We start from the raw sequence: 144,179 nt of genomic DNA, 5'->3' as shown, positions 1-144,179 counted from the left end.
CTCAGTCGGTAGAGCACCGGTCTAGCAATCCGGAGGTCTCGGGTTCGAATCCCGATGGAATCCCATTTTCTTTGCTCACTTTTCCACTAATAATTTATATTCTTTCTGGTCAGTTTATTCTGTCTTTATTTGTTACAAACTCAAAAAAGCTGCATCACTTCGGTGATCCCTCGCATTTATCCCCAAGTTGAATTATCCTTCGGGTTTATGCCAGGTTCAAGTGTGTGCGTGTGTGTCACACACAAACACACTGCTATAGCTTCTGACCACCCGAGCATTGAGAATTAAGGGTTTCCGGGACGAACACTGCACTAGGGCTTTCTATAGCTCAGTCGGTAGAGCACCGGTCTAGCAATCCGGAGGTCTCGGGTTCGAATCCCGATGGAATCCCATTTTCTTTGCTCACTTTTCCACTAATAATTTATATTCTTTCTGGTCAGTTTATTCTGTCTTTATTTGTTACAAACTCAAAAAAGCTGCATCACTTCGGTGATCCCTCGCATTTATCCCCAAGTTGAATTATCCTTCGGGTTTATGCCAGGTTCAAGTGTGTGCGTGTGTGTCACACACAAACACACTGCTATAGCTTCTGACCACCCGAGCATTGAGAATTAAGGGTTTCCGGGACGAACACTGCACTAGGGCTTTCTATAGCTCAGTCGGTAGAGCACCGGTCTAGCAATCCGGAGGTCTCGGGTTCGAATCCCGATGGAATCCCATTTTCTTTGCTCACTTTTCCACTATTTTTACAATTAATCACTTTCATTGATTAGTTTTGTGCTAATTATGGTAGAAAAGTGGTCAGTGACAATTTCCAATAGAAAAACAAAGAAAAAACAAAAGTTGAAAAAGTTGAAAAACAAAGAAATACATAAGAAATTATGAAAAACAATAGAATACATTAAATTTCACCTAGAACAGCCACTTTTCGTTCCTGTTAACATCTTGATTATGTTTTGGTATGTCATGAGGATCCTGAAAATGTAAGTTTCGAGGAGTCCTGGGGGGGGGGGGTGCACTGTGACCCCCCCCCCCTTAGGTACCCAAGTAACTCTATTGTATAGCCTGTTCGTGTTTGAAAAGAGAGCAAAGGATTTAGGGGAGGGAGAAGGACGTCTCATATATACAATGGCAGTGAAGTTGGGGAAGTTATTGCTAAGGGATGAAGGAAAGGACCTTGGCAGATAGTGTCTTGATGGAAAGAAAAGACCAAATAAATACCCATGTACACCATCGACGGTAAACTGGGAATGGTTGCATGCGTGCGTGGCCCTATGGATGTTTGTGTGTATGCATGCATGTATAGTACCCCATTTAATACTGCTAGCGGGTTTCAGAGTCTCCTCGAGGAGGTTCGAAAGCCCACTCTGAAAAAGCAGCCTCTCGTCTGTTCATACTGCTTGCCCAAAGCAGACCCTAGCAGGCCCTAGCAGAGACTCCAACCCCAAGTACCTTCTGATCTGGAGATTCTCCCGCCCGAAACCCCTAGAAAACGGGAGACTCCAAGTTGATGTGTGCGAAGCGCGAAGTTCCTAGAGTTCTAGATGTTCTCTGGTGCTATCTAAGGCTTATTTTTTAAACATACGATAGCAATAAGTAAGAAATGCTTTCCACCGGGAGACGAAGAGCCAGGGCGGGAGAAATCAAATCTCAAGCGGGAGAACGGAGATTTTGCAAAAATGGGCTTTCGGCGGCAGATCTCCCGTCGAAAACGGGAGAGTTGGAGTCTCTGCCCTATCAGACTCACCGGGCTCTTTCCCTCTGATATATGGCGCGGACTTTTGAGTGAAAGTGTGCTAGTTGAAAGGCTTTCTTCAGCGGGGATTGGTCGAAACCCCTGGGTTGTTTATGACACTTCCCCTAGTCCACTTCCTGGACTGTATTCGTAGCATCACCTCCCTGCACTGACATGCAGTGACGTACGGACGTACGTTGATGGTGTCTGTATGTACACGGTATTACACAAGATCACCCCTCCTTCGGGAGTACCAATAATTGGTGGAGTGTCGCAATCAGCGGTTGGGCGCATTGTGTGGGTGCATGCATGATTGTGTATGCGTGTGTTAGTGTGGGGAATGCGGACGATTAAAATCGTCCAGTATCTGGACTACACTTCCCCCTGAAGGTGGTTTCAGACAGTGGCGTACCGTGGGTCAAGACATGGGGGGGGGGCACCGAGCGCAACTGCTGGCAATTACTGGCAGCAACATCAAGAGAATGTCATAGCGATTACATGCGAGCGAGCGGAGCGATCGAGCTTGAAAATTTTAACATTTTACAGTCCCAAAACTGCCGTTTGTAGCCATATTTTTTCGCTTTGGAAATTAAGGGGGGTGCACCGGGCGCAACTGCTGGCAATTACTGGCAGTAACATCAGGAGAATGGCATAACGAGTGGAGCGAGCGAGCTTGAAAATTTTGACATTTTGCAGTCCATAGCTTTGGATTTTTTTTTTTTTTTTTGGGGGGGGGGGGGACGCCGGTGCGCCCCCGGCCCCACCCCTGGATCCGCCACTGGTAGTCAAGGGTGTCGGTTTATGTTCATGATTGGGGGAGGTATGACCAGCGAGGTGGCGTCGAAGTGACCAAGCGGGGGAAGGATGTCCAAAAACTGCACTTTAGAGCATCCCCCTATTGTGCGTGTTTGTGTGTGTATGTGTGTGTGTGTGTGTGTGTATTATATACATCGAAAAGTTAGGAAATAGCTCAGGTCAAGTCTTTTTATTGGCAATGCAAGACATTTTATATAGACAAGTATGTAAAGCAACACTGGAAAACCAATGGTCTAGCTTTGATATAACGAAGCGTAAGGTACAAAGGTTTACATTCTACACTGCGCAATATTACAGCGACTCTTTTTGCCGTTCGGATGTTCTGAGTACACTGCGCACATCCTGCATGCTTAAATTCAGAATGCCAACCAGGAATCACGCTGAATCACAATCTTTTGTCGGCTCCGGGCTTTTTGAACAATGTTCCACACTATATACCTATACCTATACATATGTACCTCTTTGATTATGGTTAAAAGAAATCTTAGAAAAATATCTTATTTCGTGATTACCCTTTCATGTCGAATTCAAAAGCAGTTTGCTAACCCTTGAATTACCATTTTGGTAAGTATATTTTGTTTATTTGTATTTACTTTTTTTTTACCAGCGGATTGCCCCCCCCCCCCCCCTCGTGCCCCCAGTAGTTAAGCCACTGGTTTCAGAACCTGTCCTGATCAAGATTCAAGATTCATGTCATTTATTATAATGCACTAAGGCAAAAAAATTCTCAACAGTCTCCATTTCAAAATTCCACATATAAAGGAAAATAGATATATTATTATATATATATGTAGTTGCTCCGCGTATTGGCAGTACTAGAAATAGCAATAATAATGTCACAATAGAGGAATGCATTAAATGCCAATTGTCTTGATTTTAATAAAAAATCTTCACAGTGAAAATTCATTCGCACTGTAATCCGTGACGAAGGGGGAGGACCCCCGAAAATTCGGTTTTTTAATTAAAATCAAGACAATTGGCATTTAATGCATTCCTCTATTGTAACATTAAATATATATATATATATATATATATATATATATATATATATACATAAATGAAAGGTAAGAAGCATAACACTAAACAAAGTACATCAAAAACGCGTATTCTAATCATTAAAATATTGCACTTGATCGGATCTCCTTTTCTGAATTTTGTTTGTTTATACTGAGCTTAAAGGCTGCTCGAGGCTGCTATAGGAGGCTTCAGAACCCTTTTTTTCCTCAGTATAAACGGGGTATCAGTCTGCATGTGAAGCTTCCAGCGTTGTCTTGATTTGCGGGTGACTTTCGACAGCCAAAGATTGCCTGAACTATGATTGGTCTAGGCCCGGGATAGTCTGGGTTCTGTCCCTTTTTCCTTTGTGCGATATTTTCAAACGAAGAGAGAAATTATCTGACTGTCTGATTGCGATAATCATGAGACAGCGCCCAAATCTCGTGTATCGCCGTTCTCGACGTATCGCAATCTTCGCCTGCCATGCCCTGTTAATGGCGTGTCATGCACCTGGATTCTAGAATGTTCTGTGACGTCGACAGCCTTTACCAATACGCGTGTATTGTGTAAGTGGAGAATCCCAAATCCAGCGATTGCGACAGAATATCATGCTGATACAAAGTACATTAAGAGATTTCACTCCCCTGGAACCGCATTTGGTCACCAAACTGCCTTCTATCCCGTTCGCTCGAATTAATCGTTGTTCACAACATTTTAATGCTATTGTACGACGGTTTCACAAAATATACAGTAAAACAAAATTCGATGTTTTGTGCTACTATCAAATGCTGATGTGGAACAACTACTAAGTATCCTGCAACTGCAACTGATATATCCTCACTGGTCAGGACTAAAAGTAAGCAGCATTTTACCCCTCTGATTCACAGATGGATGAAACCACCGCTAAAGGGTGTTGTGGTGATTCTGATAGCGGCATCGGAGAGAGCGTCGCTCCATCGCTATCGTCATCGTCATCGTCATCATATGCCCACGGAACGGGATATTATAATGGCTCCAGACCTTCGACATCGGGTGTCTCTTCCCATCACTACAACTCGACGTTGACATCTGGCACCGGCCATCAAGGTAAGGGGACCTCAACTCCTACGATAATACACAAAAAGAAGGATTGAGGAACCATCCATGGATCGTAAGCTATGACGAACAAGTGCTTGAACAGTGCATCAAATACTTCGATACCTAAGCAATTAAGTTTGAAAATACGAAAAGAAGGGGAAAAAATGAACAGCACCTGAGCTAAATAGAAAGTGAAACTTATAGTTACGTTTGATCGCAAAGTGTTTTGGACCGATTCACACTGAATGTATCAGATTTTAATAGGATAAGCTTTATAATGGATGAATATAGGGAATATAGATGAAGACTATTTCAGTTGCTTGTAGAATAAAAACAGCATGCATTAATCGTCTAAAATTAAGTTGGTTTTTATTTTTCCAGTGTATTCTTGTCGGCAATGTGTAAACTTAATCATGAATAATCAAACAGAACTCCAGATCATATACCATGCTGCTCATGCCAAACAGTTTATAATTTACAGAGGACAGAAATTTTCAGGCACACTATCCTCCTTTCTATCGGAAAAGATCAAGAATTAAGATGGAGTTGATTTCAGTTGTTTGTAGAATAAAACATCATACATTAGTAGAGAAAAAAAAAGAAAAGAAGAAATAAATGCAAGAAAAGAAACAAAAGCAGGATACCCGAAAATTTCTGTGCTCTGTGAATAAACTGTTGGTATTGACAGCATGATACATTTCTTGAATTCTGTTCTCCTATTGTAGATGATAATTATTATTTTACCAACACGCGAATACTACTATTATGATATAGTTTTATAAATACGTGTATGGATGTTTTATAGCGGCGGGCCTGTAAGGATCTTATGGATTCCTCTCCTGGTCTCATACAGGGAATTATAGACGGACTGGTAATGTACCAAATGGCTGTTTCGGAAGTCGATACTGGGAATCCAAATTTGCAGCAAACCAGAAAGTTGGCATCGGTCCATCTGCATCGTCATCGTTATCACATGACCACAGAACGGGACGACATAATGAAGCCAGATCTTCGACATCGGGGGTCTTCTCTTATGCTTCGAATTCGGCGTTTACACCTGGCAAAGGCCAAGGTAAGTCTGACTGAATGGAGAGCACTCAACTCAAACTCTCCCCTTTCTATAGGCTCTTGAACGATCCTTACATGGACTACGACTAGGACCCTACACAATCCCATGATGATACCGCAAACCTTTCTCCCTCACGAAAGGGGCTGACTTCTAAACCGTTACTTGGAGGTATAAGCTCTGACGGATACGCGTTCATTGGTTCTTTTAACTGTTCGAGTATTGCATTGAACAAAGGAATACGTATCTTGATGCACGTTTACAAAATTGGAAACATCGAATGGTTTCAACTCTAAAAATCACGCGAAAGAGAGAACTACATGTATATTATATTTGATCTCTTTTGCGAGGGAGCACAAGATACCGAAAAGAGGATCATTATTGCAATGCAGCGTGTCACACCTTTCCGGGCAAGCTACGCGGGCTTGTGGCGAGGAGGTAGTTTCCAGCACGTAGAAGATTTTCCGCGGGCGAAGAAGAATGTTTTGCAATTTTCGCACTTGTTTCTTACCTACTATAGACGCGTGCTACTTAGCTTCTACTTGCGTGCATTCCGTGTGACCTGCGTGAGAGCTTTGAAACCGATCCGTTTTCTGTTGCGAGCGACTTAAGGCCGTGTCACACCAGCCTTGCGTGCGACTTGCAAAGAATAATTTTGACTACCCGGAGGTCCCCGTAGATGATCCGCACATGACAGTACCTAGCACGTATCTCAAAAGTAGTCGCCCGGAGGTGCGCTTGCATATTTTTTTTTTTTTTTTTTTTTTTTTTTTTTTTTTTTTTTACCCGCAACCGTGTTTAGGCCCTGTCACACCTTTCCGGGCAGGCTACTCGGGCTTGTTACGTGTAGGGATTTTCTAGCATACCGGACATTCATGAGGGCGGAAAAGGATTTGTGCGAGTCAGCGCATGTGTCTTACTTGCTGGACGCGTTATACTTGCGAGTATACTGTGTGACCTTTGTACCAGTCGCGTGGGGGCTGACAACTCAGTGAAGGAATTCCTCTAATGGAATGGCTGAGATCTCACAGAATTTCATTATCTTGGCTGCATACGGGACTGCGAAGTACCTGCGTGGGAATTGCCTGGGAAGTACTGCCGCTAAAGGTCTCCTACTGGCGTTCTGCGTGGACCTCTACGGGCATTCCCGCGACTCACCAGGAAAAAGTTTTGGTCACGCTCAAAACTTGGCTGCGGTTAAATCGGACTTGCGTGAGCACCTCCGGGCAACTACGCGCTAGATACTGTCAGGTGCGGACCAACTGCGGAGAGCTCCGGGGAGTAAATTTGTTTCCCCGCAAGTCAAACCGCAGAAGTTCCCCCGTACGGTATGACAAGGCATGAATGAAAATTGCAAACATTCTTGTTCGCCCGCTGAAAATCTTCTACGTGCTGGAAACTACCTCCTCGCCACAAGCCCGCGTAGCTTGCCCGAAATGGTGTGACACGGCCTTTATGGGTACTGAGAAGTACCTGCGTTGGAGTTGCCTGCGAGGTGCTGCCGGTAAGAGTCTCCTACTGGTGTTCTGCGTGCACCTCTGCGAGCGAACCCCCACGAGTCACTCGGAACAAGTTTTGAATATGCTCAAGGCCTTGTCATACTGTATCTGGGGAAGTTTTGCCGCTTGACTTGCGGGCAAACAAATTTGCTCCCCGGAGCTTTCCCCAGTTGGTTCGCACCTGACAGTACCTATGAAGTGCGTATCTCGCCTGTAGTTGCCCGGAGGTGCTCACGCAAGTCCGATTTAACCGCAGCCAAATTTTGAGCATGACCAAAACCTTTTCCGGGTAAGTCGCGGGGGTGCCCGGAGAGGTCCACGCAGAGCGCCAGCAGGAGGCCCTTAGCGGCAGCGCTTCGCAGGCAACTCCCACGCAGGTACTTCGCAGCCCCCGTATGCAGCCAAGATAATGACATTCCGTGGGACTATTGCCATTCCTTCAGAGGAATTCCTTCACTGAGTTGTCAGCCCCCATGCGACTGGTACAAAGGTCACACAGTATACCCGCAAGTAGAATTTAGGAAGAACGCGTCCAGCAAGTAACACACATGCACTGACTCGCCCAAATCCTTGTTCGCCCTCAGAAATTGTCCGGTATACGCTGGAAAATCCCTTCACACAACAAGCCTGCGTAGCTTGCCTGGAAAGGTGTGACGGGGGCTAAACATGGTTGCGGGTAAAAATATTTGCGTGCACACCTCCGGATGACTACGGGTGATATACGTGCTTGATACTGTCATGTGCGGCTCATTCTGGGGACCTCCGGGTAGTAAAAACTGTTCTTTGCAAGTCGAACGCAAGGCTTGCCCGGAAAGGTGTGACACGGCCTTAAAAGGCCCAACAGTTTATAATTTACGGTGGACAGAAATTTTCAGGCACCCTATTAGTACCCCCTTTTCTATCGGAAACGATTAAGATTAAGATGAAATCTATTTCAGTTGTTTGTAGAATAAAACATCAAACATTAGTAGAGCAAAATATTTTTTAAAAAAAGAAGAAGAATTAAATGCAAGAAAAGAAACGAAGGCAGGATACCGGAAAATTTCTGTGTTCTGTAAATAAACTGTTGATATTGACAACATGATACATTTCTTGAATTCTGTTCTCCTATTGTAGATGATAATTATTATTTTACCAACACGCGAATACTAGTATATGATATAGTTTTATAAATACGTGTATGGATGTTTTATAGCGGCAGGCCTGTAAGGATATTACGGATTCCTCTCCTGGTCTCATATAGGGGATTATAGACGGACTGGTAATGTGCCAAATGGCTGTTTCGGAAGTCGATATTGGGAACCCCAATTTGCTGCAAAACAGACAGTTGGCATCTGTTCATCGTCATCGTTATCATATGACCATAGAACGGGACGACTTAATGACGCCAGATCTTCGACATCGGGGGTCTCCGCTTATGCTTCGAATTCGGCGTTTACACCTGGCAAAGGCCAAGGTAAGTCTGACTGAACCTCATCTCCTTCTTAACTAATAAATAAAGAAGTGTGTTGCATGGAGGATTGCATGGTGAAGTAAAAGAGGGAGAATCGTTTAATATAACACTATGTTTACGTAGTCCTCACAGTGATCATTGCTGGGCAAAAGAAGAGTCTAGAAAGGGGAGAGTTGAGGAGGGAAGCGACATAGGGAGAGTGTATTAAAGGAAGGCAAATAGTGACAAGTGTATGGGGAGCACTCAACTCTCCCCTTTCTAGGCTGTTGAACGATCCTTACATGGACTACGACTGGGACCCTACACATGGTGCTACCGCAAACCTTTCTCCCTCATGAAAGGGGTTGACTTCTAAACCGTTACTTGGTGGTATAAGCTCCGACGGATACGCGTTCATTGGTTCTTTTAACTGTTTGAGTATTGCATTGAAATTAATCCCTAGAGAGTAATGGAATACATATCTTGATGCACGTTTACAAAATTGGAAACATCGAATGGTTTCAACTCTAAAAATCACGCGAAAGAGAGAAATACAAGTATATTATATTTGATCTCTTTTTGCGAGGGAGCACAAGATAACGAAAAGAGGATCATTTGCAGCAAGTTTCTTGCTTACTTGGAGAACGATCGAACAGCTGTTTCAGCACTTCTGAACTCAGGTGGCAGCGAGTTTGATATTCGACGTTCTAGATTTGATATTCGATATTCGAATATTTACGCAAAGCGCATAGTCTATGTACCAGAAATACAATTTAAAGCAACACTGTATAGATTTGCTTTTTCTGATTATAGTATATTAAATGTATACTGTTTTAGCTTTGTTCTGTCATGATCAAAGGGTTGTGATGAGCTCAGTTTCTCTCTTTGTCTCTTACCGACAGAAGCCTGCTCAGTTCCACTACCAGATTTACCAGGCATCAGCATGATTAACGTTTTCTTGAATGATGGGACGACTGACCACAAGATTTCCATCGACCAGGACAGGACGGTACGCGAATTGCGAACCTGCGTACAGGAGAGAACCAGTGTTCATCCAAATGAACAGCACCTGAGTGTCGACGTCATTGAAGGGCCCAATCGTGTTCACACACGAGTCCTGGAAGCGTGTGACGACACTAGCTCTCTGCAGGACTGTAGGATCGTACACCGCTCACGGATCAACATGAGAGTAGCAAACAGCGGGACCGCTGGTATGTTATGTTGTGCTAAAAACAAAAACAAAAACAAAAACAACCCCCACCAAAAAACAAACAAACAAACAAACAAACATACCAGTGCCTAGAAAATGTTCCATGTTTTTAATCCCCCCCCCCAAAAAAAAAACAAAAACAAAAACAAAACAAAACAAAAAAAGAAAACGGCGAGGAAAGTATTTTTATAGCGAAGAACGTTTAGAGTTGCAAATTCCAAGTCCTATTGCAACTGGACTTCTGGTGTGTATTTATCCATATCATGACAAACCCGCAAGTGGTAAGTGTACATGGATGCAAGGGTATATGATAACGATTACGTTTACATATATATATATATATATATATATATATATATATATATATATATGTATGCATAGGTCCCTATATATATTTTTTTTTTCAACTCTTGCGCTTTTCCGAAAAGGAGGAAAGAGGAATTATGATGTGAAAGTTACACACCGATTTCTCCTTCCTTTTTCATATCTCACATATGCAAAATTATTCAGGAGAACCCAAAAAGCTGTTGTAGCGGTGACTTCTTACGCAAAATATTATCCCAATTCATTCACCGGTACGAGAATCTCATTAGAAGATCCAGCTGAGGCACGCAGCTGGTAGTTATTCATAACTCTCTGCTCCCACCCCCCCCCCCAAAAAAAAAACAAAGGAATATGCGCATAATGACGTCTCCGTGGCTGAGCGGTTAAGGCGTTGGGGTTCCATGCCAAAGACCATGGTTCGATTCCCGATGGAGACCAAGTTTTCAACTCTTGCGCTTTTCCGAATGGAGGACCAGTAAGAGGAATAATGATGTCAAACTTAAGCACCGATTTCTCCTTCCTTTCTCATATCTCACATTATAAACATGGTGATTCTATCCTACAATGGAGAGTGCGCGATGTCCTCAAGGTATAGAGCTTTTGACAGCAGAAGTAATGAAACAAGTTCATTGACTGCAGGTTCATCCGCATTTAGGATCCAGGAATTCTGTAAAGGGGGGGGGGGGCGTGACTAATATTTCTGGTGCCACTTCCGGGTTTCATTTCATTTTTTCTTTTTATTTCTTTTGTTTTTGTTTTGAACGAAAAATAAAGGGGGGCGTGCGCCGGTTGCGCCCCCTCTGGATCCGCCAATGTATATATATATATATATATATATTTATAGGCTGTAAGTGTCCAAAACCGTAAAAAAGACGGGTGACACGTTGAAAATTGGTGCAACTATCAAAATTTGTAGGACAATATATTAGATAATGAATTAATATCTTTTCTTTCATCTTCTATATATATATATATATATATATATATATGATATATTTATATATTCATTTATTCATAATGTATATATATATTATATTAATTATCACAATCACGTTCTGTTTTCAAGAAATGCTGTACTCTTCAATATCTTTGAGTCGATCGATTTGTTTTGAGAATAATTACACTTTGCTGTTTTGGCACGTTTTAACGTGCATCTAAATCTCAGGTGCTCATTTGAAAAGTCCGTCATTGAAGGAATGATTATTGTTCTATAGTGTACCCTATACTGTACTGAGTTATCCTACTCTAATGCTGCTCGCAAAAATATGAGTTCTACCCAACTCTATACCCTCCCTCGCCGTAGTTTTTCTTGGCTGTAACGTGCACAAGCAACCGCTCATAGTGACAGTCCTGCATAATTTCTTGGTTGATTATTTGTAAATTTGGCAATACAATACAAATCTTATTCATGAAATTAATGTACACATTTACTTTTTTTCTTCGAACGATTTATATTGTAATTCGTGTATCGATGTTTTCTGTGACATTACTGAAAAGAAATTTGATTTATGTATGAAATGATGTTGAAGGAAGTAAAATGAAACAAAATACTGAAGGGGTGATCTCATATCTTTTCTAAGGAACCTTGGGAAACACCTCAGGCAGAGCAAATGGGCGCCCAAGGACCGCAGAGCTGGTACGGAACACGTTCCAGGTGTTCGTACGAACACCTGGAGGGAAGAACATTACCATTGACACGTGTAGTGAGGACACAATCGGTGTGCTCAAGAGAAAGATTCACGCGAAAATCGGTTTCGCGCCCGAACAGCAGATCTTGACACACACTGGAAAACCACTGGACCAGGACTCGGCAACTCTGCAACACAACAAAATTGGAAAGCAGTCCTTCATAGCCATGAATATCCGCCTCGTAGCAGGTTGAACCTCTGAACGTACTTGCGAATAGCTCATAGTTATGTAGACTTAGGATGCATGCACCTCTAAACTTTCTTACGAAAAGCTCACAATATCATAGACATTCTTTATGCCAAACTTTGAACGCTATCAACCGAAGCATATATTTGTATATAGGGCTCCAATCAGCTCGTCAGAGTTGGTCACGTCTGCCACGTTCAGGAGAACGGTGTGTTTTCTGTCACGGTGACGAGATCCGCCCAATCTGCACAATAATCGTCACACGAATTAAAGTCAAATCGCTAGATAATAATAATGATCATAATAATACTAATAATTTTAGTGGCTAAACATGTAAAGGTTGATACATATATATGCATGTTCAAACATGAAAGCAGAGAAGAACAATAATGGCAAACAACAAACACATAACCGATAAAGAATACATTTGTTCCAAACATTATAGACTGCAGTTATAGTACTCAGTGTGAGAGGAACAGAACGTTTTAAGTTTGGATTCGGATGTTTCTGTAGATGACACTTGCCTTAACTGAATAGATAACTGAATCCACAATTTTGGTCCCATAACGGACAAAGCACGATACCCTATCCATGTTTTACGCTGGGTGTTTTGAGTAACAATGCATCTGATAATGAACGTTAACTTCATGTCGAATTGTATTTGGAAATAGAGTCACAGGTCTACGAGGGAAAAAGAATGAACTGAATGATATACTGATAACAGAATATTATTAATATCTAGATCAATATCAATATCACCATCCACCCATTCTGCGCATAGTTGCTATACCAATCAAGCACAAATAAATTGGTAGATAGGATAATTAATGAAGTAATCATACAATATACCTTTTCTTCTGGATTAATTTCAAGCGATGTGTTTTCGAAACGAATCAAATTTAAGTCATTCCTGTGGACTGTGGTACAAATTATTAAGTTATTTCAGACAACCACTAACCATAGAGCCTACCCCTCCCTTGTTCGACATTGCAGTCACTATCATGATATATGTTGATACTCTTACTGAGGTCCATGTTCTTGAATGTGTTTATGCAGAAATAATTATGTGCGCTGATAAACTCGTCATACTGTCCTAAACAAAATGTTAGTGGAAAAGTCTCTTTTCCACTAATAATTTATATTCTTTCTGGTCAGTTTATTCTGTCTTTATTTGTTTTAAACAAAATGTTCTTAACTTTGAAGACAATAGTACCCATGGTTTATCCTTATTCGCCAGTAAAGTTTTTGAAAAGTAACCAAAAATATAGCTGCAAATTTAGTAACACGTAATGCAAAAGGTAATAAGTGGTGAATTTGGTAACTAGTTGTGTGAAAACTAAAACTGATTTTAAATCAATGATCTATGTTTGATTTTTTTTAATATGGTTAAGATTCTATATACTAAATAATTCTGTAAATAGACGTAATTGAAATGACATCTTGATCATAATTATTATCCATTTAGTAACTGTTAAGATGCAGTATATAAATACTATACTATGCGACTTTCTCGGAGACTCGGGTAGGTAATTTTTCTGTGTGTCATGTATTGATTGTGTATGGTACATCAGGCGTCTACGGTGTTCAATTAAGAATGCACAAGCAAGGCATGATTCTTGATATAGAAAATGTTGACTTTAATTCATACATTAAATGTTGTTACGGCCTTGTGCCCGCGATTCTAACATCAATCGTGGTCTATTCCATTCGAAAGAGTCTTTCATACTGTTATTTTTTCTTTTACGTTCTAGAAACCATTGAGGTATTTTTTTTTTTTTTTTTTTTGGGCAGGTTTTCCTTGTTATAGTAGAACTCTTTGGTCGTACAGGTGGTTTCATGGTATACACCATGTATTCTCTCTTGGAGGTGAGAATGGTCTTGAAAAAGACCTAAAAAGACCTACTCAATCGCGACGTTCTAGTAAGCAGGTAAGCATGTTCACACGGAAACGTCGAGCTTGAGTAGGTCCTTTTCAAGACCACACTATATCTAACGTTAGGCAGGGAGGTGTGAGAGATGGAGATACATACAACTACTGCTCTCCTTTGAAGTCATGTGCGGCACCGCCGAGAAGTTATGCACTTAACTGCAGGTGGGAACCAGGTGCTTTGACAAAAGAGAGCATCAATAATCGGGACTAGGGCTCTCACACCAGGAAATACTTCCCCCTACTGCAGTTCGCTCTCTCTTTGAATGTGATGACAACAATGAATTTAGATTATTCTGTGTGCTCTGAATTGGAGCAGCGAATCAAAATGCAGTGTAAAACCGACAATTTTAACAGTAAAAAGTTTAAAGGCACCCTGGAACACGCTTTAGCAGAGGACTTTGAAGATCAAAATATCCCAGATTGAAAGATTAAAAAAATAACATGCGCAAATGTGCACATCATAGAAGAATATTAGGTTTTCTAAAGAGGACCTAATTTTCATTTCATGTCGATTTGCGCATTACGAAGAAACTAGAAATATATGTTTATAATATCGAATTCTTTCGTAAACTCTTCTCAATCAATTCGAACATTTCACTTCAGATTTTACGGTGAAATATAACTCGGAATTCGATGAAAAGTGAAATGCATTCGTTGTCTCCAAACTTCGTCTTGCAACTAGAGCGGTGCCGAGCATGACCTAAAAGCGTAGTGGAATGTTAGACATCCCATTGTCAACGCTTTGAACCCAAGCATGTGTTTGCATGAATTATGAAGTGTTGCCACTCCATCTATAATGTAACACATCCCTGATCTAGGTAAGAATACATTGTCAAGGTCCATCGTGAAACCACCTATAATACCATAAGAAACCATTCAGCTTTCATGAATATACGACAGTTTAATGAGTGTTCAAAAGCTGTGGTTTTGTCTTTTCGTCTTTTTGTCTTTTCATATTTTAGTGTTGCTATATAGAATCACTCAAGCGCCTCGACTATCGTGCCCATCGGGCAATATATTGTAATAACCTTTCTAGATTATGGTTGATGTCGAGGATGAAAATTTTGGAAAAGGAAGGATAATGTACATCAGCTTTCCTCCTGTCGAATAACTAGTGATGAAAGAAAATTGTAACCATTTTGTTCTAAAAGTGAAAAGGCAAATCATTTTTCCTTTATGAGTTTCCTTTTACATCTGCTCTGCTCTGATTATGATAATGGTCTCGTGCTTTTCTATATCAGAGATTTGCTAAATTTCGTCTTGAACAGCAGGTATATACGTAAAATCTTTTTTTTTTAATCGTGCGTAAAGTGACACACGCTCGTCTTCATTTTGCATTATCAAGAAAGACAATGCTGTACATTTAAGTCAATCATTTGCCTGTTTCCATGCATTTCCTCTGTTCAAATATTACTCAATAACTTTACTTTGTGTTGATAATCAACGAGAAATCAAATTAAATCTCATATAAAGATCAAATAAAAACAGTGTAATATAACATTAATTGGATCGTTTTATACGACGTAACTCCTTTGTGTGGAGTACATGTACTAATGCGAGGTAATGGTTTGTATGCGTGATAAAAAGTGAAGGTATGTGACCGTTTGCATGCGTTTTTACATGCCTGATGACTGTTTGACTTATTCACATCTCGCTTTCGAATGCACTGAATATTTGTGATTCCCCAGTTTAGCTCTTTTAGGGCAAGAAGTGATACTGAAGTGCTGTATACGACTTCGTAGAAGCTTCATCAAAATCGGACTTAAGATGAGAAAGATATGAGAAATTTTGTTCTGTTTTCACAGAATGATAGCCATGGTTCTAATCACAATACTGCTAAGAAGTTGAAGTAGTTATGTTATGGATCCACAATTTAACTGTTTCATTGGTCTGCGCCGTAAAATATCCTATACAAATTCATGTTTTGATGGTTAAGTTATAAAGCAGTTACAATTAATTCTATCCCATAAAAACTCTAATCGCAAGGATTTACATGATACATAGTGTAATCGTAACGGCATTTACATGATACATAATAGTGTAATCGTAACTGTATAGACACATGACTGTCGTTGTAGGCCTTCAACATGAGACATATTCAGACGCTAACATTTTATAGCTTACATTTCAATAATGTCTAGGAATTAACTGGGAGGTAGTCATATTCACTCAACGGCTTCACGTCTTCTCCTTTAAAGAAAAGTAAACGACGTCAAATTGTTTGTGGATGTTTTGCGTTCTCAGTGGGGAATTCCACACCCGTGTCAGATTGTGTTTGATAGCGGAGTACAAGTTTAAACAATAGGCTACGTGATGAGATGCTGAAAAACAGGCAAGGCAAACACCACCACCCAATACACTTCAACGATATGAACTCCGTGTTCGCGACAGCCCATCCACATCATGGCATGAGTAATTTTTCAAGGCAACCAATATTTGAATGCTTCAAATGATAACAATCATCTGCAACAACATGAGCCAATTTTCTCACGGCGCTGTTTGTTGCATTACTGCCGAAATTAACAGATAAAAGCTGGAACTTTAAACACAGATACGTACACGCAAACAAACACACACGCACACGCAGATACAATAGAATAATGAATAGAAAAGGGAAAGAAAGGGAGTTAACTAGAGAGAGAGAGAGAGAGAGAGAGAGAGAGAGAAAAGAGGAGAGAGAAAGAGAGATATCAGGGACGGAAAGACTGCAGTATTGTTCCTGTTATAGGATTCCATTTGTATTGTAATTTAAGATTTTATTGATCAGAAGAAAAAAAACCGCTTTCTCAATTTTCAAATTTAATTTCACACACATTACATAATAATCAATCTTGATGATATCTTATATGGACGTCTGATCTGATCCAGTTTTTGTATAAAAATGCAGCGTAACATTAACTAATAGTATTCAAAATCATACACTGAAAAATCTAGGAAAAGAACTTCACTAATAATAGGTTATACAAAACACACCAAAAGCATAAACTATATACATGATTTTACTATAAAGGAATGAACACTTAGATTAATGGAGTGTTTAATAGTTAAAAGGCGCTTTCCAGGCTTCTGCATTTGAACACCTATAATAGATATACTGGATACAGAGTTTCAAAATTTGTAGTGATTGGAATGAGGAATAAAAATGTTTTCAAAATTCCTAACAAATCACAGTGAACGAGGGTGATAACGTATAAGCTTTACGTAAGAACGCATGATTGGGTGCTCAAGGAAGCACAACAAAAGAAGAAACCATGCATAAATTCTACACGGGTAAAATATTGTTAAGCAAGTGGTATTGTAATAGAATACATTAGCTACATTACTGTTATTACGTGGGCCTCCTATGTCATCATCCTTGTTCAGTGTATATTGGGTTTTTTTCAGTTTATTTGTTTATCAACAACTACCCAAGGATCACAATAAATTCCATAAATCTATACATGGCACTATCGATTTATGTACGCCTACATGATGTGAAATTATGTAAATGGCCTGGAACATCCCTTAATCTTATGAAGGAGGAACAAGAATAATTGGACCGGTTTTTCGATGCTTTAACAATAGCCTGTCGTTTTGTTTGTTTGTTTGATTTTATTTCAGTGGGGAGGGGGTTTACCAGCCCTGGGTTTAACCTACTGCGTGCCAAAATTATTTGCCTGTTCATAAGTTTGTGTGCAGATTTTGTCCACATTTGACTCATTGGCATCAAAAGAGTTAAGGTCTTCATTCTCCTATTCTTTATACGTCAAGCCGTATAAGATGATGGTGATGTATTAGTGTCTGGATGGCTGATGGATGTGGAAATCAGGAGATATTGCAGCAAAGTGAATAGACGGGGCAACGAGAAAAAGAAATATATAACATATTATTTAAGTCAGGACAAAATTGTTATCATCATGACATGTTTGCATCATTAGCCATTCAATGATCACATAAAATGAAAAAAAAAAAGTGAATGGAGCTATCTATAGTGTTCCTTGAACAGGCTTAATAACCCATAATATAGATTGAAAACGCCCTTTTAATACCATGGCCGAACGTGTCATCAAGTACCGTTATGACGTCGTTGTGACGCTTTACACGACACTCCATGCATTTAGATAGCGTCAAACAACAAAGCCGACCAGCGGGGAAGACCAAGGTTTAAAGGGAAGTTCCACTCAATAATCATATTAAGGAGCAAAAACGAAAAACTTAAGTCAAACAAGGAAAACAATACATGTTGAACTTCTTTTGAAACATTTTGAAGTTTTATACATGGTGTCACGAAAGATTCCCATAGGAATGAGAATTGTATCATAATAATAAGGCGATGACGTCACAGCAGCACCATTCCCCTAAGATTGCTATATATGTGATAGAACTCCACCCCGGGTTTCCAATCACTAATCCATCAACTACTAGTATAAGTACAGTATTTACAGCTCTATAGTGATCTGATGGAAAGGATGTAAAATCTCCTTGCTGGGTTATTTTAAACTTGAAAATTTAGGGAAGATTGTGAGAAGATCACCACATCAATGAAGACTTTGGTGAGGTAATGATCGACAATCATCATCATCTCAGCAAGATTGTATGTGTGATTGTGATTGCTTTGTGTAATTGTCGTGAGACTTTTGATTTTGATGTATCTATTGAAGTCAACTTGAAATGTAGCGGAATTTCTCTTGAACACAAACACCCCATGCTGTGCCTATATAAACATTGTCACAGTATCAAGCGACTAAGGCAAAGTCTATCTGGGTGTTGTGATTGTTTACCGAAAAAGAATGAATCCATTGCGACACACAAACATGCCAAAGCTGAATGTTTCTACAGATTGATATATTAACAACGACGATATTGCGCAAAAAACACTTATGACGTCATCGGCCTTGATTACTGAACCATTAACATTCAGTTAAACTTTTTGGAATGTTTCCTCTTTTCCGCTAAAGGGTGCGTGGGGGACAAGAATATATCTCATGTGATGGTCATGAGGTCGAGAATTTATCACTTTGAGGGATAATTGAAAGGACCCTGGCCTTGCAGGCGAAAAAAAATGAATAAAGAAAAAGTTATTCTGCATATTACCAGGGGAGAGCAAGGTGGGAATGATTGTCCGTATTTGTCTTTTGAGTGCATGAGAGTTGTGATCATGCACTCCCAGCCTGGTGAATCTAGGTCACCTTGTGAGAAATATTGGACACGCATACATGATGTATGTATGTGTGTATGCATAAAGAATCTATGTATGCATAAATGCATGAAAATACTCCAGTATGAAAAACCGAATTTCTCTGGCTGGCCTGATGACTTGACCATTTTCATTGACAGCTCTCATCCATGCAGTGAGACATACATTGTTCCTTCGCAATAACACGCAAACTTGGAAAAGTGCAATTTGTCATTGTTGTCTTTAAAGTTCATGTGCTCAGTCTTGCATGACATTCATCAACATAATTAGGCATCAATGTAAAGGAGAAGAGTTTCCTCACAACTAACATTGCGCTCTCTATAGCTGACAATTTTTGAATTAGTAGCCCTCGAAAGTTGGATTACCTTTTTTTTTTCATACTCACTGCAAAACCACACCATGTTTAAACTCCATAAAAAGCAATAGCACTAATGTAAAAACTGAGAGTTTAATTCTAGTGGAGTTGGCGTGAGTACTGTCTTGCACGTGAAAAGAGGTCTACCCTATACTTCATTTATAAACAACCCGTTTCGGGGGGAAAAAAAGTATAGATATTCGAAGCTGCCAGTTGTTGTAGGCATAGTGTATACGATTAACAGATGTGCAATATTAATGCAACATCATCACGTCTGGAGTTGAAAAAAGTGTGTGTGTGGGGGGGGGGATTGGTAGCTACGGGGTACATGAACTTTGTACATGCAAGGGTATTTTAAGCAGAGAAATTATACTTATTAACATGATAAACAATAAGCGGGAATTCCCCGATTTCATAATATCTGCTAGAGCATGGAATAATCATCATGTCTATGCATGTAACCGTGTCGTCACTGTGCCCAAGGTAGCACGATATACCCTGGGAATCCCATGGTGGTAGATAGGGGTGATATCACTGAGATTTAAAGTAATGACGTCAAAAAGAATGATCACGTCATCGTAATAATGAATCCGAAGGCTTCCAGCTCTGAAGTCAAGCCGTATCGCAAGAAGAATTTAATGACTGATACTTCATGATCATTTTAATGCTGCTCCTTTATCATTGATTGTATTTGAAATAAATCAGATTATTGTCCAACAACAATAACAAAATCAACAAAAACAAGAGCAGCAGCAACAACAACAACAACGATGCAATGAACAGTAAATGGCCCGCAATAGATGGCTCTTCACATTGGCGATTACCGCAGACGGGGATTCCCCGCTGTACATGTCCGTGGCTTTCATGCTTGCCGTTTGGAAACATGTTCCTAATCACGTTCCATGCTAACTGATTGATTTTTTTTTTTTTTTTTTTACTATGAATACAATTTCCAATCACTTTCCTTCCAAAATATCTTTCTTAAATTGAGGAGGCCCTTTGACAAAGACTTCACTGTAGATTTTGAATCGGCATACGGGTGTGTATATATATACGTTTGTTAACATGCCATGGTGCTAGTGACACAGATGTTGTATATGGAATCTCGCTTGTCACTAGGAGAATAGTTTATATATATAATTGATATATATATATATATATATATATATATATATATATATATATATATGTATACATGGCTATATGTGCATTTGTATATAATCTTATATTACACATTAGGTCGATATCATTATTATGCATCTATACATATCCTTCATATCATATAGATACATAATATTGTGTGAATATATATGTATATATATATATATATATATATATATACATATATATATATATATATATATATATATATATATATATAATTATAATACACAGAGAGAAAGAGAGAGAGATTTGATGAAGACCTTGCTATAGCGGCGATATGTCTGCGAAAATGTATATTTAATATGGCCTTTTGCATTGATATGTGTACGGGAGATAATGTGTGGCTTATAACATGAATGGATTGGATCAGACATACCTGTGCGTTACTAGTACATAGGAGAGATACCCCATGTTTCCACTGAGTGCCCGCTATATGGAGGTATACAAAACATATAGGCCCTACAATATGCCTTACTTTCAACATACATGTAAAGTACAAACCGTCCGTCACCCGAAAGATGAGAGAGGGACGACAGATTATTGCTTCATTCTTGCCCTCCAGACCGGAAAAGAAGCTGATATAACATCAATGTATTTTATGTATGATTAAAGGAAAAAACAAAACAAAAACAAAAACAAAAAGCTAACCAGACGCTAGTGCCAGCGGGCATAGTATTTTATCATTGTGAGTTACTGTACGTATCGAGAGGATGTTTATGAGAAACGTATTACAAGGGGCTCCTTGCTGTAATGAGGTGAGCCAAAAAAGGGAGGAAATTCAGTGTGCTCTGAGCGCTTGATACGCTCTACTATAGTCTTATTAATGCAGACGTGATCGTCAGGCAAGCACGCAGTACAATGTCTGAATTATGACTCCTCCCCCTTGTCTTGGCAATTTCCACGTCTATGGTAATGGTACTTGCAAAACCAAAATAACAACACCAATCTTTTTTTTTTTTTTTGTACCAAGGGCTTTGAAGAATACAGTATGTCGTTAATGTAATCCGTGAAGGTTCGAAACAACTCCATATCCATAGGCTAAACTTGGAGCTGCTTCTTGACAAATGTTATTGCTTGGGCTAATACCATCAAATATGTTTGTTTTGTTTTTTTCTTATTAGATAAGATTATTCTCATGTTAAAAAAGGGAGTCTCACACAACCTTTCCTACATTTTAGAATATGCATTCTCGGCTGAAAAGAAAAAAAAAATCTCTGCATTTCTATTGAAGTGTCATTCAGCGCAACCTCATGACAATTTCGTTTGGAGTAATACCAGTGATAAAATACAAGAACATGAAATTAAGATACATGTACGAGTATTCTGCATCAAAATAACACCTTCATCTTTACTAACTGAGACTTCCAGTTGTAACTCAACACCCTGATACCAATTTCGAGCCAATCGTATCAATAGAGCGTTGAGTTAAATGCTCATTTCAAATGATTGTTCATACCGCATTAACCGAACGTGATTTTTTTTTATTCACTGAAGGTGTTACAGTACGGTCTGAATAGAGACTATTCCTGATTGCGGCACCTCGAGCATCTCGCAGAAGCGATTTCCCAATGTTGGTAGGACCTGGGGGAGTTTGCGCAATCCGAATGAGAGTCGTGTGTCCGCAGACTAAGAGAGCGTAATTATGTGACGTCATGTTAAAGTGGTTTTCCGCTTTGTCTTATAATGTTTGTGTCGTCTCTATCTTAGACTCATTTTAATCTCATCAAGTTTGTGACAAAGGTTTCACGATTCCGGTTGGGTTTTGGGTTTGTTTATTAATGCAGGATGGGCTTTCATGAATGTGAAAAAGTTGAAGTCTTGTTGATGTATCTGCAGTTGAACTGAACATTCGATGCATCTCAAGGGCTTTTACTGTAAATAACATAAAGTCCATGGGCACGTCCTGAATCTGAATTCGAGGTGGGCCTACTTGTTCAATTTTTATCAGTAGTTAATCTGCAGGCATATAGACAATCAACCACAAACAGTGAAAATGCCAAGATTTGCACAAACGGTCAGATTTTTCTTCTGTGGCCTATACGTAATGATGATATGATGATGATGATGATGATGATAATAACAACAACAATAATGATAATAATGATAATAATAATAATGATACTAGTTGAGCTTCCACAGCGCATACATTATTAACAAATCAATGTTCCTCATTGCGTTTTATGATAACCCGTATCCATTTTACACTTACACTATCACAAAGACATATTGACAAATTTTACATTATTGATACAAACACAGGCGCAGACCCACACTCAGAACACACATACACATACACATACACATACACACGTACATTAACACTATTCACCCCCCCCCCACACACACACACACATCGAAGGCTCATAATTATGAACGTCTATACACGTGTTTAGAGGCAATTCAGTAGTGCAATACCGCGCAGGGCAGATTGTGCCGTAGAACAACTTTAACCTGGGAATTCCCCGTCGTGTCTCGTATCAGCAAACAGGAGACATCCCGCAGATCAGATATAAGCGCGCTATACCCATCGTCAGATCGTCAGTATTTGAGAAGACACCGCAGTCATCACATCGCTGATATAACGCATTTTCGAACTTGATTAAATTGTAACATTGGTTAGTCGATTACTATAATTATTGTGCTGTTAAACGCAAAGATGTCGAACGGCATTGTGATCCCATTTGATAACAAGCTGAAATGCAGCATTTGTCAAGACAGACTGAGGGACGCTCGAAGTCTTCCTTGCGGCCACACCTACTGCAAAGAATGCATCACAAGAAGTGTCCAAGCAAGTTACGAGCGGGGAATCGTCAAATGTTCCGAGTGCCAGAAAAGTACGAGGCTTCCTGCGGGAGGCGTTGACAACATTCCCCGCTGTTTTACCCTTAACTTCTTGCTGGACGAGATTCAACGGACATTCGGCCCCACCGGTCAGAAAGTGGACATCCCTGCCCATGGGTTTCAGGCCAGAGAGATGTTTGCCTGCGCCATCTGCATTGGGCCGTTGAGGGATGCTCGCTATTTGCAGTGTGGTCACTGCTTCTGCAAGAGTTGCCTAGCGAGGCAGAATACTTCCGGTCACATTAAGTGCTGCAAGTGCCAGAAGTTGCACAACCTTCCCAGCGGAGGGTTAGACAGCCTGCCTGTGGCCTACAGAATTAACAGCATTACAGCCGAGTTCAGTGGGGAAGAGGAGGCAGCAGGTAAGTCTTAGTGTCCGTTGTATACGGTATTTGTATTCCTTAGAGGTTTCTAGTTATCAAGACATGCAATGATAGCAACTTCCTAATCATGGTTTCATAGTGGCTCTTCACTTTACATTGATACCTCCTATACCGATACAAAAATAATCGGCATTGCCTGAATATTCATGTCTGTGAAGTTGAAGGAGAATGAGACCCAATTAATATATGTAAATAGAGGAAATGCAGTGATATTAGTACATAGTAAAACACGTCGGTGAAGTTTGAGGAAAATCGGGAAATCCGTTCAAAAGTTATGAATTTTTAAAGTTTCGGTACCGACATCTGCATGCGAAGACTACAAGTTTTTAAGATACCACAACCATTCGTGACTGCACTCATCAACGACGGTGTAAAGAAAATGTAAAGAGAATTCCGCAAAAATTCATTTTTTTTTTTCATTCCATTCATTCATTTCATTTTCATTTCCTCCTCTTATGTTGATGCTAATTTCCCTGTTTTCAGAGAGAAGTCAGTCTTTTCATTATGCTGGAAAAATGAAAATGTTGAATTCTCTTAATATTATTTTTCTTTATATTGTTGTCCATGCGTGACGTGAAAATTAATGTTGCATTCTTCTCATCCAGCAATAGCAGCACCGAAACTTAAACTTTTATTCAGTCATTAAAGGTGAATGAATCATAGGCCTAAACATGTATGTGAATTGAGTGAATACAGAAATATCAGTACACATCAGTCAAGTTTGAAGAAAATCAGACAATTTGTTCAAACGTTATGATGTTTAAGTTCGGTACCGTCATCAGTGATGAAGAAGGCTACAACAATTTGTAATGTCACAGTATATGACAACGATATAAAGAAATCTATTTTGACATTATATTTTATAATGTATAATATTATAATGTATACGTTGATATAGAAAGGCCTGGTAACATTGCCTGCTGTCAAACCAGTCGAAGCAATATGAATAGTTTATGGCAACAACTTGGCAAATACAAAATAATTGAAACCGATAATACGATAACCGACGTATGGGGCCGGGGGGGGGGGGGGTCCGTCAGACCCCAAGGGTAACGTTCTAGATCAGTGATATGTGGTCCATGCAGCTCACAATACTCATAACTACATGTATGTTATCTCATTATTCTGTTTCCAAGGAAGCAGCTGCCGCTCCCAGGGCACAGCTAACGGACGTTTACCGTCCACACAGCGGCGCTCTTCAGGGAGACTTGTTGATGACGTCGCACGAGAGAAGGCACAGGCGCAAGCCGCGGCGCGACGGCCATTTCAGGTATTTGTGCAAAAGCTTGATGGAAAGACGGTCACCATTGACACGTGCAGTCAGGATACTATCCGTGAGCTGAGAAGGAAAATTCAAGCCAAAACTAATATTGCGCCTTCACAGCAAGTCTTGACGTACGGCAGAACAACCCTGAACGAGGAAGCGAAAACTCTGCAAGACTACAATATCGGACAGCACGCTACCATAAACCTGAGTGCCCGCCTCCGAGGAGGGCGCACTTCCTAACTTACTTGCGAACAGCTCATTATACTAGTACTCCAGACATAACAAGCAAAAAAAAAAAAGAAAAAAAAAACAACAACAACAACCTCGAGCGTTGTAATAAACCTTTGTAAATTTGGCTTCACTCTCGTCAGAGTTAGTCATGTATTCCGTATTAAGAAGAATAATAGTTCTCTCATAATCCAAATCACATGAACGAATAGATAAATGAATAAATAAATAGCACGGCCTAAACAGTCTCCCTATCTAAAAAAAAAAACAAAAAAAAACAAAGCACGACAAAACAAACACAAAAACAAACAAACCCTACACCAATGCATGGTCGATAAATAGAATGATATAGATGAATAAATAAACAAGTACAGTAAATTCAAAATTTAAATTCAATGACTTCATCTTATTCCTATGCGGATTTTGTCAGTTATTACGTTACATTGTCTGGATGAATATCTGAGGTAAAAAACAAAACAAAACAATGATGATAAATTATTCTGGACTGTGTTCAATGATGAGGTCGTCATAGGGCTGACCTATAAAGGAGAGATCCAAATAGCTGCATGGAAATTGCGAGTATGGGTTAAGTTGTAAAGAGTTTGTATCACAACATTGGTAAAGATTGCCGTTTCCTCTATTATTTTTTGTATCAGATTTAATGTATTAATAATACAGATTTGATGTATGATAATATGACTGGCTCATCATTCATCTTGTATTTTGAAATATGTAAATATCATTAATTTGTATTAAAAAAAAAAGTCATGTATCTGTACCGATCAAGTGAGTGAAATGAGATTTCATGTGTTTGTATATATGCAACGTACATTCCTTACGTATTTTGATGGAAATAGCGAGGTTTTAATTTTTTTTTTTATGCTGTCTGTTGATATAATATAGTACAAATCCGCGATTCTTATGTATTTCATTCAAAAGTCTCTTCTCTGTTATTTTGAGTTTACAAACTTTCACCCACTCAGCTATATTATGTTGGTGAAGCTCTTAAAACAGACTACAAAGAGTGCGGGAAATGAGAAAAGAGGGAACAAAAAAAAAAAGGAAAGTGGGAAAAAGATGAAATAGAAATAGGGGGAGAGAGATGAGACGGTTAAAAAAGAAGAAGCCTAGATCAATGCATATACGCAAAGCCCTTACAGAGACGATTTATGGGCATGCATAGCAGGACAGTATGGCCAGGGAGGTATGCTCTGGTATAGCATATAAAGCCACCAAGAAAGTGTGGTGGCACAGGGAATTGTTGGCAGCGGAACTGACTACAGTATCTACTCTGTGAAGACACGTATAATAGTTACCTAGATTTAGTTCGCAATAAAATGAACATGGAATGTGATATGGAATGCCTTAAGCAGACGCATACAGCGTAAGAAGAATCAATAACGTTGTGCTTACAACATAGATAATTAGTTTCTTTCTGTTGCATCATGAGACTTCAGCAAGAATAGTTTGAATCTTTTTTTTTTAACGAATTCAATGACGGTGCTTTTTTTATGTCGAAACAGAGTTCCAGAATGCTAGACTGTGTAAATAAAATAATGTCTGCTGGGCTAGCACAATTCTGTTTCGAGTGTGAGATGGTTGTAAAGGTAACTGTGACAGCACTCAAGATTGCTTGTAGTCATAAGTAAGCAGGGAAACAGTAGGACTCTGCGTCAGAGAAGTGGAATAAAAATATTTGAAAGCAGAAACGAATATTACTATAGTAGGCCTATTTGTCTTGAGTTATTTCGTGATGCCGCTATCAATACAACGAAATTCCAAGGATGTATACAGAACATTTTACAATGTATAATGGGGAATGATCGAGTGTCCTGGATGACTCGCAGTACTGTGATAGGTTTTGAAATGCAATGAATCAAACTGATTTGGTTAAATTTCTCATGCAGAAGGGGCTTAACTGTAGCATTCACTCACGTTATCACGATTTTTATCACTCGATCTAATCTATATACTAAGACAGTGTAGCGATAGACGTGACACAAAATTCTTTGAATTTTGAAATACCCATAGCAAAGCACGTGACAGTGATGTACTTGACGAAGACGTTAAAAAAATAAAATAAACTTGTACATGGTCACTGAGAAGAGATTCTGACTCTGATATTAACGACAAATTGACGCAGTACTGGCAAACTTCAAGAGTGTTTTTCTTTTAATGTGTTTTTTAATCTATATTCAAATAAATTCAATTCAACTCAAATGAATATGAATATCTATACGTGTATGGTTGTTTTGTGGTGATCAGTGCAATGGAGATGGGACGATGGCCAGGTTGCAAGACGAAAATCACATATGATTATGCCAAGTCTGGCAAACAATGTTCATAGCCATTATATAGGTGAATATATTTTTCATCTAGTATCTATGCCTGTACAACCACGCCATGATTAGTCTCCATAAAAAGCAATAGTACTTCTAAATGCAAAAACTGAGAGTTTAATTCTAGTGGAGTTGGCGTGAGTACTTGCATGTGTATACCCTATACTTCATTTATAAACATCCCGTTTCTGAAAAAAAGAGAGTAGATATTCGGAACATGATAGCCAGCTTCAGCGTAAATACGTATTGGCCTATATATTTATCAGCAAACTATAGAAGTCATAGGTTATCTGGATGCGTTGTCAGCCAGACTGCAAGTTGCTGTAGGCATGGTATACGGAGTTAGTGTGTACGAGTAACAGACGTGCAATAATATTAATGCAAACATTATCACGTCTGGAGTTGAAAAAAAAAAAGTGTGTTAGCAGAGTCCTAGTTTATGAATACAGAAAGCAGTACTATTTTTTTTTTCCTTTTTACCTGGAAACAAGTGTATCGTCAATTCCTTTGACCTCATTGTCGTTAAGTTTAAACTTTACCGATTGTCGTTATTATATTATGAATGTAAAACTGATTTTCTCTATCATGTTGTCAGATACACGTGTTATTTTAATTAGTTATATCCTTGAGAAAAAAAAATGCAGAAATAAAATCAAGCTAAGACTGAAGCTGAAATTTGATGTACATTATAGATTATGAGCTATGTGTAGGTAAGATGCACATGGTAAGGCTTGTCAACACAAACATGGCTGAGAGTATGTATAATGAGAATTTATTTGAGACAAATTGTGAACCAACATGAGCTGTTCATTTCAATTTTAGTTTGCTGATTGATTTACAACACTTCAAATTCTTCGAACTGTGAGATGGGGGGGGGGGATTGGTATAGCTACGGGGTACATGAACTCTATGCATGTAACCGTGTCGTTACTGCACTCAAGGTAGTACGATATATACCCTGGGAATCACGGGGGGGGGGGGGGAGGGGGGTTAGATAATGACGTCAAAGAGAGTGATCACGTCATAGTAATAATGAATCCAAAGGCTTCCATCTCTGCAAGTCAAGCCGCATCGCAAGCAGAATTATGATCAATACTTCATAACCATTTTCATGCTGCTGCTCTGTCACGTACATAGATTGTATTTGAAATAAATCAAATCATGGTCCAACAACAACAACAACAACAACAACAACAACAACAACAACAACATTAACAAGAACAAATAAATGACTCGCAATAGATCATGGCTCTACACATTGGCGATTACTGCAGACGGGGATTCCCCACAGTCTTGTCCGTGGCTTTCATGTTTGTTGTTGGTGAATATTATGTTCCTGATCACGTTCCACGCTGATTGATCATTTTGTTACTCTGAATACATTTTCTAACCAGTTACCTCCCGATTAACTTTCTTAAATCACGTTTTGCCAGTCGTGGTCCGGAGATGTTTGTGTGTGTGTATGTGTGTGTGTGTGTGTTTGTGTGTGGTAATGTGATTGGTTGGATATCACTATAGAAAATAGGATTGAGGAGCTCCTTTGACAATGAATTCACTATTATGATTCTGACTCCGTATACATACCATATAATATATATATATATATATATATATATATATATATATATATATATATATATATATATATATTTATATATAAGAGTTACATGTTTACCAGACCCCATGGTGTTTGTGACACCGATGTTGTATATGGAATCTCGGTTATCGGGGTAGGGATAATGGGTTTAGAGACTCGTTGTAGTGTAAACTCGAATCACATTCAGAAAGACGGTTTTCACATCAAATTCAGAAGCACGTTTACAAACTATTTCCATGATGCACTATATCCATGATATGCCGTCATTATGCAACACTTCTGTCTATAAGCGGTACGCATAGAAACAAATATATATATATATATGTATATATATATATATATATATATATATATATATATATATATATATATATATATATATATGTTGATAAGGTAGTCCACGTGTTGGCAAGATAAAAAGATAAGTAACAAAGCTGCTGCAACAATGTTCATGCTGTATTCACCAACGGTTTATTTCTTCACACAAATTTTCGAGCGTCTCGCCGCCCTTTCTCAAGTGTTGATACTGGTTCTCTCAGTAGACGCCTCATTGTCTTTTGTGGGCAATACAGGCAGACTCCAAGTTGAGTCCTGTCTGTTGCGTCCTTCTATATTATGTTGCTTTCTTATACATTTGTATACGTTATTGCTGAGAGTCTTAATCTGTAGAGCATACAAAATTGTTATATAGGAGAAAAAAAATACCTGTTTTGTATTCTTCTTTTTCTTTTTCTTTTTTCTTTTTACCGAGATGGGACATTCCCTTTGATATGGCCTTTTGCATTGATATGTGTACTGGAGATATGTGTGGCTTATAACATGACTGGAATGAATCAGACATACCTGTGTGTTACATGGGAGAGATACTCTATGTTTCGACTGAGTTCCCGCTCTATGGAGGTATACAAAACATATATAGGCCCTACAATGTGCTTTACTTTCAACATACGCAAACTGTCGGTCACCCGCAAGATGAGAGAGAACGACAGATTATTGCTTCATTCTTGCCCTCCAGACCGGAAAATAAGTTGATATAACATCAATGTATTTCGTGTATGATTACAAGAAAAACAAAGCAAAGCAAAACAAAAATCTTACACGACACCAGTGCCAACGGGTATATATGATACTAGTACTGATTAGAACACGTATAATATTACAATCGCTGCAACCAAGGAGCTCCTAGTCTGGTTTCCAGACCCTTTGCCAACTGGACTCCGCGGCGACGAAGTCGCCGCCCCGCGACGAAGTCGCCGCCTTTGCCGAGCGAGAAAATCAACTTAAACTATACTAGTTTTCGACGTTGAGGGCGTTAATATCATGGATAGCGAAATAGTATGGGCAGAGGGTCTGGAAGCCAGACTAAGGAGCTCCTTGCTGGAACGACGTGAGCCAAACAGGCAGGAAATTTACCATGCGCTGAGCACTTGATACGCCGTTACATTACATGTATGATAGTCTTATTAATGGAGACGTACTGGTAATTGTCAGTCAGGCACGCAATAGAATGTGTTATTGACTATACAAAATCAAAATAGCAACAGCATCAATTGTACCAAGGGCCTTCAAAGTCATTCATGAAATAGACTAAAATTCGAGCTGGTTCTCGAAAATTGTTATTGCTCACGCAAATACCAGCAAATATGTTTTTGCGTAGATATTAAGATTTTTCTCATGTTAAGAAGATAATCTCACACAACCTTTCCTAGATTTTAGAATATGCATTCTCGACTAAAAAAAAAGAAATCTTTGCTTTTCTCTTGAACTGTCATTCAGCGCAACTTTATGAGAATTTCGTCTGGAGTAATTAGTGATGAAATACAAGAACGTGAAATTAGAATACGAGTATTCTGCATCAAAATAACATCTTCATTTTTACTTGCTAAAATGTGTAACTCAACGCTCTAATGGTATACACCCAATGGCTCTAAATGCCCATTTAAAATGATTGTTCATACCGCGTATACAGAAACGCGATTTTTTTTTTTTTTTGACTCACTGGAGGTTTTAGTAGGGTACGGTCTGAATAGAGACTATTCCTGATTGCAGCATAGAGACTATTCCTGATTGCATGATAGTAAAGAGTTATTATTATTTTTTTTTTATTTTTTTTTATTTATTTATTATATGTAAAATAATCATATTATAAAGATAAAGGCGTAAATATTCACATTTGAATGACGCGCCTCAAATACAAAAACAACAACCCCGAGCAGCTCGCAGAAGCGATTTCCCAATGTTGGTAGGAGCTGGTGGGGAGTTTGCGCAATCCGAATGAGAGTCGTGTGTCTGCAGACTGAGTGAGTGTAATTATGTGACGTCGTTATCCGCTTTGTCTTATAATGTTTGTGTCGTCTCTATCTTAGACTCATTTTAATCTCGTCAAGTTTGTGACGAAGTTTTCATGATTACGGGTGGGGTTTTGGGTTTGTTTATTAATGCAGGATGGGCCTTCATGAATGTGAAAAAGTTGAAGTCTTGTTGTCTTGTCCCAAATGTATCTGCAGTTGAATTGAACATTCGATGCATCTCAAGGGTTTTTACTGTAAATAACATAAAGCCCATGGGCACGTACTGAATCTAAATTCGAGGTGGGCCTACTTGTTCAATTTTTATCAGTAATTAATCTGCAGGCATAGCATATAATTATGATAGACAATCAACCACAAACAGTGAAAATGCCAAGATTTGCACAAACGGTCAGATTTTTCTTCTGTGACCTATACGTAATGATGATATGATGATGATGATGATGATAATAACAATAACAACAATGATAATAATAATATTGATACTAGTTGAGCTTCCCCAGCGCATACATTATTAACAAATCAATGTTCCTTATTGCGTTTTATGATAACTCTTATCCATTTTACACTTACATTATCACAAAGACATATTGACAAATTTTACATTATAGATACAAACACAGGCGTAGGCCCACACTCAGAACACACACGTACATTAACACTAATTCACCCCCCCCCCCCCCACACACACACACACACATCGAAGGCTCATAATTATGAACGTCTATACACATGATGAGAGGCAATTCAGTAGTGCAATACCGCGCAGGGCAGATTGTGGCCGTAGAACAACTTTAACCTGGGAATTCCCCGTCGTGTCTCGTATCAGCAAACAGCTAACATCGCGCAGATCAGATATAAGCGCGCTACCCATCGTCATATCGTCAGTATTTGAGAAGACACCGCAGTCATCACATCGCTGATATAACGCATTTTCGAACTTGATTAAATTGCAAAGATGTCGAACGGCATTGTGATCCCCTTTGATAACAAGCTGAAATGCAGCATATGTCAAGACAGACTGAAGGACGCTCGAAGTCTTCCTTGCGGCCACACCTACTGCAAAGAATGCATCACTAGAAGTGTCCAAGCAAGTTACGACCGGGGAATCGTCAAATGTTCCGAGTGCCAGAGAAGTACGAGGCTTCCTGCGGGAGGCGTCGACAACATTCCCCGCTGTTTTACATTAAACTTCTTGCTGGAAGAGATTCAACGGACATTCGGCCCCAGCGGTCAGAGAGTGGACATCCCTGCCCATGGGTTTCAGGCCAAGGAGATGTTTGCCTGCGCCATCTGTTTTGAGCCGTTGAGGGATGCTCGCTACTTGCCGTGCGGTCACTGCTTCTGCAAGAGTTGCCTAGCGAGGCAGAATACTTCCGGTCACATTACGTGCTGCAAGTGCCAGAATTTCCACAACCTTCCTAGCGGAGGGTTAGACAGCCTGCCTGTGGCCTACAGAATTAACAGTATTACAGCCGAGATCAGTGGGGAAGAGGAGGCAGCAGGTAAGTCTTAGTTAGTGTCCGTTGTACGGTATTTGTATTCCTTAGAGGTTTCTAGTTATCGAGACATGCAATGATAGCAACTTCCTAATCATGGTTTCATAGTGGCTCTTCACTTTACATTGTTACCTCCTATACCGCTATACAAATAATCGGCATAGCCTGAATATTCATGTCTGTGAAGTTGAAGGAGAATGAGACCCAAATATATGTGAATAGAGGGAATGCAGCAATATTAGTACATAGTAGAACACGTCGGTGAAGTTTTAGGAAAATTGGGAAATTCCGTTCAAAAGTTATGAACTTTTAAAGTTTTGGTACCGCCATCTGCATGCGAAGACTAGGTACAACCATTCGTGACTTCACTCATCAACGACGGTGTAAAGAAAATGTAAAGAGAATTCTGCAAAAATTAATTTGTTTTCATTCCATTCATTCATTTCATTTTCATTTCCTCCTCTTATGTTGATGCTAATTTCCCTGTTTTCAGAGAGAGGTCAGTGTTTTCATTATGCTGGAAAAATGAAAATGTTGAATTGTCTTAATATTATTTTTTTCTTTATATTGTTGTCCATGCATGACGTGAAAATTAATGTTGCATTCTTCTCATCCAGCAATAGCAGCACCGAAACTTAAACTTTTATTCAGTCATCAGTGATGAAGAAGGCTACAACAATTTGTAATGTCACAGTATATGACAACGATATAAAAAAATCTATTTTGACATTATATTTTATAATGTATAATGTATAATGTTATAATGTATATGTTGATATAGAAAGGCCTGGTAACATTGCCTGCTGTCAAACCAGTCGAAGCAATATGAATAGTTTATGGCAACAACTTGGCAAATACAAAATAATTGAAACCGATAATACGATAACCGACGTATGGGGCCGGGGGGGGGGGGGGGGGTCCGTCAGACCCCAAGGGTAACGTTCTAGATCAGTGATATGTGGTCCATGCAGCTCACAATACTCATAACTACATGTATGTTATCTCATTATTCTGTTTCCAAGGAAGCAGCTGCCGCTCCCAGGGCACAGCTAACGGACGTTTACCGTCCACACAGCGGCGCTCTTCAGGGAGACTTGTTGATGACGTCGCACGAGAGAAGGCACAGGCGCAAGCCGCGGCGCGACGGCCATTTCAGGTATTTGTGCAAAAGCTTGATGGAAAGACGGTCACCATTGACACGTGCAGTCAGGATACTATCCGTGAGCTGAGAAGGAAAATTCAAGCCAAAACTAATATTGCGCCTTCACAGCAAGTCTTGACGTACGGCAGAACAACCCTGAACGAGGAAGCGAAAACTCTGCAAGACTACAATATCGGACAGCACGCTACCATAAATCTGAGTGCCCGCCTCCGAGGAGGGCGCACTTCCTAACTTACTTGCGAACAGCTCATTATACTAGTACTCCAGACATAACAAGCAAAAAAAGGAAAAAAAAAAACAACAACCTCGAGCGTTGTAATAACCTTTGTAAATTTGGCTTCACTCTCGTCAGAGTTAGTCATGTATTCCGTATTAAGAAGAATAATAGTTCTCTCATAATCAAAATCACATGAACGAATAGATAAATGAATAGATAAATAGCACGGCCTAAACAGTCTCCCTATCTAAAAAAAAAAAAAAAAAACAAAAAAAAAACAAACAAAGCACGACAAAACAAACACAAAAACAAACAAACCCTACACCAATGCATGGTCGATAAATAGAATGATATAGATGAATAAATAAACAAGTACAGTAAATTCAAAATTTAAATTCAACGACTTCATCTTATTCCTATGCGGATTTTGTCAGTTATTACGTTACATTGTCTGGATGAATATCTGAGGTAAAAAACAAAACAAAACAATGATGATAAATTATTCTGGACTGTGTTCAATGATGAGGTCGTCATAGGGCTGACCTATAAAGGAGAGATCCTAATAGCTGCATGGAAATTGCGAGTATGGGTTAAGTTGTAAAGAGTTTGTATCACAACATTGGTAAAGATTGCCGTTTCCTCTATCATTTTTTGTATCAGATTTAATGTATTAATAATACAGATTTGATGTATGATAATATGACTGGCTCATCATTCATCTTGTATTTTGAAATATGTAAATATCATTAATTTGTTAAAAAAAAAAAGTCATGTATCTGTACCGATCAAGTGAGTGAAATGAGATTTCATGTGTTTGTATATATGCAACGTACATTCCTTACGTATTTTGATGGAAATAGGGAGGTTTTAAATTTTTTTATGCTGTCTGTTGATATATACTATAGCACAAATCCGCGATTCTTATGTATTTCATTCAAAAGTGTCTTCTCTGTTATTTTGATTTTACAAACTTTCACCCACTCAGCTGTATTATGTTGGTGAAGCACTTAAAACAGACTACAAAGAGTGCGGGAAATGAGAAAAGAGGGAACAAAAAAAAAAGAAAGTGGGAAAAAGATGAAATAGAAATAGGGGGAGAGAGATGAGACGGTTAAAAAAGAAGAAGCCTAGATCAATGCATATACACAAAGCCCACAGAGACGATTTATGGGCATGCATAGCAGGACAGTATGGCCAGGGAGGTGTGCTCTGGTATAGCATATAAAGCCACCGAGAAAGTGCGGTGGCACAGGGAATTGTTGGCAGCGGAACTGACTACAGTATCTACTCTGTGAAGACACGTATAATAGTTACCTAGATTTAGTTCGCAATGAAATGAACATGGAATGTGATATGGAATGCCTTAAGCAGACGCATACAGCGTAAGAAGAATCAATAACGTTGTGCTTACAACATAGATAATTAGTTTCTTTCTGTTGCATCATGAGACTTCAGCAGGAATAGTTTGAATCTTTTTTTTTTTAACGAATTCAATGACGGTGCTTTTTTTATGTCGAAACAGAGTTCCAGAATGCTAGACTGTGTAAATAAAATAATGTCTGCTGGGCTAGCACAATTCTGTTTCGAGTGTGAGATGGTTGTAAAGGTAACTGTGACAGCACTCAAGATTGCTTGTAGTCATAAGTAAGCAGGGAAACAGTACGACTCTGCGTCATAGAAGTGGAATAAAAAATATTTGAAAGCAGAAACGAATATTGCTATAGCAGGCCTATTTGTCTTGAGTTATTTCATGATGCCGCTATCAATACAACGAAATTCCAAGGATGTATATAGAACATTTTACAATGTAGAATGGGGAATGATCGAGTGTCCTGGATGACTCGCAATAGGTTTTGAAATGCAATGAATCAAACTGATTTGGTTAAATTTCTCATACATAAGGGGCTTAACTGTAACATTCACTCACGTTATCACGATTTTTATCACTCGATCTAATCTATATACTAAGACAGTGTGGCGATAGACGTGACACAAAATTCTTTGAATTTTGAAATACCCATAGCAAAGCACGTGACAGTGATGTACTTGACGAAGACGTTAACAAAACAAAATAAACTTGTACATGGTCACTGAGAAGAGATTCTGACTCTGATATTAACGACAAATTGACGCAGTACTGGCAAACTTCAAGAGTGTTTTTCTTTTAATGTGTTTTTTAATCTATATCAAATAAATTCAATTCAACTCAAATGAATATGAATATCTATACGTGTATGGTTGTTTTGTGGTGATCAGTGCAATGGAGATGGGAGGATGGCCAGGTTGCAAGACGAAAATCACATATGATTATGCCAAGTCTGGCAAACAATGTTCATAGCCATTATATTATAGGTGAATATATTTTTCATCTAGTATCTATGCCTGTATAACCACGCCATGATTAATCTCCATAAAAAGCAATAGTACTTCTAAATGCAAAAACTGAGAGTTTAATTCTAGTGGAGTTGGCGTGAGTACTTGCATGTGTATACCCTATACTTCATTTATAAACATCCCGTTTCTGAAAAAAAGAGAGTAGATATTCGGAACATGATAGCCAGCTTCAGCGTAAATACGTATTGGCCTATATATTTATCAGCAAACTATAGAAGTCATAGGTTATCTGGATGCGTTGTCAGCCAGGCTGCAAGTTGCTGTAGGCATGGTATACGGAGTTAGTGTGTACGAGTAACAGACGTGCAATAATATTAATGCAAACATTATCACGTCTGGAGTTGAAAAAAAAAAGTGTGTTAGCAGAGTCCTAGTTTATGAATACAGAAAGCAGTACTATTTTTTTTTCCCTTTTTACCTGGAAACAAGTGTATCGTCAATTCCTTTGACCTCATTGTCGTTAAGTTTAAACTTTACCGATTGTCGTTATTATATTATGAATGTGAAACTGATTTTCTCTATTATGTTGTCAGATACACGTGTTGTTATTTTAATTAATTACATCCTTGAGAAAAAAAATGCAGAAATAAAATCAAGCTGAAACTGAAGCTGAAATTTGATGTACATTACAGATTATGAGCTATGTGTAGGTAAGATGCACATGGTAAGGCTTGTCAACACAAACATGGCTGAGAGTATGTATAATGAGAATTTATTTGAGACAAATTGTGAACCAACATGAGCTGTTCATTTCAATTTTAGTTTGCTGATTGATTTACAACACTTCAAATTCTTCGAACTGTGAGATGGCGGGGGGGGGGGGAGGGGATTGGTAGCTACGGGGTACACGAACTTTGCCTGCAAGGCTATTTTAAACAGCTGCGAGTGAATCGTATATGAACATGATAAACAGTAAGCTGGAATTCCCCGGTTTCACAATACCTGCTATGTGCAGGGAATATGTGATTTTCATGTCTATGCATGTAACCGTGTCGTTACTGCACTCAAGGTAACACGATATGTACCCTTGGAATCAGGGGGGGGGGGGTAGATAATGACGTCAAAGAGAGTGATCACGTCATAGTAATAATGAATCCAAAGGCTTCCATCTCTGCAAGTAAAGCCGCATTGCAAGAAGAATTATGATCAATACTTCATAACCATTTTCATGCTGCTCCTTTGTCACGTACATAGATTGTATTTGAAATAAATCAAATTATGTTCCAACAACAGCAATAACAATAACAACGACAACATAAACAAAAACAACAGCAGCAGCAACAACAACAACAACGAATGAACAATAAATGGCTCGCAATAGATGGCTCTACACATTGGCGATTACCGCAGACGGGGATTCTCCAAGAATGTCTTGTCCGTGGCTTTCATGTTTGTCGTTTTTTAATATTATGTTCCTGATCACGTTCCACGCTAACTGACTGATCATTTGTTACTCTGAATACATTTTCTAATCAGTTTCCTCCCAATTAACTTTCTTAAATCACGTTTTGCCAGTCGTGGTCCGGAGATGCTTGTGTGTGTGTGTGTGTGTGTGTTTGTGTGTAGTAATGTGAATGGTTGGATATCACTATAGAAAATAAGATTGAGGAGCTCCTTTGACAATGAATTCACTATTATGATTCTGAATCCGTATATATATATATATATATATATATATATATATATATAAGTAACAAAGCTGCAACAAAGTTCATGCTGTATTCAGCATGAACTTTGTTGCAGCTTTGTTACTTATCTTTTTATCTTGCCAACACGTGGACTACCTTATCAACACACACATATATATATATACATATATATATATATATATATATATATATATATAAGAGTTACACGTTTTAGTAGACGGCGAGTTGTAATGTTCTTAAAATTTCCTGTAGATTTTGATTTTCTGTGTTATTTCCCCTATTTTGGTGGTGCTGAACACGAATCCACTTGTTGCCATTTTTCTAAGCGACGTCTTCAGCCGTTGCCATGGCAACGCATTATTTTCCTTAAAAGAACATGTATTCTTCATCAAACATAAAAAACATGTTGTTAACACCAAAATATGTCATTATAAACCCTCTTTAATCAAATTGAAAAGAAACACAATTTTTAAAATATCATGGTTACCTCATAGCAATGACGGTTACCATGGCAACAACTATTTATAAAGAAAAATTATATCTTCATGAAAAAGCAAGAAAACATGACAAGATCGAGTAGAATATTTGTCATAAATTACTATCTCGATTACCGTATCAGCTCATTTGTCCACTATGTTCATTTCACTTCATTTTCGTTGCTATAGCAACAACATGACGAAAGCTGCCTTTTAAAGAAAAATGTGCATTGCGATTGAAAGAAAAGCAAGAATAACATACATCGGTAGAAAATAAATTTCTGTCGAGTGAGTTTTTGTTTTTTTACTATTTCCTTTATTTTGGGGTGCCGAACACGAATCCACCTTTTGCCATATTTATAAATGACATCTTTAGCCGTTGCCATGGCAACAAATTATTTTCTTTGAAAGAACAAGTATTCTTCATTAAACATCATAAAAACATTTCATTTCATTTCATTTCATTTCATTTCATTTCATTTCATTTTATTTCATTTCCAACAACATTTTCATACACAAATTAACATGCTATAAACACCAAAATAAGTCAATATAAACATATCGCTTCAATCAAATTAAAAATTACAATTTCCGACTGTCAGGGCAACCTCATAGCCATGACGGTTGCCATGGTAACAGCTATTTTGTTACCGAAAATGATTTTTTTTTATCAAAAAGCATGAAAACATGAAAAGTTTGAGTAGCATACTCATTACAAATTACTATGATCAGCTGTTTTCACGATGTTCATGCCACATTATTATCGTTGCTATGACAACAAAATGATTTTTCCCCCAGAAATGAGAAGTATCTCATTAAAAGAAAAAAAAAAAACATAAATGATCAATTTTTGTAGAGTTTAATTTTTTCGGCTTTTTTTATTTTTATTTTTGGAATACTGAAAAGGAATCCACCTGTGGCCACTTTTCTAAATGATGTCTTCAGCTACTCCATTTCTACAGCTTAATGGCGTGCTCGAGACTCCTTCTTCCACTTATAATAATAATAATAATAATAATAATAATAATAATAATAATATTAATAATAATAATGATCTTGATAATAACAATAATATAGTATTATATAAATATCTATGTATGCATGTATACAAACTATATATAATTACATGAGGCCTCCATCCATTTCAAGCTTAATCGCTTATGATGGTGGTCTCCTGCATTCAATTATCTCTGTTGTTTACTGAAAAATACTGTATATTTTATTTCATGTTTCTGTGTATCTACATTGCTCAATGCAATCACCTATGTGAATCTATTTATGTACTGTTATCGATTTATTTCACTGCACTTGTTATTCTTTGTCTTTGTACTTTTTGAAGTTTGCATTCAAATTGCATCTGATTGAATGCAGAAATAAAAGCAAACAAACAAACAAACAAACATACATACATAAAGAGAGAGAGAGAGAGGGAGATCTGATGAAGACCTTGCTATAGCGGATATCTGTCTGCGAAAATATATAGTAGTGATTGTCTTCTGTGGGCAATATCGGCACACTCGCAAGTTGAGTCCTGTCTGTGGCGTCCTACTACATTATTTCGCTTTCTTTTACATTATTTTCTTTGACGTTATTGTTGAGAGTCTTAATATATAGAGCCAACAGAATTGTTTTAAGCAGAAAAATACCTTTAATTATTGTTTTGTATTCTTTTTTTTTTATTCGAGATGGGACATTCCCTTTAATATGGCCTTTTGCATTGATATGTGTACGGGAGATACTAGTATGTGTGGCTTATAACATGACTGGAATGAATCAGACATACCTGTGTGTTACATATTAAGGAGAGATACTTCATGTTTCCACTAAGTGCCCGCTCTGTGGAGTTATGTACAGAACAGTTTTATACAATAATGTGTTACGTTCAACATGCATGTAAGGTGCAAACCGTCAGTCACCCGCAAGATGATAGAGCAGCGATAGATTATTGCTTCATTCTTGCCCAGACCGGAAAAGAATTAAGCTGATAACGTCGACTCGGATGTATTTTGTGTATGATTAAAAGAAAAAAACAAACAAAAACAAGACCAAACAAAACGCTAACGCGACGCTAGTGCCAACGGGCATAATGATACCAGTATTTTAGCGAGAATATGAGAAACGTATATATTACAAGGAGATCATTGCTGTAACGAGGTGCCAAAATAGGCAGGGAAATCAGTGTGCGCTAAGCGCTTGATACGCTCTACTATAGTCTTCTTAAATAAAATGCAGACGTAATCGTCAGCTAAGCACGCAGTAGAAGGTCTGAATTATGACTCCCCCCTTGTTTTGGCCATTTCCATGTCTATGATAATGGTACTTGCAAAACCAAAATAACGACACCAATCTTCTTCTTTTTTTGTACCAAAGGGCTTTGAAGAATATGTCATTAATGTAACCCGTGAAGGTTGAAGGTTCGAAACAACTCCATATCCATAGGCTAAACATAGAACTGCTTCTCGAAAAATGTTATTGCTTACCCAAATACCATCAAATATGTTCATTTTATTGTAGATAATTCTCATGTAGATTATTCTCATGTTAAAAATAGTAGTCTCACACAACCTTTCCTAGATTTTAGAATATGCACTCTCGGCTGAAAAGAAAAATCTTTGCATTTCTATTGAAGTGTCATTCAGAGCAATTTCATGACAATTTCGTCTGGAGTAATTAGTGATGAAATACAAGAACATGAAATTAAAATACATGTACGAGTATTCTGCATCAAAATATCACATTCATTCTTATTAACTGAGACTTGTAACTCAACGCTCTGATACCAATGGCTCGAATTTCTTCAAAAAAAAATCAAATTACTGTTCATACCGCCTAAACAGAAACGTGATTTTTTTTTTGACTCACTGGAGGTGTTACAGTACGGTTTTAATAGAGACTATTCCTGATTGCAGCACCTCGAGCAGCCCGCGGAAGCGATTTCCCAATGTTGGTAGGAGCTGGTGGGGAGTTTACGCAATCCGAATGAGAGTCGTGTGTCTGCAGACTGAACGAGCGTAATTATGTGACGTCATGTTAAAGTGGTTTTCCGCTCTGTCTTATAATGTTTGTGTCGTCTCTATCTTAGACTCATTTTAATCTCATCAAGTTTGTGACAAAGGTTTCATGATTACGGGTGGGGTTTTGGGTTTGTTTGTTAATGCAGGATGGGCCTTCATGAATGTGAAAAAGTTGAAGTCTTGTTGTCTTGTCCCAAATGTATCTGCAGTTGAATTGAACATTCGATGCATCTCAAAGGCTTTTACTGTAAATAACATAAAGCCCAAGGGCACGTACTGAATCTAAACTCGAGGTGGGCCTACTTGTTCAATTTTTATCAGTAATTAATTTGCAGGCATAGCATATATATGATAGACAATCAACCACAAACAGTGAAAATGCCAAGATTTGCACAAACGGTCAGATTTTTCTCCTGTAGCCTAGATATGATGATGACGATAATAATAGTAATAATTAATAATAACAATAACAATATCAATAATTATAATAATGATAATAATAGAGATGATAATAATAGAGATGATAATAGTTGAGCTTCCATAGTGCATACTAACAAATCAATGTTCCTTATTGCGTTTTATGATAACTCTTATCCATTTTACACTTAAACTATCACAAAGACATATTGACAAATTTTACATTATTGATACAAACACAGGCGCAGGCCCACACTCAAAACACACACGTACATAAACACTAATTCACCCCCCTCCCCACACACAAACACACTCACACATCGAAGGCTCATAATTATGAACGTCTATACACGTGCTGAGAGGCAATTCAGTAGTAGTGTAATACCGCGTAGGGCAGCAGTATGCTTGTGGCCGTAGAACAACTTTAACCTGGGAATTCCCCATATATTGTCTGGCGTTTTATGTAAACAGCTGACATCGCAGATCAGATATAAGCGCGCAACACATTGTCATATCGTCAGTATCTGAGAAGAAAGCGCAGTCATCACATCGCAGAAATAACGCAATTTTGAACTTGATTAAATCGTAACATTGGTTGGTCGATTACACCGTGCTAGAAAAACGCAAAGATGTCGAACGGCATTTTGATCCCATTTCATAACAAGCTGATATGCAGCATTTGTCAAGACAGACTGAAGGACGCTCGAAGTCTTCCTTGCGGCCACACCTACTGCAAAGAATGCATCACTAGAAGTGTCCAAGCAAGTTACGAGCCGGGAATCGTCAAATGTTGCGAGTGCAAGAAAAGTACGAGGCTTCCTGCGGGAGGCGTCGACAACATTCCCCGCTGTTTTACCCTAAACTTTTTGCTGGAAGAGATTCAACGGACATTCGGCCCCAGCGGTCAGAGAGTGGACATCCCTGCCCATGGGTTTCAGGCCAGGGAGATGTTTAAATGCGAAATCTGCATTGGGCCGTTGAGGGATGCTCGCTACTTGTCGTGTGGTCACTGCTTCTGCAAGAGTTGCCTAGCTAGGCAGAATATTTCCGGTCACATTACGTGCTGCAAGTGCCGGAAGTTCCACAACCTTCCCAGCGGAGGGTTAGACAGCCTGCCTGTGGCCTACAGAATTAACAGCATTACAGCCGAGTTCAGTCACAGTGACAGTGGGGAGGACAGTTCAGCAGGTAATGTAGTGCCCGTTATATACGGTATTTGTATTCCTTCGTGGTTTTTGTCGAGCCCACCGGAGGTGCGGGGAGACTAAGGGATCGCCTGCGGCGTCTGTCCGTCCGTCGTTCGTCCGTCGTCTGTCCGTAACGCTTCAAAAACTTCAATAACTCTTTACTCTGGGCTTCAATTGCAATCAAACTTCGAGGGAAGAGGGGTCATATAAAGTTTCACATTTTACCATATATGAAGGTCACCTCAAGGTTAAAGCTCACAGGCAGGGGTCAATGAACTTTAGGGCCCAATGTTAAGTTTTTATGGCGCGTTTCCATTATGGGTCATAACTTTTGATCCATAACTCCATTTGTGACCAAACTTGGATGGTAGATGTCCCTTGGGGAGTGGATGGTTACCACAAGGTCAATGGTCACAAGCATGGGTCAACGAACTTTAAGGGCCCAATGTTAAGTTTTTATGGCACGTTTCTTTTTTGCCATAAATTTTTACCCTTATATATATCTTTTTATCTGCTATATCTCTTTTTTTTTAAAATCTGTTATATCCCATTCGCGCACAATTTCTTGTACGCGAATGGGCGAGACACATTATGGCGCTTGCCTTGTTAGTTATAGAGACACGCGATAGTAACTTCATGCATTCTCATATGTGTATAGTGGCTCTCCACTTTACGTTGATACCTCCTATAATAGGCCTATACCGCTGAAATAATCGACATATCCTGATAATTCATTTTGTGAAGTTAGAGGAGAATGCAGAGACCTTAACAATGTGTGTGAATTGAGGAAATGCAGCAATATAGTAGTATAACATCGGTGAAATTTGAGGAAAATCGAGCAATCCGTTCAAAAGTTATGAAATGTTAAAGTTTCGGTACCTCCATCGCTGGATGGGATGAGAAGACTATAAAAAAAAAATCGTTACTGCAGTCATGGACGACGATATAAAAAAATGTAAAGAGAATTCCGCTATTTTTTTGTTTGTTTGTTTGGTTGGTTGGTTGGTTGGTTCATTTCTGCATTTTCTTTCTCCGAATACAATTGCAAATGAAAACAGAATGATACAGATAACATACAAATCAATACACACACACACAAAAAAAAAAAAATCATTTGCATAACAACATCAGTCTGAAGTGATATATGAATCAAAATAACATATTAAGGCATACTGTATCTATTAACAAAGGAGAAATTAATACAGGGGACCGTTATCATAAGCAGAGCTTGACGTGGATGAGGCCCTATCTGAAAATGTGATACCAATATAATACAACACCAATTATATATGTACTAATAAAACTCTTAATCTTAATACACGAAAGCGGGAAGAATTAATGGGAAAAAAACAACAACAACAGTATTTGGCAGTCTGCCAGGGGTACCAAAATGGTTAATTATATACAGCAAATATTATCTAAATAATTACTTTTTATATATTTACGAAAAAAAGAACCAGAAAGTGATTGCGAAGAGAATCACGACACATACAAACAGATGTACCAATATCGACCATGTCTATATTAAAGACAATGACTATGTAACAATATGCCTGTAAAATCATATGTACACAAACTTCAAACAATTGTTACAATTTTACTTTTAAACTTTATATAAACCAGTGATACAAATGAGCAGGAGCTTTAAATACTCTCAGACAGGGATCATAAATAATGTATAATACTAATAACGCTGTCGAAACAATGCCGTGAAGTGGTAAGTGTTCATCAGGAATAAGGTAACAAAGATTAATCAAATTTGGGAGCTGTCACATTACTCTAGATTAGCGGATCTAGAGTTTCATTCCATTCATTTATTTCACTTTCATTTCCTCCTTTTGATACTGACATTAATTATATTAATGCTAGTTTCCCTGTTTTCAGAGAGAGGCCAGTCTTTTCATTATGTTAGAAAAATAAACATATTATCTTTGTTGAATTCGCTAAATATTTTTTTATACTGTTGTCCATTGATGCGTAACGTGGCAATTACGTTGCATTCTTAAACTCTAATCCAGCAATGGCAGCACTGAAACTGTAAAAACTCATAACTTTTTAACCGATTTTCCGATCTTTCTCAAACATCACCGATATGTCCTCCTATATCATTCCTGTATTCACTCAATCCACATAATATATATATGGGTTTTATTCTTCTTTAACAACTACGTAACCGTCATTCTAAAAGGGTTCCGCTGATATCTACCAGTACCACCACAAATCGATTAATCTTACATATTCTAAATTGTAAATTGACCTCCTGGCAATTTAGTACAGTTTTCACTTCATTTTTGTTAATGTCCCTTGAGTGCACTGAGAAAACTTTTATTCAATCATTAGGCCTAAAGGTGATTGAATCATAAACATGTATGTGGATTGAGTGAATGCAGACATATCAGTAAAACACATCTGTGAAGTTTGAAGAAAATCAGACAATCCATTCAAAAGTTCAGTACCGTCATAGGGCCCCAATTTTTCTTTCTCTTCCTTTTTTCTTTAAAACAACAACATACCGTCATTGCTGAAAAAGAAGACTACAACAATTTGTAATGTTACAGTTGGACAACGATGTAAAGAAATCTGTTTTGACAATTATATATTTTAGATATATATTATATTGATATACAAAGGCCTGGTAACCTTGCCTGCGCATGCATGCTGTCAAATCAGTCGAAGCAGATAGTTTATGGCAACAACTTGGCAAATACAAATGGAAGCCGTTCAATACTAACAACCAACTTACTTGGGGGAAAAGTCCGTCAGTCCCCGAGGGTGAATCATTGTTTTAGATCAAAGTTATGTGGTCCATGCAGCTCACAATAAGATGATGACTGGCGGGGGAGGGAACATACCGAATGTTCCACCCGAAGGGTTTGAAATGCTATTGAGGGAGGTTATAAGTCCCGAGACGAAGTCGTACTTTCTTATAGCCTCCCGAAATAGCATTTCATACCCTGAGGGTGGAACGTTTGGTACATGTTCCCGACAACAAAAGTCATCATCTGTTATATTATATGGGTTAGTCAAATACGTCAACGTCAACCACCAGCACAACGCACTCGATCGCGCGCTCGCGCAGAGCGAAATTCACTGTGTGTGCGTGGGTCCGATCTGTCATTTGTTACGTGAAAATGTTTTCCCATGGGAGAACATTACAAAAATGTTCTCCCATGGGCGAACATAACCAATGTTCCTCCATCACGTGACTGTGTTTAGCCAATCACTTACCGGTATTTGACTAACCCATTTAATATATTTTAATGTGTTATCTCATTATTTTGTTTTGAAGGAAGCAGCTGCAGCTCCCTGGACACAGCTAACGGACGTCCATCGACCACACAGCGGCGCTCTTCAGGGAGACTTTTTGATGACGTCGCACGAGAGAAGGCACAGGCGCAAGCCGCGGCACGACCGACATTTCAGGTATTTGTGCAGAAGTCCGACGGAAAGAAGATCACCATTAACACCTGCGGTGACGATACTATTCATGAACTGAAGAGGAAAATTCAAGCCAAAACTAACATTGTGCCTTCCCAGCAAGTCTTGACCTTCTCCGGAAGATCCCTGAACCAGGAACAGAAAACTCTGCAATACTACAATATCGGACGGCACGCCAACATAGACATGGGTGGACGCCTCCGAGGCGGTTACACTTCCTAGCTTACTCCCAAACAACTCACACACACACACACACACACCCGATATTTCTTCAGCCAAAAAAAAAAAAAAAAAAAAAAACACCCAAAAAATAAACAAACAAACAAGCAAACAAACAAAAAACACAAAAAAAATCGAATGTCACAAGAACTTTGTACTAAGAGTTTCACTCTCGTCAGTTAGTCATAGATTGTATTCCGTATTAAGAAGAATAATAGTTCTCTCATAACCAAAATCTCATGAACGAATAGATAAATGAAGAGATATATTGTAAATAGTAGGGCCTAAACAGTCTCCCTATCCACACATACACACACACACACACACACACACAAACAACCCTACACCAATGATTGCTTGATGAATATGATTATTTAGATAGATAAATAAATAAGTGCGTGAAATTATGAATTTTAATTGAACGACTGCATTTTATTCCTATGCGAATTTTTATCAGTTATCATCTTATGTTGTCTAGAAAGATATCTGAGGGGGAAAAAACAACAACAATGATGATATTCTGGAATGTGTTCAGTGATGAAGTCGTTACATGTATTAGGCAGACCTACAAAAATAAATCCTAAAAGCTTGAAATTGGTACAGAGAGGTGTATGCATTGATTCCGAGTATGGGTTAAGTTATAAAGAAGTTTGTATCACAACATAAGTAAAGATTGCCGTTTTATATACACTTGTATTATCATTATTTTTTTGTGTTATGATTTTACTGTATAACGAGACAGATCTGATGCATGATAATATAACGACTAGCTCATCATTTATCTTGTATCTTTGAAATATTTAAATATCATTAATCTGTAAAAAAAAAAAAAAAGCCATATATATCTGTACCGATTAAATGTGTATAATGATGTTTCATGTGTTTGTATATGCCATGTACATTCCTAGGCATTTTGATGGAAACGGCGAGTTCTTTTTTTTTTTATGTTGTCTGTTGATATATACTATAGTACAAATTCGTGATTCTTATGTTTGTCGTTCAAAAGTCTCTTCTCTTTTTATTATTATCATTACTATTTTATTATTATTATTATTATTATTATTATTATTATTATCATTATTATTATCATCATTACTATTTTATTACTATTATCATCACTATTTTATTATTATTATTATTATTAATATTATTATTATTATTATTATTGTATCTGGAAGAGACAATTTAAAATCAAATACAGACCTGAACATGATTAATCATTGTAATTAAACAAAAATACTTAAACACTGGATGCACCTGGCAGGGCTGCCAGGCGTTGGGCAAAGTTATCTGAATAACTTAAGTCTACGGACCGCCTTAACCCATACCCCGGTCACTTGCACCTAGTGTTGCAGATTTATGGGTCATGGATAATCATAACATAACATTCTTAGTTAATACTTGTATATACTTGTATAATACTTGTTAATCCTTGTAAATACTTTTGTAGTATAAAAATCGTTGAAATGTTGGTGCTTGTTAACACAAAGATGTTTGGTTTGATATATTTGATTCGATATATTCATGTACTTGGTTTGATGAATGTACATGTGTTTCTCTTCGTATGTTTCTGCACAGATGTTGACATCTTTACTACTCGTTACTTCCATCACTTTAACTCTTGAGATTATGTTTTGAAGATTAGAATGAAAGGAAAAAATCCCATTAACCTTTCTTTAACTTTCACACTTGGTAAGAATTGTTTCTATACACTATTCAAAACATTGTCTTTACTTCTCTGTATGTTCCAAATAAAATAACGTGTATAATGTATAATCGTTTCATATTTTCTTTTGGGCGAACCACTTACGTTACAATTGCATTTCTCTTCTTGTTGCAGTTGTGTGTGTGTGTGTGTGTGTGTGTGTGTGTGTGAGAATGTGATCCGCTGTGTTAGCATGTACGTGTGTTTGTGTGTGTGTTTGTGTTTGTACATGTGAACTTTTCACAACTTGACTTACAGATTTTATTCTCAATCGTCAACTTCAATTTCTATACACAGAGAGAAGCCATTCAGTGAATCTTATAAATCATTAAATGCCATTTCGATTTCATGATCAAGTTGACTACATCGTGTAAACATTATTCGAGCAAAGCGGTAGATGCTAAATTGAAATCGGACTTGAGATATCAAAGTTTGGAAATCTTTAGATTTTCATGTTTTCACCAACGATGCCCATGTCAAATGATGACGTCGGCTATTCACAATTTTCTCCTTGATTAATGCACGCAAATGTCGCAAATATCTACCTAAAGTTATCTTTGTCAAAGAATACTGTATGTACTATAATACACCGGAAATTTTGTGCAAAGAATACATAATCCTATTTTGATTTGATGTGACAGAAGGACATTGAGTATCAAGGATTTACGTACGGCGGGAGACTTATGAGGTCATGACATTATCACCTCATATGATTTGCATATTGTGATTACTCCTTGTAGAACTGTTTCATGAAAACATGTCAAACTATCCACAAGTTTATAAACTTCTACATTTCGCCAACACTGTATCTTGCAAAACTTCTGTCATTTTGTTCGATTTGATTCTCCATTCCAAGAGCCAACTTGAACAGGGTGAAGATTGCACTTAAACCCACAAACTCACTCTACTTGAAAGATCTACATAAAATACACATAATCAATATAATATACATGACAATGAATGTTATACTATTAACGTTGAAGTAGAACTGATAAACACGTTAGAAAGAATACACACAAAAAAAAAACCGTAGAGAGTAAAAAACTGTAGGCCTATAGTTTATGGTACAATAAGCAATCATTTTTGTTAGACATTCTTATCATTGTTATTATTATTGCTATGCATATGTATACATATTTTTTTCTATCAGTAGTTTTTGTCAGTCCCGCCCATTAACCTAATTTCCGCCGGTGATGAGCATTCATCGAAAACAAAAAATGCACCACACCGACAGAGAATGGATATTTTACAGTTGTACGTGTACCAAAGATCCTATACGTAGGATCTTTGCACACACAGGAAGGCATGTGAACATCGTGGGGGATACATTATGTCTGTGTACATGTCCATGTAGACTCATAACACACAAAGCCGTCAATCTATTTTTAGCGACAGCAAATTGGATACAAAGTACGTGAAAGCGAAAGAAATGGTTGGACACAATTCCAGAGAATATTATCTATGATACAGCATTCATTGGTTGACAACAAGAGCATGCGCAGACTCTGGCGAGTTATAGCGAGCTGAGCGCTGTGACATTCATACGCGGGTAAAATGTAGTGCGAGAAATATACACATACGTACAACTTCATCATGTACAGGAATAGTGTGACATAACTCGAAAAATGGTCTTCGAAATCTTAATCATGCATCATCATAATCGTTGCTTATTTCATCTTAAATGATATCTATTGCAAACATAGGTGTACACAATAAATTGAGTCTGAAAAGGGAAAACAAAAACTTTGTGCATGAATGAATGGTGAATATATCCACAGTAAAATTTATTCATTCATTCTCTTTCGATTACATCCATGCACAATTAAAATGTCTATGATGACTAATTTAGCTTGGCGGCTTTTAAAGGACACCAACACCCAAAACGGGTCCTCATGTGTCATGATGACTTCTCCTGAAGTGAATAGGTTTTCGAATCACACATTCAGGAATTGTTTGACTGAAATATGTATAAAAATGTTTGTGATTACTCAATATTTGTTTCTGCACCCACTAAGCTCCACCACTATATTCCTTCTTTTAACTGATTTTCGATGGCACAAGGGTTAAAGTTGAAATAAGCATAAAATTACCTATGTTTATAAAGATTATGCACCTTGCCATAACTAGGTGCTATAGGTCTCAATACCAAGGCAGGTTTCTTACATACATATAATTCAGAACATTCTCTTACCTACTATATACTCTCAATTCTTGAAAAGTTTCCACTAATAATGACCATCATAAGGATAGGTTCTGAGGTTTTATTCTATAAAATCTGTCATGCTATTGTGAGTTGGTGCATTTAGTCAAGGTAAGACGTGTAACATGGTGCACTATATAATGCTGAATTCAACTACAATGTTTCACTATTGAATGACATCAGGAAAGCGGGGGGGGGGGAGGAAAGATATCAAATAATAAACATCAATGATATATTTTGTAGGATAAATTTCAAGAGTATAATCATGCGGGCTGACAACGCATATACGGAAATTTCCATTGCACGCCCATGCGCAGTGCTCACTAGAGGATGTGCAGTGTTCAGTGTGAGCACCTTGCCTCGTTCCATTGCACTGCAAATGCACAGGAGTGTGGTAGAGAACTGATAGCGCCATTTGGGTGTATGTTGCTATTAAAGAAGCCGAGTTGTGAACGGCTTTAGACCAACGTCCACGCCTTTCATGTGATCGAATGGGACGAGGAATCTTCCAGTTTTCTGCCGAGTATTGCCGGTTTTGTGCATCTTTAAACCCACCCCGTCGAATATGTTTCGCTTCCCATGTCAAACTGCACCTGTGGGAATTCGTTTGCGTATATACGAGATCCCTCGCAAGTATGAACAAATTTGGGGAGAAAACTATAGATATGAATAGTTAAGCTCGTGTCAGAGCTGTGGAGTGACTCCGCGTTATATCAAACCTTTCGATCATAGGCAAGGATCATCAGGAGTACATCAGAGACAGAATAGAGAGGGAGACTGGTTGGTGTACATCGGGGAAAAAAACATACTCGACAGAATCGCAGTCTTTTAGAGGAATTCGGTCAATATACTGAATCAGCGTTTTCTCCTCTCTCGTAGCTTCATAACAAGCTTTCTTTGAAGCCGTCCGGCAACGCTTCCAATCATGGTAAGTTTTCATAGAACTTTGAAGGAAGTGATTATGATAAGCAACTGTAAATTATCCTCTTACATGAAGCTACCACGTTCCTAATTAATTTTCAATACGTATATGAGCTAAACGGCAATGCGTAACGTCTCTATAATTATTTGTTCTTTCCGGTTACAAATCTACATTAACGTCAGTTTGTGTCATGTGCTCAAGCTCAGAGCTGGCAAACTCGTAAAAGAAACACTTTTTATCAGGGAAAAAAATGATGAAATGACATTTTACTGATCAACGTTCAAAGTTCAACATTTCATGTTGTTACCGCCATAAGGGTGTAAATATCCTTATTTTGAAAAATAGAAAATGGAATGAATGGACGGGTGTGAGTAAGCACGTACACCGAACTGTTCAAACCAAAGAGGTCAGAGGAGAAAACAGTTTGGATCTTGGAGTGCCCCGTTCAGCAACGGTCTGCCCTAAGCGTAGGAACTTCAATCTCACCGCACAGTCTTTCAAGAGGCTCTTAGATCATTACATCCAAACTCCAACTCCAATATCAAACATGAAGTGAAATCTCACAGGACTTATATCTACGTGAACATTTAACTGACATAATTATTATCTTAACGTTGATTTTGTATTGCTATTGCAAATTCCATGAATAACACACAGCATATAGTAATAATAATATAGATTTCTGATTGTTCAAAGTGCGATGGTGCGCGTTTCCATCAGTCATATGGCCCTTTTTCAATTTGCGCCCATCCAAATTGTGTATGGGAAAAAGCCCCTGATCTTAATTTTTGATATTACAGTTATGAGGGGAGAAGAAATGTAATAAATTACCGTCACATACATGCAGAAAACATGTATCAAATGCCTTAGTATAATTACTATCGAACACTGCGCGAAGTATAATTATTTCCTTTTTTATTCAAACTAAATTCTATAAGTGACTGCGAATCAGGAATAAGGCAAACTGCATAAAGCAAGAATAAAATCATTCTCAGCTCTGATGGTACATTGATTTACGTTATGTGTCGGTGTGAATCTTAAATAGATCCATTTCAGGGAGCTTTCAAACGAGGAACTTTGATCTTAATCAGCTGGGTTATTATCAACTTGTTACTTGATTTTTGTCCGACATTCATGCACTTCGACACCTCAAACTGCAGTACATTAAAGGGATGGTATAGTTTTGGTTCAGATAAGGATTCAGATTTTAACTTTTTCCGAGATAATAGAAACCACTTGAAATGATAATATAATCTTTTATGAAATATCGATGAGAATACAATTCTAAAAGTAATAAAAAAAATCATTTGATGAAAATCGGTTTTGAATAAGCTGAGATATCCAAGAGCAAAGAGGTCCTAATAAAAGGCGAAACCCACCTATTATTGGGACCACTTTGTTTTGCGCTGTTGTTGGATATTTCAGCCATTTCAAAACCGACTTTCAACAAATATATTTGCGATTCCTCTTAGCTTTGTTTGCTCTTTGATATTTTAAATAAGTGGTTCTAATTATCTCGCAAGAAGTTAAATCTGAATCCCAATATCAACGAAAAACTATACTATCCCTTTGATAAGGCTCTGACATTGCCTGGCCAAAATGCTATGACAACATGTCGCGCATGCATTGATGAGCGCCTATAATGTGCAACGGGATATGCACCACCAATCTATTTTTGGCGACGGGGATTTTGGAGGTCGATCGTACGACAGTCAGCTAAACCGTAATTCTCGTATGCAAGCAGAACTATCGATTATTACTCTCAAATGAAGACGTTATATATGCATAAGAACTGTGTGAAATAACGCTGTAATAACACTATTTCAGTTGAGTAAGGACAAAAATGCAAAATATCAGCCGAAATGGTTCGCCGGAGAAGATGAATCAGAGCTCTTCCGAGATCTATGTTTTGGCTTTAATATTCATGAAGAGGGCTGCAGAATTGGAGCCTATTGGTTACTGGACTAGTCTCGCGCTACGACCCATCGCTTACATTATGCTCCTCTTTCCATGTAATTACTGCTCTAACAGGTAACAGCTCTGTCATCCTATCACACCTCTTTCACATATAAATGTTGAGGGCTAGAATTGGTAGACACGTGCCAGGAATGTATATAGGTACCAGTCTATACTGATGTAGGCCTATAACTCTGTAATGTTTTACATATAGGCCTAAAAAGAGAGCTAAAATAGGAAGATATACAAGTAAGTATATAAGAATGATATTTTAAGATATACGTTGAGTGTCCAGAATACTAGATAATTGCTTTTCTGAAACAGAAATGAACAGCGTGATGTCTCCGGTAGGCCTATTCCTATAAGCAATGATCGAGAAAATGACACCCTTGGAAAGTTTTGGTATCACAAATGCAACAAGATGCCTGATTGAGCATTGAATAACCTTGAAATAGCATGGATACCGTATCACGCCATCCGATTGTTATGTGCAATATATTACAGATATAATTTTATGACAGAGTTACATCAATATTCTTAAATAGCACCTATCTAGCCTCCTGGACAACAAACCTGCATGTCTTCCAATTTGAGCCTTTACCATAATGTAAAATGTATAGGGTCTATAAGGTGACAAAGTTTACATCGATGTAAATTGGCACTTATCCAGCATTCTTACATGCTCGTTTGGCACTAAGGGAGATGGGCGAATCGAGCGATTTCATTGGTCGAAGAAACCAACTCAATTATTCAGTGGGTCATGAATATCGTATCAAGTCGAGGAAACAATCAATCTGCAAACAAACTTGGCTTCGAATAAAAGCCATTAACAAAAATCAACAGGCAATACAAACGAAATGATACCTATTTTATGTCTGTCGGTAAGTTGCGTCTTCGTATTTCACTTGTTTGTATACTCAAAATCACTTATAGTGGGCTCTACTAATGTGTGATAGTCCCTTCAATAATAGGCTGGGCCATGAAGGAGAAATAAGAAGCACAACCATTATATTCCATGGACATATTTCCACGTCTGCGGACTTTCGAAAAGTTATGCACACATTTTTTTCAAGTACTATTCATTCACTTCAATCTTTAATAGCAATACATGAAATAAAAACTGCAATCAAATTGGTATTACTGTACATTGTATATATGTAGTATTTCTGCACTAGGAAATAAAAACAGCAACAAAACAACAATGACTGAAATATTTCATTTTGTCGTTGAAACAAATGAAAAGAAGAAGTACAGCAAAATTACCAACATAAAAAAATGGAAGTGAGCGATTCCTTTATAAGTATAGGAGGACATGACATCAAAAAAAGAAATGTGCCTCTTTGTGTTAATCTTTGATTTAGGTATCATCTAATGCCATAGCTGTTCAGAAAACATTAAGGTCTTTCAAATTCAATAGAAATTATTTTTGATCTTTTTTTCTTGCTATCTCAAATCATTATTTCAACTGTATATAACATGTAGGACTGGAGACAATTGAATTCACTTAAATGCAAATTACAGAGGGATCCTGTGATATCTTTCCTAAATACATTTATGATATTCAAAAGAGCATGCGATATTTTATAAATTACAAAAAGGCGAAATGACCTGCGGAGTTACTCTGGACGAGTTTATTGTAACGTATACTAACCGTAACGTTGCTATCCATTTTTTTTTTTTTTTTGTTTTTTTGGTGGTGGTGGTGGTGGTCTAGCTAAAAAAAAAATTATCAGTCAAACTGCTAAAAAAATTTGCTGGAACATGTGTCATGATGCGGTAATTGTTTATAGTAACTTTCATTTTCGCAAAATTTTTGTCACAAGACATTGATTTTATTTTATCATGTCCTTTTTTGTAACATTACTAACCATGTCCTTTTAGTTACCTTGTCAACTCCAATATTTTTTTAATTGTATTCATTCTTTTCCATTCTTTTCTACACTCAGCAAAAAAAAAAAAGACGAAGAAAGTAAACACTTTTTCAAGTTTATATCTCTCATAGAACATTTGGCTTAAAGTTAATTAAAGTGAACAGTGTTTTATTTGGTTATCAACCTGGTAGGTCAATATAAAGGGAAACTTAACGCATGACTGAACACCTTTACTTTCCTCTTCAAATGCATAAAAGTTAAAATAGTAACAATTAACAAGATGTCATTCATTTGTTAGTGCTCTTCCCTGTAACAATAAGAACAAAAGACGAATTTAACGCAATAATAAAACATTACTTACATTGCAACAGTAAGACTATGATCTCTATAATATCTTTGAAGCTCAAAAGATCAATAAAGGCTAAAATATTGGAGGAAAATGAAGAATCTTCTGTCAAATCCAAATTCAAATGGAATGAGAATTGTAAATAGTATTTGGTTCTTAGATTTTTGTCATGAATTCTTTAATTACTAAATAAAAAATGAAATACAGATATTCTGTTCATTTAATCATCTTTGTGCCCTTACTTCCTATGCCATTTGAAGTTCGAGTTGGCAGAAAATTCTTATTTTTTCCTTTGGTTCCCGCTTTGATTTTGTTTGAGGTTATAATGAGAACGAAGACTTATTTTTGCTGTTTCATTCAGGTCTCTCATTGTATTAAAGTGGTCTTTTGTTATCATTGTTGTCTTTAAGGGCATTTCAAAATGAAAGACAACATGTCAATATTTGCAATTTTTACATTTGTACCTTGGAGGACAAAAACGAACATGTTCACTCAGGGGTAGAATTCCCTTTAAATTGACATACTGGTTTCATAGCCTATCAAATTACCTTTAACATAACATGGTATATAATACATTGATTTTCATCAAAATCTTCTATGAAAAAAATGAACAGGAAAAAGTGTTAACTTTCTTTTTCTTTCCTATTTTGCTGAGTGTACATCATAAATCTGGGAAGAATGAACATGTTGTAACATGATTTTGACCTAAAATGAATAGATGATGATTTAGTAGTAGGCCTACAGTGTAAAAGCAATGTAAATTTGCTTAAAGTATAAATGTAACGTTACTAACCATACCTAAGTATGTAATATATAAAACTAGCGACCCATCCCCAAACAATTCTCCCTAACTACTTTTCATAACAATTTATACCTCTACAACTATTCTACAGCAACGACAACAAAAAACCTATATGCTTCTCCCCTCCTTCTTTCAATCCACCCATTGCCAGAGAGACGTCTGTCATTGTTCCCCTCCCCCAATTTCCAAGTCCAAACATCCCGATGCCCTCGCCCCAGCACATTCATAACCTCCTCTATATCACACCCTTGCCACAATTCAATACCCACCCATACTTTTACTCATTACTACCTGAACACACTCACTCATAGCAGGGAGGTGTAAAAAAGACCTCCCTGCTTATAGCATGCTCAATTGTAAACACACATTCAAAGCTAAATGAAAAAGACACACATATACGGCCCCAAACTAATCAAATTGAGGATTTCTTTTAATTGAATGCAGTTGTATTTTGATATTACATTAATGAACGTTACAAGCCTCATACGACGTGATCTTCAATGACTCTATTATCATAAATGCCCTCTTCATCAGTCACTTGTTATTCTCTCTCCTTCTAACTGCCTATTCAGGACCAAGAACTTGATGATTCCGACCGTGAGTAAACTTTTGTTTGTTTGTTTGGTTTATTTCTGCATTTTCTTTCTCCGAATACAATTGCAAATGAAAACAAAATGATACAGATACATACAAATCAATACAAAGAAAAATCATTTGCGTAACAACATTCAGTCTGAAGTGGCATAATTATGAATCTAAATAACATAATTATTAAGGCATACTGTATCTAATAACAAAGGAGAAATCAATACAGGGGACCGTCATCATAAGCAGAGCTTAACGTGGATGAGGCCCTATCTGAATATGTGATACAAATGTAAATACAACACCAATTATGTATGTACTCATAAAACTATTAATCTTAATACACGAAGCACATTTTGCTACAGAAAAAAAAGAAAAGAAAAATAGTGACTTGGCGCTTTAAAACAAGAAAAAAAGACAGCACGCAGCACCATTGATTACTGCATGGTATAGCAGACAATAATAGTGTAGGTGTGTGCGAGTGACAGTGCGTCGTGTGTGCAGGTGACAGTGCAAGAGAGAATAAAGGCTGTAGCATGCCTATTTTGGGGTGAGGTATACGCTTTACTGAATATATGCAATATCATTATCAAAGAAAGGAACGGAAGGGAATGAAAAAAAAAACACTTTGCATGGATCAGGGCTTACTGAGACCTCAGAAAAAAAGAAAGAGAAAATACATTGATGAAAGACTACTAACTGGAAACATATTTCAATAATAAATACTTTTTTAAATGAGCTTTAAAGGAAAAAAAGTGAAGTACACTGCTTTAATTGATCAGGTAGGTTATTCCAGACGTCGGGACCGTAATGTCTAATTGATATCTGAGCTAAAACAGTTTTGGGGTTTGCAAGGTGAACATCTGTCGAACGGCGAGTTAGATATGTGTGTACATTCGAATTTAAGTGAAAAATATTATGAAATAAAGAGGGAAGTTGATTTGTTGCATACTTGTACATGAATATACCTGTTTGTAAAATGTGGATGTCCTGAAGCTTCAAAGTATGCAAACGATGAAATAAAGGATCTGTATGAGATAAATATATGTGGAATTAGTAATAATACGAATAGCACGCTTTTGGAGTAAATACTATGAATTCAGTTTAGTTATACTACAATTTCCCCTTACAATATTTGAATACAATATATAAGGCAAAATTAAAGAATTATATAAAATAATCAGGGATCGTTCTGATAAGAGATCTTTCAACTTCCAGAGTACGCCAATATTTCTTGATAGGGTCCTTTGTAGACAGGATATATGTTCGTTCCATGTCAAATGAGAATCGATTGTAATGCCTAAAAATCTAATAACCTGTTTCTCGCAAAGAGAAAACCCATCAATTGAGTGTTGATATTAAGATCCTGTGAGTAGGGTTTTCTAAAATAAACAAAGTTTGTCTTATTAACATTCAAAGATAACTTGTTTGATTTAAACCAATTCAATATATTCAATAATTCAGTGTTCAAACGATTAACAAGGGTCCCTATATCATGATCTGATGTAATAATAGATGTATCATCAGCAAAAAGTATAAAATTCAAAGATGGAGAAAAACCTATGATATCATTTATATATTATGTTAAACAACAAAGGCCCTAAAATGGAGCCTTGAGGTACCCCACATTTAATATCAAATTTCTGTGATTCATAAGACTGAAAACTAATATACTGTTGACGGTTTTGCAAATAATTTATAAACCAGAGCAGAGCGTGACCTCGTACTCCATACGTATTAAGTTTATGTATCAATACTTCATGGTCGATGGTGTCGAATGCTTTCGACAAATCCATGTATATACCTATAACATGCTTCTTATCAGCAAAAGCTTCAATTATTTTATCACACATGTGAGCGATTGCATAATCAGTAGAATATCCACTTCTAAATCCAAATTGATTGGGTATCAATAAATTATTGGTTTAGTAAAAACTGATGTAACCTTTTATACACAATTTTTTCAAGAACTTTGTATATACTTGGTAATAATGAAATTGGTCTATAATTACTCATTAATCTAAAGTCATCTTTTTTATGAATGGGAATAACTTTTGCAAGTTTGAATGAGTTCGGAAAAATGCCTGTTGAAAGAGACATATAAAATACGTGAGTTAGGGGGCTTGCAAAGTAAAAAATTATTTGTTTCAATAAATGAACACTAAGACCATCATGCCCACTCGATTTTAGTTTTCAGATTCTGAACAACATTGATTATTTCATGATCATTGGTAGGCGTGAGAAATAATGAATTTTCACAAGGATTGGGTAAATAATCAGTAAAATGTGTATTACATGAATTCATATTAGATGCTAAACTAGGACCAATATATATATAATAATCATTAAATGAATTGGCAATAAATGTGGTAAAATCTGTAATTTCCTCATTGTCAATGATGATAGAGTTGGTAGTTTCTTTTACCGTCTTTCCCATAAGAGCATTGACAGTTTTCCACAATGAAAAAAGATTATCCTTATTTTTTTTCTTTATTAGTTGAATAATGCAATTTTTGGGACAATCTTATTACTGATGTTAATTGATTTCTATATTTCCGGTATTTCATAAATGAGTTATTACTTTGATTCTTTATTGCTTGCTTATTATAACTTATTACGGGTTGATATAGACCGCATAATACCTTTTGTAATCCAGGGTTGTCTATTTTTCTTTAAAGGTTTCCGTTTAACCAAAGGAATGTTTTTCTGATAATAATACAATAATCTGCTGATAAATTTTTCATAAGCAGTATCAGCATTGCTTTCATATACATCGCCCCATTCTTCCTGCACTAAATCAAATATCAAAGAATTTATGTTATTTTCTGTTTCCTTGTAATACATTTGAGATTTTTTATTTTCAAAATATTGTTTTGTTTGCAAAGAACTATTGTTGATGGTAAAAACAGGCAAATGATCGGATATATCATAATAAAATATACCATTTGTGAATTCTGTGTTTATTACATTTGAAAATATGTTATCAATAAGAGTTTTTTGATGTACTAGAAATTTTTGTTGGGTTGTTGATATGTGGTTGAAATAAATAAGTTGCCAATAAACTAACAACTGCATTGTATGATTATCAGAATTATTTAAAAGATCAGTATTAAAATCTCCCATTATAAAAGTGTCTTTCTTTTCCTGAGAAATAATACTCAGAATTTGATCAAAACTTTCTAAAAAACAATCAATGTTATTTCTTGGGGACCTATATATATTACCTATTATTATATTTTTTACTTTACTGTTCACAATTTCAACAAAAATATCTTCCGTACCCTCGATATGTAAGTCATGCCCGACTTTTATATCAATATTATCTTTAATGTAGAAAGCAACCCCACCTCCCTTGCCTAAGTAACGATCAGAACGATACATTCGATAATACTCTAAATCAAATATTGGTGGTGAATTTGTATTAAGCCAAGTTTCTGATATGCCAATTATACTGAATTGAAAATTTTGTAAAGAGGAAAGAAATGATTCTATAGAATCAAAATTCTTATTTAAACTACTGGCATTGATGTGAAGGAGGCTCAAAAAATCAAAAAATGATTGAAATTTATTTTGTTTTATCTGTGCATTAATCTCGGCAGTTGTAATAACTACTTTTGGAGTCATTCAAACTTTGATCATCAAAGATCATACCATGAGGGATCATTGTCGGTGTGGGGGTATGAGTAGAAACTGAAGGGTTGTGGGAAGAGGTTTGAGTGCAAGTGCAGGTGTCTGTGTGTGCATGTGCCCTGAGCGTGCGTGCGTGTGCATTCATCTTGAGTGTATGTGATAAAGAGTGCAGCGTCTAAATTATTTACTTGAAATTAGAGTCAGCGTATACAGAACTAGCAAAATATACAATGTCTGGAATATGCCGGAAGAATTAATGGGGAAAAAAACCCTACAACAGTATCTCGCAGTCTGCCAGGGGTACCAAAATGGGTAATTATATATAGCAAATATTATCTAAATAACTACTTTTTATATATTTACGAGAAAAAAAAACAAACAAAGTGATTGCGAAGAGAATCACGATACATACAATCAGATGTACCTATATCAACCATGTCTATATTAAAGACAATGACTATGTAACAATATGCCTGTAAAATCATATGTACACAAACTTCAAACAATTGTTACAATTTTACTTTTAAACTTTATATAAAGCAATGATACAAATAAGCAGGAGCTTTAAGTACTCTCAGACAGGGATTATGAATAATGTATAATACTAATAACGCTGTTGAAACAATGCCGTGAAGTGGTAAGTGTTCATCAGGAATAAGGTAACATAAAGATTAATCAAGTTTGGGAGCTGTCACATTACTCTAGATCAGAGGAGTGATCACAGTAGAGCAGTGTGATTAAAAACAAAACACAACTGTTTCATTACTAACGATTTGAGGGGCAAATGAAAGGAGTGAAGCTAAGTTGTATGTGAGTGCGTGAAAAACTTCGGAATAATAAGCAGGTTATCACCCGAGAATCTGTTCTTCGCTTGTAATGACACGTGAATAAGTAACCATGATGATATATGAGAGAATTGTCAAGTGGAAAATCGGCGAGTCTCATTGAACCCAGAGTGATTGAGCAAGAAGATGACAGGAGCAGTGACATTGGTGTAATGACTAAAAAAAAAATCAAGCTGGTATTTTATTACAAAGTTCCTTCATATTTCTTTTCTTTTAAGCTTCGCTAACCAATGTGCCATTTAAAAGAATACAGTTGCCTTAAACTACAATATCGTTGACAGGGCACTCAAAGAGACAGGCATGCATTCTAAAACGAATCGAGATGTGAATTCATTGCTTTTTATGACCATGTACTTTCTTTTATATTGCCGTTACCAATACTCTGGCTTATTTTGGGTAAATACCTTGTACGGGTCAATATACAAGTATGACCTTTTCCTCTTTTCTGTGTGTTTTTGATGATGAAAACACAATTACAACATTGCAATGTTGCTGTGTGTATAAGGTATTATTATGCTTAATACAAACGCTGGCAAAAGAAATTACTGAGTCAGTGTTTGTCCGGGCGAGGCATGTCCATAAGGATGTGAGTGCACAACCAAGCTGCAAAGTCTTGTTTGCGTCTAGACTTGTCTGTTTTTCTTTTCTTTTCTTTTTTATCCAATCTGCGCAGACGAGTTTGGTGTAACAGTGCCCCCGCTCGTAACGTATCTGAAGAAAATTCTGCGCGATTACAGCGATGGTCAGATCTTTAAGGTAAGTTTACGTATATTAAAAGCATAAACATAGCCGTCACTTATATTTATGAGAATTCTTCTGCAGCAACTTCTTCTGCCCTCACTGTAGTGAAGACTTCTGGGCCCAGATTAGTCTCATCAACCACCTCAGTCCACAAATAACTGATGGCGATGGTCATCTTTTAAGTGAACAATGAACAGCCCATATTTTGCGTCTTACATTAATTGTTTTGAAGACGATTTTATTGTTTTACATTTAACGACGGAAGTGTAGCAAGTATAGTAAAAACACGGAAAGCTACAAACATTTCCTCCAACTCGTCATCTATAACAAATTCACATGACATGCGGAAACTTGAAGAAAAAAATGAAAGAGAAAATGCCACTCATGAATCCACCGTCAATATTGTTAGTATGTTCTAATATCCAAGTAATTAATGATTGTAGATGTTGCCATTTCACCATGTCCCGAGTTCATATCCTTCCCAACGTTTACAGCCTTATTAAAGATGTTTACTCCCCGATACCCGTCTTTTTACTGAGATGTAAATATGGGTAGCTGGTAACGTATGGGGTATGATGTTCGTTCAAGATCATTTCTATTTTCTTAATCTCAACATGATAAATAACATATACACGTAATGTACATGGAAGTAGAGAAATATTAACGTAAGTAATCAAGAAAAAAGGGTTACATTATACTTTTGATGGGTTTTGCAGAAGTAGGCCTTTTAGTGATAAATGAATGGGACGATGGAGATTCTGGACCCACTGAAAAGTGAAGCTTGTAGAGCTTGTATAGATTGAGGGTCCCACTAGTTACAATATACAATGTACATACAAAAAAAAAATGTGGTCACCAAACCCAGTTCGTATTGCTTAAACAGATAGCCACATGAAACATAAATGTATACGTAAATTTGTATTGTTTATGGGGCTGATACAACTAAATATACTGTATAGATCCAACAGAAACGAGACTAACAAACAAACAAGATACAAGACAGGCATTATGAGCTCAGACACACCGAAGTTTGATCAAGAACATTACAAACGCAACTATTTAACGAAAACTGTGAGAGAAGAGCAGCGCTAAGACAAAGGAGGCTGCCATCGAAAACAAATGACGGAAGAAGGATAAGACAAATAAAATGGGACCGATTGATGAATATGCTTGATGTATTTCTAGGTTTGCTTTGTGATGTGTCAGACGAATATGCTGTTCATGTTGTGGAGGCACGACGTTTACCATACATTAAGACGTTAAGTACAGTAAATTTTGATACCAAGACACTAGATTTGATCAGAGACCAACAGCATCAATTTTGTTACAAGGAATGTAAACCAATACACTGTACTTTATTTTTTTTTTTTTTTTTTACGGAGACGGACTGCCATTATGGTATGTTGTTTGTTTGTTCGTTTGTTTGCTTGCTTGTGAAAGGAAATTCTTCAAAATGCGGAAGATGCTGGTGCCAAGAGGGTTAAATTTCTCTACGATGTCAGACAGTATGGAACGCAAACGCTCTTCTGTGAATCCTTGGCACCGTACCAGGGTCCCGCTCTCTACGCATATAACGATGCCAAATTCAAGCCAAAAGACTGGGCGGGAATACAGAAGCCAGCCCGCAGCAACAAAGAGAAAGACCCTCTCAAGGTCGGCAGATTTGGCATCGGTTTCAACTCCGTCTACCATATCACAGGTACAAATTCCGTTAATTTGCTGAAGAATGAACAGTATTCGAGTAATGCACAATATCTCTATTCTGTCCATTCGTTGAGCTAATACGTACATTTGTCTAAAGACAGTATTCAAAGCATGTTCATATATATCGTACACACTTTTTAGTCATAGTTATTATTCTTGATCGACCTTAACTTCTTTAGTGGTGTCTCATGGAAGCTTTCATTTTCTTCGCAGATCTCCCAAGCATCATGAGTGACCGTAGAATAGCCTACTTGGATCCATTGGCGAAACACTTTAGAAATAATGATCGTCTCCCCCAGACAGGATTCCGATTTAACTTGCAAAGCTCAGAGGACCAAAACACCTTTCGTGCATGCAAGGACCAGTTCCGACCGTATCGGCAAATTTTCGACGATGTCGAAGACGGGTTGTGTGACGGACAATTCGATGGGACGTTGTTCAGATTCCCGCTCCGTGAGACTGAGAGTGAACTTTCTAACAAAGTTTATACTGATGAAAAGAAGATGGACGATCTCCTTGACGCTTTCCTTGTCGACGCGGATGTAGTGATGCTCTTCCTTCGTTCACTGAAAGAGGTTGAAGTTATGAAGAGACCGGCTGATCAGAGTTCCCGTTTCATTGTCCGTGTGAAGGCAAATGTGACGTCCAATGAAGAATTACCGATTGAGCAAGATCAGTTCACACAACAGCTGGTTGAGTATTGCTCGAGAAGTGTGGCAGATCGCGAAGACCTTCATATGTCCTATGATGTCAAGATATGTTCAGAAAAGGTAGAAGGGTCGAAAACTACTCGTTGGATTGTTTGCCACCACATCGCAGGAGCCGGTATGAGTTCAGAACTTTCCGATATGGCAGCTGAGCAGAATCTATTGCCATGGACGGCCATTGCCGTTCCTGTCAGTATCATGGAAGATCAACATGACAGATCTTTTGGAAGAGTCTTTTGTTCATTACCACTTCCTCCAGGAGAAGAGAGTCGCACTGGGTTACCCGTTCACTTGCACGGTTTTTTCGGAATTCAGAGTGACCGCCGGGCGATCAAATGGCCTGGTCCAGACCAAACAGACGTACCCGCAAAATGGAATGAATTGCTTGTAAAAGAACTGCTTCCGTCAGTATACGTCAGAGCTATAACAACTGCCATTGGTAAACAAGACGTCAGCGTGGAGAGCATATATTGTGCGTGGCCTGACGAGTCATCCGTGCATGAGAAGTGGAATGTCGTTCTGGAGCCCTTCTTCGATGCATTGTTCAAAGAACCTGTCATACACAGTGAGAACAATGGATGGTTGAAAATTGGCGAAGTCATCATTAACGATTTGTCTGTAAAAAATAAAATGGAAGTGGTTATACTGAAGTGCCTTCGGTATGCTGATAGGCCGTACGCATCACTACCCAAATTTTGCATGCAATCCATCAGGAAATACTTCAAAGGAGACATTGTCACAATAACTCCAGCGCTTCTTCGTAGCTGCATTCGCAGTGATGAATCTGTCCTCGAAGATCTCGACAGCCAGGAGAAACTTTTGATTCTCGAATACTTCATGTCCGACAGACATTTCTCTGAGTTAACCACATTGCCATTACTTCCTCTCGATGATGGCAGTTTCATTCCATTCGAAGAATCCGATTCCAAAATCTACATTCCAACCACCAGATTTCCTCGCCATCTCATTCCTGGTGAGAATCAGTCTTTCGTCCGAGCATCAGAATCTCAAGCACTTCAGGACTCCCTTGCCGAAGTGGGTAAGTGCGGCATTTACATCCATTTTTTATCTGCAGAAAGTCTCTATATGAACTTCAGATGTTTAAACGTTAAAAAAATGCACACTGCCATACCCTGTTTGCAAACATATTATATACTGTAAGTACAACACTACGTAGAAACATGAAAAGGAATACATGGCGCTTGGACATTCTTGGGAATACTGCAATGTAACCATTTCCTCCATATTTTGTCAAAAGATTTTTTCATCAGTGGAAGTTAGGGTTAAATTGAGGTGGGATTTTACTCTAACTTACAGAGATCAACTTTGCAGTTAATTCTGCTTAATGTGGAATCTCAGAGGATTTACTTTGCCTTGATAAAGTGGTCACTCTGATTCATGAAATAAGAGAAAGGTACACAATTTCTTTAACTCTGGTCCCTTTATGCGTTTGTCCCTAAAAGCTGTTACTTTGATTCTTAAGAATTCCTCAGTGCTTGGTAAATAGATGTTGGCACATTTAGGGGGAAAACAATTACTCTTTCCACAGAATTACATCTACCAAAACTTAGCCACTGACATGACTGAAGAGCCACTGATTACAAAAACCGCTGAAATGCAATGTATCATATGGTCCATTTAATGTTAGAATGTACCTGTGTACTTGAGCTAAAAATTTCCATTCAAATAGAAGAGGATTTTCAACATAGGTGTGCCTTTATGGAGGCTCAAAGTCATCAATCAGTCACTGCACTGGTAACAGTTGCACATATATCTATCACGGAGTAAGCATTCATGTTGGATACCTTCTTACTTTAATACACATAAAATCATTAAAAGAATTAATGCATTCGATCTGCATATTATACATTTGTATACTGTGCATACACGAGCGTTACACTTAACGATGAAACAAGACTTCAGTTGCAGCCATTCCATTCAACGCAAATAATTTCGTTGTTCATTTGACTAACAGATCTATCCTTTGTGTTCATATTTTCGGTGCGTGTTGAGGTGGAAAGATATCAGGCTATTGAGGCAGGTTTTGTGAATGTTTGTATGAACCGTGATTATACATGCACTCTAAAAAAAATCCGAGTCAGAACTGACCCGGAACTGGGTTCGTTGGAGTCACACACCGTTCCGGGTCAAAAACGACTTGGAATTTGGTCATGAAGACCCCGAATGGGGTCACCCTGACCCAATTCATGACTCTGAATGGGTCATATCTGACCCCATTCCTTGTCATTTCTGACCCGGAACGGCATGTGACCCCAACAGACCCAGTTTCGGGTTAGTTCTGACCCGGATGTTGTAAGAGTGTGTATTTAAATGATTTGGAACGACTAGTGAAATTAGATTGTCTTCCTTATCAGAAGCAAATCACTGAAAGGAAATTGAAATGTGGGAACCACTCGGTATTTACGTTAATTTCAGTGAATAAAGTGAAATAAAATAAACAATAACTTATTTCATTTGAATGTTTGCTTTAGAAGAAACGGAATCTTGTGTCATTTTGTTTATCTGCTTATCCATTTTCCCGATGCAATCGCGCCATGATTCATTTAATAATGGAGTCTTTGTGTGTGTTTTGAATTACAGCAGCAGAGAGCAGCTTTCAACTCGAGGTCTTAACCCTCGAATCCGTTGCTACTCTCCTGAAAACCAGCTTGTGCAGATGGCAAAATAGACCAATGCCAGGAATCTCCAACCAGCCGCCTGCTGAATGGTTGGAAGCAGTCTGGAATATGTTGTACAAAGAGAGTCCGGACAATCTGTCCTTATTTGAAGGGATACCTCTCATTCCGCTTCCAGACACAAACGCTTCCGAAGTTACTCTCAAACCGCTTGCAAAGATGTCTGCTTTAATTGTCAAAAGAAGTGGAGAGTCAACTCTGGATAAACATCTTGAAGATGTCCTTGTTAAGATTGGCATCGACATTCTGAACCATACAGATTACGTCATCAGGCACCCTTCAATAATGTCCCAAGGTTACATTCAGCAGCCGGTTTCAGATGGTATTCTAAGGGCAACACTGAACACAGACCGCAGTTCTCTTGTCAGGAAGTTACAAGACCTTAAGGATAGCGAACGAGCCCTTTTGAGCGAATATATGGGAAATGCAACAATCAATCACTCAACCCGTGATCTATTACTTTCTCTTCCACTCTTCAAGACTCTTCAGGGTTCTGGCGTCTCATATTCACCCATAGTGAGTGCAGCGGAGTCAATTGGTTACATTGACATTTCTGCAAGTGAATCTCAAGAACTCCCTAAGCCACTAAAGTTACAAAGACCTGTTATCGAAGCGGAACACAATTCGAAACCTCTCCTGGACAAATTGAAAATCGTTCCTCATCTGTCAAGGTTCGACGTGATAAAGCATGTAACTGAAGAAATACATGAAGGTGGTTTGTATAACAAATCGGATGTTCAAAGTGTTACACTGTGGCTCCTGCGGCACTGGGATGAAATTAAACATAAATGCGAATCAAGCAAGCATGTGCTCCAAAAACTGCGGTTTGTTCCTACAGACAGCGTCCCTTCAACGCTGAAATCACCTTCTGAACTTCTTGACGTCAGGGATCTAACACTCCGAAAGCTATATAAGGGCCAGGGATTCTTTCCAATTGAATCTTTCACAGAGCCAGTGGTCCTTTCAGCTCTAGGCCAACTTGGCATGAGGGAACAGGACAGGGTAACTGCGGACGAGGCAATTACATGTCTTGATATCGTTTCAGAATCAAACAGTGTTGATCTCGCTCGCTCCTTTTTGGAGTTCCTTGCTAACAATAGGAGTCTTTTGTCTTGCAATTCATCACGACTTTCTGACACTGTTGCAGCATACATGAAGAGCAAATCCTGTATACCTTACGAACAGGTTCGACCTCCATTCTATCCCTCACGGCTCCGCTGGTATCATGTGCCTTCTTCATTCCTCTCCGCTCCAAATGAGACTATGCTACTGACAGAAGAGAATTCCATGCTGTGTGGCTCAATAGTTCCACTCACTACAGTTGACGACCAACTCTTCCCACTATTTAAGGATCTTCAAATTGCTTCGAATGAACCAACTTTACAAAATGTGATGAAGCAGCTGACGGAGTGTGTCCAACTCACCCAAGAGTCCCATGAAGTAGATTCCATAGAACTTCCACTGATGGTAAAAAGCATATATGCTTTCCTCTTAAAAGAATGGAAATTACAAAAAGAGAGTGTATTAGAGCACATGAAAGCAATTAATTATCCAGTATGGAACGGCGACGGGTTTTCAGAACCAGGTCAGATGTGTATAGGTGATCTGCCATTTGATATGTCGCCATATATGACACAGGTTCCTTCTGTCATGCGTGAATTCGCAGATCTTCTTCGTGATCTTGGAGTGAAATCGACCATGGATGCTAATGTGGAAACATTGGTCGACATTTTGCACGAAGTAAAGAAATCCTGTGAACAATCAAGAGGGAATGATACTGCTTTTCATAAAAAGCATCTTCATCTAGTAATGCAAATACTAAAAGAACTCCACGCAATTGGGGAGTTGCCACAAAACATGCAAAAACGTTTATTGGTGCCGACAGAAGCCGAAGGCTGCCATTTGATACCGGTAACGGACAGTGCGTTTGTTGATAGACCTTGGCTAAAATCGCTTGTTCATGAAGAGCAGTCTGAGGATGGAAAAACATTTGCTATCATTAGTCCTCTTGTAACAGCGGAACTTGCTGACTTTTTGCATGTCCCTCCGCTCAGTCGCTTGCTCTTGGACGCTGATGATCTAGAAGAATTTACCCAGGCAGGTCAGACAGAACCTCTGACTGTACGAATATGGAACATCCTGAAGAATACGTATGGAGACTCTGCCATTTTCAAAGAAATGATACAGAATGCTGAGGACGCTGGTGCCACAGAGGTCCGATTTCTGATTGACATGAGGAAAAACAGTGACGCCATGGTAAAACTCTTTGATCCAGGGATGAAGTCTTGCCAAGGTCCTGCCCTGTGGGTTTTCAATGATGCAAACTTCACAGACGAAGACTTTGCAAATATTCTTCGTCTCGGTGGACGAACAAAGGAGAAGAATGCTGAAAAGATTGGAAAGTTTGGAACAGGTTTCAACTCAGTGTATCACTTGACTGACGTACCTTGTTTTGTTAGCAGACAATTTATTCAATATTTCGACCCTCATACGACACACCTAGGAAGGGTCCTACGAGATAAATCTCAACCAGGAGTGAGAGTGAATCTCCAGCGCACTTTCCAACTACGAAGATTTCCAGACCAGTTCATGCCTTTCGATGGGGTTTTTGGCTGTCGTATGTCAGAGCCTTTCCACTATGATGGATCACTTTTCCGGCTTCCCCTACGAACAAGAGAAGGAGCGCAGAAAAGTGACCTAAACAAGGAGAGTTATGACGATGTCAGAATCAAAGGACTTGTGCTTAACATGTGGGAATCTTCCGGAAGTCTCATGATTTTTACAAGAAAAGTGATGAAGGTTTCTATGCATTATCTCTCAGCGGAGTCAACGAAAGCTACAAAAGCTGTAGAGCTTTTCAGCATAGAAAAGCGCCGTTCGGAAAACACAGTCAAGGACGACATCATACTCAGCACAGAATCAATTACACAGGAAATGACCCAGTCAGGGGCAGAATTCTTTCAATATGAGACAGCGGTGTTGAAGAGCACCTTCAGATCGATCAGAGCCACATGTGAGGGTTCCGTAACAACAAAGAAAATGGCTGCAGAAGAATCTGCTGTGGGCCTCTCTCCAAGGGGAGAAGTTGCAATGACCCTTGTGGAATCACATCCTTCTAAAATTCAGGGAGAGGTGTACTGCTACCTGCCATTGTCCATACAAAGTATGTTGCCTGTACATATCAATGGGGCTTTCGCGGTGACTGACAACCGACAGCACCTCTACAAACCAACGCCTGAAGGTATGAACAGACATGCCGAATGGAACAATCTTCTCTTGAGAGACGTTGTCTGTAGAGCCTACATTCACTTGCTATCTGATAACAACTTTGTCGAGACTTTTATTTGCAAGTATGGCTCAGTAGCCTATGATTGCCTGTGGCCAGACGTTGATAACGTGCCAAAGGACGGGGACTGTTCCGCAATCTTTGATGCATTCTACCACGCAGTGGTACACGGATTCAATAAGTCGCCGCAACCCACCCTCTTCTGGAAAGATGGAAAAGCTCTGCGATTTCAGGATGTTGTGTTTTTGAGCCAAGCATTTCAAGACGAAGATAGCGTAAAAGATGCAGTAACTGTCATTTTGGAAAGTTGTCTTCATAACTCTACTGTTTTCGCGGTTAGCGACAAAACACGACGTGCTTTCGTACGTGCGGATCTCAACGACGAGCTAATAGAGAAAACATTCGACCAAGAGAGGTTTTTTGACGAGATTTTCCTGCCACAACTTCCCAATATACCAGAGGAACACAGAAACGTTCTGATACTCTTCGCTCTGAACTGCAGGAAAGACAGTCTACGCCAGAAGTTAAGAGACGTCAGATGCATCCCTGTGTCAGGAGGAGAGCTTTACCTTCAAAAACCGGTAGATCTCGTACATCCACAGCGCCAAGCAGCGAAGCTGTTTTCCGAAGGAGACGGTGTATTTCCGCGGGAAGATTTCAGGTCAAATCAAACTTTTGCCGCACTGGAAGATCTGGGAATGATAACTGATCATGTTTCTGCAGAAAAGTTCCTTACGCAATGTAGCTCAGTCGCTAGTCTGTGTGCAGGAGAAGACTACAATGCATTGCGGAGATCTCGTGATTTGATTAAGTATCTGTCAGAGATGCTTTGTACACGGGATTGGAGAAATAACAATTCTCTTAAGAAGCGACTGATGACGCTAGCCATTTTACCTGTGGTCCAAGATGGGAGCACTGTGTCTCCTTTCCTTCCATGGAAATCATTCGGTCGTTACATGGCTGCCAACAGCATTTACTCTATTTCGCAGACGAATCTTGTAAGCAGTGTTGCTCCAGTACTTGATGAGTCTAAGGAATCGCCGATGCCACTCGATGTGTCACGTTTTCTGGATTTGCACGAGAAACGACCTAGGCTTCAAGAAGTCATGGATCAGTTGACTAATATCCGTATTCATGTCGAGCAAGGAAATGTGTCACATGAAGTTGAGAAAAGTTGCTACGACATCTACAAATATTTGAGCGAAGAATGTAGAGACAATCCAGCTGGTGAACTTCTTACCTCACTCAAGAATGATAGATGGATTCTTATCGACAAAGTTTTTGCGCACCCCTCAACGGTGGCAATAACTGTCGGCCCTTCCCTTGAACCATATTTGTTCCAGCTTCCAACCCGATTATCTCAATACCCCTCTCTTATTCAAGCTGCAGGAATCAAACAGACATTCGAAGCTACTGACTACGAGAAAGTGCTTCATGACATCTACAAAGTTAATAAAGAGAGACCACTACAGACTGCTGAATTGACGGCTGTGACTGCCATTGCGCGTCTTCTTGGGAAAGCCCGCATTCCTGGTGATGTTTCAGTTACATATCTCCCGGATGTCTTGAATGTTATGCGCCCATCTACAGATCTGTGCTACTGTGATGTTGACTGGATAAGCAATGAAGATGGTCACATTCATCAGTGCCACCAGGACATTAGCTTTTCTTTGGCAAAGAGACTAAATATCAAAGACATTCGCCACCAAAGTCTAGAGCAATATGCACAAAATCTACCAGGGGAAGCATTTGGCCAGCGCGAAAAGCTGACGTCCCGGATCAAGCGCATTCTTCAATCATACTCAGGCGAGGACACAGTTTTCAAGGAATTGCTTCAAAATGCAGATGATGCTGGCGCAACTGAATTCCACATTGTGTATGATCCTCGCAGTCATCCAAATGAGAGGGTGTTTGGTGACAAGATGAAGCCTTTGCAAGGTCCTGCATTTTGTGTTTTCAATAATCAGTCTTTCTCCACCGAAGATATCATTGGAATACAAGACCTTGGCCAAGGAAGCAAAGAAAATGAAATGAGTAAGATCGGTCGGTATGGAGTTGGCTTTAACACTGTGTACCGTCTCAGTGATTGTCCAAGTTTCATATCAGGCGGCGAAACCATGTGCGTATTTGATCCACTCTGTAGCCATGCTCCAGGAGCTACGCACAGCAGCCCAGGTCGCTTATATAAAGTCACAGACCAGTTGCGCCAGACATACTCGGATGTTTTTCCTTGTTATCTTGAAGACAAATTCACTGAAACTCGCGATCGTTATACTGTCTTCAGGTTTCCTCTCAGGTCAGAAACATCTAAACTAAGCAGCGAAACCTGGGACAGAGACAAGATCGAAAAACTTCTGGAAGAATTCGCAGTGACAGCATCAGAGAGCCTCCTCTTTCTGCAGAATGTGAAATCAGTCAAAATATCAGAGATTACAGCAGATGGTGTTCTGGCATCTAGACAAACAGTGGAAGTACAAATTCAACCACATGAGGAGGAAAAGAAGAGATGTTTCTACTCTCGTGTATCTGAATACATCGCAGCTGCCAACAGTGGTGAAAGTGTACAGGAATTGATGCCTGCAGATATCTGCTATGAAATCTTTCTGCGTAGCGAGGCGAACACTGAGCATTGGGTGATATGTCAACAGTTGGGCTATCGCAACTGGAATGAAATCGATGAAAACCCCATAATCCAACATAAATTGCTTCCTATCGGAGGTGTTGCTGCTCGTTTGTCAGACAAAGAGTTAAACGGGAAAGCTTACTGCTATTTACCTCTTCCTATTGACACGCAATTGCCAGTCCATGTTCATGGTTATTTCGCCCTTGATCACGAGAGCAGGAGAAATCTATGGCAAGGTGCGACAAAGGATCATCAAACACTGTGGAATCAACAACTCTTTGAGCATGTAATTGCACTCTCCTACATCAACCTGTTATTGTGGATTCGTGACTATTTCAGTGAACATTACGAGTGGCACACGCCAATCTCACAAGACAGATCAAAAGATGCGCTCAAGGCCTTACATGCCTATCACGAGTTCTTTCCACGCAGAAGAAGGGACAACTATTGGGGTGCTCTCGTTGGAGCCATCTACGAAGTGATTGCTCGCACAAGGTGTATGCTTTTCCCCGTTCTGCAGCCAAATGATGAGAATTCCTGGCTTCTGGCATGGAAAACACCTGTTGTCAGTGAATTGGACACAAATGAGACTGAGCATGGATTCTGTAACACGTTAAGTCAGACATTTACTGAGTCATCTGTATCTAGCTTACAATCTCGAGCGTCAAATAAGCATGTAATCTTAAAGAAGCTCCTGCGACAGATAGGATTTCCAGTAATTGAATCGCCTCTGAGTGTAGTTCGGGAAGTTCTAAAGGCATCTAAAAAATGCAAACAACATGAATCCTCGCTTGCTGTTCTTGAAATCTCGCCATCAAGGGTGGTGAATTTCCTATGCAGGGAAAATCGACTTAGCAATCAGCTTCCAATTCCAATTTCGCAATCAAAGCTTCAAGACGAGAACGGCTTAGCTCTGCTCCTCGAGTATTGTAAAAATGATGACAGACTTTCACTGGATGGCCTTCCACTGTTGCTCACGCAAGATAACATACTCAGGTTGTTTTGCCGATCAGCACGTGTCTTCAAATCAGCCCATGCCTGGCTTTTTCAAAAGCACTTGGCGAATTTCCTTCATTTGAATTTTTTACACAGATTGCCAGCAAACCAAAGATTTGTCTTCAAAGACCTTGACATTACTGCCATTGCCGAGATGATGAGAACAGATGTCCCTTTCTTAAAAGTTCCATCAGATGATTACCTGCCTTTTGGTGGCCAGTGTAGCCTTCCTCCAAAGTGGTTCAATGATGTGTGGAAATTATTGGAAGAGCTTCAAAATTCTTCAGATGGGTCAGCTAATCTCTTCAACGAAATCAAGCATATGCTCCGAGATTTTGCGATACTGCCTGCAGTTCCACTTTCCTCACCTATGCAAGATTTCTCGACAAACAATTCTTCGCTCTGCCTGGTGCCTCTGAAGTTATCTTACACCGTCCTCTCGCTGCAAAGAGACATGGGCCTACTTCCACTTATTCTGCCAGCTTCTTCAGCGCTGAAAAAGTTGGATGTACACACAACGGCTGAGCATTCAATACCCTTAATCAACCGACTAACCTGCAACATTGGTTCCAAGTCGCAGATTTTAGAGGTCCTCCTATATTGGGTTTCTAAGGACATTGAACGTTTCAAAATGCTAAGTAACAGTGAGCACGATGACATACTTCAGACTTTCCTTGATAGCCCAAGAGATCTCCAAGATATCAAACGCCTGCCTTGCTTTGAGACTGTCGACGGAGAACACCTAAATGTTGACACTTTAACATCTGTTTTCGTGCTACCGGATACCATCCCTTCTTGCGAACAGGATGCCTGGATAGAAAGCTGCAACGCAGTTTTTTTGAAGTCGAAAGAAAAGTTTGCACATCTGTACGAGACTCTCGGCTTGTCTAAAGGAAATGAGTATGAAGTCTATGCCAACTTTATCTTACCAAGATTTGGTGACATGACGCAAGAGGGTCGAATAGAACATCTAGTAAGAGTAAAGAATATGCTTCTACTAGAACAAAACAGGAAGGATAAAATCTCGCTCTTACGTCTACATTCACTGGACTTTATTACAGGAGCAGATGGGGATCTTTATCCGGCGTCGCACTTCTTTGATCCCACTGTCGAGGTGTTCAGTCTCATGAAAGCAAGAGATGACTTTCCACCCAATGTGGTGAAGAGAAGTTTGGGTTTGGCATTTCTTAGAGAAATTGGAATGAAGACTGAAGTAACACAAGCGATGTTCCTTACCTTTTCAAAGCAGATTGAAGGAAACAGTGATGCAGATCAGCAAGCGGAAAGCCTTGTCAGATGTTTACAAGAACACTGTAGCCTTCATTCCGACCAGGAATTCTTGCAAAAAGTTGGACGCATTAGATTTCTGATCAGGAGAGAGCTCGATCAAGAACTTCAAGCCCTTCATTCCGCAGTGGCAGATGGACGTTGTTGTGTTGCGTACAATGGATCGATGATCGAGCATACGGAGCTGGTATGGACAGTGGTACCAATGTTACCGACATATGCTTCCATTAAAACAGAGTGCAAGTGCAACAGCCAAGATATTCCATCCAAACTTGGTATGATCGTAAAGCCGACTCTGTCAACTGTTTTGAAGCACACTGTTATCCTATGTAAACATCTCAAACAACAACCTCAGCCCGTTGATCAGAAAGAAAGAGTGAGCAACGTTTTGGAAGGAATTCTGTCGTTTCTAGGTGACCAATGCACAAACGGGAAATCCTGCAAACCTGACGATAAATGCGATCACTGTAGAGTCATCAAGGATGAACTTGGAATAGGAAACGTTCCTCTAATTCCAGTTGATGTTGACGGCGCTTATACCCTTGTACCAGCTAAACAGATCTCCCGCACTGTGACTTGTAATCTATCTCCATACCTGCACCAACTTCCTGACAGATGGGGCCCTTACTTTTGGTTACTTCGAATTCTCGGGGCAACTGATAAACCATCCATAGGTCAAAATGCGTGTGTGTTGAGGAGTGTATTCGAAATCGGGGAAGTAGCAACAATTCATCCAAACGTCTTACGCATTGTCCAAGAAGCATCTTGTGAATTATACCGAGGAATCCACAAATTAGATGGTTTCTTGGTTGAAAAAGAATTGGATGAAACGTCTGATTTGTGCTTGCTGTCAAAAAAACACGGCTTGAAGAGGTCTGACACGCTCTATTTCAATGACGCTAATCACTTGAAAGGCCGCATTTCAACTTGTGAACTCCCAATACTTCATGTCTTCCCTGAGGTAGAATCCATCATGAGAGACGTCCACGAAAAACTGCCAAAAAGACTTCGACCGATAGCTTTGAGTGGAAGGGTAAAAGAAGTATTGAGTGTATCCGATACTGAACAGGCAAAGTGTCCATTGAGTCAGCACGGATGTTGTGATTTTGAACGACAGCTTAAAACTATCCTACAATCCAAAGAACTTCTCATTGCAATTGCCAGCATAGTGAAGCACAACGATAACAAGGTTGTCAGTGGGGAAGAAACGCAGTCAATGAAGAATACCTTAATGCATTTGGAAGTGACCTGCATGCAGAGTGTCCACTCAGTCCTTCAAATCGATGGAACAAACATTGCCGACAGTGCCAAACAGATACCTGCGTTTGTGACGGACAAAAATCAGCTTTATGTCACTCACACAACCGAGGAAAACAGGATAAAGACACTAACAACCGTTTCCAAATGTGTCAACCATGTTCTCGGTAATTTGTTTCAAGACAAAGGACTGCTTGTGCTTGTAGCTCTTTTGTCTGTGAAGTCTCCCTTGGATATCTTGCCCTTACTATCTGAACATGACGTAGAGGTAGGTATCGGATCATATGATAGCTGTGATACTCATCTTCCACCACCGGGAAGTACTATTCCTAGTGCAATTTTTCATCTAATCGAACAGGATATGTGGGTGTCATTCGAAGAGGGAGAATATATAGCTCTTCAACGGTTGGATGGTGATGAAGAGCTGTACGTCTATGCACGCATCATTAAACGCGTAAGAGGCGAATCGATACAAGCGGTATACCTCGTTGATGTAGGGTCAGATACCTATGTTGAAGCTAGTGTTTCTGACATTCACAAGATCCACCTCCCGAAGGCACAGACATGCTTTGAAGTTGTTCCATCCACTAAGGAAGAATCGAATGCGCCAGGGACAAGTCATCCTAGGAAGGCTTCATCACTCCCTAGTAATATTGAGGAGGCAAAAAGACGTGTCACTGCAGAGCTACAAGAGATTTGGAAATTGCCGGAAGAACAAAGAAAGAAGGCAATCCGTCGCCTGATGTTGAAATGGCATCCTGACAAGCATCCTGAGGGACCAAGCCATATGTTCAATGAGGCATTCAAACATCTTCAAAGGGAAATGAAGAGACTATCGAAGGGTACCTCCATCTATAATGATATCATCCGAAGGGCTGGACAGAGGGCATCTGAAGATCGCAAACGGTTCAACACATATGGAGGATATGCAGGTGGTTCATGGAGAAAAGGCTCCGAAGAAACAAATTGGCACGCATTTTTCGAGAGGCATTCTCGAGCACCAGATCTTCCAAATGCCCGGCGATGGTTGCGACAGGCATACGAAGACTTACGGTCTGGTAGACACGACATAGATCCTAGCGACAGCGAGCCCTCCTTGGAATGGGTTTCTGTCAAGTGCCATCAGGCTGTCGAGAAAGGACTCAAGGCTGCACAGTTAGCTTCGCAAGGATACTCAAGTCGGACACACAGCCTCATCGTTCTGGCGTGCGACGTTAATGATAACATACCAAATGGCTCTCTCCTCCTTGAGAAAGTAACACGTCTTTCTGGATTGGTGGATTACTTTAAATCCAGGTATCCAGATAACTGCGCATTCTCCAAAATCCCACATGAAGTCTACAGTAGTCAAGATAACGCCCAAACTGCCCTTATTGCTACGAAGGAAATACTGGATATGATTGCTTCATACGTGAAGCGGGATTCGCAATGAGTGTTCATTGTTTCGGGATCAGACAGTAATGTAAAGTCCATGTACTTAGTACCTTGACACAAATATCCGTACATTCTTCTAACAAGAAGCTGTAACATGAGATAAAAATGCACAGAAATTGTACATGCACAAATTGCATTCTATTGAAATGTATTATGTACACTAAGAATATGCTTCCTCATCTCTTTCCGACAAACGAAATTATGAATTCTTTCAACTGATGGTAGCATTTAACAGCTAGGAGAGATATTGACTTCGTTACATGAACAAATGAGCAGGCTATTGTTGAGTTTCCTATGAAATGCAATATAAGACTCATCCGCACAATGATTCCGAGTGTGCCTCCCTTTGAGGTTGATGTATTTGTCCTGAAAACACATACAAAATACCTGATAACCGTATAAGTATGTGATTATGGGATGTTGCAATGATTTTTGAAACTTCGTGGAACAAGAAACTGTGAATCCCAGAGAATTACTATCTATTACATTGTATATACAATGTACCCGTGGAGAATACCTGCCGCTTGTTCCTGTCTTTACTCATGTTTCCACATTGATTTATCCTCTTTTGATTCACAATGCAATGTATACTAGTAATCTTGTGAATTAAAAGCAATGATATTTGGATGGCGTACTTTTGTACCCTTAACACAGAAAGGTATTCGTAACGGTTGCACTTTACATTAAAAAAGATCGTTGCCATGTTTCATTATAGTATTCGTATGGTCATTTACTGATGGAGAATACGGGAGAAAGAAGTTTTCAAAATTTTGAAATTTCAAGTGTATACAGTGTATATACCAATATTGGGATTAGTTATTGAGTGCTTAATATTTTTTTTTTTTATTCAACGTATTATGTGTTGTATTGAATGTGCAAATTTATGTCAATGGAGTGTAATAGCTGTTTACTATGGACTCTTCGATAAAGGTATCTGTATGAATCAATTCTTCGTGTACGTTCGAATGACAGTGCATCTATAGCTTGTACAATATTTTCGACTCTCTGGTCAATGATTCAAATACAGTCGTGATAGTGCTCCAAGTGAAGAGTTTCCGCAAGTTTTTAGGCCTTCATTTTGAAAGGCAGTTTCGCGTTATGTCAATGAGGCCACTGACAAAAATGTGTAATTCCTATATTCGTGTTTTGACTGTTTTCGTGAGTTTTTGACAAACTTGACGAGCATCACTATAATGTTAAGCATGAGATATATATTTTTTCTACACTCTTATTCATCTTCTGCATTGTTGTACAGGAATGTTTCAGTGTACGGCATGTTTACCTTAGCGCTTGCTTCAGAGTGTGCTACTCTTGTCAAGTATATTGCCGTTGAATTTCTGCGGTCCAAGATGTTTTTATTGTTACCGTAAATTAATTACGCACGTTATAACTTTGTAGCATTATAATACAAGCATATGATTTTGTTTTATTGCCTTGCGCCCGTCACGTATGGGATAACTCGTGAATTCATCATGCAATCATATTTTTCTGTTAGTTATTGCCAATGTCACCAAAGCTATACGTTGTTTGGTGGTGTTTTTTTTTTTGTGGTCTCAAAGAAAATGTAAGAAATTTTGAAATGTCAGTATATAGGTATGGGGTTTGCATTGAGCCTTTTTGAATGATAAGTTTTTAGACTGTGTTCGATATGTTTCTCTTCGTTTTCACTGTATGTATTGTAGATAAGAATAAAACAAATTCGTAAAAGCAGAGGTGGTTGCTAAGGAGCCGGTGCCTCTGCCTATTCTTAGAAAGCGGTAATTAGTCTATGAAATTCCTCAGTGCAGAATTATATAACCATTGTTTAGAACATGACAGCTCTTGACTCTTTAATATATATTGAAATTATGCATGCGTATATAGTTGCGTATATTGTGTTGCGAAAGAAGTGAATTACCAATAATCAGTGGTGATTCGCTTTCAACGATGTGTCTCATATTTTACTCAGATTTATCACGATTTGTTTGCCTTATTCTTTATGATGGAGTCAAAATTGTGCCTTTGGATTTCATGAAAACGCGATGCATTTTCTTGCTAGGTTACGTACATATTTGAACTGACGGTTGACAGATATTAATTTCAAAGATGTGCAGACCATGTTGCTACAGTAACTGTACAGTTTTTAACTAATGGATATGCTTTAATTAAGTACGTGTAGGTAGCAATATAATGACCCTGCTTACATTTTGATGCTGGTTTGTTTGGTATGTCGTTGTTGATTTCTCACGACGAAATTATTAATGTTGAATAGAATTCACTATTCCTGGTGCTGTAAATAACTCATGTTATGGTCTTTACAATGAACCACCTTACTCTTTGATATTTATGACAGGTTGCAGTACTGAATACTGCGTTGTGTAACTATACCGACATATGAATGGTACTTCTGCCGGTTAGTCAACATAGCACATTGAAATCACACTGATTTTTGTACATATATGTCATTTTGACGAGCTCTTGTCATCACGCATAATTACTTATTAGGATATCGCGCATTATATAAAATGGCATGACTTCATGTTTAATTTTTTACTTACATAATTACAGTGGACGTTATAAGCATGAAAAGCACTAAATGAATATTTATAACTGTGCATCTTCTGTATTAGAGAAACGATTTTGTATTTACTTGCTTGAATGATAGCATACCACATTCCTCATACTCACAGACAGCATTTCTTGCAAGTATTGTCGCACAATGAAGGTGTATTCATGTGTATGTTCACTAACACAATATGCTAGGCGTAATACTATTATGATAACTGATTATATTCCACGAGAAATAACGCTGTATATTTACATGTTTAAACAATGTAGGCTTTCAGAGGGATGTTAATAAACTATCAAAAAATGTAATGATATCTCGAACACTTCTAGTGTATATATATTTTTAGTGCTGTATTATTTCTGTTGTTTTGAACTTTTGTTTGAAAGAAAGAAAGGAAAAGTAATAAAAATCCATAGTATGGTTTGTGATATTTTTTGAAAAGATTAAGATTCTCGTACGCATGTAAAACATTAACGCTGAATATATGCGTATGCTTAGTTTATTCTGAGCTTAGAATAGGCTAAATGTAATAGACAGTTGCATGTGTACAAAGGTTTTTGTTTGTTTGTTTGTTTGTTTGTTTGTTTGTTTGTTTGTTGTTGTTTTTTTTTGGGGGGGGGGTTAGGCAAGAGTTCCGAGTTAGTATTTTGCATGTTATAAAGAGCTCCTGAAATGTCTATGTGATCACGTGAACTTAAGATTCTCTATAATCACACACACAGTCTGTATTTCTTGCATTACGCTACGGCGTAGTTTAGATACCCAGAGTTTGAATTACTTTAAATGCGTACATGTAATGGTTAAGAAGAATGAAGCAACTGTTAAATGATAAAGGTATATAAGGTAATTCTTAAGAGGAGTTATTAACACTATATATTAATTTTCATACTCATCTAATTTGTACATATTTCTTCAATCATTTCCAATATCTCTCACCGACAGGCAAGTGATAAGTTTCTATAAAATACTTTTATTTCAATGCCTGGAATTGTAGGTGATTGATTTAAACATTAAATAAAGGTGCAGAATTTAAACGCTATATGTTTCTGCTGCTTGAAAATCGATGTGTTTGTGAGTTTTGTACTTTAAGATGTGTGTGTGTATTGTTTTGTTTTGTTTTTTCAAATCATGAGTTTATCTTTCGTCAGCATTCGAAACAGTAATTGCACTACAAAGTGATTCAGATGACAGTTAAGACCTGACAAGGAATTGGTCAAAGCAGATTTGTACATAAAATGATTACTTCCGTTAAACTGATATGACATTGTTGTTGTGGATTTCTCGTTGGGAAATTATTGAAGTTGAGCAGAAATCACCATCCCTGAAGCTGTACGATAAGTATCTCCTTTGTGGTTTTAATGATTAACCAGATAGTCTTTTGCTGAATGCCACATCGTTGTATACATATTTATCACATGAGCTGTATATGAATTTAAGATTGTGGGGTCTGCCATGCAGTATCACAGACTAAAATTTCGTGAACCCTCAATGTCATTGTGTGACTGTTGTACATAGAAATCATTCTAGCAAGCTGTTATCACACACATTTGGATGAGAATATCATACTGTGAAGTTTTATTAAGCTATGGCATAATGCTGCATTTTCACATAGGTAATGCGAAACTTTATAAGCACTAATAAAGCTCGATAAGTACGTATATTTGGAGATAAACGTATTTCGTATTTCATGTTTTTACATGTTTAAACAATCTAGGGTATTAGATTGTTCATAATCACATCAAGAATTCCTTTAATGTAACAATTTTGACTCGTAAAAAAGTGAATGTTATGTTGAGAGATGTATGTATTTACGTGTTTGAACAATCTAGGGTATCAGATTGCTCATATTCATATCAAGCATTCCTTTAATGTATCAATTTTTACTTGCAAATGTGAATGTTTGTTGTATGAAGAGATGTATGTATTTACATGTTTGAACAATTTAGGTTATTAGACTGTTCATTATCATATCGAGCATTCCTTTTATGTATCAATTTTGACTTGCAAATGTGAATACATAATTATGTTAAGAGATTTGTGTATTTACATGTTTGAACAATAGGGTGTATTAGATTGCTCATATTCATATCAAGCATTCCTTGTATGTATCAATTTTGACTCGCAAATGTAAATGTTATGTTAAGAGATGTATGTATTTACATGTTTGAACAATCTAGGATATCAGATTGCTCATATTCATATCAAGCATTCCTTTTATGAATCAATTTTGACTTTCAAATGTGAATGTTTGTTGTATTAAGAGATGTATGTAGTTACATGTTTAAACAATCACGGTTTTAGGGTAACAGAATCATTGACTCGCAAATGTGAATGTTTGTTATATTAAGAGATGTATGTATTTACTTGCTTGAACGATTTAAGGTATATGATTGCTCATATTCATATATCAAGCATTCCTTTTATGTATCAATTTTGACTTTCAAATGTGAATGTTTTTTATATTAAGAGATGTATTTACATGTTTAAATAATAGGGTATTAGAATGTTCATATTCATATCAAACATTCCTTTCATGTATCAATTTTGACTTGGAAACGGGAATGTTGTATTAAGAGATGCATTTACATGTATTTACATGTTTGTACAGTTTAGGGTATAATAATTGCTCATACGTATATCAAGCATTCCTTTCACGTATCAATTATGACTTTCAAACGGGAATGTTTGTTATATTTAGAGATTTTGATCATAAATGTTAATAGCATTACATCATGAAATATACTTATATTTCTCTGCATTTTAGTTATACCGAAATGTTGAACACGAAGTGCACATATTATATGAAAATAATATTGGCTGTGCTGGTACTTATGTTTTGACCGTGGTATAGTGATTTGTACAGAGACTAAGATTCTCCAATATAATGTGGGACCTTATTGCTTTTCAGCTTTGAATGTTCCAAGTTTTATTTTGAAATTAAACTTAATAGTGGCTTGTGTCTGGGGAACTTTTTAGATTTAGGTTCCAAGATGATCAATAAGTGCATGTTGTGGAGAATTGTTTTAATTTGCCTGTGATCCAGAAGAGCCTAAGCCTTGTATATACATACTTGTACTTTGGCCATGCACTCCATTACTTTGCTTTCCTCGCTTACATAAATGGATATTGACAGTACACACTTGCTGTTACTTCAGTTACCTTGGCGACATTCATTTTGAAATCGAATTATTTCATCATGTAGCGTATATTTTTCTCCGTAAAAATATTTTCAGAGAGTGGAGTCTATATCCTTTGATTATAGTTACTACTATGCTTTGACTTCCTGTGATACTTATCAACCTAAGAGTACATAGTTTGGTTTATATTACGCCTATGTTTGCATGTTGATGAATGTTTAAGTGTCTCATGTATAAAGTGTGGAATCTAGGATATTGATTAGCCGGTTTGATTGTACGTCGAATGATAACTTCTGTGATATCATTACTAGGTGGATGCTCTTCATCTGTAAACATTCCACCGAGTAACGCCTGGAAGCTGAACCATACGAAGGCTTATACACTTGTCTCGCTTTCATACTCAGAGGGCTGTATGGCTATTACCTATTTACAGAGGAGATGTCTCAGTGTGTGTCCAAATATTAACATAGAGGAGACAAAAAAAAATAATATACTGTGTGTGATCATGGTAACCGATGTATCATTTTATGAACTTGATAACACTGAAGAACGCTGTCAATTCGTGCGTATGTCTCGCTCTCTGTATTTGAGATATCGATTACTCTTACATGCCAATATCAACATAAGTGTATGCAATAGGCATGTGTGTTGATAGTAAGGTGCCGGTTAAAAATAACAACGTCTCTCAGAATTTGACATGCGTAGACATAATGTGTGAATATGTAGAATTTCTTGTAACATTATCATTCTGTACATTTCAAAATACCACTGGTGTATTATGTGAAACGGCAGTGTGAACGGAGGAGTATCGTCGACTAATGAAGCCATCGGCATATGATGACGCCATCTACAGTTGATGCTGCTCAAGATGTTTTTGGTTGCTGTTGTTGTTGTCGTTGCTTTTGGCGACGCTGAGACTAAAAGAAAAAAAAATATTACGTATACACTGAACAGAAATGTATGTGTATGGAGATATATACTGGATTGTTTCTCTAATGCAAGTCATTGAACGTTATAATGATGGTGAGTTTATAATTCTAAAGTACACTTGAAGTGATATCTCTATGACTCTTTTTTTACGTTGAGACACTCGCTACGAACATATCTAGTGTACTGGGGGAAGAAGTGTAGCAACATGCTTTCACATGAAGTATGTAGATGATAGATTCATGTGAAGTATCATCCTGCGATGAAGTGCTCATCAAATCATTCATTCATTTGAATTCATATGGAAAATGTTCTGTACAACAAGAGCAACGGTTTATTTAATTATGTGGTTTGAATTCATATGAAAGATTTTCTTTCAAGAGCCACGATTTATTTAATCATGTGGTTTCACTGAAGTAATATCTATCTGGTCGCATGTCAGTTTCATTTCGCCCTTGACCATCACACAAGGGTATAAGCATTGTTTATGTAACCCTGAAAGCACTTGTCCGTCAAGAATTGATTCGGAACACAAAGATAATTGTCTAATATTTTATCACACACGTATTGAAGATTGAATTCAGATGTTTCCATCACAACGTGCATTGTCGTTTAGAAATGCAATTGAAGAATCATGTTCGCGGACCATCCAATTATGAAAGTTAGGTCTCATTTTTCTTTCATGTATTTTTTGTTCCCGCACTGTCGAATTCGACATTTCGGTTTTATTGTTTGAATCTGAATTTCAATAGACGAACAACAACGTATATTTACAAGGGATGTTAACATGGCCAGGGGAAACTTATACGCAGATGTGTGTGTTTGCTTGTATTGAGAAAATTATGAGAAAATCAATTTTATATTGATTTCATCATTAAAATATTTGTTGACGAACAATAATATTGTCCTTTTTTGTATCAAATGACGAGTGTGATAAATCGACTCTGTGTTTGAAACGGGAAAGAGTCAGAAGGAGCAAATAGAAGAAACTACTGAAGGAATTGTGTGAAAGCTGAAGTGATTCGTTGGAATAGTACGAGATGAAAAGTGCTGCCACAGCTGTTTTTCATGTTTGAAGCTAGTTAGATGTGTGTGTTTGATGCTTTATCATTTATTTTGACTACTGGAAGGAAGTTTGCACTTTATTTCAACAACCAACACATATCAATGACCTTATACCCGTCATAGCTCTCATTATCCATTAGGGTCATGTGATTACAGTAACAAAAGTACAGAAATAAAAAAAAAATGCTCTGCTACAGACGTTAATCATTCCCGCAAATTTCAATTGGTTTATATGCCCATTGTCTCTTATAGGTAATGTACAATGCATTATATATAATAGTATATATATATATATATATATATATATATATATATATACTGTACATACATATACATATACATAATGAAATAAAGAAAACCAAAATTAACCAGAAACAAATGATGAATATGGGTTTCCATCGGAATTCAAACCCTAGACCTCTGGATTGCTGGGCCGGGTGGTCAACTAACTGAACTACAGAAGGCACTAGTACAAAAATGTACGCCCCATGATTAAGGGTTATGCCTTAGCTCGAGTGCGATATCTTTTGCTTCGTTTACAAAGAGTTACTTTCCCTCTCTTTCTCTTGTTCTGTCCGCCTTCCCCTTTTTTATGCATTCCAGGTGTATGCCCGCCTAGTCTCCCCCCCCCAAAAAAAAAGAAATAAAATAAAAAATGCGCCCCCTATAAATTTTTGTTATAGAAACCGAGAAACCATCTTTGTGAGGCCACTGTAGTGGTACCAGAAAATCGCGCTGCAACCGATGAAACCCAGAAAGTGGCACAAAAAAAAAAAAAACAAACCCAAAAACAATTGCACGGGGAGCCTTTTTTCCCCTTGTCAGCTGGTTAAGCCCGGAAGCGGAACCAGAATAATTTTTTTTTTTCGCCCCCAATGTGGAACATAAACTTGAACTAAAAGGTCAACTTTTTCTGATTCTGAACCCTTCCATTAAAATCCCAGTTTCGGGCCTGGGTGTGCGTGTGTGTCTGTGTGTTAGTGTGCTATTCTTTGTGTGTGTATGTTTGTTTGTGTGTGTGTGTTCGTGTGATTATGCGATAAAGGCCTTATACATTACAATGCATTTAAATGACTATAAACTGATATGTAATTTGAATTTCAAAGCAAGGATCAAAGGTACTCTTCGATTTGAATATCAAATCGAAAACAAAATTAAATAGTGTTTTTATTGTTTTTGATTTTATTACTGGCATAATCAAAGTGGCGCCATTAAGAACGATTACCAATTGTTCTCACAAACACCAACAAGCACCAACCAAAGAAACCTTATCCTTTGAATACGAAAAGCGAATACTATAAAACTCGATTTGAATATCAAATCGAAAACAAAATTAAATAGTGTTTTTATTGTTTTTGATTTTATTACTGGCATAATCAAAGTGGCGCCATTAAGAACGATTACCAATTGTTCTCACAAACACCAACAAGCACCAACCAAAGAAACCTTATCCTTTGAATACGAAAAGAGAATACTATAAAACTCAGAAACTGTGCTTATATACCCATATAATGATGCAAAGTATGTATGTGTGTGTAAATATATATATATATATATATATATATATATATATATACATATATATATATATATAGTGAATATATATATATATATAATCTATATATATAGATTATATATATGATATATATACAGTTGTATTATGTGTGTGTGTGTGTATATAATCATATTCATATATTTACATAATATATACATACATTCTAATGTGAAGGAAATAATCCTAACGGTTAGTTTATTTGTCGTTGCTTTGTCGTTCTCTAGCCCCAGCGTCATTTTCTCGAGCATGAGCTGGTATGTAGTGAAAGATATTGATTTTAACGTGATATTTTTCCCTAAGGAAAACATTAATGTAGAAGCATTTCATTCCAACAAGAAATTGAATACATGAGAACTACAAGAGCACGCACGCAATGCACACACATGACATAAAATATCCATTTATTCAGAGCACACTTTTTTTATTTATCTATATTGACTCTGACAAGGAAATGAAAAAGAACTTCTGCTGATGTGTGGCTGTACGTGACCTGCTCTTTTATTTGGTACGTTAGCATAATCATATTGGATGGATTGAAATCTACGATAATTGTTACGTCATACACGCCACTGTTTGCGAGCAAGGTGGCCAAGGCATTCGTGTTTACCCTTGGATGTATACAGATTTCGTTGCGCAGCCAATGATAATACTATCATGACTAATTTATTGTGGGCATGCATGGGACTATCAAAATTGTCCCACATGCTGCATATAATAATCTATGCAGAGATTTAAGAAATCCCTCTGTCTAGTACTAACATAGTCTAAACTTTTTATATCAACAGTTGTTATCTTCAGTCTTGAAACCAAAGATCAATGTGACGTTTCGCCGATAATCATTATGTACACATGAATCTTTTCGCAGGGAAAAAAATATATTTAAAAAAAAGTTACCATGATCTGGTCAATAAACTTCTTCATTCATTGCAATATCTATGAGTGACCAGCCAAAACCTTAGGTTAAGATTATCAAGGTTTCCCCTTTTCGTTTTTGTTTTGTTTTGTTTTGTTTTTTCATTTGAAGTGCAAACCTATGTTTATGCAGTTGTGTAGGTCATATTTAAAAAGCATCTGCATTCACCTTTATTTTATTTTTTATTTTTTGCTCGTTTTCAAGTCAAAATTACCATTTAGAGCATGTGGGTGTTCTACCTTTGTAGCGCCATGGTTCTATTATACTTTCTTTTGATATGAAAGTTTCAGAAAAATAGTGATACATCCACTAATAAACAACATCGTTAATTAACAATAGATCTCCTATATACTAACCAATAGTTACGTTTAGACGGTGATCTTGAACTTCGAGGATAAGCTCGTAGTTAAGTATGGGGCGCCAAGTGTCGCACGGTCTCTTTCGTCACAAAATTACAATTTTGTCAACTAAATAACAATTTCGAGACGAAATTATTTCGGTGACAAATTTGTTTTTGATTGAGTCCCGATCTATTTCACTTAGCCGGCAGAAAATGTATCAAATACTGCTGTCGAGCAAGAAATCATATGACACACTCCCTTTATAATCTGTCTTCGCCGAATGATTAGGGCCTACTATTTATACGTTTATACGAGGAAAACATGAATAGCCTTAGGGCGTTTAAGAATTCCCGCCGGTGAACTCTCGGTTTATCAAATAACATCACTTATGATCATCCACAAATAGCATAGGCCTCGATTCTTCATTTAACATCAACAGCAGTTTGAAATAATACATGCAATCAGATGTTCGTTCTGCATGAACGTTGTTTGCTGTACTAATGATTTTCATCGGCGAAGGAGTCTTGTGACCAGTGAACTCCACTTACACTGAGAAGAACGATGTCTTTTAGGCCCTAAATTAGATATTTCCCCCCTCGTTTTCTGGAGTTGTAGACCTTTTCCATGGACTATAGATTTCTCTTCTTTTGTTCCCGAAGTGTATATCGTCAGTTTCGAGGATTTAAGTTGAGCAAAATGAATGAAACTTCCAGTCACCCTCTGAACCGAATCCGGTCCAAATTCCAATATAGTTGATCTGTGTAGTGAGCGGGTCAGCCACGTCCATGAGGGGAGTATCGTCGCCATAGTGACCGATCTTCAGACGACCATCGGCGAAGTCGAGCCAAAAATGATCGAAAGTAGGCCGTCCGGACAGGATCAGTGTTGGATAATGGTTCGGGTAGTTACAATCTTCCCAAGGCTTAAGACAAAACCGTATGCCTCCTTTTGTGTTTCTCCAGCCTCCAATTGCTTTAGCCGGCGACATATTCAGGGAGAATTAAAACACAGAACATGTGTTTTCGGTAACGTATGAAGAGCCATTTATTGCCCTTTATTCGTTTGATTAGATAATTCCCTAGACGTGTCAGAAATCACAAGATTTAAAAGCATTTGTCATCCCTTTGTCATCGTTACAAATATTGTTGACTTGAAAATTACCACAAAGGCCGTCACTTTCGACATGTCCAGACTGCATAAAGCGCTAATAACATAAACCCGAACATGTGAGTTATGCCTAGAGTTTACTGCAATGACTGATACAGTGATGCAATCATCAACAACAAGAACAACAATAAACACACACATAGAAAACACACGCAAGCATGATGCCTCGGAGATACAACAATAGTAATATCATATTTTTGAAATAAAAACAAATAAATAAATACCAAAAAAAAATGAATACATGAAAAAAATAATTAATCTATAACTTTCCGCTCGCAAGCCACTTCAGCTGCATCAAAAATTGAAACTTTAAACAATTACATGTATTCGGAAAAAGTAGCTCTCGTGGCGCACTTATGCCAGTCTTTGCTACTCGGCATGATTGCAATACACTGAAATGGGCAGATACATATTCAGAATTTAATTAAGACCTACAAGTAGTCCAAAGTTAGCGGGCATAGTTGAAATGCGTTTTAGCTCTAACGTAGTATAGTTGTATGAAATGGCTATCTTATTTGTATTAGCACACAGTACCCTTCTGCAGCCCTACGTGATCTAGCTGATATAAACAAAGGAAGTGTGAACTACACTAGAATTCTAAATAAATTTATTGCTATGCACACGCCAACTCTGCAGAAGATGATCGAAAAACAATGCTCACGCTATTAATGATATCAGTCAGCTTTATTTATGAATATCAACGGATCTCAACTTATTTGTATTAGCACACAGTACCCTTCTGCAGCCCTACGTGATCTAGCTGATATAAACAAAGGAAGTGTGAACTACACTAGAATTCTAAATAAATTTATTGCTATGCACACGCCAACTCTGCAGAAGATGATCGAAAAACAATGCTCACGCTATTAATGATATCAGTCAGCTTTATTTATGAATATCAACGGATCTCAAAGTGACTGATCTTGATCGTTGATATTCATCATTAAATATCGAAATCGTCATGAATACCATTAGATATTTATACCGGTACCGTACCACTAAACATTCGTTGTTTTGGTGGGTTTGCTTGTTTGTTTTTTTTGACAAACAGTATAGCACACACTTCTATTCTAGAGTGCGAGAATTATTTTGCCTTCATGCGTCTGATAATTAGTATGTATGCGTGTAGAAAAAGACTTATATCAAATTGGTTAGTCAAATACCGGTTAGTGATTGGCTAAACACAGTCACTAAACACAGTCACGTGATGGAGGCACATTCGTTGAATATGTTCGCCCACGGGCGAACATTTTTGTAATGTTCTCCCATGGGAAAACCTTTTTGCGTAACAAGTGACAGAAGGGCCTAGGACCGCGCGCAGTGAATTTGGTTCTGCGCGAGCGAGCGAACGAGTGCGTTGTGCTGGTGGTTGACGTTGACGTTGACGTATTTGACTAACCCATATAACAGATGATGACTTTTGTTGTCGGGAACATGTACCAAACGTTCCACCCTCAGGGTTTGAAATGCTATTTCGGGAGGGTGTAAGTCCCTCCCTCAATAGCACTTCAAACCCTTCGGGTGGAACATTCGGTATGTTCCCTCCCCCGCCAGTAATCATCTATATATAATAGCACATTGCCTTTTTCACTCTGAAGAAGGTTTGTGTGTAAGGTGTACATGGCATAGGCCTTCTCTGACAACAAAATCGCAAGTAGTCTGATCCTCAACAGTACCCTTACAAAAAGCAAACAAACAAACAAAAACACAAAGGGCGTTTTCTACAGAGACACTCGATTGTAAATCAAAATAAACTTCTCACCTAGTTCATACATGCTGTTCACTTCCCCATCAATGCTGGAGAGACCAATATGGGCATCGTTATCGGCGCTGACCTCAAAATCCAGTGATGTCACACCCGCAGGCACGCGCCATCCGGGAAAGGTGTATTGTCTTGTATCCCCAACATCAGGAGTGTGTAGCACCGCGCAACCTACGAATGGACATAAAGACAGTACATGAACCTATAAGGGCCCTACGCACGCCGCTGCAGGGTACCATAGCTCCTGAACTCGTGTGTGAATCTGCTTTCTCATACAGAGGGATTTGAAAACAACGACGAATAAAAATGTCAAAATCTGAAAGGGAATGAAACTCAAATATATTCGTGCATTGAGTGAATGCAGGGATACTCATCACATCATATCGGACAATTCGCTGTGAAATTACACTTTAAGATGAAATCACGAAAATTCAAAGGAAAACATACTGATGGCTGATGACATAAAGGATGGATTGAAGTATCAGTAGAGATGACATCATGTATATATATATATATATATATATATATATATATATATCATATATATATCATATAATATATAAACTGACATTTATTTTCACGGTATACAATTTGCGAGACACAACAGATGTGGTATTCTTTATTTTCTTTTCTTTTTTCTCACCGCACATAGATCCGTAGAAATTGACGGGGCAGCTGCATTCGGGGCCAGTCAGACCTTCAGAGCAGCTTCCTCCGTTAAGGCACGGGGACGATGAACACGCTTAAGATATGGGGAGAAACAGACATGAAGAGATAAGCAATCTAACATAGGCTATAGAGACACACTAAACAAACCTTATGCTTTCGCATAAGACAACATTTTGGGAATTCGTCTACCATTCCTTCCCACCCAGGGAGGTAAGACGTCCACATAAGTACGAACACCTCCCTGTAGTACAGAATATACTGTAGATCCTACAGTGTGTGCGATTCAGTTCCATCACCCTTATGCCATCAGGGAATGAACACTAATACAGATACAATGTAATAGACATGAACTCAACTTTCCAGACATCCTCCAGGAGTCCGCCGTTTCATAAAGCCATCGCTTAACCCGATTCATACTGAATTCTGAAATTCCCATAGACTTAATACGCAGTCTTCAAGGTTACCGCACGGAACGGGTTAAGTGTCTTTACATAAATCTCAGAAAAGCCAAAGTCGCTCATGAATGAATAATTATGTAGCTATGAGAGACTTTCAAAGAGAAGTCAAATCCATTTCATGAAGTCTCTCATAATTGTATCTCATGAGCAAAAAGTCTCTCATATTAAAGACTATCATGATACGGACCCCTGGAGGGAATTCGACATTCTACAGTGTACCGTATATTGGGAGCAGTGTGTACCGTAGCATACCGAGCAAAAAGTGGATCACAATTGCGATGATTTCTAAAAGCCGTACGAGACGTAGGCGTGAGAATAAAGCGCGTAACACGCACATAGTTATACAGTGTTCATTCTCTTTGTACGGGACACCTGTAAGTAGCGTATTAGCGCGCCATTGAGTTTAATGAATTCAAATTCTATGCATGATAATGCATCATTATGTGAATAGATAGATATGACAATACTGTATGTAAATATCACTGTCTTTTTTCCTGATGAAAAAAAAAGAAGAAAACGCTAAAAACAAAACAGAAAACATGGGAGAGCCAAAAAGGAGGAAGAGCGCAATATAATCTTTCACGAGTTAATAAATTAACATCTTTTCTTTATCATTCATTTTCACACCTTACCGACGCTTGCAAATTAATATATATAATATATATCATCTATATCTATATATCTATTTATCTATATATAGTTATATTGTATATACTGTGTATATATATATATATATATATACATATATATATATATATATACGTGTATTATATGTATTTATGCTTCCTTTACGATGTAAAATCATTCATAACGTTAGTTGAAAATGAAACATAACAAGCAGTCACTCTTTCAAAAGAGTTTCTTTTTTTTTTTGTGCGAGAATTACACAGTGAACAATTGCATATTTGTCAGGTGTGACCACAACTTGGTGTGGACAAACTTTTTATGAGAAAATCAAAGTTGATAAAATAGAATATTTTCTCGCTTATCCGCTGGAAGTGTATAACAAAACTCTGTGGGAAAGAAAGCCCCAATCAGAGAAGTAAAAAGCAACAAGTGGCGAGGAATAGTCAACTCGTACCTGGAACGCATCTCACTCCGGCGTCGTCCGCGTGCGCGCAGTTGTGCCGAGTCCAGCTATGATTGCGGTTACAGGCGCCCAAAGTCGCCTCATTGCCTTCACAGTGAACCTCGCTCAGGAGGATGAGACCCACTCCTGGCCCAAAGCTGGCCGCACTCGTAGCTTCAATTGCCCCAGGAAAGCCAAGTTGCTTGCACACAACCTTTGGGTGTGAAGATTGAGAGACATTGCCGTTTGCTTTTTCCCAAACTTCAGGTTCGTCTCTCTTCGGCAAAAGTCTATAGGCCCGAATTCACGAAGGTGGTAAAATCTTGGTCCATGGTTTAAAGACCGCAGTTTTGTATGGGGCGTCAAATGTCGCACGGCCTATTTCGTTACGAAATGTTAACACTTCGTCGACGAAATGGTCATTCAGTCGACGAAATGACTGATTTAAACCATGAACAAAGATTGTACCACCTTCGTGAATTCAGGCCATAGGGGCCATGGAACACTGCACGACTTTGCCACGGTTCTTCTTCTTCTTCTTCTTCTTCTTCTTATTATTATTATTATCATATCATTACATGTATTATCATGAAGTCTGCCTCCTTCAATCAGCTGAAGATTCTTGCAGACTAATCTTGCAGGTTCACCGGTCGTACGACGCGGTGTCGAGTCGCGGGAGTAGTCGTATGACCCGGCTTGACTCAAAAGTCGTGCGACCAGTTGAGCGAGTCGGGATCTTCGACCCCGTTACTTCTCGGCACCGCACACTACACGGACTGATATCAGTGCATCGTACTTTGGCGAGATTGGCTGAAAGTAGAGGATCGTCGTGGAAATCCGACATGTTAAATCATTCTCAAAGTAATGTTTTGTGCGGTGGCCTTTACAGGTCGGAGTTACGATGATAAAAAGCAGCAAATTTCCGAGTAATTGGAGGAATGATTTACTTGTATTTGCGTCCCCGCGACAGGTTTTTGAAGTCAGAGTAAGCAATTTCTTTATAAGACTGAAAACAAAAACTAGAAGAAACGGTATTAATAAGTGGAGTGAATGAGATGGCGTATCTGTCATCTTACTAACCTCAGCATCGTCAATACCCCAGTAGTCATCACACACCGTGCCCCACTGGCCCCTGTAGGAGATCTCTACCCGTCCCTCTGTGATGCTAGAGCCGTCTGCCAGACGGAGGGCGCCATCTTCGGCGTCTGCCAGAGAAAATTACAAAATAAATACATAGAATAGAGATACAGATGTCACGTGCAAGAGACCAACACTCGCATATGAGTCTGAAAAACGAATGAGCATGAGCTTATAAAGATCGTTCGGTCTGGAAGCATAATATTTTTGTTTTGTTTTTGGTTTCGGTTTTTGCTTTGTTTATTTGTTTGTGGGTTGTTGGTTTTTTTTTCTTCTTTTTTTTTTTGGGGGGGGGGTTCATTTCTTTTCGAACGAAATGTACTGGATATAAGCTTACACTTTCACTGGCACTATTGTACAGAAATGCACGCCAACGAACAAACAACCGCCATAGTAGTGTGTAATTGATAATAATCCCACATGAAGATATGTTGTGCTACGTTTACACCAAAGTTCAGGCAACCGTGAACAAAACGGGATGAACGTGAGATAGGCGAAGGGACGGGATGGCAAACACGACAGGCCGTGATTGTCGTGTATGCCATGTCATATTTTTAAGCCGTTCAAAAAAAAAAATCCCACGGCCGTCACGGTGCTGATGAGAAACCTGGTAGGCCGTATCCGGCGGGATGAACGCAACATAACGTGACAGCACGTAACAGGCTGTTGACAATAAATAGTTGTATGGCCGTCAGTAGGGGACGCAATGTGAAATAGTGTAGCCTAGCCTGACCAAACGCCTTGACACCGGCGTCGGATAGCTATTTCTTTCATTGGAGAATGGAGCTACTGTATAGATCCATGATTGGAGCGAGGATACCTTTGTAACAAAACTGGAATGCAGACAGAATACAAGAAGAATATCCCCCGTCCCACGGCGCGCTACATTTCGGGCAAACATAAGTACTGATGTATACACGGCCCTGTCGCTGTGCAGGAGTCGAGATTCGCACGTCTGGTCGGGCTAGGGCAAACGGGGCCGACGGGTACATGGTGTAAACGTAGCATGAATTATGAATCCTGAAAAGTTCGACGAAACATAATGGGCTTTAAAGAAGATGAAAACGCGAAGATTACTCACGACGCCCAGTGATCGATGTCGGCAGTTGACTGAACTAAAGAACAACTGACAAAATGATGTACTAGCAAAAGATCGTCTAAACCTTGAGATTAAAAAAAATACGAGTTTAGTACAGTGCATAAAATTACAATGAGCTGCGGTTTTAACAACAAACTCGGTCTGTTTTCGCCCGTCTTGAAGTTTTTCGAAGTACTGGGGTACCTTACTAGTACATTATACGACCATGACAAGAATGTTTTGACATGTATGCCATACCGATCATCATTTCCTGTTACCATTATGAAGTAAAATTATAGTTTTTATGTTCTGTACGCCAGAGAACATACATGTAATAAGTTTAAGGGGTTATAACTTCCATCAGGACACAGGTAAACGACAAACGAACCTGAAGATGTGTCGGTCGTCGAGCAGCGGACGCTGGCGTCTTCGTGGTGACCGCAATTATGGTTCAGCCAGGCGTTGCGTTGACAGGAAGAAATGTCCGCCTCGAAGCCTGTACACTCAACGTTGTCCATCATGATCAGTCCTACACCGCGTCCGAAAGAAGCCTGGCGGGTGCCTTCCATACCAGAACTGAAGCCAAGCTGTTTGCAGACGACCTGTGTTGGACATGCGCAGATAATGCAATTCAAGGCGACTATGAACCTACGGCATTCTATTTGATTGCACGTTATACTACAATGTAATTTCTTTCCTCTTTATGAAATATATCTGCGTCTTAATTTTCACAGAAGGATGTTTTCTTTGATTTATATCGGACATGCTTTGTCTTCTATACAGTGGTTTCCTCCTGTATTCAAAAGTGTGCAGCTATTTAAATACAATTGTATCTTCTATTTTCAACTTTACACTTCTCCTTCCTTCTCTTACTAGCACAGTGAATATTCATAAGCAAGAATGTAAAACCTCAATGTGTCCGACCAATAAGCTTATTTCTTGTGTTTTACTCATTGAAGAAATCCCCACAATGCAAACACGGACTCTCGTTATAGCCGGGATCGGTTTAAGAGTGGTGTTCTGCCACAGAAACAAGAAGAATAGATAGGGAACCGCGGCAATGTTTACATGGGCGTCATTGACGTCCCAGACGTCGTCGCAGATCGTGCCCCACTCTCCCCCGTAGGAGACTTCCACCCGACCCTCTGTCTCGTCCGAGCCATCTTGCAAACGAAGCGTGCCATCTGCGGCGTCTGAGGTGAAAGTTAGGAGGGGAGGGAAGGGGAGGGGAGGGACGAAATTCGTTAGAACCTGCAATGTCTCGAGGAGGCAGTAGCTACCACAGTCAATCATGCAAATTACACTGCATGTAATTATGGTACTCCCTTATTAACGGGCCTTATTCCATCATACATTAGCACACGTTTGCGATCATAAGGAAGTCATCTTTTAAAAGTGAGGGTTTCTATCGATCCACATGACACGATAAGGAAGGCAAATTGACCGTTATATTCACCAACTTTGACCACAAATAAAAAAAAAAAGTTGAAATGATATCATAGGAAAACTACCTTCGATACGTCAAATTAACGTACCTTTCTTAATAAATGTGTGTATCCTCCTCTTTCTATTTCAATTTCTTCTTCCTCTTTATATTCATGATATTATTTCATTACCATTTTCCATACAATGCTTTGGGGGACCGCCAGGGAGCATGGTTGTCCATTCGTATATTCAATCAAACTGGAAATAATACCATAAAGTTTGTACAAGACCCAATCTTGCCTTTTCAAAGAGAAGATCAAAATGTAAAAAAAAAAAATGATACTCCCAATTTGGTCCCGACCCCAATGGGCCACCCGTAAAGCTGTAATAAACAAACTTGTTATTATTACACACAGTAAAGCAAAGTGTCCTTACTCAGAACATTACGGTTTTATGGAATAAGATCTTTTACAAGATTTAGTAATTAGAGGTTCTAACTAATGAACAAAGTTACAACTTTACAGTCATCGATGTACTTGGCCATGATCTTAGCAGCAACTATTTATCTCTATCACTTCTGGTTTTGTAGAAGAAGCTTTTTAAAATTCATCAATTTTCAGAGTTATTATAATCATTAATTTTCCCTCATTTTGTCGTGTAAATCAAGCAAAGATAGATGAATACAATATGTCAGCAAACACCACAGCTTTTGTATCCCACTGGTATCTAATTCACATTAATTGCCCCGCTTTTAGCTGTCTGTCAAAGCGTGTTTTACGGTGTTTCATGCAGAGTGACTTTCATTTGTAACTGAATGTTTGATTATGTGAATAAAATTGCTTTGTGGGGAAAAGGAAGCTGTCGGCATAAGCATTGTCTTTGTTTTCAAATCTGATTTGCTTCTAAAACAATTTGACAGTTTAAATGGTATAAAGCTTGACGTGAATTTGGGACGATATGCTTTGTCTTCAACACTTTGGAAGTATTTTTAGGCAAGAATGATTATTCCTTCAAAAGATAGCTTAACGGGAATATTTCATTCGCTTGAGAGTATGATATCTCTTTCTGATATTGGTTTTATTCGTTTGACAAAAGAAAGCAGACTGCGACTCGACTGAAATCTTTCAGTTTTCATTCATCAGCACTTCTAAGTATCAATTAATAATCTTCTTTTATGACATGATTGAAGTTCGGTAACTGAAGAGAAGTTTATAGCACCACTTTATATAGCACCTGAGACTTTTTTCTTCGAATGAATGATTTTTCCTTGGTTCAAGACTTGTGAAGTAGAACTACATATCAAAATTGAAAATCTAAAAAAAAAAAAAAAATCTTTGCATACGAAAACCACTGTACTAACCAGACGTTGGGTCTGTAGTCGAGCATCGGACTCCGATGTCGTCGCTATGAGCACAGTTGTGAACGCCAACACCGTTATGGTCGCATGAAGCGAGGTCGTCTTCAAATCCGTCGCAGTCGACGTTGTCGAGCAGGACTTCAATATCTTTACCAGCGCCGAACTTCACGCCCTCGACAGCGGCACCAATGTTGAGCTGGCGACACACTACCTGCATGTCGTTTCAGAAGAGAGTAGGTATTTTTTTAGAATTACAGCTACCACCGTAAAAACTGAAATACTATATTCTTAGCTATTTGGGTGTAACTCGACTATTATTGCAGGTCACTTGATTTACGTCCAATTTTGATAAGATTTCTATAACTTTCCATTTAATTTTTCTTATAGAAAATCCTCGAGTTGGATTTCATTAAAAAAGATTACAACGTGAGTATGGAGAGGATTTTCACTAGGAGAGAGAGACGGGGAGGCGGGGGGGGGGGGGGAGGGGGAGGGTGAGAGGGAGGGAGGATTTTGGAGCTGTGTGACTCAGTGGTTCAAGTCCGTGGCAGCAGCGATAGTACTAGGGGTACCTTTATAGGGACGGCTTTTAAATTCCCCGGTATAGGCCTTCAGGGCAATGAGAGTGATGACACTTGTAATCCCTCGATAATTTACTTGATTGTTCCCTTTTAAAAAAGACTCAAGAAGGTAGACCGTTCCATTTGCCTACGTGGACGTTCTCCAAGGTCCAGTCGTCATCGCACACCGTTCCCCATTGTTTGTTCAGGAAGATCTCTATTCGTCCCTCTGTGTTATCAGTTCCGTTCATGAGATGAATGGTACCGTCCGATACTGGTGCTGTAAGAGTACACGTTCAGTGGGTTACTTTTTATCCACACCATTCAAGTTATTGCACGGCATTCCAAAGTGGGAAACCATCATTACAATTCTGTTCTGTCAAGAATCATGATGATCAGCAAAATTACTAAAGAGAAATTAATTGTAGAACTTTTGTCTAGTTGCAATAATGATAATGATAATTAAATGATAATGATAGTAATAAGAAGAAAAAGAAGAGTAATTATTATGTAAACAACCGAAACAATAGTAATAGTTATGCAAATATTTCTTCTTCTTTTTTTACTGCTACTGGTACAACTACATGTTGTACAACTGCTATACATAATCATATACATACTACTTCTACTACTAATATACTTTTACTACTATAAACTACCACCACCACTACTACTACTGCTACTACTATCACCTACCACCTATACTACGAACTACTACGTATATTATGACTATTCATGTGAATGTTAATATAGCAATACTAATCCAGTTTATGATGATAATAATGATTACAGTTATAAGGTCCTTTTCTTACGAATGGCAGTTTTACTATTGTGCGCACCACTCTTCTCGAGTCATGTGTTATTATTTTGACCCTATAGCATTGACAGGTACAGATATCCACTTTGCCTGCACCTGTCATCCGGGCTACGAGAGAAATTATGAATGGGACTACTTGTCCAGTGAAGTACGCACCAAGTTGGATGTAAACTCGGGATCATAGAATGGATTAAAGTCACCCCTGGTAATCAGTAAATATAAGCAGACAATTAATGAGATGAATAGACTAGTGATTTATTTTTTTTTTCAAATTCAGATGGAAACTATATGAAAGTTGTGATTTTTGAAGTTGTGATCAATTAAATAACAATAACTTATTATCGGTAGCAATCTGTGATATCCCATACGAGCTCATCCCCATTTGCTCTGTACTAAACAATAAGACATATTCATTACCCATCAAGTAGCTTGCATGAACTGCAACTATTATTGTCAATATTTTCGTATACAACCCTGCATGCAAAAATATGGTTCGTCATCAATGACGATAAAGATATGGAATGTTGTTGGGCACAGGGCAAATGGAAGGTGAGCTACGTGCATGGAGTTGCTAATTTGTGTTTGCTTGCTCACAACTAAAAAAAAAAAATCATATGACTTTCTGGTTTTGATCAAAATTTGCAGAACTTTCACTGTCCTGTTCCTTTTATTTTCCTGCTTCCAATTTTTCTGCTAACTAGTTTTCAGGGTGGAGTTCCCCCACTGATACAGAGTGTAGAGGTATCTCACGATATTTTCTGTTGTAATTCAACTACCTTACAATAGAAAATTTGGAATGCTCTGGACAAATATATATTTGTCACGTCAATACTTACTACAGTCGGAGCACATAATTGGACAGTGATCATCTATGATAGGAGCCTGACCACACAACGACAAGGTTCGACCAGTACACAGTCTGGACTTCTGCACACATGGTTCTACAAGAGCGATAGGCAAAAAATAAAAAATAAAATAAAACAAATATTAAAAAATGGTAGGGTTGGATGTAAACAGGTCAGATAAGCTCACACGTGACCGCACAGATGCAGACACAGTAAATGCGTTTATCATCTTTCCCCTGTTTGAAACGGCTTTCAAAAGCCGTTTCCAAAGCCCTTTAGAAACGGCTTCCAAAATAGTTGCGTTTATCATCTCATCGCGAACACGAAAACTGGCCATGTCACTGCGCAGCTGCATTGCGCATTTTGGTTCGTAACTGCATTACAAAACCGTTTCAAAACAGCTTTGCGTTTAATTCGCTTCAAAGGGCTTCTAGAAACAGGTTTCTGGAAACCTGTTTCGGAAAGCACAAATTTGCGATTTTCAAAAAGGCTTTCCGAACCCCATAATCAAAACAGCTTTGCGTTTATCATCTCGTAAAAATTCCCTGAAAGCCGTTTGGAAAACATGTTTCTGCCAAGAAAAAGAGTTGATAAACGAACCCTTAATTACTGACGCAGACTTGTGTATGTGTGGGTGTGTGTGCGTGTGTGCGTGTGAGTATGTGTGGGTGTGTGTGTGTGTGAGAGAGAGAGAGAGAGAGAGAGAGAAAGAAAGAAAGAAAGAAAGAAAGGAAGAGATGGATCTGGATGGGGTAGGGGAGGACAAATGGAAATATCACAGGATAGACATTTTCAGTTTGTACAACTAAACATCACATCATCTTCATAGGCCTATACAATCAGCAAAAGTTGCAAAAAGACTTTATAAAAGGTCATCAAAGCTTGCTAATCATAACTCTTGAAGATAATTGATGAGAGCTAATTTCCTACTTTTAGATTCATTTCAGCTTAACAATATGGTGAAAATCTTGTATAGCAAGCCACTACGATACTTACACGCGGTATCATCACATACATGTGGTAAAACAATGGTCTCCCTCACGTGACCGACATCACTGTATTTTGTGTAGAAAGAAATGTGTAAACTTTCCCCAATATCTATAGTTGTCTTGATTCTAACAAAACTTTCATGCGCCGTTGCGTAAAGATTTATGCTAACTCATGCTTTCGAGACTTTTATATATATCCTGCTATTCAACAAGGAACATAAATACGTGCACATCAACTTCCGGTCAGGTTTTGGGAATGCGATGTAACTCAAAGATTTTTTTTCTTCTCAAATACAGGAAATTATGTTACAGAATCAAACTCAAAGTACTTTTATACTTGGTTCTACAGAAAACCTTAATTGTTATAATGTGGTTTATTTGTATTCAAAATACTCTATATTTTCTGCCAGAAATAAAGAGAAATCATTAGATTTTTTACCATTAATTTGTCAATTTTTAAGGCAAGCGAAGAAAGTAGATGAATATATGTCTGAAAAATAAAGGTTTCGTATCCAATATCAATTGGAATCGTATTCATATTAGACTGTCTGTAGCTACCTGTCAAATTATATTATTTACCTTTATGTATCATAATGCATGTGCCATTTATTTTGTACCTGAATTTTAAGTGAATAAAATTTCTCTGTGAAAAAACCCTTAAATTCAATTCGTACAATTGGTGGAGTGCAGTAAAGTTCTTACTGGTGCATTCAATTCCAAGCCATCCGTCCATACAGGTACAGGTGCAGGTCGTCTCGTCCAAGGTTCCCCCGTGCTCACACTCAAGATTACACTCTGCGTGTGGAACAGAAGAAGAGGAAAATGGAAAAAATGAGTGGAAAAACATGAAAGGGTCTCAACTACATACTTATATACTCGTCAGTAGCCATATTTCAAACAATTTCCCCTTTTTGCTTTTTCCAAGCTATTAAAACCAATGATGTATTCTACTCCTATAACTGTAGGGATTACATTACTTAATTTGACGGCAATTTGTGGTTAGTTTATCCGAACATCAGCACATTTAAAACGTAAAATGGACTCAAGTCAATACAGTACTTAGATTTTTTCTTTTGTTTTGTAATTTCATGAGTTACACCTGTTCAACTAGACGGGCTATTGTTTTGTTAAATCGAAAGTTTTCTGCCGAAAAAATCCCCCAAAGAAAAAAAAAATGACTGGGATTTGTCTATTTTCAAAATCAATGGCCATTAAAATTTCTGTCCAGGGTTCTCAGCTTCATATATTTAAATCATATTATTGATGACATCATTGAAGGGCTCAAGTCGGAAGTTACATGTTAAATGCGGGCCAAGAAATAAGATCATTGCAGATTAATGGTAATCAGTTAGTAGTATCATAGATCAAAACAATAATACACACATACACGCAAACAGACGCACACACACACACACACACATACACACACACACATACATAGGACAAGTATACATGAGGCAAAAACTGCTGAAATATAAGAACACCATAAAAGGACACACCATTACAGTATTCCCCACTCCACGGTACTGGGCAGTAACAGAGGCAAACGCCATTTCTGATGTGTTGGAAGCCGGGAGCTCTGGCCAGAGTGCCCGTGTTGTTGCATGGAAGATGTCCCTCACATTCTGACAAGGGAAAAGTGCATCGAAAATTCGTCAAGACTTTTAAGCAGTTGCCTTAAAGAGGAAATCCAGTCCAAATATAAGTTAGTCTGATGAAAGAAGAGTAACATTTTAGGAGTTAAACGGTAAAAATTTGACTGAAATCGCATGAAAAATAAAAAAGTAATAAAATTGTGAAGTTTTGATAATTTCTCCAAAACAGTTCTTGTACAGTGGGTGTGAATATGCGAATGAGTTAGGTAACCATGTCATATCCTCGCAATTTTCCATTGATCATATTGAAAAAAAATGCGAAAATTCAATGTTTCTGTCAATGAAGCCTCAAACATGACGTTATTCCTGGTTGGATAACTTCAGAATCATAGTGATCAGTTGGATATACAATGTACAAGGGTTTGAGCATCGGGCATTATTGTGTTTGAATGAAAAACTGGACATTTCCTCATTTTATTTACAAACTATGGTAAGTTGTGAGGGGATGACATGCTCACTTTGCCATTTGCATATTAGTTGACTGTTCAAGAACTATTCCCCCCCCCCCAAAAAAAAAAAAAAAAATAGCGAAACTTCAAAATGTCATAACTTCCTTATTTTTCATCCGATTCCGATCACAATTGTACCTTTGAACTCATACTCTCTCTTATAAGACTAATGTTTGGACTGAATATCCCCTTTAACGGATTCGAGGAGGTAGAATTAACATCAAGACCAGGAAGAGGAGTGGAACAGGAGGTAAGGAGGAAAGAGCAGGAGAGGTAAGCGAAAGAACATTTGATATTCAGTGCATAGGCATTTGTATTAAATTGTTCTTCACTAAAACTTGGTCATTTCTGAGAATACACCCAAGTACATTATAATAAGTGTGATGAATGTATGTACGCGTGCATGTGTGCGTGCGTGAGTGCGTGCGTGAGTGCGTGCGTGTGCTCGCTGGTTTGTTTCTTAATTCTAATGCCAATTTATTGATCCTTTACTTGGATTCTGAATCCTGCGGACGTTTCATGATAAACAATCAAGTAGACTGATTTGAAAACTTTTTTTTTTTTCGGGATTATCTCATGAGACCGCTATGTCCCCGCTTATGATAACTCAAATATTGTGTGATTTCAGCCATCGCATTATCTGTTCTAGGATTAACCCTTGACTGTAGCACTTTATGTTCTGGCCAAGGGTTACCACTGCATTTCCGCCCCCACACCCCTACCCTCACGAATTTCATGGATGAAGAGCGCCATCACTCGTCGATGTATAGCAGCAGTTGCTGCTTTACCTCACCCTTCCCCGGACGCGTATTTTCCTACTAACTGAACAGTTGTTTTACAGATCAGATTTTTGTTCTCCGTTATGCGGTCGGCTGGTTACTGTTGGTAACCATTTCAATCATATTTAAAGTTTAAACAATTTAAAAATTAAACTATTTTTGTGAGATCGTACAACGTATCTGATGAATGCATAGTGATCACCAGAGATCACTTAGCATGCTTAGTACACGTGTTTTTAAAATTTATGTAAGATTTTGAATGATTTGTGTTTTAAATCCATAATTTTAGAACACTCATGCATATTGAAGTCTATACATTGACATCCAGTTGGAATATGACGTGGTTATTTTGAGGAGTCTTTGAATACTCTGAATACTTTTAAATTCTGTCTGCGGAACATTGTGTTCCTATACTCGCGATATACATGCGATTATACTTGTTTGTGTATTTTTTTTCTCATGCTTTTGTGTTCTGCACAGTCAATGTTTCATTTTTGTTTCTTTTTCCCTGCTAAATGAAGTCTAGTATTTATAAATTTCCATGTGTTTGTTGTAAGAAACCTGTGAAAAAAAAATCAAAAAGGATTGAGATGTACTAACTGCCAGCAGTGGCTTCATATTGCTTGTTCTGGTATTTCTGAAGGAGTTTATGATGATTTGACAGAAACTTTTAACGACTGGCAGTGTAATATTTGTTTATTTAAGCAGATGCCTTTTTATATTGATTGTGAAACTGCTGCAGATGTTGATTTACATGAGGTCAATATGACACAAAGAAATTTGCCTACTTCAGGGGAACTGCATCAAGATGTACGAGGTAACGGTCTAAGGATTGCACATTTAAATGTCAATAGTCTTTTGAGACATATAGATGAAGTTAGAGCGTTTGTGACGTCAAACGACATACATTTACTCGCTCTAAATGAAACTAAAATTGATTTATCTATTTTCGATCATGAACTCAATATAGAAAATTACTCACTGGTGCGAAAAGATAGAACTCGTCAAGGTGGAGGAGTAGCGATATATGTTCATAAGTCGATTCATTTTGAGAACCTCATACATGAAAGTTTGAATGAGTTAGAAGTGCTTGCAGTCAAGGTTTATTTGAAGCGTTCAAAGGCAATGGTGTTCACTACTTGGTACCGACCCCCCTCTTGTAATATCGGTGTCTTTGATTTATATGAAAATTTCCTTAGTTATGTAGACAGTTTAGGTTGTGATACAGTCCTGGTAGGAGATATAAACTGTGATTTATTGTCCCAGCCTTTATCTGGTGTCACCAAAAGGTATATTGATCTTAATACTACGTACGCGTTGACACAGATAAATTGCACTGAACCGACCCGGATAACTAATCTTTCTGCTACTTTGGTTGATCACATTGTAACTAACAATCCCTTTAAAGTGAAGAGTTTTGATGTAATTCACAATGGAATGAGTGATCATTCGATTAGTATTATGACTTACAAGTCTGATATTTCATTTTCTTCAAGAATTATAAATTTCAGAAGTCGGAAAAATTTAAATATTGATGACTTCAGAATTGATATTCACAATCAACCGTGGGAAAAGATTAGAGAATCTGAGTCTATCGACGAAGCTGTTGAATTACGGCAGAATTTGTTTCTAAATGTTATTGAAAAACATATGCCTGAACGGTGTAAAAGAGTAAAAGATAATTTTTCACCTTGGATGACTTCTGATATCTATAGACTTATGAAGAAACGAGATAAAGCTAAAAAGAAAGCATATAAATGTAAAGATGAAAATATGATGAATGAGTATCGAAAGTTACGAAATAAAGTTACAGCGGAAGTTCGGGAAGTAAAGAAAAAATATTATGTTGATAAATTCTCCCAAAATAGTAAAAATTCCAGATCTACTTGGAGTTTGTTGAAATCTATCATACCAAGTAAGAAATGTGATAGCTCAGTCCATGTGAATTCTGATAATTTTATTGAAACTGCTGATCATTTTAATGAATTTTTCGCCACAGTGGGAAGTACTTTAGCAGAGCAAATTCCTGATGCACCTTTTATTCACAGTAAAGCTAACTCTGTTAATGATATATTTGAATTTACTTTGGTGACGGAAAGTGAAGTTTATAAAATCATTCGTAATTTGAAAGAGGTTAAATCCATTGGTTTTGATAAGATATCTGTTTATATGCTGAAATTATGCGCTTTTGATATATCACATAGCATTGCTGATTTGATTAATCTGTCTCTGTTAAGTGGTAAGTTTCCCAAGCCATGGAAAAGGGCAAAAATCATTCCAATTCATAAAAACGGGCATAAAGATTATCCCTCAAATTATCGACCTATTTCAATATTGTCATGTGTTTCAAAAATTCTCGAACGAGTTGTTCAAAGACAGATACTAGCTTACCTACACAAAAACAACATTCTGACGTCTGTGCAATCTGGTTTTAGACCACAACACTCAACTATTACTACCCTTATGAAAGTCACGGATGACTGGCTTCATGCAATTGATAGAAATGAATATACAGGAGCTGTTTTTGTCGACCTCAGAAAAGCTTTCGACACAGTGAACTGTGATATACTAATGAGGAAGCTTAAGGAAATAGGCATTGATGGTACCCCCGGAGCTTGGTTGAGAAGTTATATGACGGACAGAGTCTGCCAAACATTGGTCAACTCCAAACTTTCCTCCGAATCTAATATAACGTGCGGGGTCCCTCAAGGGTCCCTTTTAGGACCACTGCTTTTTATAATCTATATCAATGATTTGGTACAATATATTAAAGTATGTAAAGTGCAATTATATGCCGATGACACCGTTTTATATTTTTCTCATTCTTCAGTATACAACATTGAACTTGCTCTTAATCTGGATTTAGAAAATGTGTATAACTGGATGTGTCAAAATAAGTTAAGTGTAAATTGTCAGAAAACTGTATGCATGTTATTTGGAAGCAACCACATGATGTCCAAACAAAATGTTTTACGAGTCTCGCTACACAACACTCCTCTGAATCAAGTACGTGTTTTTAAATACTTAGGTCTGTGGTGTGATGAAAATTTAAATTGGAAATATCATATTGAAAAGATGTTGATGAGTATTGGAAAGATGGTAGGTTTTCTCGGTAGACTAAGACACTCTGTAAGTGAATCGATTCTGAAATTAATTTATAAGTCATTGATTCTTCCTCACTTTGATTATGGAGACATTATATATGGGTCATCGTTTAAGAAACACCTAGATAAGCTACAAAAATTACAGAATAGGGCTGGCCGAATTATATTAAGATTACAACCTGATTCTCATGTTTCTGTTCTCGAAATGCATAACGCTTTGAATTGGCAACTCCTTGACCAAAGAAGGCATCATCACTCCCTTACTCTTATGTATAAGATAATGAACAATTTAACTCCTTCTTATTTAAAAGATGAATTTGAAATTGTAATTCATTCCTACCCCTCCCGTTTTGGGCAAAAATTAAGACTTCCCAAACCTAGAACTGAATATTTGAAGAAATCATTTAAGTATAAATATGCTAAGGAATATAATGACCTTCCCATGGATATCAAAATTTCCCCCAGTGTTCATATATTTAAATCTAAAATAAGTATGTTTAAGGTCACTGCCCCGTTGATTTATTTTTTTTTCTTTTTGCTGATGAAAAAGAGTTATTACAGAAGTATTTGAATTAGTACAGGTTATTGAAAGTTATGATTTATCATTTTTCCACTCCCTTTCATTTGTATCCTTCTCTTTTGCTATTCGCCATTCGATGTTGCTGTTGTTGTTTTCTTTCTCTCAATCTATGTATACTGTATTTCAAATATGTACATTTTTACAAGAGTTATGTATTTCACAATGTCACATTGTATTTGTATAACTTCCATGTTCTGGACCCCATGGAAGACCAGCGATGCCATGTTGGCATCGCTGAATATGGGCTATCCAGCCGTTGTTGTTTTTATACGGAAAATAAAATCAATCAATCAAAATCAGACCGACACCCACGAGTCATACAGTCCACGAGTTAGACACTACATCACTAGGCTTAATGTGCATGTCTCGTGGGCCTTGTTTGCTCAGTGTCGAACTCGTGGGCCCATGTTTGTCTGGTGTGGGACTGGTTACAGCTCGTTATTCCGAAGGTTCGTTATTCCGAAGGCTCTTCAGTCCGAAGATTTGTTATTCCGAAGGTTCGTATTTCCGAATTTCATTTTCAGATGAACAAATCTTCGGAATAACGAACCTTCGGAATAACGCCACAAATGTTCGGATTAACGAACCCTTTTTCATTTTCGGATTAACGAACCTATAGGTATAGGGACTTTGTGTGTTTCGGATTAGCGAACCTTCGGAATAACGAACCTTCGGAATATCGAACCTTCGGAATATCGAACAGCACTCGTGGGACTTATGGGCCTTATTTGCATAGTGCTAGTGTTGAGCACATGGGCTGTGTGACTCATGGGCTGCATGATTCGTGAGTTGTATGATTCGTGGGCATAGGCGTAGCCAGGATTTTTTAGAGGGGGGTGTTTAACCTTATTAAGCCCAAGCTATTTTGACCCCTCGCAGGCCCGGGGGGGGGGGGGCACATTGTGCCCCCCTTTATAACTTTTTTATTATTTGATGTATCGTTGTCATATTTGGCACATGGGTAGAGTAACTCATACTCTACATGACAGTACATTTGAATTTTCTCAAGGTCACCCATGGAGGGCGCTAGTTTCCAAAATATAAAGAAATACATAGGAAATGTGCTAAAAACATGATTTTTCTGCATAATTTCTTTATCCCCATTATATATGTCTTATCATAGACCAATCATTTTCATATTTGTCACAAGTGATAAACAAGTGAAATCTTATTATTTGTTATGGTTGTAATTTCTCAAGGTCACCACATGGGGGCGCTATTCGTGTCAACATAATAATACATTATGAGACCTGAGATGAAATGTTTGGGATGGGTACATGTACAGTTATGACATTTCATATTTGCATAATAGTGGAATTTCAAGATTACAAATTGAAAATATGAAGAACTAATGATGTTAGAGGCATAGCTTGGGTGAGGGAATCAAAATATCACAAAATAGAAGGGCAATCTTTAGAAAGTATTATTGTTTTCAATTATCTCTGTTATATCTATTGTTTTATGCCTTTGTCACATAAAAACATAGGAAATAATAAGAAAAACTTTCCAGGACCATAATTACTTCAAATTTTACTCGTTCAACAAATTTCAGCCAAGAAACACCCATTTCATCTACTGTAATGCTGTTAAATAAAATGGGAACAGAAAAAAAGATGCAAAATGTGACTGACATGGTTGTCAGTTTATGGTTGCCATGGCAACCAGCAACATCAAATATAGCTGAATTATATATCAAAATGTTCGCAATAAGATTTTAGGAAAAGTCACCAAATTTGGTTGAAATCGGATAAAGGGCGAAGGAGTGGCAAATGAAAATCTGGTAGGGGGGCATAATGTGCCCCCCCCCCCCGACACCGGGCGTCTTTTATATTTTTTCGTAAAAGACGCACGGTGTCAATTCGTTGTGCGCTCGATGGCTGTAGAGAGCACGCGCATCATCCATACGGGGAGTGAATCCGTGGCCCAAACACAGCCCGGACGCAGCAGAAGTTTCTCATGCAGTAGCCTAAAATTGCTACGTCGTGTCTGTGGGCTCCCAAATCCGTATGCTTTTGCCAACGGACGTTGAACAAGTGTGTGTGTGTCAACGGCGTAAATCCATGTTGAGGAGTGTGGGGAGGGGGGGGGGGGGGAGGTGATCGGCGATAGTCACCACCACCACGATTACAAGCCCATAACCGGACGGGTGCAGCCAGTGACGTACCGTGGCGGGTTGGTCAAGACAGGGGGGGGGGGGGGGCACCTCGTGGAAAAGTAATTTTGAGGGTGTGTATGCATGCTTGTGCGTACGTGCGTGTGTATGTGTGTGTGCGCGTATGTGCGTGTGCTGTCAGTCTGGAAACTGTAATGGGGACTGCAATACATAACGGAATATGATACATTCCACTGCGCAGTCATTTTTTTCCCTTATAGATTATGGAATGACGGTGTGAAACGACAAATTACTGGCAGCAACATCAGGAGAATTACATAACAATTGAAATGAATGCGAGCGAGCGGAGCGAGCAAGGTTGAAAATTTTGACATTTTACAGTCCCCAAACTGCCGTTTGTAGCTATATTTTTTCGCTTTGGAAATTAAGTGGGCGCACCGGACGCAACTGCTGGCAATTACTGGCAACGACATCAGGAGAATGACATAACGAGTATATGCGAGCGAGCGAAGCGAGCGATCTTGAAAATTTTGACATTTTACAGTCTCCAAACTGCCGGTTGTAGCGATATTTATGTCGCTTTGGAAATTAAGGGGGCGCACCGGGCGCAACTGCTGGCAATTACTGGCAGCGACATCAGGAGAATGACATAACGATTATAATATGCGAGCGAGCGAAGGGAGCGAGCTTGAAAATTTTAACATTTTACAGTCCCAAAACTGCCGGTTGTAGCTCTATTTTTTTGCTTTGGAAATTAAGGGGGCGCAACGGGCGCAACTGCTGGTAATTACTGGCAGCAACATCGGGAGAATGGCATCACGATTAATGCGAGCGAGCGAAGCGAGCGAGCATGAAAATTTTGACAGTTTACTGTCCCAAAACTGCCGTTTGTGTAGCTATATTTTTTCGCTCTGGAAATTAGGGGGCGCTCCGGACGCAATTGCCGGCAATTACTGCCAGCGACATCAGGAGAATGACATAACGATTATTATGCGAGCGAGCGAAGCGAGCGATCTTGAAAATTTTGACATTTTACATGCAGTCCCAAAACTGCCGGTTGTAGCTATATTTTTTTTTTTTTTTTTCGCTTTGGAAATTAAGGGGGGCACCGGGTGCAACTGCTGGCAATTACTGGCAGCAACATTAGGAGAATAACATAAAGATTATAATATGCGAGCGAGCGCAGCTAGTGAGCCTGCAAATTTTGACATTTTACAGTCCCAAAACTGCCGTTTGTGTAGCTGTATTTTTTCACTTTGGAAATCAAGGGGAGGGGCGCACCGGGCGCAACTGCTGGCAATTACTGGTACCAACATCAGCAGAATGGCATAGCGATTAAATGCGAGTGAGCTTGAAAATTTTGAGATTTTGCAGTCCCAAAACTGCCGTTTGTAGCTATACTTTTTTGGCTTTGGAAATTAAGGGGGGGGGGTGCAACGGGCGCAACTGCTGTCAATAACTGGCAGTGACATCAGGAGAATAGCATAACAACTAAATGTGAGCGAGTGGAGCGAGTGAGCTTGAAAATTTTGACATTTTTCAGTCTCAAAACTGCCGTTTGTAGCTATACTTTATAATAAGGGGGCGCACCGGGCGCAACTACTGGCAATTACTGGCAGCAACATCAGGAGAATGGCATAGCGATTAAATGCGATCGAGCGGACCGAGTGAGCTTGAAAATTTTGACATTTTGCACTCCAAAAACTGCCTTTTGTAGCTATATTTTTACGCTTTGGAAATTGAGGGGGTAGTCAATGGTGTCTGTTTATGTTCATGATTTGGGGAGGTATGACCAGCGAGGGGACGTCGAAGTGACCAAATGGGAGAAGGATATCCAAAACCTGCACTTTAGAACATCCTCTTATATTATTGTTTGTGTTTGTGTGTGTGTGTGTTTTATGTACATGAAAAAGTTTGGAAATAGCCCAGGTCAAGTCTTATTATTGGCAATGCAAGGCATTTTGATATAAACTAGTATGTAAAGCAACACTGCAAAATCATTAATGATCTAGCTTTGATATAATAAACGAAGCGTAAGGTACAAAGGTGTACATTCTACATCAAATTGCGCAACGTTACAGCGACTCTTTTTGCCGTTCGGATGTTCTGACTTCTGAGTACACTGCACACATCCTGCTTATATTCAGAATGCCAACCAGGAATCATGCTGAATCGCAATATTTTGTCGGCTCCGGACTTTTTGCACAATGTTTCACGTTATATACCTCTTTAATTATGGTTACAAGAAATCTTAGAAAAAATATCTTATTTCTTGATCCCCCTTTCATGTCGATTTCAAAAGCAGTTTAGTAACCCTTGAATTACAATTTTGGTAAGTTTTTTATTCTTTTTTTTTTACGAGCGGATGCGGGGGGGGGGGGGGAGCTTGGCGCCCCCCCCCCCCCACACACACACACACTTAACAGGGATCGAATGTACCACTGTTTTGCATGAAATATAAAGTATGAGGCAAGTGGCAGCAAAAATATGAAGACTTTTTGTTTTTGTTTGGTTTTTTTTTTTCTTTTGCTTGTCAGCCGACTTTTGGTGGAAAATCAGACCTTGAAAGAACGAGGAGTTTTTGCTGTTGTTTCTCTTATCTTTTGATTTTCTTTCTTCTTGACTGACAGGTGATTTTGACCCCCCCCCCCCTTTAAAAACGTAGCATAGCCCTGAATAATGCCCAAATATATTCAATGAAATGGTAATATGGATCTCCATTTCTTTGTATGTAATAACGTACCGGTATTATTTTCCTGTAGGTATTGTATTTTTCTATTTTCTTGATTTAAGTCAATAAAGCAATCATCCCAGAGGCATCGTTCTGTAATGATGGTGGGTGGGGGAGGAACTCGGAGTTGGAATATCTGTGCGAGGGAGCGGAGCGACCGAATGGGGGGAGGGTGTCGGAGGGGGATACCCCCCTCTCAGACGAGGAAGATTTTGCATTTTCAGACCTGAAATTAAGCGATCTGGTGCACACTTATGGTGAAATTTTGGATTTACATGTTTACAATGTAGGCCTATAGGGCTATACTATTGGACGTTGTCAACGTCTGGGTCATACCTTATGTCGATATTACTGTCTTTGCGAGCGAGCGAAGCGAGCGAGCGCTTGAGAAAATTATGTATACATTATCCTACAAGACTATTCAGCTCTGTTACCTGTCTGGAGGCGGGCGTACGAACGCCATGCAATATGCCAAAATTGATGCAATCACATTTCTGCTTCCTCCATTTTTTCCCTCAAATTTCGGGGGGGGGATGATTGTACAGGCCTTCCCCCCTCCTCCATTTCGGGGGGGGGGGGATATATCTCCCCATCCCCCGGGATTTACGCCCATGGTGTGTGTGTGGGGGGGGGGGGCAATGCACGTTGCAATGTGCGTCCCTCAAGAACATACATGCATCCCCCGGTAATATTGGCGGTGTTCAAAAAGGGCATTAAATGCAAATAATTTGATATTAAATGATTTTAGACATTAAGTGTAAAATCTTAGTCGATACCTAGTTGAATCATTACAAAAAAATCTTTCATTGCAACAACTTCCCATTTTCGTCTTGCACAGGCACTGCGTTGGCGAATAAAATATTCCCACACCAGACACTACAGAACAGAACTAACTTAGGTCTGCTGATACTGGCACGTCATGACAGGGCTATTAGGAGTGTCGATCGTGAAAAAATTAGGAACTTTTAGTTTTGTGCGCCTCCGCCAACAAAAAAAAAAAGGAAGAAAAGAGTAAAATCCGGATATGAATGGGTCTAATAATTATATTATCAAAACTCATTCAAATTATTGCATATCATTTTATCTTCAAAATTTGTGGTCAAATCATGAGACAGAGTAATAGTAGCTTAACTTTGGAGGAATAAAAATTATTCACTTTCCGGAAATGGAAGTGGCAGCTAAAGGCTTTTGTTTTTATATTAGTGTTAATAGTCTGGATCCCCCCCCCCCCACACACACACAAATTAGCTTAAATTAACTTCAATTATTAAGAACAAAAAATCAAAATTTGAGGCAGTGCATTGCGTAGCGTTTTTTCTCACTTTATTTTGGGAAAATAAGGAAGTTGATAATTTGGCAAAAAGCCGAAAGGTTCAGCTCCCCTCCCCTCCGCCGGCGAAATTGTGCTCGTATAACCAATGTTACTACTAGTAATAAATGTATGAAGCATCATAGTTAAGACTTAAGACCCCAATTTCATGAATTACTTTTACAAAAGATAATGGAGAGGGGAAGACCGGATAGATCGCCGTTTTTGGTGTAACGCCTGCCATGCATAATTATGGAATAGGGCGCAAAACAGCATTGGATAAGTAACCGACGCATTTTGTGTATAAACAATATTAATGGGAGAACCTGATCCAGACCACACCCGTGTAGCCAGGGGGACGATGAGTGTGGTCGCCCCCAAAACGCAAAAAAAAAAGGAAAAGAAAAAACATGAAGAAAAAAAGGAGTAAAAAAGACAAGAAGGTGAGGAAAAGAAAGAAAAGAAGAAGTAGAAACGTCGATGCTTCGATAATACACAAAGCGCGTCACAGAATCGGTATAGCATGCATTGCACACACATAATAATTATGCATCATACATACTATTTACGGTACCGCGTACGGTATAATACCGGTAAACGGTGAACATTATGCGCACTGTATCTTCGCGATTCGGCCAGAAAGCAAAGCAGGGAAGAGAGAGAGAGAGAGAGAGGGAAAGAAAATGAACACAAAGGAAAGGAAAGGCGGAATTCAAAACGGAAATAAAAGCGGTAAAGGCAGCTTTTGTTTCATTTTTTTAACATCTAAACATTGTTGAAGAGGGGTGTTGACCAGCTTAAACACCTCCCTTTTGCCCAAGGGAGGTGTTTGAACACCTCAAACACCCCCATTTCGGCAAAGGGGGGTGTTTGAACACCCAAAACACCCCCCCTCGCTACGCCCTTGTTCGTGGGTGCCGAACTCGTGACGTGCATCCCTATTATTATCTTTATTATTTCCGTTCTTATATAGCGCATATAATAGCTTTGGCAAGGTCTCTATGCGTTTTAGAGTGGAAAAAGATAAACACGAAAAGATAATTACAGAAACAAGAAAATGCTGCATAGATCATTATCTAACAATCATCATGTATCTTTTTGAACAGACACGTTTTAAAAGATGTTTGAACTTAAAATCATTTTCCAGGATTTGTAATCAGAGAAAGTGTGTGTTTGTTTGAGATTTGTTTGCGTTTGTTTGTGATCGATTTACCACTATCGGGGCAGTAGACATCGCAGTGACTGGCGTCACTAGGGGGTTCGGCCTCGTACGATGGCCAGCAAGTGCGGTCCGTAGCAGCGCATCTATCTGTTGGGAAAGGGAATGTGGCATTTATGAATACATATATATTGGTAAGTGATACAATTTTCTCATCAAAATGATATCAAATTACAATGTGACGAAGGACCAGTGGGGATGTGACTAGATGTATATTGGCAATGGGATCTGACTGATTGATTGACACTACGCAAAAGACAAAGTCATTGTATATGTCAAGCTATTCAATGAATCCATCCAAATGATAAGTTGAAATGAAATTCTGGAGTACATAATAATTTTATCGTTACGCATGCGAATTCAACTAAAATTACCAGGGAAACGGAGAGCATCTTACATCGCAGAATTAAATTTCTTAGTATAAGTAGCACCTCATGGTTGTGAAATAATTAACAAGCAGAATAAACAAAATAAATGGATATAATATGAAAAACGAACAACAACAAGAAAAAAGGACAGTTTGTCGCAGGGTATTTACTGGAAAGAAGATTGTTAGTCTACATTAAAAACGTATGACGGGTAGAAACACACTACAACCAGGATATGTTTAAAAGCGATGACCGTGATACTGACGAAACATTCACATACTATTACACCATCCTGTTCATGATTAACTTCCAGCGTTTGGGGAGAAAGCGTACAAACCCACAAGTATGGATATACCCTGTAGACGTCTTTCTAAGGCATGTTAGGTTTCATGGAACATCCCGCTGACCCTACCTACGAGATGATGAGAATTTCCCCTTGGGCGATCGGACGGACTCAAATCCTTAACATATTGTACTGGGTCATCCCTCGAGCTCAACACCAACGAGTCATACAGCTTACGAGTTTGACATTGAAAAAACGTCCAGGAGTCATACAGCCCACAATCTCGACACCAGGCAAAAAAGGCCCACGAGCTCCACACTAGGCAAATAGTCCCATGAGTTCGACACTAGGCAAACAAGGACCACGACTCCGACACTAGGCAAAAAAAGCCCACGAGACCTATATATACTGCGTGCATTAAGCCCGATGACGTATTGTTGGTTTCGTAAGCCTTTTTTGCCTCGTGTTGGCCTATTTTACTTGATGTAGAGCTCATTGGTCTTATTTACTTAGTGTCTATTTCATAGGCTGTATGACTCGTGGGTTGTATGACTCGTGGGTTGTATGACTCGTGACGTGCACCCGAAGTGCTTACTCTCACAAGTGTCACCGTTGTAGCCTGAATGACAAACACATTCGCATGACTGCTCGTCGATGAACCCGTTCCTACTGCAGAACATGCCTTCCCCGACGCTGCACACTGCAAAAGACAAGGTGTACACAACAAACTTAACAAATCATACCATGATGCCAATTACACATCATTTTTTTTTCCGTTGGAATCTTCACCATTGTGTTGCACGAGAAATACACATGCAATCACCTCCTAATGATCAATCTTGAGTGTTTTCTCTCGTGGTAATGCAAGAATATCTTTCTGCAACAATAATCGGAACTGTCACAGCAGACATGGTAATACTAATGATTGATGATAGTGATGATAACAATAATACTTGCAGTAATCGTCACCAAAATTATAAAATACAGTCCTCAATGTTCTCGAATATGTTTGATACAAAGTTTATATATATATATATATATATATATATATTAATAACTATAAGCTTTGTTTGTTTTGTTTGGTTTATTTTTGCATTTTCTTTCTCCAAATGAAAACAGAATAATACAGATAACATACAAATCAATACCAAAAAAAAAAATATATAATTTGCGTAACAACATTAGTCTGAAGTGACATATGAATCAAAATAACATATTAAGGCATACTGTATCTATTAACAAAGGAGAAATCAATACAGGGGACCATCATCATAAGCAGAGCTTGACGTGGTACTGTAGTACGTAAAGAGTACCTAAAGCTACTAAAGAGTACCTAAAGTACCTAAAGCTACTGTAGTACCTAAAGAGAAAGAAGATGACATTTAGATTAAGGACAATTCTACTCTTGCAGATCAAATTTATGAAAGGGGAAACATGGATGAGATTTATCGCAGCTTTGTGTTCATGTTTACTTGAATGACTTAAATGAAATGAAGCTGCAAATCTCTTAGTGCAAATAGTAACGAAATCTCAAAACTTTCTGCCGTTTTCGCAAAACAGTAATGGATCTTGCAATCTCATTCACAAAATTAGGTTATAATTTCACAAATGTAACCCTCTTTCCTTGAAAACAACAATGCAAGGATAAATATATTGATGTCGATGCTGTAATCCATTCCCTACTTTATTCAAAAAGCAGGACTTTCAGTTGAGATTTGTTTACAAAAACGGAATAAATTATTGTGAAGCGATATAAATTTCACTCTTGCTAGTGACCATCAGCGATTGTTACGAACATGGCAAGAATATTGCAGTGAGATTGCTCGAAATAAGCATCTATAGGGGACAACCGATCATGACTTTCTTACCGTCTCTGACACACCGACCGGTTTCAGTATCGAGTTGGAACCCGATGGGGCAGGCGAGGCATCGATAGGAACCAGGGGTGTTCTCACAGAACTCGCAAACATTGTCCTCCAGTGAACATTCGTCAATGTCTGAAAGAATGATAACTCGAGCAGGATTCGAACATACAACCACCTGATCTCAGGACAGACGTTCGGACAGGTCGTAGGTTCGAATCCTGCTCGAGCATATCTACGCCCATGATTTCTTTTATCATGGCTACTACTAGAACAATGATCAATTCAGTGCTTATTTACGTTGATGTAGTGCAATTTGTCAATCAGTTGCAATGAAAACATCTCGACGGAAAAATTTCATGAATTTGAAATGATAACGTTTGCTTAAAGATGAGACACACTTTGAAAAGCCTTCCATTGGACCACGCCCGGAGCTTCACCGAAATAGATCTGGATGACAGTGATGATCTGATCATTCCCTTTTCCTCAGCAATAGATGGCTCGGTCGCTCATCATGATGATGCACGGATAAAATATATCATTTCGATTTGCTGAGAGAGTTAGTACAATGAGGCCCGAATTCAACAAGGTGATCAACCACTTTCGGTTGTTTAGTAGGACTCGCTGTAAGACTGACCAATAATTACACTTCTATGGATCTCTTCTAAACTCATGCTCTACTTGTTTTCTTTTGATTATCTTTTTTTCTTCTGATTTCCCTCTTTCATTATTCTTCTATCATTTTGTTTACATTTGAGAGACGCTCAGGACAGCAGAGCTCAATTAGGTGACGTCAAAAGATTCAATACCTATTCATACTTCAAATTGGATACTTCTATCCTCCGCATTATATCTGAAGCAGAAAACACTGTAGAGTCGTCATTGGCCTTGACGAACATAAAATGGCATTAGAAATGTATAAGACGTTAGTACTGCAGGTTTTTAACTTACCGGTGCACGTTAACAACGCGTTATCAAAGCTATACCCAGTCACGCAGTTGCATGTACAAGTTTCCTGGTCGAAGGTCCCCTGACCGCTGCAGTCGAGCACGGGGCACGGTGTCGTTGGCCTACTGGTAGATGGCGGCTCACTGGATGATATATATTCCGTCGAAGTCTGCGGCGAGGTCGTTGGCTTCACCGAGGTGGGGACTGACGGCGTGGTCGAGGGCTCCTCGATTTGGAAGCTGCCGCGTCCGATCGCGAAGAAGGGCGTGCACGTCCTGCCGTTGGCATCGAGTTCGAAGCCCGGCATGCAACTGCAGCGGTAAGATCCCACCGTGTTGTCGCAGAAGTGATCGCAGCGACCCGCCTCCTCGCATTCATCGACGTCTGGAAGAATCATGGGAGACCAGCTTACTCACGTAATTATATAAATTCATAGATATGATGAAAAGATGATGACGATAATGGTTCTGACGATAGCAATGATGAAGACGACGATGATGCTTTTGATTTCACAAATAAGTAATGATGACTATAATTGTTAGTGATAATTACAACGATAATCTTTAATCATCACACTGCTGTTAATCAAATTGTTAATATCACTGCAAATAGTAATCATGATAATGATGGTAATGATTATGACAATGATATTCATGTTTTCAAGTAGCGTCTTTTCACAGTGTCGTGGGGCTCAAAATTGTCACTGGAATCATACCCACACTTACAGAGGTAAACCTGAACTCAAAATGTCTCCTAACTATTGAAAAAAAAAAACTAGAAATGTCGCTAAGGCGACTGGTATGTCTCCGCCATAATGCATGATTCTCCTAATAGGTCTATAGTACATGTGGACAATGTGTGATTACATTTTCACAAAATTGACAAAATATTAAAATGACAAGTTTGTCACAAATGTGTTGAATGTTCACCTTCATTGACCTAGGTTTCATTGGATGAATAGGAGAGCATGTATTGGGGATTTAAGGACTTTAACTTGACTTTGACCCATTCATAAGTTTATGCATTGAGTAATTTTCAAGGTATGGAGAAAAAGTGCAATTTCTGTATTGAAAAGTACATTGTTACCATTTTCATCTGGCTTTTGACCCTAAAATTCATAGGATAATCACTGTCAGGCAGAACATGCATAAATATGTAGTAAGTTTCGAGATAACTTCAGCCACTTCCGACATATTGAGGAAAAAGTTAGTTCTGCACTTTCCCTTGATCTTTGACCTTTTAACCTTTGAGGCAAAAAAAAAGAAAAAAAAAGAAGAAAGTTTCCAGAGAATCTCTATTAGGTTATACATGCATACACAAAGTGTAAAAAAAAAATCCTACTGGTATTGCATAAATATGAGGGAAATAGTAAAATTGTGAAGTGTTGCCCTTGACCTTTGACCCCTGACCTTTGAACCCATGAACCCTAAATTGTCTAGATAATCACTGCCAGCCAGTACATGTATATATACTATGTTCCATAAAGATACCTTGAACAATTTTCAAGGTACGGAGAAAAAAGTGAAGTTTTAATATTTTTACTTGACCTTTTGACCTTTGACTTTTGACCTCATGACCCCAAACTTTCAACAGAGAATCTTAATTGGGTAATACATGTATACACTAAGTTTCAAGAAAATATCTTCAGGCATTGCATAGATATGGTGGAAATAGTGAAATTTTACGTATAAATTTGACCTTGACCTTTTGACCTTTGACCTTGAGTATGTGCAAAACTTCACCCCCTGATACACATACATGCCAAGTTTCATTAGGATACCTCAAAAGGTTTTTTAGTTACGTTGTCCACAAAATTCATTACGGACGGACGGACAACCCGAAAACATAATGCCTCCGGCACCACTTCGTGGCGGAGGCATAAAAACCCTTCCAAATTTGTATTGGTCACGTGTCTGGGGTAAGTTAACAAATTCTGAACACTGATTACATATCAATAAGCACTATATGGGCTGTTTGAGTGTCTGTATCGGAGACAATGCTCGCTTGTAAGTTATAGACTGGCATCGTCACTCACTTGTTGGTTCTTGCTCGCGCAATGAACAAGGGAATCCTTATATCAATTTTTTTTTTTTATTCGTCTGGGTTTCAAATTAGCATTTCACTATTAGGCGAAAATTTCATACTTATCAATCGAATAACTGATTATACATTGATATCTCATTTTTCTTACTACCAATCTACGTAGCATCAATGGTACATCTCAGTGATTGGAGCGAGAAGGGCTCCGGAGTGAGAAACACGAATTAAAACACACTCACACACACACACACACACACACACACACACACACGCACACACACACACACACACAACTTATGGGTCATTCCTCGTCTCACCTAGACATATATCTCTTGCCTTGGTTGTCTCGTAGCCTTCTGGACAGTCGCAATGACAAATTCCTTGATCAGAATCCATAACTATCCATGACGGGTCTCCACATTTTAGAATACACACTGAAGGAAAAAAAAAAAAATTACACACATGCAGCACGTTCACTTTCCTATCGTTATCACTACAGGACAAGAGATAGCTGCTCACTCTGATGTATTGCTAAATTTTAAGCAGAATAGATACTGCCAGTACTCGACAGCAAATTATGATGGATTTGGTTTTTCTTATGTATATTGATTGTCATACTTTTTTTTTTAACGTGACAAGTTGTAATTTTGCATTACTCACAAGAAAATTCGGACAATTTTGAAAGTGCCGGTCAAACAGCGAATTATTGGTTAGAATCCACTATATAGGTATTATCACCATTACTCCTCAACATCGATATCATACTGTGTTCTAATACACAGTCATACCAAAAGGTCAGAATATCATGCTATTTTGAGGCATTCGTGGTGTAAGGTTTGTTCATACCAAACGGGTCATCTGCGCATGTCGCATGATCACATGTGCACGTGCATTCCTGAGAGTTATAATCGTAGACTCCGGAACAGGTGTCGGCGTAAAGGCAGTCGCACTGTGCTCCTTCCGGTGTACAACTACTGTCTGTCGGCGGAGCAAAGCACAATATAAAACTCTAATTATGACGTATCCAAGCATGTGGCTATTTTCAGCTTATCAGCATACTATCCCCGTGTCAACAGAAGGTGGTATGTCAAATGCTCTTTCATAGTATGTCATCAAAAAAGAATAAATGAGGATTCTCTTCATGTCATTTCTCTATTTCCACGACTTTGACATTATGAGCCGTTGTGGACTTTTTATCCAGCAAAAACGTCACATAGATTTGACTAAAACTTAATAAGACATTATAACTTTTATACAGATTATTCAGATTTTCCTCAAACTTGCAAATCAATCTTGATACATGGTAAATTCTAGGGAGAAAATAATTGTGCTTTGACTGAGAAAATAGTTGCTAAATTCAAGCATCAATAATCATGAAGACGTTGCACCTCTCACCGCACATGTCATACTCATTGTTACACCAGCCGCTTCCATCGGGGCAAGCTGTGCATGGCGTCCCAGACGTGTAGGGGTTGGCGTCTTCGAGATCATCGCTGGAAGGCAGTTCAACCCATGGTAGAAAAATACATACCAAACGTATAATCTATGTTTAACATTTAACAAGAACATTGTGTGGTTTCACATCTGAGTTAAAACGAATGATAAAGAATAATTAGATGAATACCCAGACCATTACTAAAGTGAAATGCCTTGTAAGTGAGACAAATATTGCTCCAATGTCTATTTTCAAATATCTGGACATTACAATGATTATTTTTAAATCCAATTGGCTTTGTTGTACATTGTACTCGTCAACCAAAGGGAACTAAAATGAAGAGAGAGTTTAAGGTACAAGAATTGTCACATTTTATCAAGTTCAAGTAAATTCAATTTAATTCAATTCAATTCAATTTTAAGACGTTGATAAGATTTATCATCTATGCCTGCAAATATGTTACATGACGGTCACATGAAGCACACTTACACAGGGTAGTAATTGCATTTCCAGTAGTAAACGTTGGGTAGAATGGTATTTGTGTACGTGTTATTCAGTTCGTCACATAGAAAATAAGCACAACCGATCTCCTCCATTGGTGCCCATGTGAACTGAAACGGTAGGAAGTGGAGTCAAAGAAATAAAAATATATGTGCATGTTTTGAGGGCCAATATTAACTGACATGAGGTGTTATACTTTTCGAAAATACTGCAGAAATCATAACAATACTACCGTAAATTATGCCGTCATTTGATCAATCTATGGAGTGTTTGTAATCGTGTCTACCTGCATAAAGTTGAAAACAATCGCCTTGAGCAATTACAGCTTATTAATTATACAAGTGCAGATGTACCCATTTGAAGTGCTAAGAGCTTAATTATGATCCCTAATGCAGTTTTTGGTAGTGAACAGTATGTTCAGAAAACCCATCTACTGAAGATGAGGGTTATCAAATAATTATCATAAGTCCGTTTGTAAATCGAAAGGCAGTTATTTTAATCATTCAAAATAATCCAGTGTTTTAGATTAGGTCTATCTTAACTATTCATAGTAAAAAAAAAAAAAAAATGGCACTCTTCATAATGTCTTACAAATCTGTACTATATCTTCCCATTGAAATTTTCTGTCAAAGCGATGGAGATTTTCTTAAAGACTCACCAATTTGTACATGTTGCAGAAGACTGGGTCACGACTGCACGAATCTTCGAGGTAATTATAGCTTTCTTTGCCCAGGTACAGCCATGTATCTATGGAGTCCACTAAATCAAATGTAGGTGTCTGCAAAAAATTGCCAAATGACAGATTAAATACAAGCAAACAAAGCAAAGCATATCAATATAAAGCTAAAAATGTCTTGATTAAGTTTTTGAGGCCTGCCCAACTACGTCAGTGTTTTGCACGTGTCATTGTTTAAATTTCTATGTAGCCTTTTATGGCCCGGACAGGGTACAGATGGTTCAGATATGAAGGCGTTCCTGAGCTTCAATGGAGACCATTCGTTGTTTCTTTGTTTTTCATCGTAGTCGGAATTTCAAAAGTAAATGATATTCAAGCATAACGAAAGGTTTAAGAAAGACAAATTGTATGGAGTGCCAATTTCAGAACTACTGTCGGATAGAGTTTACTCTTTTATGGGCACTACAGTGACACATGAAGCGTATTAATATTTGAAAACAAGGATAAAGTATACATTGATTGAAAAAGCTTAAAAACGTAGCGAACTCTCCATCCAACCTCCTCTCCCATTATCAGTAAAATGTTCTCAAGTGTAATGTAGGCGTTATGCATAAACAAAAAAGTTACCACTAATGTTATGTCTTATTGCACCCTGGTATTCACAAATTGTGTGCCCTGATAGAGGAAGAGCTTTGCCCCATATCATACTAATTTAGATGCATCATACAACCAGAGATGAAATTGTGAGAAGCTCAAACGGACATATCTTTACTATACTTGTGACAAAAAGAAAACACACAAAGAAAAATCGATTCTACGACAAAGGTCCATGCAGTTGTTCGAAATGACATTGTGTCATTCAAAAAATTCCCATGCGTCAACTCTTCGTCTTTAGGCGCGGTCAGACTAGCAAAAGATGGAGAAGTTTACGATCGCGATCTTTAAGATCTCGAAGTTTTGCCATTGTTAACAGGCGCGGTCAGACTGGCAAAAGATGGAGAAGTTTAAGATCGCGATCTTCAAGATCTCGAAGTTTTGCCATTTGCGATCTTCAAGATCTCGAAGTTTTGCCATTTGATTACTAGTAATCGGTAAAAATATCTGAAGTGCGTGTTTCACTGGAGGAGACTTCGCCGCCACTCATGGGACTCGAAATATCCCCAAAATGACTTGCGCTCTCACCAGTAAGGAGGCGACTCCGCGGCGACTTCAGAGACGTCTCCAAATTAGATTATAACTCATTCGTCCGGATGTCCCGGAGAAGACTCTGCGACGTCTCCATGACGTCTCCGGGAGGTTGCCAATGGGTCTCCGCAAAGTCGTTTCCGAGACCTTTTGGAGACCTCGCGAATAAAATTAGTCTCTGCGACTTGGCCTTGAGTACGGAGATGTCGCAGAGACGTCTCGGCGACCAGCAGGAGACTCCGAAAAAACAACAACAATCGAACATGTCCGATTGCTGTTGTTGTTTTGTTTTTGTTTTTTTCGTTCGTTTGTATTTATTTTGCTTCTCTAATCAAATCACATCAAAATGAATTACATCAGTGTGACAAATTTAAACCAAACATAATATTTTCTCGTGATTTCTCGAGATTCGGCTCTTCTAGGAGAGTCTCCAGCCCAATGAGTTATCTTCTTTTTCTTACAGTTGGACTGCATGTCGCAGTGCATGTGAGATTTAAAAAAAAAAAAAAGATGAGACGAGACTTCACATAAAGCCTTTTATCCGTAGAATGGATATAAGATAGCAGCCCTATACTTTTCAGGCACCACACCCAGCTAACGTACATGCTTTAATTTTTTGTTAATAACATAATACATTAGAATCATCGTCTTCGTTCGAAGTGAGAGGACTTCATGCACAATTTTCATCATCTGTGTACACGAAGGGACAACCAACCTAGTATCGTTGCGCATACCTGCGAGATCCCAGTGAACTGTAAGACCTTCCGTGGGTGACCCATGTCAACAGGAATGTCAATGGAGTAATAACACTCTTCCACCCTGTCTTTGGCAGCGGCGTAGAGATCATGGCTCCACGCCTGGAAGGGAAACCAGTAGAAACACAGAGAGGGAAGGTGACGGGCTATCTATGTTCTACTGCCTCCTTTTTCAGATTATAGAGAGCTCTTATGTGGATTTGCGACTAATAGATAAAGGACGTATATGGATATAGGACTTTTTTGTTTTGTTTTTGTTCTTTTACGTGTGTAAATGCCTGGATAAGTCAGTTCAGAGTTCCACTTTCAACATAAGCACAAAAAGGTCATTTATTTTGTACTTATAATAATAATAATAATAATAGTGGCTACTTGTATAGCGCACAGGTCCACTTTTCAGTGCTCATGGCGCTTCAAAAATGAAAAAATATCATATATTTACATGCATATACATATTCAAACATTTCAACAAAGAAAAAAATGGTAAACAAAAGCAAATATATACCAAATAAAGAATACAACATATATCAATTAAAAATACAATATTAATCCAATATTAATGACATACAGCAATTACAGTCCTCAGTATGAAAGGAACAGATAAGTTTTAAGTTTGGATTTGAATGACTCTGTAGATGACAGTTCCCTTAACTGAAGAGGTAACTGATTCCACAATTTTGGTCCCATAACGGAAAAAGCACGATCACCATACCCATGTTTTACTCTGGGTGTTTGGAGTAAGAATGCATCTGATGATGAACGTAGCCTTCGTGTCGGATTGTATTTTTGAACAGAATTACTTATGTATATTGGGGAAAAAGAATGAACTGAATGATGTACTAATAACAGAATCTTGAAAATAATCCTTTTTTCTACAGGTAACCAATGTAAGGAACGGAGAACTGGTGACATGGAATCAAACTTATTAGTAAAAGTTAACAGTCGGGCAGCAGAATTTTGCAACCGTTGAAGTTTTGTGACATCTTTTTTTGAAAGATTACACAACAATGAATTCGAAAAATCCAACCGAGAAGAAATCAAAGTATGAATAAGTATCTCAGCTGCAGATTTAGACAAATATTTCCTTATGAAACTTAAATTACGCAACTGATATCGAACATTCCGCTGAATATGAGTTACATGACTCCGAAATGACATTTCCTGATCAAATATGACACCTAAATTACGGGCTGTTTTCGACGGAGTAATGCAAGTGCTACCGATGTTGACATGACATGACTGATAATCAACTTTGTTTAACATATGCTTTGATCCCAATAACAGAAACTCAGATTTATCATCATTTAGTTTAAGGCCATTGGATGTAAGCCAAATTTTCAGATCTTGCAAACATGCTTCGAGTTTTACAATGGCGGATGACAATGAAGACACAGTGGGTTTAAAAGACAAATAAAGTTGTATATCATCCGCATAACAATGATAACTAATACAATGCTTGCGAAATACTTCACTAATTGGTTGCATATACAGAGAAAAAAGCAGCGGGCCTCCAACAGAACCTTGAGGTACACCAAACTTTGTCATAGTTTTACAAGAGGTAGAATCACCAATTCTGACATAATGAGATCGATCACATAAGTATGATATAAACCAATCAAGAACAGTTCCTTTGATGCCCAAATATCTCAATCGTTGAATCAGAATAGCATGGTCGACTGTGTCAAAAGCTGAGCTCATATCAAGCATGATAAGAGCAGTGATGTTACCACTATCTAATTCTCTGAACACAATATCTGGTAAGTTGACTAACAGTGTTTCTACACTATGACCAGGCTTGTACGCAGATTGAAATGAATCAAGCAATTCATTATCTTGCAGATACATTGTCAGTTGTGAGAAAACAACCTTTTCAAGCAATTTACTTAAATAAGGTAAATTTGAAATTGGACGGTAATTTTTTAAACACTCCTGATCTAAGCCTGCTTTTTTCAAAGTTGGATGAATAACTGCTTTTTTACACACCTGTGGAACTACACCTAATCTCAGGCTAGCATTTATGATTCTTGTGATAACGGGTGCTAAAACTCTGCCACACTTCTTAACCAAATCTGTTGGGATTGGATCTGTTGGGATTGGATCAAGTTCACATGCATAGTGGGTTTTTAATTCGTTTTAATACGTTTTAGTATAAATGGTACTTGCTAGTACAACTACGTCACAGCAAACCTGTTATATGGCAATGTAACTATAGAAAAAAAAAATAAGGCATTGAAGGCGAAACAATGAAAGGATGCTTCCCCGGGTATTGATTGCCCGACCATTCTGGTCACCTGGTCTGCCAAAGTTCATTCTTTGTTTGAACATGAATTTCATTAAGTGTCACGTCGGGCAAGGTTATAATACATTATGTCGCTTTGAACTGAGTGAGGTACCAAACCAACTGCACATGAACTAATAATGAACTGGCTTATTGCAATGATGGACAAAATTAGAGTCTATAAATGACTGAATAATCCACCAAATCAGCATTGGTTGTCTTCAAATCTCACAAAATGTACTATGGTGATCGACTATTATGTAAACTTAGTGCACGAAGTGAAAAATAGAAATATTTTCCCGGAGTATTTGTTTTGTGCAGTCGGCCTTTTTTTTTACCCCCCCCCCCCCCTTTGTGTGGGTGTGTGGGGGAGGGGGCGTCATTGAAGGATATCAGCTATAGCGAGGCGAAGAACTTGTCTTTGCTCCTAAATTCGATATTTATGTTAAAGACAAAATGGAAAAGAAAAATATCCCACATATAGACGTACTTCCAGTGTTCCAATTTTAATGAGCTTGAAATGTTCGCTTTCGACATCTTTTATGCTCCATTATACCGTAAAATAAGTGCAATTAAAGGACCGACAAAAAGAAAGCTGATTAATCTACGAGCGTATACACTATACTTACAACTTTGTTCATATTTGCTGCAGTTGGTTCCACCTCGGCACGCCCTTGGTTGTGCACCTCAACGAGATCTGCGATCTCCCCGGCCGCCAAGGCCGGCACCAGCTCTGCGTCGCCGTACCCTCCTTCATGGTAGGCCAGGGAGCATGGTACCCACCACACCATCAGCATGGAGTAATATACACCAAACGTGCCCAACAAAATTAAACTTCCCATACTTTCACTGATGTACACCAGCAAAATTGAAAAATTTGATGCAAGATCCGTAAAACAGAATGCAAAAAATAATCTGTAAAAATAATTTAACCAGAATAATAAGGAAAAATTAACTGAAAAAGAAAATAAAAAAGGGACGAGGTGAACCGTGCTTTAGAAGCTATACGGTCTGCTCACAGTGAATTCCTGCCACCAGACTGGCGGCAATTTTTTTTTTTTTTTTTGGCATGCTTTCTTCACAAAAGTTGCTGTTGACAACCACAAAGCTTGCCAGAGGCTTGCCCTACTTAGCAACAATGAAGTGAATTCTTGGCTTTGGAACTAAATGGGAGGGAGCAGGTTGATGAAATACTTTGTTACTAGGCTGTATAGGAAAAGACACATCCATAAATTGTAATACATTACAGACACAGTCTATTGAATATGCTACGCGCTAACCGTGTCATCATTATAAAAGAAGAAAGAGAAAGATCGAATGAGAGGGAGAGAGAGAGAGAGAGAGAGAGCGCAAGAAAATAACTTGGTTCATTTAGTTTTCAGTCGTTCGTGACCATTCACGGATTAGGAGTTCGACGATCTACACGAAAGAAAAAAAAAAAAGAAGATAAAAAAATTCAGGAGGCAACGAACTTGATGAGCTGGAGCAGAAGAGAGTATAAGGCTGCTTTCACATAGAAGTATACTATTCGGGTATTCGGGCTCGTTTTTCGAGGGCACGCGAATAGCTTGAATCGAACGATAGGATTTCCTCACACCGGTTCACATAAGAGGGCACTATTCGAAAGTACCGAATACCTGCGAAAAGTATAGCAAAGTGGGAATCGAGCTTGTTCGATTTTCTTGCAGCGTATACCGTCTCTCGTTTATGAAATAATGACACTTTTGGTCTGGATTTGCCCGTTAGCAAATATAAGCATGTAGACCGACATTCTGATGCAGTTTAGAAATTGTTAATAAGATTTGCTGCGATGTAGGAGGAAGAAATCCTCACTACATGGGATGGTGAGTTGACGGTGCGGGTGATGGTGTATTCGGTGCTCGAATAGCGAATAGCGAATAGCGAATACCGAATACTTCTATGTGAAAGCAGCCTAAGGCTGCGTTCACATAGAAGTATTCGGTATTCGGTATTCGCTATTCGCTATTCGGTATTCGCTATTCGGGCCCCGAATACACCATCACCCGCACCGTCAACTCACCATCCCATGCAGTGAGGATTTCTTCCTCCTACATTATAGCAAATCTTATTAACAATTTCTAAACTGCATCAGATTGTCAGTCTACATGCTTATTTTTGCTAAAGGGCAAATCCAGACCAAAATTGTCATTATTTCATAAACGAGAGACGGTATACGCTGCAAGAAAATCGAACATGTTCGATTCCCACTTTGCTATACTTTTCGCAGCTATTCGGTACTTTCGAATAGTGCCCTCCTATGTGAACCGGTGTGAGGAAATCCTATCGTTCGATTCAAGCTATTCGCGTGCCCTCGAAAAACGAGCCCGAATACCCGAATAGTATACTTCTATGTGAAAGCAGCCTTATGCACACGAATATTTTTTATTCATCCAGACCAGTGGAAAGACTCGGGCTTGAGATGTTGCACGAAATAGAACATTTCTGTAATGTATTCAAATTCCATGCATGCTTTGTTCACTCAAGATTGCTTCATGGACCTACTACACATGGACACATACATCGCTCGTTAATCTTTATTGAAACACCTGTTTCCGTCAAAAGCGTTACCATAACATTTACACCTGCACATGCCCTCCTGCTTTTATCTCATCATAACCACCGACGGCTGCGTGCAGCCTGGATAAAAACAAGACGGCGGCGGTTTGAGAAATCCTAGACCCCGTTTACAGTGCGAGGCTCGGCCGTGGCCGAGCCGCGGCCGAGCCCAGCCCCGCTTCAGTGTAAACGCGCAAAAGGCCAAATGCGAGGCCAAAATTGGCCTCGCATTTGGTCTCGCTCTGGAGGTGGTCTCGGCCGCGGCCGAGCCGCGGCCGAGCCCGGCCTCTTCTTGGTGTAAACGCAAACTGGGCCAAATGCGCGGCCAATTTTAGTCTGACTCCCAGACCATCTGCCCGTACTATTTCGCTATTCACGATATTAACCCCCTCAACGTGGAAAACTAGTATAGTTTAAGGTGTTTTTGTCCTGCAAAGGATTTTTCCTTCGGCAAAGGCCTTTGCCCGAACGGCGACTTCGTCGCCACGGAATCCAGTTGGCAAAGGGTCTGAAAACCAGGCTATATCAAATTGCGTTTGTTTGGTTTGTTTACAAGCAGAGCGCCACTACGACAAAATATTGAAAGGTTTGAATTAAAAGCGCGGCCGAGCCCAGCAGTGTAAACGGACAAAATTGCGAGGCTCGGCCGCGCAATTGAGGCCGGGCTCGGCCGCGGCCGAGCCGCGGCCGAGCCCAGCCCCGCACTGTAAACGGGGTCCAAAAACTACATGCGCAGAAGATGATACTTCGAGTACGCTCTCAAATGTGCAGTTGTTGTGAATATTGGGAAATCATCGCTCAGGCAATTTCATTTGCGAAATGCACGTACTTTACGAAAAAAAAAAAGAAATTATGCTGGCAGGCTAATTGTGATTTGTAATCTATTTTTCATATTTTTTTCGCACACTGTTTCAGAGTAACCATGGAAAGTAACGGTAGATGACACGCATGTCATAACATTAAGCAATATCACATGCGTGTTCACAAAACAAGTTAGTGTTCACTTCAGTCATTACCAATTTGGTGACGCAAAATCTGTCATGTTTTGAGGTTTTGCTACCCCCTATATTGGTTCAAGATTCAAGATTCAAATTTATTTTCACTTCCATCAAATAAGCAAAGAATTATATACAATGCATATGCACATGATATTTGTAATAATTGCAGAATGTGATTAAAAAGATTATGAAAATTAGTAGCAGATGAAAAAACCCATAATTATATCTTTGTTAATATATATATCTAAAGCATATAATGCAAGTTAACTAAGAATGGGGATGGAAATGGTGTTTATTCGAAGGCAGTATAGAGTCTTCAAAAGGCACTTAGCCAAAATAAGACCGAAATGAGGGAAACGGTTCTTTTGTCAGCGACGATGCACGATTATACAATTGTCATTGTCCATAAAGCATCTGAATGTACTCGTTAGGATGCACATAATCGGGTACTGTTGTGGCGGCGGTGGTGATGGGATAAAAGAAAGACCTCCGTTCACAGTCATATCATGTGAGTGGTAGGTCCATGTGCAAATCCGCCGGTAACGGTAAACTTTATAAGTCAAATCTTATAGGACCCAACTTTACTTTTCCATTTCTTTTTAAATAAAGCAATGGCCGACAACCGGAAGCTAACTGGATTCCACAGGTATTAAAATACATTCAAGATAGAAACCAGTCGGTTGAATAGCTTTTTTTTTTTCTAGGTCCAGTGAAATATTACCGACAATTATTATCAAATTACTCTAAACCGGGGTACTGAAGTTGTTGGTATGACCTAAATGCTAAATTTACAGACTTCTTGATAATGCGTTAAAATCTTAAGAACAATTATATCATCCAAACCAAAATTTACCTATGGAACCCACGTATTGTAAGACATGACTATCCAGGCAACGCTTATAGGCATTATACCATTTGCATGTGAAACAAAAATCAAGCTTTAGGGCTTCAAAATAGTTCTAAAATGTGAGTTAGTGATAGACCAGTGTAAAAAGTTAATCAGTATAATAAATGTTAAGTATTGTTAAATATACAAAATGTGAGCAATAGTTATAAAAAAAAATGTTTCCAGACTAAACTGTTTATCCAGTTAGTGAGACAAAATAGTGACATCTCCTTATATTTTATGCTGTATTACAAAACATTTATGTGGTATAGGAAATTTTGTGATACAACTGACCCACACATTTGCATCAAATGTGATAACTCGAACATTTTTAAATCACTGTTCCCAATGGTAAAAAGTACCTTTAATGTGTGTACCCAGGGTATACTCCATCGTGGAACAGGTGAGCGACAAGTTATCAGCTCTCGGTTGTCAGAAGGAACGTGTTTCTTGTGAATAGTTTTATGACAAAATGATCCCGCGACAATTATTGCTCCCATGAAATATCTGCGCGCTAAGCCAAACATAAAAATTCTACCCATACAAGCATAACACTTATCCTAATCCTCACCTCAAGCTAAACCTGAAACCCTAATTACTCTATCACAACCCTCATTATAAGTCCTTGCAGAAAACTAGAATTATCACTGGAGGTGATTAATACCCTCGCCCCTAGTGTTGCTTTATAGTATGTGATGTCATGAGGGCAAGGACGTTAATACCAAGTTTGTGCACTTGTCGAATTGGAAACAGAATAATTTTAGTTTACTGTACAATTACAGAGTTGACACTGAGTATAAAACTTACAGCAAATGGAAACATGCTTTCCCCCAGCATTACTACACTTAAATACCATCATACACACCAAATTTGACCTTCATAGCTTGAATGGTTTATTTTGATACAAAAATGAGTGGTTACCATGGCAACACATTTTCCTTAAACTAACACATTGGTGTCTTGCAAAACTACACTTCTAGATCATGATACATACTAAATTTGATTTAAATTGCTTGAATGATGGAAAAGTTATTCGATCTGCAAGGTTTTGGTAAAATTGTGGTTACCATGGCAACGGTTTGTGTGACGAACACAAAAATTATGTGTTCCACATCTATACCTCAGGGCCATAATGCCCACCAAATTTGGTTTCAATTGCTTGAAAACTGTGGAAGAAGTTCACTCCACAGGTTTTTTTTTTTTTTTTAATGCGGTTACCATGGCAACGCATTGTCCGATACAAATACAAAGGACATTTTGCAAAACTACACTTAAAGAGCAGCCTTCATAGATTAAATGGTTCAATGTGATACAAAAATGAGTGGTTACCATGGCAACACATTGGTGTCTTGCATAACTACACCTCCCGATCATCATACATACTAGATTGCTTGAATGATGTGGAAATTATTCAATCCACAAGGATTTGGTAAAATTGTGGTGACCATGGCAACGCTTTGTCCGACAAACACAAAAATTATGTGTTGCACATCTATGCCTCAAGGCCATAATGCCTACCAAATTTGATTTCAATTGCTTCAAAACTGTGGAAGTTGTTTACTCCACAAGATTTCGAAGAAAACATGCGGTTACCATGGCAACGCTTTGTCAAGTACAAACACAAAGAGTTTCTTGCATAACTACACCTATAGATCATCATAGATATCAATTTGAAATTGATTGCTTAAATACTATGGAAGTTATTCAATCCACAAGGTTTTGGCAAAATTATGGTTACCATGGCAACGCATTGTCCGACAAACACACACACACACAAAAAAAAAACAAACATGTCTTGCACATCTATACCTCAATATCATCATTTACCCTAAGTTTCATTTAAATTGCTTCAAAACTGCAGGAGGAGTTCGCGACGCAAGATTTTGCAACAGACCGACCGACCGCCCGCCCGCCCGACCAACATCGCGGTGATTCCTATATACCCCCTTCACACTACGTGTGGCGGGGGTATAATGAGACCGGAGTATTTAATTAAGCGGGAGCAAATGTCGTGTCGAAACAATCATCATGCAACAAATTATGTATGGCAAGCCGACTGGAGAAAAGAATCCATCAGTTTCGCTTCCCTGGAGAATTCGTTTTGCATATAAATACCGCCCCTTTTCTTCCTTGATAAATGGTTGAATACGACTGGATTTCAAGCGAATCGAAAACTGTGTATAAAAGAGGAAGCATAGAGCAAAGAGGAGCGCATGCATTCCTCCATTCTCGCCTGCATTGGTCACGTGACCAAAATGAGAACAGGTGTTTGTATGGCGGCTACGAAAGTATGTAAGGATGGGATTGAGTTCTCGGATTGGCCCACAGGTGGTTGTGCATAAGTAACGCCACCATGACTGTTGGTGGCCATTATGATAGCTCAAACGCAATAAGTATAGCATTGTCGTGCGGTAGGTCACTGATATTTTTGATATAAATGTATTCAAGTTGGCCTATATTACTTTTCATTACTTAGAGGGGAAAATGGCAAGCATCTCGAAACATACTAAAGGAGAAAACAATTATCTATACAATCAGATAGACTAGGGTGTCTAGCCAGTCGTGTATAATTGCACTAAATTTTAACGCCTGAATTAGCCACGTGTATTCAAATAAAATTAATTTATTTTCCTTTAGCTTTCCATAGGATCTTTGATTACTGTAACTTGCAATGATTCAAATTATCTTTGTAGAGCCTGTCCAAGAAAGTAGATAAAACATGAAAATAACCGTAAGTTACTTATTACGTCACACGCTCTACACTGTGGGGATGAAAGTGTATAACGCTGTCTTGAGTAGATATCAAAGTCTCCAAAATGAATAGTTCTCTCTTTATTGGAGCAAAGAGAAAGAGAGAAGAATGTGTAATCTAAGAATAAAAGTAAGCAGCTCAACACAGTGGGGTACTGAAAATGACAGTAAAGATAATTTTGCAGTAAAAAGCACTTGGGGGCAAGCTGGGAATACCCTATACTGAGAAATTATTCGTGAGACTTATTCTAGAAAAAGAAGGATGGCCTGTTTCATAAACAATGTTGGGATTATTTCACTCGAGTTGATTGCAGAAACTAAGACAACCAACAAATGGAATCTTCTAAGCTCTCGCGTGGTAACTATGTGCAGCTTGCGATTATTGCAAATATATAGGCCCACTTAGGTATGTAGTTAGCAGATTTTGACAGTTTAGTTTTTCTCTGCGTCAGTTGAGGGAAGGACAGTGCAGATAAATAGTTGGGATAAGCTGTATAGGCCTACGTGTTGTAAGAAATTAATGTCATTCCTTTCAATTCAAAATCATACGTGAGACCTACTAGTATTCTAGAAAATGAAGGATGCACACATCGACGTTATGGACGTTTGCAATTATTGTACATGTCATTGTTTGCAATGATTACGGCTACCGACCAGTTAGGCATATTTAAAGCTCTCCTATTGATAACTACAATTGCAGCTTATTTTACGACTGTTGCAAACATGCATACGTAACAACAGCAGATTTTTGCCTGTTGTAGTTTTCTCTGTCTCTGTTACCATGACTACGAATTGTGACGTCATCCCTAGTGACCACGCACTCATGGGCGTTGTGCGCAGTTTGCTCCAGAACTACTGCCTACATGACGTGGGAAAAATCATGGCGCGCGCGCATTAACAGCGCGCCTCAGTGCAGCAGCGCAGCATAGTACGCTACACGTTAGGCGCTAGCGCTATGGTGATTGGAATGTAAACAAACAGCTTTCTTTTCGTCCTGACATATTTATCGCAAGGTTCTCTGAACGATCTTGTGGTCGATTATTGTCACTTTTGTCACGGAAATCGAGTGCTTTCGAACCTCAAACAGGTTAGTCTATGCTCTTTTAGTGCCTTTTTTTGTTCAGACAAAGTGTGGGCAAAAAAGAAAAGAGAGTATTTCCGTAATCTACCTTAAAGGTTCATCATGCAACAGCATCATCATCACACTGAAAACGGAAGAGCAGTGGCAGGCCTACTGTGATAATGACACACAATACCTATGAAGTAGAAATACTAGTAGACACGGGGTTCTAAAGATCTCGGGGCAGTAATTTTCTAACAATAAGCTTTTGGGTATTGCAAGCAATGAATATCCCCCGTTCTAGCTCTGCTTCGCTAGCAGCTCTTCTGTATGGTAAGGCCAAGGCCAAACAGGGTAGATCTATAAGGGCGCGGCCCCAGGTTACCACCTATCGGCAGGGTAGGTCTTACCTTGACATCGGCACACTACTGCGTATAGTGCAGTGGCTGTTTACGTACGGTAAAATAGGGTCTAACGTTAGAACGAAAAGGTACACGCGTGGGTTAAAGTGCCATTACTAGCTTTGAAAACAATAAAAACGAAGAGACAAAACCAAACTCGCAACCACACTCCTATTCGAGAACTATTCTTCCCAAGAACTGTAAGGAACTGGAATTCCCTGTCGTCAGAAATTGTTTCAGCGCCATCTGTGGGATCATTTCGAAACCGTCTAACGGTTGATCACAGTGGCTAACATTAGTTATTTTCGTCAAATTTTCTATGTGCTTGTAAATATCTGTAAATAAATTGTATTATAATGTAAATAGCACCAGTCTGCAAGAATCTTCAGTCTATTGAAGGAGGCAGACTTAATCAGAAGAAGAAGAAGAAGAAGAACTCATAAACAAACTAACAAACCAAACTAAACACGTTTCAATTATACATCCGCTCAGAAACGACGCATGACTGTGAAATTCACGTGTATTACCTATATGCTATGGAGGGAGGGGGTGCCGATCGTGAGGTACGCCGTGCGAAGTAAATGCATCGCATGGACTAAAATTGCGTTATTTTACAACGGAGATTCAGAATCAACAGGACGCTCACGAGATTCGAAACTGCAGTATTTACGGCATATTTGAGGAAAAACTTAGGCGAATTTGTTCCATACTTATGGAATAAACGAGCTGCAGATCCTTGGGGTGACGATAGGTGGTACCCTCAATCATACTTTGATAGCAAGACATGATAACAAGCTCAGATCTATCACGTATATTTATTAGTAGGACCCCAACTGTATGCTTCTCACAATTTCTACTCATATTTGGTCCCGAGTGTTAACTGCAAAACAACGAAGGCCATGCTCTAGTTATTAGGTTCAAACAGTAGATAAAATAATCTGTTTTCCAAGAATTGAAATCAAACATTTTTTTTTTTTTTTTTTTGGGGGGGGACACTTTTGTGGTTTATCTATTTGCAAAGATGACCACGAATACTTCTGTAATAAAGGGTGTATGGCAGGCGTTGTTCGTAAGACTCCGAGAGGTAGGCCCAGTCTTTGAAGAAATATGGCTAACAGTACACGAAGAACTACTATAAATCACAGAATATTGCTGATGTATTGCTGCATTATATTGATAACAGTACGACAGTACAATGTTAAGTATATGCCCTATGAAGTCTTATTAGGCGAGGAAGATGGTAATTCACCCCCCCCCCCCCCAAAAAAAAAAAAGAAACAAAATTCTATAGACTAGACTATGGTGATTTACTCATGGAGAGCAAAAAAAAAAAAAAAAAAAAAATTCTATAGACTAGACTATGATAATTTACTCATGGAGAGCCAAAAAAAAAAACCCCACAAAAAACCAAACAGACAAACAAGCAAACAAACACTCTACGTACTACGTACGACGAACGGATCAGCATTCAAAATCAAAGGTTGGTGACACGTTAAATTGAATTAAAACTAATAAAAGATAAAAACCTTTTGTACACAGTATGCCTGAGTTTGACGTGCAACCTGCCATGGATTCCCGCCCGGCCTCGCCGCATGGACGCCAAACAACCGTATACCTCGCAGGAGAACTACTTCTTAAAAGCATGCGAGATTCCTTGGAGATAGAACAACACAAGGAACGGCTTGAGGTAAGTAATTTTGTAGATCTCCATGAATATAAGTATTAAAAAAAAAAAATCATTATGAATGTTGCCAAACTGAATCGTTTTAAGTTTCTTATGGACAAATCGAACTTCGGCTACCAAAATCAATCCAAGCTCTCGGAGAAGTTTAGCAACTGGATTTCTATATTTTAGTCTGGATCTACGTTGTGGACCAAGCAGATCCCTATTTGATGCTCTTTGTACCTCAGAATACGATTCAAATTGTAAACTGCCTCGCAATTTTCTGTATATTCTTTTAATATAGGTATCATTGCCCTTTTTCACATTAGGAGCTGAGCGGCAAACTTCAACTTGCTGAGAGGCGACTGTTCATGGCAGAACACGAGGCAGGAGCTTTAAAGACTCTTGCCAAATTGGCGTGTAGCTCTATAAGAAGAGCTGAACGAGCAGAGGAGAGATTCGGACTTGCCGAGGAGAGAGCGAGACTCGCCGAAGTTGAGGCGAGTCGGGCGGCGCAGCGAGGGAGACTTGCCGAGGCTGAGGCGAGTCAGGCGGTGGAGCGAGAGCGACTTGCCGAAACCAGGGCGAGTCAGGCCGAGGAAAGGGCGAGACTCGCCGAGGCTGAGGCGAGTCAGGTGGCGGAGCGAGAGAGACTTGCCGAAGCCAGGGCGAGTCAGGCAGCAGAGCGAGAGAGACTTGCCGAAGCCAGGGCGAGTCAGGCGGCGGAGCGAGAGAGACTTGCCGAAGCCAGGGCGAGTCGGGAGGAGGTACTAGCGAGACTTGCTGAGGCTGAGGCGAGTCAGGCGGAGAAAAAGGCGAGATTCGCCGAAGCCAAGGCTAGTCAAGCCAAAGAGAGGGCGAGACTTGCCGAGGCGCGGGCAAGTCGAGCTGAAGAAGGGAGGAAGATCGCCGAGGAAGATGTTCGATCTGCCGAAGAGAGAGCTTGGCAGAAGGGTAAGCAGGCAATGGAAGCCGAGGAGAAGATTCGACGACTCCAAGACAAGATGCAGACCCTAGAGACGGAACTGGCGGAAGCCAGAAGGCAAATAAAGCTTGCCTCTCACCGCTCACCGGTAAGATTAGATATTTTAGCCAATATCATATTATTGTCATAATCGTTTGCTTTAAAATATTGTTGTAATACTGCATTTAACGGACTATGGCGTCTTTTCTGGCCAGTGTCTTTTGAGCAGTTGATGTTACCACTGTCCTTTTGATGTGGCTTGTTCTTGATTAATTTTATGCCAGAACTATGATGATAATGGGTATAAATTCATTCTGATCTAATAATTCTTCTCATTTAGGGTCACGACTCTCGTGGTTTCGTGGACGCTTCTGCTCTGCCTAAATGGTGAGGAAACACTCACAAATATATCTATTTGCTGGTTCTTTGCATATCTAAGACCTTATCTTGTTCTGAATTTCTTTAGATTGAATAGAAACTAAATATGGTATAGTGTAATTTACGTTTTCTCAATATCTAAATCCAGTTTTTATGCAATCAAAACTTATTTCTGTATCTATAAACGCATTTCTTAAAATTAAACTATCATACAGGTCAGCTCAAACCCCCGAAACATCTCAGTCCAGCACCCTCCTTAACTCCTCGTCCACCTCCGAATCCTCAAGTCCTCCTGGGTTCCCCATCGTCTGGCGGTTCCCTGCACATGTATCAGACACCGATTCCTCTCAGTAAGGACATACATACGTACACACACACACACACACACACACAAACATCCCTGGAGTTTTTTTTTGTCAGTGAACACTTAATGAATCAGAATCAGCATACGCTTCAAGAATCTTAACATTTTTCAAACTCTATCATGTGAATCATCAGTCAAACATTACCAACAGGATATGAAGATACCATACATAGAAAACACACACACACACACACACACACACACACAGACACACAACATATGCAATACTCCTATTTTTATCAGATTGTGATGAGTTGTCTTTCAACAATAAGTGTTTATGATTACACTCAACATCAGTCTTACTAGTAAAACACTATCAAGAACTTAATTGTATATTTATACCTCCTTAGAAAATAAAAAATTGACGACTGAATACAAAAACAAACATGCCTGTACGTTTTCTCTTTGTTTTCTTTAGATCTCCTACTGAACCATCTCTGCAAGGTGCAGTAAGTGGAGCTGTTGCCAGGGGTAACGGTGCTACATCACCATCATCCTTACCTTCGACATACGTGTGGGACCTGGCCGATCTGAAGCCATTCACCGCCTCGGGCGGTCCAACCATCTTGGGGAGCGGGTGCTACGGCACCGTGTACCTACATCGCCACCGCTCCTCCGGCACACCCATCGCCGTGAAGACCATGATCCTACCCGACTGTCCCCGGGCAATGGAAGCCAAGGTAACCAGCACTTCCTACAGTGTACAAGTTTTTGTCGACATCTTGAAAATACAGACATACCAATGCAGGAAGAACATTATACAAATAAGCAAATTGATTAGTCAAAATCGAAAGAGTTACGAGTTATTTAGAAAAATAGGACATACACCTTCGTACCAAACTCTTTAAACTGTGACAGATTTTGATTCATTGTGTGACATTATGGTAATCAGTTTGCTAATTCTCGTCCTTGTATATCAGGTGCAGAAGATCGCGAAGGAAGCCTCTCTGCTGGACTTGTTCGGTCGAGAGGAGTTCTTTCCCCGCTATCTTGGCTGCGTTGAGGTCAGGGTGGGATGCGTGGGTCTGGCGATGGAGTTTGTTGGTAAATATATCTTTTCAGGTCCTTAATCCTCTTCACACTTCTATACCAGGCAGCTACGGGTTTATTATTGTCATTTCGGGTCGTCTGGTCTGTGCCAATTAATTTTACTCATCCTCTCTCTGAGCCTTCACTCCATCATCCGTTCATCCTTCCATTCATTCATTCATTCATTCATTCATTCATTCATTCATTCTCATTCAGTTATCAATTTATTTATTTTAAAAAATCATAAATTCCTTTTGTATAAAAGCAATCATGAAATTAGTAGTTAGTAAACATTGCATTCATTCTCCGTTTCTATAGCTTGTCTTGCATTTGTTTTAGTGTGATGAATGCAGTTATATCAGCAATTATTACTCCGTATCGAATTAGCATGCAGTGTAAAACATCATTCTTCATCATGGACGGACAACGTTTCTTATTCATTGCTGTATTTTGTCCGTTATACAGGAGACCCCAAGAGCGGCAAGACGTTTACTGTGGGAAAGGCAATTGCTGGCCACGCACCCTTGGTTCGTCATGCCGACTGGCTACAGATCGCCCTAGATCTGTCATGTGGTCTTCAGGTCATTCATAATAAGGGATACTTGATGAATGACCTGAAGGGAGACAACGCCCTGATCTACATGCCACCCACAGGTTAGTAACATTTCTTTTTTTCTTTTTAATTGTAGATCAAGCTTTATTCGGACATTTATTTGCAAAATGACCATATAGACATTATTCTCCGATAGAGCCCGCAATCCCATCATCACTACCACCGTTGTTCTGAAGATAGGTTAGAAAACTAAAATTGCACACATTTGCAGTACTCTTTAGTCTGCGATTTAAAAAAAATGGAGGCGTGTGATCTTTAAAACTTCTGCATCTGCAGAATTGCTTTGCTTGGAAAATCCACAACGCTTGCAGAAACGACAAGTGATATTAAGCAAAAACGAAATTCTGTCTCTAATGTTGCTGGAAAATAGGTGGATGTCTTTCTCATCAGACTTCAGATTTCACAATGTGGTTGTGCCCTTTGAAGACAATTCTTTCCGATTCTTCCAGGTCATCGATGGCGGGCCAAGATCATCGACTTCGGTCTGGTGACCTCTCGGAGCGATCAGAACTACACCCGATTCTGCCGCAATGTCAAGGAGAAGTACCGTCGAGGCCAGATCTATCGACACATTGCTCCAGAGGTTGCCCTCCAAGACCAGCCCAAGAGCGTCCACAGCGATGTCTTCCAGCTCGGCCGACTCCTCTGGGCCATGGGGATGTCGAGTGGCGACCGAGACCTGACCGACATCGGGGACGCCTGCCGGAGTTCCATGCCCGTCAATCGGCCTGCCGTCGATGCCGTTGTCGACGAGCTGAGGATGATGATGAAGTAAGCCGCACTGCTGTCCATATAAGGATTTTCAGACTTTGCTACTAACCATTCTATAACCTGATGATAACATATTATTGCAAGATTCTCGTGCTAGATATAGTTATAAGCAAACTGTTATCAGTAATCGGGTGCATTAATATATAGCAGGAACGCAGCAAATAAACAGGAATGCGGATAAAACAGTAATAACCATAACATATTCATTTGGTGACATTATCCAGCTTTAATTGGAATCATGGATTGAAATGATTGGTCTACTCTTAGCAAAATTGTGTATAATGATATAACACAAACTGAGTCGTGAAAGGCACTTTATTGCCCAACTGCTAGTATATAGGCAAAACGAAACACATCGACCAACAAACAAAAGAATTATATAGACTTCATTCTCAAATGATTTATGAAAAGCAAAGTTTGTAAATCTTTTGTGGCTGCAGTGAAGAGGTAAGTATTTTGTATATATTTCTGCATTTTCTACTTCTACTAATCCTTCTATTCTCAAACAGTTGCGAAAAACAAACAGAAAAAGCACACAAAGGAAATAAAATAAAGATGTATATCCTGATAGCTCTTACAAACGCTTGAATTGAGGCATCTACAAATCTGGATGTCATATGGTCTGGAACTCACCACGATGGGTTTAAAACAGGATCGCCCAATATAATCTGAAGAAATGATTTGTATCGCAAGCGACTCCAAAGAATAAGAATAATGGCAGGAATAAATGCAGCCACGCTTACCAGCAGAA

At 38.6% G+C, this 144,179-nt stretch overlaps 6 protein-coding genes and 1 pseudogene across 6 annotated transcripts in view; 6 read left to right on the top strand and 1 right to left on the bottom strand.

The window, feature by feature from the left end:
• Window positions 1-4,434: 4,434 nt before the first annotated feature.
• On the top strand, window positions 4,435-12,037 carry LOC140234669 (uncharacterized). The gene is made up of 4 exons (XM_072314701.1): window positions 4,435-4,651; window positions 5,529-5,696; window positions 9,524-9,832; window positions 11,736-12,037. Exons 1-4 carry the CDS (start codon window positions 4,435-4,437, stop codon window positions 12,035-12,037), a joined length of 996 nt encoding a protein of 331 aa, XP_072170802.1.
• An 11,274-nt stretch (window positions 12,038-23,311) lies between these two features.
• LOC140234589 (uncharacterized) lies at window positions 23,312-25,386 on the top strand. The gene is made up of 2 exons (XM_072314614.1): window positions 23,312-23,858; window positions 25,016-25,386. Exons 1-2 carry the CDS (start codon window positions 23,312-23,314, stop codon window positions 25,384-25,386), a joined length of 918 nt encoding a protein of 305 aa, XP_072170715.1.
• Window positions 25,387-32,577: 7,191 nt separating this feature from the next.
• Window positions 32,578-34,643, top strand: LOC140235254 (uncharacterized). Its single transcript, XM_072315287.1, has 2 exons — window positions 32,578-33,124; window positions 34,141-34,643. Exons 1-2 carry the CDS (start codon window positions 32,578-32,580, stop codon window positions 34,509-34,511), a joined length of 918 nt encoding a protein of 305 aa, XP_072171388.1. The 3' UTR covers window positions 34,512-34,643.
• Window positions 34,644-43,062: 8,419 nt separating this feature from the next.
• LOC140235277 (uncharacterized) lies at window positions 43,063-47,294 on the top strand. Its single transcript, XM_072315308.1, has 2 exons — window positions 43,063-43,635; window positions 46,924-47,294. Exons 1-2 carry the CDS (start codon window positions 43,077-43,079, stop codon window positions 47,292-47,294), a joined length of 930 nt encoding a protein of 309 aa, XP_072171409.1. The 5' UTR covers window positions 43,063-43,076.
• An 8,383-nt stretch (window positions 47,295-55,677) lies between these two features.
• On the top strand, window positions 55,678-78,882 carry LOC140235294 (sacsin-like; annotated as a pseudogene).
• A 10,799-nt stretch (window positions 78,883-89,681) lies between these two features.
• On the bottom strand, window positions 89,682-130,001 carry LOC140235293 (uncharacterized). Its single transcript, XM_072315323.1, has 23 exons — window positions 129,603-130,001; window positions 126,675-126,797; window positions 124,738-124,857; window positions 124,068-124,189; window positions 123,539-123,636; window positions 122,990-123,121; window positions 122,461-122,577; window positions 120,107-120,487; window positions 119,162-119,290; window positions 117,889-117,993; window positions 116,637-116,732; window positions 104,203-104,328; window positions 103,406-103,498; window positions 101,706-101,810; window positions 100,205-100,332; window positions 99,496-99,703; window positions 97,779-97,903; window positions 97,099-97,312; window positions 95,576-95,700; window positions 94,508-94,709; window positions 92,943-93,041; window positions 92,300-92,470; window positions 89,682-90,342 (listed from the first exon to the last, which is right to left on the bottom strand). Exons 1-23 carry the CDS (start codon window positions 129,813-129,815, stop codon window positions 90,053-90,055), a joined length of 3,522 nt encoding a protein of 1,173 aa, XP_072171424.1. The 5' UTR covers window positions 129,816-130,001; the 3' UTR covers window positions 89,682-90,052.
• Window positions 130,002-138,994: 8,993 nt separating this feature from the next.
• Window positions 138,995-144,179, top strand: part of LOC140234803 (uncharacterized) — a 9,255-nt gene continuing 4,070 nt past the window's right edge. Inside the window, exons 1-8 of the mRNA XM_072314839.1 lie at window positions 138,995-139,333; window positions 139,639-140,382; window positions 140,614-140,660; window positions 140,867-141,001; window positions 141,434-141,695; window positions 141,936-142,059; window positions 142,510-142,698; window positions 143,107-143,428. Coding sequence (XP_072170940.1) covers window positions 139,187-139,333; window positions 139,639-140,382; window positions 140,614-140,660; window positions 140,867-141,001; window positions 141,434-141,695; window positions 141,936-142,059; window positions 142,510-142,698; window positions 143,107-143,428 — 1,970 coding nt within the window. The 5' untranslated portion in view covers window positions 138,995-139,186. The remainder of the gene's footprint in view (window positions 139,334-139,638; window positions 140,383-140,613; window positions 140,661-140,866; window positions 141,002-141,433; window positions 141,696-141,935; window positions 142,060-142,509; window positions 142,699-143,106; window positions 143,429-144,179) is intronic.

The sequence above is a fragment of the Diadema setosum genome, chromosome 11, assembly GCF_964275005.1.
Source record: "Diadema setosum chromosome 11, eeDiaSeto1, whole genome shotgun sequence".
Lineage (NCBI taxonomy): Eukaryota > Metazoa > Echinodermata > Echinoidea > Diadematoida > Diadematidae > Diadema > Diadema setosum.
Note: the sequence above shows the minus strand (reverse complement) of the source record. Positions and strands in the feature narration are given on the sequence as shown.

Coding starts and splice junctions, on each gene's coding strand:
- LOC140235293 (XM_072315323.1), bottom strand. CDS start 129,815: ATGGGAAGTTTAATTTTGTTGGGCACGTTTGGTGTATATTACTCCATG. Junction 103,499..104,202: donor GAGTGGGGAATACTGTAATG/GTGTGTCCTTTT, acceptor TTCCACACGCAG/AGTGTAATCTTGAGTGTGAG. Junction 101,811..103,405: donor GCTTGGAATTGAATGCACCA/GTAAGAACTTTA, acceptor TCGCTCTTGTAG/AACCATGTGTGCAGAAGTCC.
- LOC140234589 (XM_072314614.1), top strand. CDS start 23,312: ATGTCGAACGGCATTGTGATCCCATTTGATAACAAGCTGAAATGCAGC. Junction 23,859..25,015: donor TGGGGAAGAGGAGGCAGCAG/GTAAGTCTTAGT, acceptor TCTGTTTCCAAG/GAAGCAGCTGCCGCTCCCAG.
- LOC140235254 (XM_072315287.1), top strand. CDS start 32,578: ATGTCGAACGGCATTGTGATCCCCTTTGATAACAAGCTGAAATGCAGC. Junction 33,125..34,140: donor TGGGGAAGAGGAGGCAGCAG/GTAAGTCTTAGT, acceptor TCTGTTTCCAAG/GAAGCAGCTGCCGCTCCCAG.
- LOC140235277 (XM_072315308.1), top strand. CDS start 43,077: ATGTCGAACGGCATTTTGATCCCATTTCATAACAAGCTGATATGCAGC. Junction 43,636..46,923: donor TGGGGAGGACAGTTCAGCAG/GTAATGTAGTGC, acceptor TTTGTTTTGAAG/GAAGCAGCTGCAGCTCCCTG.
- LOC140234669 (XM_072314701.1), top strand. CDS start 4,435: ATGGATGAAACCACCGCTAAAGGGTGTTGTGGTGATTCTGATAGCGGC. Junction 4,652..5,528: donor AGGTAAGGGGACCTCAACTC/CTACGATAATAC, acceptor TCGGAAGTCGAT/ACTGGGAATCCAAATTTGCA. Junction 9,833..11,735: donor AGCAAACAGCGGGACCGCTG/GTATGTTATGTT, acceptor ATCTTTTCTAAG/GAACCTTGGGAAACACCTCA.